At 40.9% G+C, this 135,660-nt stretch overlaps 3 protein-coding genes across 3 annotated transcripts in view; 2 read left to right on the top strand and 1 right to left on the bottom strand.

Moving 5' to 3' along the window:
• The first annotated feature begins 21,529 nt into the window (after nucleotides 1-21,529).
• Nucleotides 21,530-24,226, top strand: LOC111826404 (erythroid transcription factor-like). Its single transcript, XM_023755405.1, has 5 exons — nucleotides 21,530-21,629; nucleotides 21,919-22,290; nucleotides 22,390-22,499; nucleotides 23,001-23,150; nucleotides 23,608-24,226. The coding sequence occupies exons 1-5, from the start codon at nucleotides 21,530-21,532 to the stop codon at nucleotides 23,974-23,976; spliced, it is 1,101 nt and encodes a 366-aa protein (XP_023611173.1). The 3' UTR covers nucleotides 23,977-24,226.
• A 27,106-nt stretch (nucleotides 24,227-51,332) lies between these two features.
• MAOB (monoamine oxidase B) lies at nucleotides 51,333-111,726 on the top strand. The gene is made up of 15 exons (XM_006090567.3): nucleotides 51,333-51,425; nucleotides 75,543-75,637; nucleotides 76,780-76,917; nucleotides 93,100-93,204; nucleotides 93,916-94,007; nucleotides 99,516-99,657; nucleotides 99,827-99,976; nucleotides 100,935-101,094; nucleotides 101,874-101,970; nucleotides 103,247-103,300; nucleotides 104,509-104,566; nucleotides 105,352-105,449; nucleotides 108,645-108,756; nucleotides 109,315-109,377; nucleotides 110,877-111,726. Exons 1-15 carry the CDS (start codon nucleotides 51,380-51,382, stop codon nucleotides 111,027-111,029), a joined length of 1,563 nt encoding a protein of 520 aa, XP_006090629.1. The 5' UTR covers nucleotides 51,333-51,379; the 3' UTR covers nucleotides 111,030-111,726.
• A 15,631-nt stretch (nucleotides 111,727-127,357) lies between these two features.
• MAOA (monoamine oxidase A) overlaps nucleotides 127,358-135,660 on the bottom strand; it is a 56,849-nt gene continuing 48,546 nt past the window's right edge. Inside the window, 5 exon segments of the mRNA XM_006090566.3 lie at nucleotides 127,358-129,702; nucleotides 130,631-130,687; nucleotides 130,894-131,005; nucleotides 132,888-132,985; nucleotides 134,142-134,199. Coding sequence (XP_006090628.1) covers nucleotides 129,556-129,702; nucleotides 130,631-130,687; nucleotides 130,894-131,005; nucleotides 132,888-132,985; nucleotides 134,142-134,199 — 472 coding nt within the window. The 3' untranslated portion in view covers nucleotides 127,358-129,555.

The raw sequence follows: 135,660 nt of genomic DNA, 5'->3' as shown, positions 1-135,660 counted from the left end.
CAGAATGCCAAATGCTGGAGCTGTTGAGGTGGAAAAGTCATAGCCTTGCCTTATGATGTGCACAGGCTACAGAGGGCTAGAGATGCCTATAATTAAGTGTACTGATGACATATAGAGATACTCTACAAAGTAGATGATTTTATTGAGTTCATTGGAGTGACATCGGTTAATAACATTCTATAGGTTTCAGAGGTACAATTCTATAATACAGCATTCATATATTGTATTGTGTGTTCACCACCCCAAGTGTCCTTCCATCACCATTTCTTTTCCCTTCACCCTCTCCTAATCCCCCCACCTCCCCTTCCCTCTGGCAATCACCATACTGTTGTCTGTTTGTGAGGTGTTTTTTGTTTGCTTAATCCCTTCATCTTCTTCACCCAGCATCCTACCCCTCCTCTTTAACAGCTGCCAGTCTGTTCTCTGTATCTATGAGTCTGTTTCTATTATGTTGCAGCCATTGTGGAAAGCAGTATGGAGTTACCTCAAAATATTAAAGATGGAACTGCCTTATAACCCAGCAATCACACTTCTGGGAATATATCCAGTGAAACCTGAAACACTAATTTGAAAGAATATATAGAGCCCTGTGTTCATTGCAACGTTATTTACAATAGCCAAGATTTGGAAGTAGCTCAAGTGCCCATCAGTACGTTTGTGGATTTAAAAAAAGCTGTGGTACATTTACACAATGGAATACTACTCAGCCATGAAAAAGAAGGAAACCTTAGCTTTTGCAACAGCATGGATCGACCTGGAGAGTGTTATGCTAAATGAAATATGCCAGTCAAAGCAAGACAAATATCACATGATTTCACTTATATGTGGAATCTATTGAACAAAATAAAGCAGATGACCTGTGTGTTCATTTTAAAGTGGTTGTTATAAAAGTAAGGGGATATGACTTTCAGTAATAACATTAGCATTTGTACATCACTCACATAGATAGAATCTCATTTGGTTTTCAAATAGTCATATGAGATAAGTTAATTATTACAAAAATCTCACAGATAAGCTGGAGGTTGTCTTCTGACCTTATAAACTCTGTGTTGTTGTTTTTTATTTCTAAAGTTTGTGACCAGAAGGACAGGACCATAAAACCATTTTGTGTTGGTATATGTCAGTTCTCATTAGCAAACTACGATCCCAGAATGAACACAAAGCATGCAGGACCTTGACCCCATTGAACTTTAGATAATATGTTATTCTAATATACACTTCTGGAAAAAAGAAATAATTCTAAATTATGTATGAAAACAAAGCCACATTTATGAGTTTAAAGCCCTATCATATTTGGCTGTAATCTTTTGAATGACTCCAATGTCCTAATGTTATACATACATGTTAACTTGCATGTTTTATTTTAAAGTTGTTGAGAATTGGATATGGCTCCCTAGGAACAGCTTAATTTGTGAGGCCTGTCAAATCATCATTGTCATCATCATCATCATCATTAACTTGATTAACAGTGTGTAATGAAGCAGACTTGTGCTTAGCATTTTCTCTGCTTTATCTCATTTAATTTTCCCAACCAACTTTGAGGTTATTATCCCCAATTTTCAGATAGTATGAATTAGTGTTTATGGATTGTAATCACTCAGACTTTTTTTTTTGTTTTCCAGAGTTCTTCATTATCTTCAACATGATCACCAAAACTAATATTGCCATCATCATCACAAAGAATATATAAAGCATCTGTACATGCACATATGTTATAAAAATAAATTTTAAAGGAGTAAAGTACTTCCTTGTAATAGATGACATTCTAAACCCTGCTTATGGTTTTAAAAACTAAATTCTTAATGTATTTTCTTCAGTTTTGGTCTACACCAGCAGTGTGTTTTCTAACATTGCTAACATTCAATTATTTCCTCTTTTGCATTGGGATGATTTCCTCTTTCCCTTATTAGATTCCACAACTCCATTTGTGATTCATGACTTTTTAAGTACCTATTGTTGGAAGAAGCCATGAGAAATCATAGTACTAACAGAATCACTGGTCTGAAAAGAAACATGGAAGGCATGTCATCCAACTCTCATTTTATATATGTTTTTGATCCTGTGCCTTCTAATTTCTCAGCCAGTATTCACATCATTGACCAATGCTATGTTCTTGATTCTTTTTGTAAAAGTGTCACTTTTTGCAGAAGACATGATTCTTTATATAGGAACCCCTAAAAATTCCACCAAAAAACTATTAGAAATAATAAACAAATACAGTAAAGTTGCAGGATACAAAATCAATGTACAAAAATCCACTGCTTGCCTTTATGCTAACAATGAAATTTCAGAAAAAGAAATGAAAAAAAGGAAAATTCTATTTTATATTACCTATATCTGTGCTCCCTAATAGAAATTTAATGTAGGCCACATCATTTTAAATTTCTTAGTAGCCATGTTTAAAAAATAAAAATAAACGGTAAAATTAATTTTAGCAACACATCTTACTTAATCCAACATATCCCAAATATTATCATTTCAACATGAAATCAATATGAAATGTTATTCATGAGATATTTTACATGTTTGTCATGCCAAGTCTTTGAAATCTGGTGTTTAGTTTACATTCACAGTGCATATCAATTTGAACTGCATATTACTTCTGAGATTTCAGGGATGTATTGAAATCCCTGAGGGAAAAAAAGCAAATACTGTATGGTGGACAAATCTAAGAACAAGAGCAAAGATGATAAGCCTGCAAATTATGGATAAAACAGCTTATGACCTGGCAAAGCAATAGTTATTTGGACATTTCAGAGACTTTGTTACCAAAGTGGCTTTGCCCAACAGTACCCCAGAAGTCAGTGAATCCGAATTCACTCCTATCTTCACCATTAACTAGCTGGATGATCCAGAGCCAATCACTTATGCTTTCTATGTCTCAGTTTCTTGTACCATATTACAAAGGTCTCTTCCCATATCATGAATGTTCTTTCAACACACACACACACACACAAACACCTACCTGCTCTAACACTAACCTATTCTGAAAGTGAAGGAACTTTTTTTAAAGGGGTTAAGATTTGTTTACAAATATGTTTTTATTGATTTTTTTAGAGAGATAGGAAGGGAGAGGAATAGGGAGATAGAAACATCAATGATAATGGAGAAACATTGATTGCCTGCCTCCTACACACCCCACACTGACGATCAAGCCCAAAACCTGGGCAAGTGCCTTGACTGGGAATTGAACCATGACCTCCCGGTTCATAGGTCGATGCTCAACCACTGGGTCACACCAGCTGAGCTTTTTTTTTTTTTTAAATCTCTTTCTGTTGTGTTTTCACCGCTAAGAAATCTTATATTTTTACTTATTATTGATTTTCTGTTTTTCCTTTCCTTCTTTTTAAGAGTTGTGCATGGGTGATGTTTTACATAAATGATAAAAATGGGAGAAAACTCATAGAAATATTGCTTTGACTAATCTCAGAACATAGTAAATTGATGCTAGTGCACCATTCATTTTGAAAATTAAAAAAATAGAAATAGGGAATATTTCATTTTAAAAAGTGTTACATTTTTCCTTTTAATTATTTTTTCCTAGCTCACTGTTCCTCTCGTCTAACAAAGATGGCAAGCAGCAGATAAACGGGAAGAGATGGGGGTGGTGAGTCAGACATAGCTTAGCTTTTGTGCATTGAGGCCCTGGATATATGCCAGGAGCCATTTAGGGAAAAAGAGAGGCTTTTAGACAGAGTGCTCATTCATAATTAAGTTGCTTAGTTGCAGGGCCATCAAAGGAAAACTTCAAATACCCTGACAGCAAAGCCACCTGTGCCGAAAGCAGAAGCAGGATCATGCGGTGGAAACACAGGGCCGATGGCAGATACTCAGAAAGCACTGAGCAGAGAGAACACTTTGAAAGACAAAAGCCAAAGCCTGGGTTGTGTGTCTGAGGAACCTGGCAAGCATTTGTTGGGTCTCAGATTCAGAATCAATCACCGGGGCCTGTGCTGATGTACAAGAAACTTAAGTCGTTCTTTGTGTACTGTGTGGCCTCAAACAGGAGAGTAATTTTAAAGTACAGTGGGGCCTTGACTTACGAGTGTCCCGACTAACGAGTTTTTTGAGATACGAGCCGTCTCTCGGCCAATTTTTTGCTTTGAGTTGCGAGCTAAAATTCGGGTGACGAGCCAGCTTCAGATACCCCACCGCTAGTTGGCGCAGCGAACGTCACAGTGAACGCCACAACATCAGCCCAGCATTCAATTCATTGTAATGGTGAAAATTGATTTGACATACGAGTAATTTGAGTTACGAGCTCCATCACGGAATGAATTAAACTCGTAAGTCAAGGCCCCACTGTAATAAATCAATGACAACACTCATGGAATACTTACTGCATTGAGTATTGTGCTAGACACGATAGGTTTCCAATTTAATCTTCTCAACAACTTTGTTGTTAGCAGCATTTTGCAGACTGTTTCATTCTTGGCAAGCAAAATTTTTCACAATGTCAGTCCCCCCAAAGAATTATATCATCATAGCAAACAGCATTTTAAGCAACGTTCACACTGGCAAGCCATTTGGTGTGTAGCCTTTAGATGGTGCTAAAGTTCTACTCTAGCACATAGTCTGCAAGAACTCTTTATGCTCAGAATCAAGAAGGTGGAAGGACCTCAAGAAGCTAGCTATATTTCAAACCTCCTGTGCCAGACCTGGGAAAATACCCACAAATACTTTGGGGGGGATCTTGATAAAAATACATTTCTGGGGCTTTCATCACCACAGCAAGGTTTTAGCGATGCTAAATGTACCAGACTACTCTAGGCAGGTCTCATGAATCCATGCCATCAGTCAGTACTTTAAATGCAAACACACATATTCACGATTCAGATTCATCTTGTGTATTTGTGCATTGGTTAGGTCTTGTGGCGATTTTTTGTTCATAATGCTGCTAGATTTATTTTGTGTGACAGTTTTCTTCAAGAAAGCCTCATTCATTCACTTCAAAAAGAACTGCTAAAACCTAGATCATTCATTTTTTTTTCTCGCTCTGAAAAGAGGGGTGGATAAAAACACATTACACCATAGCAACTGTTCTACAGCAGACTTCTAGGTCTCATTTCTTCTCTTTTCCACACATTGTGAATTCCTGAGGCTCCATTTGTCTCCTATTCCTGCCAAAGAGGCAATGTTTTGCTATCCAGTTTTTCGTTGGCGTTGCAGCAGGCGAGAAGCTGTGTCACAGCGGCATAAAGAAGCGCTGGACATTGTTGAGATTTTCTGTGTAGGGAAGAGAACAATTTCTTGTCCATTAACACATGGGAGTTGACTAGGTTCCCAAAGTATGATGTCACACTTAGCATATATATGTGGTGTGTGTGTGTGTGTGTGTGTGTGTGTGTGTGTGTGTGTGTGTGAAGGGTGACAGTCAGAAGGGAGGTGAAGTTCCCATCCAGATCATCTGACGAGAAAATAGTTTCAGAGAGTCATGATACCATTTTTCTGATGTCTGAAATTCTATTATAGTGAAAAAAATCAATTTGCTCAGAAATATCATGTAAGGGGCAGAATTAGATCCAAGGGGATAGAAATATTTGTGAGCTACATTTCAACTCAATTTCAGCAAAAACTTTTTTTTAAGTTTTGAAAACACTTCTAACTTACAGAAGACTTGCAAGAAAAGTACAAAAAATGCACATAAGCTGAGTACCTATATATTCCTCAATTGTTAACACTTTGGCACATTTGCTTTATCTCGCTCATATATGTATTATATTTTCTGGAACCACCTAAGAGTAAATGGCATTATAATATTCTTATATTTCTAAAGATTTCATCATGCATTTCCTACGAATAAGGACATTTTCTTGCATAACTAGAGTAAAATTATACATTCTATACTCAAATTTCAGCAATTGTCCAAATTTTGTCCTTTATAACAATGTTTTTTCCTCTGATTCAGAATCCACTGGGATACATTACTGCTGATGTAAGTAAGTATGGACTTATTAAGATTTAAGATCTTCAGAAATGAAAGAGGTTGTATCAAATATCAAATTTCAAATATCAGCTTGGCATGTATATTATATACAGCTTACTAGCTCAGTTGTGGGGTGGAATAAAAGACCAATTTAAACAAATAACCTAGCCCTAGCCAGTTTTGCTCAGTGGCTAGTGTGTCGGCCTGTGGACTGAATGGTTCCAGGTTTGATTCCGGTCAAGGTTGAATGCCCAGGTTGTGGGCTCGATCTCCAGTAACAGGTGTGCAGGAGGCAGCCAATCAATGATTCTCATTATTTTTTTAAATTTTATTTTATTATTTAAAGTATTACAAATAGTAGTACTTTTTTTTCCTCATTGACTTCCTCCCGGCCTCCCCTACCCACCCCCCGCACATGCCCTCACCCCCCTAGTGTCTTGCGTCCATTGGTTATGGATTTGTGCCCGGGGGGGGGGGGCCTTGGCCTGCCCTGTGGGGATGAATGGACCTCCGCACCCCTGCAGCCCGGCCTTACCCGCCAGCTCATTGGGCGACAACCGCTGTCCGCGTCGATCCCACACAGCACAAAGTACTGCACTAAGTAGCAGGAAGCCCGGGAGTGGGAGTATCTGTGGGAGAGGCTTACGCCGCCACAACTGCGCTTGCCAGCCGTCAGCCAGGCATCTGGTGCCCATCTGTCAACTGAGTGGCACTCCTGCTGTGGGAGCGCACTGACCACCAGGGGGCAGCTTCTGAATTGAGTGTCTGCCCCCTGGTGGTCAGTGTGCATCATAGCTACAGCCCGGTTATCCGGTCGTCCAGTCATCTGGTCGTCCAGTCGTCCGGTCACTTAGGCTTTTATATATATAGATACTAGTATGCATAGCCCATGGACATAGACCATAGTGTGGTGAAGGCCTGGGAAGGGTGGAGGCAGGGTAGAGGGGGTAAATGGGAAAAAGGGGGGACATCTGTAATACTCTCAACAATAAAGATAATTTTTTTAAATAACCAACTTAATTGGTTATTTGATTAATGTGCACTTATTTTATAAACTTCATGAATCTAACTCTCCTAAATATTTAACACCAGTTCCATTTTTAATTGAATTACCTTAGCTATTTCAAACTACATTTACAAATGTATTTTATTTTCCCACATTTACAATGGCAGACTCACAAATCTAACATGAAAATTCTTCCTAAAATTTAATAGATCAAATTCTCTTCAGCATTTCAAAGATCTTAAAAAAAGAAAAGAAGCTTGCTTGGAGCAGTACTAGGCGAGACTCTATAGTCAAACAAAGCAGGTTTAGAATGGAATAGTTTGAATAATTTCAGCAGGCTCTGGGATATAGGGTGGTCCTTAGTTGTCTAGTATCCGACCCTGGAGTGATTTAAAGCAGAGGGATAGTGTCCTGGACTATAGGAGATTGGTTGGTTTACAGGAAGCTGCTTACTATTTCTGGGAATTAGCTAATCCTAGGAAGGGCAATCCCTCTCTAAGTCCTCAAAGCCCCAAGATGTTAAAATATCACAAAATGTGAAAGTAAAAAAGCATGATTAATACACCTTATTAGTCCCACCCAAGATTAAGCAGGCAAATGTTGAGAAGGACTTTTTTCCTGTGGTCAGCTTTTGTCTACCATGTCACCTATGATCTGGGACTTAACCAATCATACAAATTTCAAGTTCTAATAGTATAACATAATGTAATATTGCTGATCTGAAGTCGTTCATCTATTATATTAGCTGGGGCCCTTTTGGGGCCCTCTGATTATAATTCCCTTTTGCCTTAGCATTGGTGATGCCCTACATTAGAGTCTATTACATTGTATATAAATGGAATTTTTAACCTTATACTTTGGCTTCAATTGCATCCTTTGTCTTGATTCTCTTTCTATTTCTCATGTGCTTCATGAATTTATCTTCTGTTGTTTTATTCATTTATTTATACAATAAGTAGTTATTTAGGGCCCACTGTTATAAGTGCTGGGGACACACCAGAGAACAAAACAGACAAAAATTCCTGCCTTTGTGGGTCTTTCATTCTAAGAGGGAGACAGACAACAAATGAGACTCATAATAATAAGTTAATTGTACGATATGTCAGAAGGTGGTAAGTGCTATAGGAAAAATGTAGATGTAGGGCAGGGTAAGGGGGATTGAGAATGTTGGCGGGGGTGTGAGAGAGGTTTGAAATAGAGCAGACAGAGTAGGCCTCACAGAGAAGGGAGCATTTGAGCAAAGGCTTCCCATTTACTAAGGGAGTGACATGACTACATTTGGAGATCAAGGCTGTGGTTCCATTGGCTACACTTGTCATCCCCTAAGGATAAGGTGAAGGCATAAGAAGAAGAACGGTACAGAGAGCAGGGACATGTGACTTGCAGGTGAAGTCATGTGTTTAGATGTGGAAGGCAGAGCTAGGGAGGCCCGTTTGTGAGTTGCCCTGCACATTCTTCAAGGGGATGAGGTGCCAGGCCCTTAGAAGTGCTGTGCTGTGCTGGACAAGATGAAGGTCAGACACAGGTATAGCAGTCTTTGGCCCAGAAATAGTAGAGGAAACCATAAGAATAAAAAATAAAAGGGATCCGCATTTAAGGGACAGGTAGAAAAGGGGACTGATGGAGACATCTGAGCAGTTTCAGCCAGAGATGCTGAGGTCTGAGCCAAGGAAGCAGAGGTTGGAGAGGATTTAGGAGGCGGTGAACAGTGCATCACTTATCCAAGGATTGTGCGAAGATTGGGGAGTTTGCGGTATTATGAGCAGTTATTGGCAACCTTGGCCAGAAATGTTTCATCAAAGTGTAAAGGAAAGAAGCCAGACTGCCAAGGGAGGTGAACTGCAGTGACTGGAAGCTATAGGAATGGAGCCAGCAGGACAAGTCTATTGTGCTATTTGCAGATTTTTAGATGGGGGAGGAGAAATAGTAAAAAAAAAAAAATCTCTCCTCTGATCCTTCAGGGTCATTACCACAAGGAAGCAGGAAAGTGACAGGAGTTCTGTTCAGTGATATGTTTGCATCCTTTCATGATTACTTTTCAGTATTTAAATCTTGCCTCTGGCATCTTTAAAATGGATTTCCAAATTTTTATTGCTCGAATTCAGTTCTACCTTTCTCCTTTTAGCCATTCCTGTTAAGACCTATTTTGATGCGATGCAAGAAGTGCTTCATTCATAGTTGCTAGATTTGAAGATGGAGGAAGGAAACCAAGGAATGCAGTGGTCTCTAGAAGAAGTAAAGGCAAGTAAATACATTCTCCTTTAGCATCTCCACAAGAAATGTAGCCCTACCAACACTTGGATTTTAGCCCAGTGACTTCCATTTCAGACTTCAGACCTCCATAACTGTAAGATAATACATTTATTTTGTTTAAGCCACTAAGTTATTTTGATCATTTTTAAAGTAAATTGTTCTCAATAACTATAGGGATGTACAGCTACAGCTTTTACCTGGAAACATTTCTGAGAAAATATGAATTGTCATCTGTGACAATATGAATTTTCATTTTCCCATGGACAATTCATATCCACCCAGATAATCCAGAATGATCTCCTAATATTAATGTCAGCTGATGAGCAAACCTAATTCCATCTGTAACAATCAATTCCCCCTTACCATGTATCATAACATATTCACTGGTTCTAGAATTTAGAAAATGGACACCTTTGGAGGACCAATTTTCTTCCTATCACAGTAACTATATACTAGGTTCTAACAAAAGCACAAAACTTCCTAAATGTCAAAATATATCCTCCCCCAATTCAAAAGAGAGGAAATGAAACAGAAAATTGAAGGGGAAAATGAGGCTCAGAAATAAATAAGCTAATGACTAGTAGACCTAGGGCTCAAACTCCTGCTTGACTCCATATCCTTGTTCTCTTTGTGGCTTCACATGATAAAAAGTCCAAAGACTCATCTCTTGAGAAGTGGAGTTAGACAATCAGTCTGGTCCTTGTAAATAAAGTGTGTCTAAAGTTGGAGAAATATATGATTATGATCAGAATTGTTGTTCTTAAAGAATGCCAAAAACTAATTAAGGATGATAAAGGGGATCAAGAGGAGCCAAAGACATAAAATAATGACCTTCAAACATTTAATGGGATTTTCATGGGAATGAATTGGGTCATTTTTCTTTATTTTCTTAGAAGACAAAAACACAGAAGTAGATTTAAGTTAAAACTGCAAGATCTGTAGATCTTCATTAGAAAGATTTTTTCCCCTAAGGGGAGGGTGGGGGTGGACACTGGAAGAGGCTTCCAGCAGAAATGATAGGGACTATTCTGAGAAACCTTGAGAAACATGATAGTGATTTGAGAGAGGTTGAGGCAATTCCCCAGCATGGAAGTGAGGGCTTAGCAAGATGGATGATTTTCCGGGATCACTCTGTAATTCTAATAAGAGATGGCAAGATGCTGAGCACAAGTAGAGAGTGTCATGTGTCATGGTCCGAACTCAAATTGCTGTTGTTTCTGACAGTCACTGACAAGTTGGAAAACTCATCAGACCAAAGTGCAAAGGAAAGCTTCAGTGTCAAACATTTTGAAAGTTAATGCTGCTGGCTTTGAAGGGATAGGACAATATGGTGGAGAAATACCTGCATTGCTTTCATAGTCTTGGAGGAAGTAGCTGGAGTTGTCAGAGTATGTTTTAGGTTTTGATCCTGATTCTGCAATTTATTAGCTGAGTGGCCTTAGGCAATTTTCTAAATTTCTCTGAGCCTCAGTTTTCTGATATGTAAAATGAGCATAATAATACACATGCCAAAGGGTTTTTAGGAAGATGAAATGAGGAAATATAAGCCAAGTTCTTAAAGATGGGCCTACAACATAACAGACACTCAGTTAATGATATTTTTATTCCTTTAAGCAAACCATGAAACAGACTGCATTTGATTTGAGATGTTTTCATGCTGCTATTAACTGGTTTCACCTCTTTAGGATTTACCTTCCTAAGAATGTACCTTCTATGCCTACACTTTCTCTCCCGCCACCATGCCCACATCTGTACTTCAAATTTACATTTGAGTGGTCCTTCAACAGATGATGAGTGATAAGACATGCTCCTACTTTCAATGACAAGGGGAAGATAGAACAACATGGAACCACCCCTAGAGGTGTAACAGCCAGCACATCTTATGATGCCCTTAGGGTCATACTGTACTTGGCAAGATGGCAGGTAGTAAGGGTAATAAATCTGAGCTATAAGTTGGGCTTTCTGCTGGCCTGGCTACACTTTAATTGGGTGCTCCTGAGGACAGGTGTCTTCCTAGTTTTAACTTCAAAGAAGTGGGTTTATTGATGGAAGATATGCCATTGGTAGTGATCGGTGCTTCTGGACCAATTGGGTCCCTTTTTATTCTCAGGTTGCTGTACATGGTCACTTACCACATATAAGATGCATAGGATGGTGATTCTCCAGGGCCATCTGACCTCATCCTAGAAAAAAGCCATTCTAAAAGATTTTTTTGAATTCCAGCTCTGCCAGCAGAGGGAGCACCCAGGATTAATGCAGGAAGCCTCACTGCTATGATCTCTAGCTGTGTCTTGGCTCAAAGTCATTTCGATAAGTGAATTATGGTTGGCTGGGAGCAAAAGAATCACAAATGGATGCAAATTCTTCCCCTCCCTCCAAGAGGTGTAGTCTATTTCTGAACCTCTTGAATTTGTGTTGGCTCGGTGCTTTGCTTTGGCTATTGGGGAGTAAGTAAACTGGTTGCAACCGGAAGCTTGAAAAGTGCTTGTCCTTTCATCTGATACCATTCTAGGCCAGCTCGCCCACTGCCAGCAAGCATCTGATCCTAGACCAGGGGTTGGCAACTACAGTTTGCTGGACAGTTGCCTGTTTTTGTAAATAAAGTTTTATTGGAAAACAGCCATGCTCTTCATTTACTACTATCTATGGCTTCTTTAGTGCTATACTGGCCTGGTTGACTAGTTGTGACAAACACTGTATATCCCACAAAACTTAAAATATTTACTACTGGCCTTTTACAGAAAAAGTTTGCTGACCCTTGCCCTAGACACATGAGGAAGCCCAGCCAAACCATAAGGAAAAAACCTCCTTAGCCAGTCCCAGCCCATAGCGTCAATCCATATAATTATAAGCCAAACAAGGGTTATTTTAACAACTTAATCTTGAAGTAGTTTGTTATGTAGAAAAACTAACTTGTACAGTCACATAAAAGTTTCTTAGAGAAGTCTGAGAACTACATGTAGCTAAAAGAGCTTCAGAAGTCAGATGAAGGTCGCAAGATAGCCAGTACAGTATTTTTGCCTTTAGCCTTTGACAATATTTTGGAAGAGGAAATTGATTTACTTTTGTAATATCCCTGCACACACATATAAGCTAGAAACAGAGCAATTTGTCACAAGAGTTATACATACAGGTCCACACCTATCCATCTCTCAACATTTATCAACCCATTTCTATCGTATGCTGGTAGTGATTGTAAACAGATTAAATAACTGGATGGCATACTCATAATAGATAGCAGAAAATTTGCAAATAAAGACTCGGATATTAAAGTTTGACAAGACTTTTGTTAAAATCTGTGTTTTTCTTGATAACTATAAATATTGACATGCTGTCATTAAGTTGTCTCGCTCTCCCATCAGAATGCATGTAACCCAAAATTAAATAAAGGCTGTTTGGTGGCTTATTTTAGTCTGTCAAGAAAACATACTCTGTGGTAAGAAAAAGGAAGATTTTATTTTTAACTCCCAAAGAGCAGATGCATTATTTGTTTCAGCAATTAGAACTACTAGTATACTTCCCCTACCCCGTAATTCTAGGCCCCCAAACTCTGGAAAATAGAATGCCTTTTGAGACAAGATCACTTCATCATGTCTGTATGCAAACTGCCTATTCTTAATCATTCCCTGTGTCTGTTTTGTAAAAGCTCGTGTAAAAATATAGGGACCATATGTGCCTAGAAGCCCCAAAGTAAGTATTTGCTGTTAATTTATTAATTTGTTAAACCAACATTTGTCAGGACTTATATGAGAAAATAAAGAATTGTGATTATCTTACTTGTGTGAAGGAACTACAGCCAAAGTTACATAAAGCCATCCATCATTAAATCTAAGTTTAGTACACACAAATTCTTGACACTCAGAACTTGATTAAACTATATCTCCATTCTCTGATGAAAATTCCAAAAGTTAAAATTGCAAAGATGTCATACTATCACGTATTATGCCCCAGATTTCTATGGATACTTATTTCTGTGAAAGAGAGCAAACAATAAAGCAAGAAATAACTTTAATTGTATATCAACATCTTAAAAAAACAAAATATATCCTGATTTGATCGAGAGGCATAAATCTTCTCTTTGAGGTAAATAAGTGGGCAAGAAGCCAGTTAATTGGTGAAATGGAACCACCTAATAGTGGCCTGCTTTCACAGTGGACACAAATATTTGTAGGTTAAAACTATTTTTATGTACAAAGGTAGCACAGGCTTCGTTTTTCTAGATGTGACATGTCATTATGCATCAAAATATTTCAGTTAATATGATTTATTATGTGAAAGTATGGTGAGGATTTTTGGCAATATCATACTCATTGAATCATGACAGTCTTGTTCTTCCACTTGCAAAATTGGAATGAAATATACAAGTTGCTTTGTAAGTAAATGCAATGATTAAGAAGATAGGGGTGATAGGAAGGTTTAAAGGGAGAGAAATCCTTTAGGCTAGCATTGAAATCTCTGGGAACACTCAAGAAAAAGTTCACTCACAATGGTGATATTTTCCTCTATATTCTTTGTCTTTTTTTTTAAACCAACTCCATTCTCTATTCTTTTCAAGTTTTTTATGGTTTAATCCCTTTGTTGAGTCATCTTTCTTTCCATTTCTTTCCTTTCTCACATTCCTTTTCTTTTTTAAATATTTTTTTTATTGATTTCAGAGATGGAGGGAGAGGGAGAGAGAGAAACATCAATGATGAGAGAAAATCATTGATTGGCTGCCCCCTGCAGGCCCCACACTGGGGATTGAGACCGCAAGCCCAGCATGTGCTCTTGACCAGAATTGAACCTGGGACCCTTCAGTCCACAGACCAATGCTCTATCCATTCAGCCAAACTGACTAGGGCTCACATTCCTTTTCTAATAAAAAAAATTTCCCCATGAGAAGGGCCCAAGGGGCCAGAACCTGTTCTGGTCAACGAGAAGATTCAGTGCAAATATGGTTGTCCTTCTGTCTGTGTTGTCTGTGTCTTAACTCTTCTTATAAGGACATTAGTCATATCAAATTAGTGACCACATTTTAACTTATTTTTTAAAGACCCCATTTCCAAATAATGTTACATTCTGAGGCACTGCAGGTTAGGACTTTGACAAATGGATTTCGGGGGTACACAACTCAGCCCATAACATCATGCTGCTCTAAATTAGTGTCCCTCTGTAGAACACGGTGAAGAGAAGACTCTATGCAGATGGTATTTCTTCTTTAGCACCACCACCATTACCACTATCACCATCTTTCTTCTCCTCCTCTTCTTTCCCACCTCTTTGTCATGAAATATAGCAAGTGTCAGGGAAGGTTAGACTGGGAGCCATGAAGCCTGATCTGGCGTCTAGTCCTGCCTCTGACACGGTACTTGGGGACATTACTTCAGCTCATTGGGTCTTGGTTTCTCTATGAATTATTGGCAGGAAGGAAGATATTCAAGATTTTGTCTATGCCTGAATTTCACAATTCCATCATTATATATTTGACCTTACCCTTAGGCAAAGTAAGGAATATTGGAGATTATTCCAAGACAATTCCTGTTGCTCCCAAATCAATCTTTAGCTCACTTGTTACACTATTAATTTATGCTCTTAGAAATTCCTTCTTACTAAGTAAAATAAGCCAGACACAGAAAGACAAATTCTGTATGATCTCACTTATATATGGAATTTAAAATAGTCAAACATGTAGAAGCAGAGAATAGAATGGTAGATACCAGAGCTGGATGGAGAAAATGAGGTGGTGTTGGTCAAAGGGTATAGAATTTCAGTTGCACAAATTAAGTAAGTTCTGTAGATTTATTGTACAACATACAACCTATGATCAACAGTACTGAATTGTATACTTAAAATTTTGCTAAGAGGTTAGATTTTATGTTGTGCTTTTACTATAAAAGAAGAAAGGGAAAAAAGGGTGTAAGAGAAAACTTTCAGAGGTGATGGATAAATTTGTGACATTAATAATGATGATGATTTCACAGGTATGTACTTATTTCCAAGCACACAAAGTTGCATACATTGAATATCTACAGCTTATTATATGTTAATCATACTTCAGTAAAGTGATTTTTTAAAATGGTGCCTTCATTGGGTGAATACATTGACCCTCTAAATATCTTGTTAAAAATATTACTTTTAGGAGGAGCAATTATCTAATCTAATAAAAGAGAAACATGGTAATTAGCGTACAACTGCTACCCTTCCCATTGGCTAATCAGGGCGATATGCAAATTAACTGCCAGCCAAGTTGGCGGTTAACCGCCAACAAAGATGGCGGCTAATTTGCATATTGAAGGCAGGGTAGAACAGTAAGCCACCATCCAGGCCCCCCGTTTGCCATGGGGTCTGCCGGGGGCTGGGCCAAGGGCAAGCGGTGCAGCACCGGAGCCCTCCCCAGCCCACCGGAGACACAGGGCCCACCCCAGTGTGCGACCTGGGTCGGGTGGGGGCTGGGGCCAAGGCAAGCGGTGCTGATGGCTTCGCCCGCCTGCCAGAGACAAGACACAACAAGGGGCTGGCGGGGCTGGGGCTAAGGCAAGCGGTGCTGATCACCTCGCCGGAGCCCTGCCTGCCCACTGCAGACATGTCCCAATGCGATCCGGGGGGCAGGCAGGGGCTGGGGCAATGCAATCTGTGCAGATGCCTCGCCCGAACCCTCTCCTGCCCACCAGAAACACATCCCAATGCGATCTGGGGGCGGGCGGGGGCTGGGGCAAGGCAAGCGGTGCAGATTGCCTCGCCGGAGCCCTCACCCGCCCACCGGAGACACGGGGCCCACTCTGAGAGAGAGAGAGAGAGAGAGAGAGAGAGAAAGAGAGAGAGGCGGGTAGACATTGGACTGTCTGGGAGAATACCGGACATCCCTCCCTGATTAACCAGCACGAGGGGCTGGCACAACGTGGTCTGCCTTCAGGACGGTGGATGGTGGCCCAGTGGAGAGCGGTTTCTCCATGCATGGTGCCCAGGGATGGCTGTGAGCTGCTGCAACCCCGCCCCACGCTTCAGGGTAGGGGAGAAGGCTCGCAGCCACCAGCACCCTAGGCTGCACCTCCTGTGCCTCAGCCTGCCAGGTTGGCAGGGTCCAGAGCAGGTGAGCTGCTCCCTTCCCCCCGTGGTAGAACAGGGAGGAGAGCACTGGGTGCAGGGAGGGGACCTCAACTGGGATCCTCCTGGTGTGGGGAAGGGGCCCGGCCTGGGCCCAGTGGGGAGCTTAGGAAGTCTGGCTAAGCAGGCGCTGGTTCATACCAACTCTTACTCTGCCATCTTCCTCCAGCTCTTCAAGCTAGCCCCCCTGCCCCACCTGTCTGGGGCAACGGGCTCTGGGTGACCTCCCTGAGCTCAGACTGTGGACCCAGAGACCTCAAGGAAGAGTGCAGGGGCCGGTGCAGAAATACCAGGGCAGAGATGCTTCGGTGTCTCAGTGAAGTTTGCAACTGACCCATGGTGGAAGCCCCAAAGGGGAAAGGCCAGGAGGCATGAATTGCCAGCACTTTAGCCACTTGAAAACAGCTCCACTTGGAATGTGAGGCGTTTATATGTTCAGCTGAGAAGTGAGAGGGCTGAACTCCACCATCGCTGGGCTCCTGTCAGTCCGAGGCCCAAGCGTCCACCATGACAAGGGGAGAACAGAGCAAGGGGCCTGGAGGAAGGGAGGACAATTGAAGAAAACCATGTCTAGACTTTCCCCAGCCCTCTCCTTCTTTCTGCTGCCTACAAGAGCCCCAGGCCCGGCCACAGTTCGGTCTCCACCTTTTAGTCCCCTATTCTCCAACCACAGAGGAAAGAAATAAGGAAGGAGTCTGTGCTGCCTTCAGAAAGTATCTATATACCTGATTGGTCAGTTGCCTTCCACAGAGGGAGGCCAGACTGTGGCTTAGGCCCACTTCCCACAGAGACATCAGTAGGACATCCTGTGAGGGCTCCCAGACTGTTAGAGGGGGCAGGATGGGCTGAGGGATGCCCCCTGAGTGCACAAATTTTTGTGCACCAGGCCACTAGTCTATACTAATAAAATGGTAATATGCTAATTAGACCAGACGTCTTCCAGACATCTGCACAGTCCTGGGCACCTGCGGCTGGCCCGGGTGAAGTTGCTCACAGTCCTGGGTGAAGCTGCCCATGGTTCCGAGTATGCAGCCAGCCCAGGCCAAGCTGCCGGGGGTCCCAGAGCCGCCAGGGGTCCTGGTTGCCTGTGACCGGCCCAGGCTGAGCCGCCAGGGGTCATGGGTACTTTCAGCTGGCCAGAGGGAGGGAAGCCTGGGTCCTGGGTGCCTGTGGCCAGCCAGTGGGAGGAAAGCCAGGGTCCTGGGTGCGGGGGCTGAGGCAGAGGTGGTTAGGGGCAATCAGGCCAGCAGGGGAGCAGCTAGGTGTGATCAGAACAGCAGTCAGAGGGGTTAGGGCCGATCAGGCAGGCATGCAGAGTGGTTAGGGGTGATCAGGCAGGCAGGCAGGCAAGCAAGTGGTTAAGAGCCAGCGGTCCCAGATTGCAAGAGGGATGTCCGACTGCCAGCTTAGGGCCGATCCCTGCAGTCAGACATCCCCAGAGGGGTCCCGGATTGGAGAGGGTGCAGGCCAGGCTGAGGGACCCCCCATGCATGAATTTCATGCACTGAGTCTCTAGTGTAAATAGTAATGCACAACAATACATCTCTGGATTTGTTGGCTATTTTTGCAAAGAATGTAACTAATAGCATAATTTCAGTGTGTATTCCTTCTATTAGTCAACAAGCAGTTTCCATTTAGCCCTTATTCTACAATATATTACTACTAATCTTATATAATAAAAGCTTAATATGCTAAATATATAAGGAGGGCTCCAGGGCATGTCTGGCCCATCTTGCACGACGGGTCAGCCGTTCAACCAATCTTGAACTTACATGTAAAACCTTTCCTGAATCTGTGGGCGGCACTTGTCCTGACCCCCTGATTTAAGTCCAGACCTCATCCTATATAGGCACCTACAGCCTCACCTGACACAGGACCCCCTGCCCAGACACTGCACAGGGCTTGCTGATCTAACCCTGTGCTGGCTGAATGGCCCTGACCCTCTACAGGAAGCCTTGCCATCAGATCAACAGGTCAGCCATTCAACCAATCAAAGCATAATATGCTAATGATATGCTAAGGCTGCTCAACCTCTCACTATAATGTGCACTGACCACCAGGGGGCAGACAATTGGCCAGTTGACCAGTTGCTATGACGTGCTCCAACTGGTAGGTTAGCTTGCTGCTGCTGGGGTCCAGCCAATTGGGGCTGAACAAGATGGGCCAGACATGCCCTGGAGGCCTCCTGCAGTCCCTCCCCAGCTGGCCAACCTCCTGTGTCCCTTCCCGGCCCTTTTGTGCACTGGTGGGGTCCCTCGGCCTGGCCTGCGCCCTCTTGCAATGGGGACCCTGCAGGGGATGTCAGAGAGGCAGTTTTGGCCTGATCCCACAGGCCAGGCAGAGGGACCCCACTGGTGCACGAATCTGTGCACTGGGCCTGTAGTAATTGTAATAATAGCTATAATTTATTGAATAGGTACAAAGTGGGGTTTTTTGTATCTACTATTTCTAACACTTAGCAAAGACATAAAGTGGGTTTGTTATCTCCATTTTACAGGTAAAAATTCTGAAACTCAGAAAAGTTTCTTAGCTTTTCCAGATCTACACAACTAGTAAATTTAAATCCTGTTTTATTTTGCAGCACATCTTCCCTCTCTAATGCTGCATTATTTCGGAACTGATTTTGTCAAAGTTCTTACTCTCAGGGATCTTGCAGACTAGTAAATGAGCTACAAGAATAGAAATGAAGTAGGGTATCAGGAGCACTTCTGTAGATTACCCTCTACTGCCCAAACATTGGATGACTAATGGTGTTTTATCATCAGCTCCAGAAGATGATGAAAACATTGGGACTGTTAATAATAATAATAATTCTTAGACAAGTAAATTTGAAGATCTTTGTACTTTATCTGTAAGACTACACAGAAGTCACCAAGCATGAGATCTATTCTAAAATAGACCTTATAGCCTGGCATAGCTTACTGGTTGAGCATCAACCTACGAACCAGGCTGTAGGCTCAATCCCCCACGTGGGATGTGCAGGAGGCAGCCAATCCATGATTCTCTCTCATCATTGATATTTCTATCTCCCCCTCTCCCTTCCTCTCTGAAATCAATAAAAATATATTACATAACAAAAGAAATCTCCATCTGCAAGCTCTTTGGGAACCCTGATTGAGTTCAGGACCTTGCTTTCATTGTTGACAATGACCCCTGACGTCACTCTGCACAAATTACTGAATAAGTAAGAAGACGGCCAACCAAAGGAGGAAGCAACAAACACAAGAGCAGATATTGCCTACAAATTAATAGCAGGGCTCAGATTCAGGGGAGAGATAAATCATTGGATTATCTATTAGAGCCTTAAATACATGCACTCCTTCTCTTGCACGCTCTGGGACTGCCACACAGACTGAAATATAAGATAGTTGATCGTATATAGAACAGGTTTTCTGTAGAAACAGTTACTGTAAAGTTTAGTGGGCGTATCATGACTTGGGGAAACTCATACTAGATTTAAAAAGGAAAGGTCCATTGCTGTATTTGTTTCTATTGCTGTAAAGCAAATTACCATAAACTCAGTGGTTTAAAACAGAGACCATTGATTTGATCACATTGTTCTGTAGCTAAGATGCCCCAGGAATGGCTTAACTACATTCCCTGCTCCAAGGTCTCACAAGACTGAAATCAACATGTCAACTAGGGCTGTAGTCTCATCTGAGGATCTACTTCCCACTTCCAATGGCGGTTGATGCCATTCAGTTCTTTACAGCTGTTGGACTGGGGGCTTTGGTTTCTTGATTCTGTTGTCCAGGTGACACCCTCAATTGCTTACCACAGGGCCCCTTCTTAGGCCAGCTTAGTCTTCAAAGTCAGCATAGGAGAGAGTCTCTCAGCTACTGATTGAAGGAGACAAAGAAGATAGCAACTAAAGATGATGAGAATCTTGGATTGGATTCTGGAAAAGCAAAAGGCCAGTAGTGGGAGAACAAGTAAAATCTGAATAAAGTCAGAATTTTGGTTAATAGTATAGTACTGCCTGGCCGGCATGGCTCAGTAGTTGAGCATTGACATATGAACCAGGAGGTCATGGTTCAATTCCCAGTCAGGACATATGCCCGGGTTGTGGGCTCCATCCACAGTGTGGGGCATGCGGGAGGCAGCCGATCAATGATTCTCTCTCATCATTGATATTTCTATCTCTCCCTCTTCCTTTCTCTCTGAAATCAATAAAAATATATTTTAAAGAAAGAAATCCCCATCTTTAAACTCTTTGGGAACCCCGATTGAGTACAGGAGCCTTGCTTACATTGTTGATAATGACCCCGGACGTCACTCTGCACAACAATCCCTACCTCACGCCCCACCCCACAGAGTCCACAGGAACATGTGATCCAACTCTCAATGTGAACTTCAATCTTGAACTTACATGTAAAACCTTTCCTGAATCTGTGGGAGGCACCTGTCCTGACCCCCTGCTTTAAGTCCAGACCTCATCCTATACTGGCACCCACAGCCTCACCTAGCACAGGACCCCCCCGCCCAGACACTGTGCAGGGCTTGCTGACCTAACCCTGTGCTGGCTCCATGGCCCTGACCCTCTACAGGAAGCCTAGCCTATAGCAGTGCTGGAGCCTATAGCCGGATTCTGCAGAAACCTTTCCCTGACTTCCAACAGAAATCCATAACTTGACCCGTTTCGGGAATCTCTGACCTGATCTTTCATAGGAACCCCTAAACTTGCCCTCTGGAAACACCCTCCTGACCCTGTATAGGAAGCCCTGATGTGACTCTCTCTCTGACAGCCTTGGTCTGGAAGCCTTGCCCTCACCTTGTACAGGAGCCACTGTCCTGACTGTGGCTAGTGGCTACCACATGAAACAGCGTAGCACTATGGAGTCTACAGAATCCTGTAGCAGGCACTGCTATAGGCTTTTCAACCCTGTTCCCCTTTCTTCCTGACTCACTCACTTTCCCAGCCTCCCTTACAATGACAGGTGGACATGTGACAGTTCTGATCAATGGAGAGAGCAAAGTGACACACACAATTTCCAGGCCTGGCCCATAGGAACCTCTCATGGGTCCTTTAATGAGCCCTGGCTGGTGTTCTCAGTGGTTAGAGCATGGGCTTGTGCACTGAAGGGTCTCGGGTTTGATTCCCAGACAAGGGCATGCACCTGGGTTTAGGTTTGATCCCCAGCCCCAGTTGGAGCATATGCAGGCAGCTGCTGCACTGGCTTTTCTGGCAGGGTTCCATGTTACTGGGGTTGCCATGGAGACCCTTAGCTAGTGTAGAACCCAACAAAGAGGCCATCTTAGAAATGGCTGGAAGCCCTCACGAGGCTGTGTGGATCACGTTCCCTGTGTATGTGCAGACCTGGGAATATACATCCCCAGACTGCCTCATTGGGACTGAATATGGTAAGTAGGTGGGGGTGGCCCTAGTTGAGTGGCCCATGGGGCTCCACACAGTTATGCTCAAAGCCCATTGGGAAAAGGCTGCAGGTGACTGCAGCTGCCAGAGTGGCCAGTGGGGCTCAGACCCAGGAGTCACCCAATGGCCAGCAGCTGCTCTGGCAACCTATGGGAAGGTGGGAAGCTTGGCCACCATGTGGGGCTGTTGGGAATCACTGCACCCTGAAAGCAGGATGGCTTCAGACCTTCTGTTCCCTTCTTTCTTCCTTCTCATACCCATCCACACCCCAAACAGCCTTTCAGGTGAATTCATGCCTCTTCTGTCTGGAGGGGACCCTAAGAGGCTCACCATACACCAGCTGGGCCTATGGCAACACGGGGCTCTACCATCCCACAACTGTGAGCCCCCACTGGGACTACACCCCTCCCCAGGCCTCCGAAGATTCCTATGGGAGAGGCACCTTCCCAGAGAACTTCAGGACACAGCTGCTGAGTCCGGACCTGTTGGCACTGGGACCTGCAGTGCCTTCCTCCATCCCTGTCCCCAGCAGTGCCTACGGGCCCCCCGACTTTCCTAGAAGCTTCATTCCTCCAACCAGAAGCCCCCCCAGTCCAGCGGTCTATTCCTCCGCCAACCTTCCTGGAACCCTGCCCCTGTCCACCTGTGGTGAGGTTCCCCCAAAGGGACAGGGAGGTTGAGGAGGGGGATGGGGTCCAAGGCAAAGCTGGGCTGAGCCTGGTCCCTCTTGCCCCCTTTCCACCACAGCAGAGGCCAGGGAGTATAGGTACTGCAGAGCGAAAGCCACTCCACATTGCTGGCTGTGCAATGCTGATGGTCAGATGATGAATAGGCGGAACAAGTCCCAAAGGCGCCGGGTAAGACCCCAGGCCGGCCTCCCCTCACCCAGGTACTCTGTTCTCACTCTGCGCAGGGATCTCTGTCCTCACACTCTATGAGAACCCATATCCCCCCTCCCTGCCCCATCCATTCAGGGACCCAGCTCTGTGCAGGAGTGTCTACCCTCAGCCTACCCTCAGGCTGCAAGCAGGCACGCCGTCCACTCCCTGCACAGCAGTTTTCATCCTTGGCTACACACTGGGATCACCGTGGGGCCCTCCCTAGATGGGTTGATTTCCTTGGTCTGGGGCGCTGGCTGGGCATCAGGATTGTTTTCCACTCCCCAAGGGAGTCCAATGTCCGCCAATGCTGAGAACCACTGATGAAGTCCCCCACACCATTTGGAAAGCCCCGGGACAGGAGGCCATGTCCTCGCCCCTTAGAGAACCCTCAGTCTATGCCTTGTCCAGGAAGCCCTGCCTGCACCCTGACCCTCACCTCCTGGGTCCTCCACGTCCTCCCCCCCCCCAGGGCACTGACCCTCACATTCTTGCTGCCCCCAGAAGGTCAGCAAGCGGGCAGGTGCCCAGTGCTCCAACTGCCAGACAACCATCACGTCAGTGTGGCGGCTGAATGCCAATAGAGACCCCGTGTGCAATGCCTGCGGTATTTATTACAAGCGACACCAGGTGTGCCCTGCCTCGTGGAGACTCCCCCCTGCACCCCAATCCCACTAACCTGGCCTTCCTTCTCCTTTTCCTTTCCTGTATTCTTCCAAACTCCCTTCCTCTCTTCTCCCTGTTATTCTTCTCCCTCCTCCTTCCCCCTCACCCCTCTCTTCTCTGCACCTTCATCTCCGCCCTGCCTTTCTTTTCCCTCCTGCTCCCTTCTCTCTCCTCCATTTCTCATCTCCTTCCCCCTCCCCTCCAGCCATCAGCTAGTCCTATGGTTAGAGGCTCCCGCTGCTTAGGGCCTCACAAGCTCATGATTCCTTAGGGCATTATCTGTGCCACAGCTGGGGCCTGCTCCCCTAGTCCTTGACCCAGTTCCCTACTCTTAAGGAGTGGGGTGGAAAGGGTGTCCCTGGTGGAGACACAGAGGCAAAAGTCTGAGGTTGGTGAACACTCATGGCCTTTCTCTCATCAGGTGAACCGGCCACTGACCATGCGGAAGGATGGTATCCAGTCTAGAAAACCCAGGGCATCACAGAAAAAAAAGAAGCCAGTGTCGAGTCTGGCAGGCACAGGACCAGCTGATGCTCCGGCTGGTGGCTTCATGGTGGTGGCTGGGGGCAGCGATGGTGGGAATTGTGGGGAAGTGGCCTCAGGCTTGACACTGGGCCCACCTGGTACTGCCCATCTCTACCAAGGCCCTGGCCCCGAGGTGCTGTCAGGGCCTGTCAGCCACCTCATGCCTTTCCCCGGGACCCTGTTGGGTTCGCCCACAGGCTCCTTCCCCACAGGCCCCATGCCTCCCACCACCACCAGCACTGTGGAGGCGCCACTCAGCTCATGAGGACACAGAGCATGGCCTCAGAGCAGGGGTGGGGTCCCTCTCCGCGTAGAGCCAGAAGTTTCTACAACCCAACCCTCTGGGCCCCCCATACCCCTTGGTCTGGACCATCAACTATTCGTAAAATAAAGCACCCAAGTCCTGAAGTTGGAGGTGTGAGTCTGAGTGGGACTGAATAAAGAGCCGTGGTAGGTGGGGTGTGCAACGGTGCCTGTGGCTCTCTGGTGATGGCGTGAGGCTGTGTGAGACAGCACGTGGGACCCTTCATGATAGTGGGTTATGATGTGCAAGTATAAGAGTGTATTAGTATGTGAAACTGCGTGCGAGAGCAACCAGGGTGTATGATATGGCGTGTACATGCACACATCATGGGCAGAGACAGTGTGTGGTGGCTGACTGCTCTGTGAGGTGGTGACCATGGGGGTGAGGTTGTGAGAGACGGTGTGCATGACACCAGACAACTGTGAGAAACGGGGCACAAGTGACTGTATGAGAGGACGTGGGGGTATGTGTGTAATGGGGTGTGCTGAGGCAACATGTGAGGCTGTGCTCATGTGATTGTGCACCATGCAGGGTGGTTCTGAGACGGTGTGACAGCATGTGTACCCGGCACAGAATTTGCTCAATAAACATTTCTGGGATGCTCAACAAGGACTGTGTAGGACGGTATGTCGAGACCTAGCAGTGTGACCTGAAGTACTGCGTGTCAGGAGGTCTTTGTGGGTCTGGCAAGGGCAGCACTTGTGTGCAAGCATGTGTATGTGAGCGCATCGCATATCCTGTGCCCTGTCACAGTGCCTCTGGGTGGCTGACAGCGTGAGCAGCTCTGTACACTTGTTTGCGGAGGTATCAATATATATATATATATATATATATATAGGTGCAAGTTAGGGACCTACCTCCAAGGGACAGAAGACATGTTCAGGACAGGAATGGGAGGCAAGAGTGGGGCTGGAATGGCAGCCAGCAAGAAGGGCAGAAGGCCAGTCTGGGACCGTGGGGTTGTCCATGGGCCCTCCTGTCACTCATCTCTTATCTCTCTCAGCCCAGCTCGGCCTGCAGCCCTGTGGGAAATGGTAGAGAAGGAGGGGGAGATTAGGAGAACAGAATAACCTCTAGGGGGGACATTTAGTCCCCATAGGTGGTGAGCTCCCCACAGTGCCAACTCCCTCCCCAACACACCCACTCACCTGGGTGAACTGCTCCCCCTAAAGTGGAATCTGTTCTTCCATGGAACAAACCCTCACATCGCAGCATGCGCGGAGTCAGGTGACATCCTAACCCAGACAGCGGCTCTCCCATGGCCACACAGCTGGTGGCACAGGGCTGAGCCAGGCTCCGTGGCGTAGCCTCCACACTGCCCAGAGAATCCTAACCGCAACCAGCACCGTTTCCTGAGTGCTCAAGGTTGTGGTCAACAACAGCTGGAAGGCTCAGGTGCTTTCCTTCATGAACACCTGAAAAAATACTCTGGTCCGGCCGGTGTTGCTCAGTGGTTGAGCATCAACAGAACAGCATCCCTTCAGCTCGTCAGCACACTGGCCTACTGAAGAACCACAGTAGTCCCTGCTCATTACAGGGATTGTCCAGAGCTTCCCTGGCTGCTCCACAGAACCCCAGCCTCCTCATTCCCTGGGAGCCCCTGTCCTTGTCTTGAACAGAAACCTCTTTCAGAACCTGTGCTGGACAGGCCACTGGACCCGCCGTGTTCAGGATCCCCGGATCCCCTCTCCTATAAAAACGGCAGCCCTAGTCTGGTTCAGGAGCCTCTCTGATACAGGAGCTCTAAGGGAACCCTTTCTCTAATCAACAGGAAACCCATCCTGACCCTGAGCAGGATCACCGGTCCTCACCTTCTACAGGAGGCACCCTGTCCTGCCACCACAGCACAGGAACCTCTGCCTTCCCTGGGTGGCAGGACAGAGCCTGCCCCACCCACACCTTAGAGAAATGCCTGGCCTGACCCTCTTCATGGGACTCCATCTCGCTATAGGAATTTTGCCTTGACCTTGGACAGGACAGCTCTGTCCTCACCCTGCACTGCAGCTCTGCCATCCAGGTAGCATTTTAGAACCACTTCACTCACCTTAAAATCTAGTTCTGAAACCACCTACCTGACGCTGTCTGCATAAATACCCATCTGCAGCCCAGCCAGTATAGTTCAGTGGTTGAGCGTCAACCCATGACTAGGAGGTCATGGTTCAATTCCGGGTCAGAGCACATGCCTGGGCTGTGGGCTCGGTCCCCAGTGTGGGGTGTGCAAGAGGCTGCCGATCAATGATTCTCATCATTGGTGCTTCTATCTCTCTCTCCCTCTCTCTTCCTCTCTGAAATCAATAAAAATATATTATTTAAAAAAATAGACCTTATAAGAAATCTTAAATCCTATCTTAAAGATTGGCATGTTTTGGGGGTTAAAATTTTGGTGATTATAAAAATAATACATAAGGGTGGGCAAAAGTAGATTTACAATTGTTTGTATGAAAAATAATACAATAATTAGTAAATATTATAAGAATAAATTGTTTCGCATACTCACAAGTGTAAACCTACTTTTCCCCACCTGTTTATGTTCATTGTTGAAAATTTAGAAAATAAAGAGAAGTATGAGGAAGAAAATATAGTAATATTTATTCCTATTTCAAGTAATAATAATCAGTAACTGTATATGTTAATATCATCCTAATCATTAGTTCCATGAAATTTTAACATGGTTGAGTACTCACTATGTATTTGATTTTGTTTTTGTTTTTTAAACTTAATAACTATATTTTGTCTTTAAATTATTTGTGAACCTTATTAATGATATACACTAATTTATTATTTAGATATATCATCTTTTTAATCAAAATTAAACTGAATCCAATTTCTTATAATGTGAACCTTTTAATGTAGAAATGTTTGCATTTAGAATTATTATTGCTTAAGATAAGTCCCCAGAAGTGGAATTACAGTCAGAAGTGAGGAACACTTTTAAGACTGCTGATAAATATTGCCAAATTGCCTTCACAACAAGAATACTTATTTTGTTTCCCTCGCCTTGCCAATGTTGGGTTTCATCTTTTTTAAAAACTTCTTTAATAGAATAAATTGGTTAGAAACAAATTCTTATTGCTACTTTTAGTTTGGAGTTACCTGATTTGTACTATTTTTAGTAGTTAATAACAAGCTTAGTTAATAATTGAATTTAGAATTTTGACCAATAGCATATACTCCTAACATGGACTCATTTTTATTTTTTGGTCATACTCATTTTTGTGATAATTATACGTATTTTGTATGGGGAATACATAAATTAATTTTGTTCTAAGATAGCTAAGTAATTTTCCAGCCTATTTTACTGATTAATTTTTCTTTTTGGTCACTGATTTTTTTAACTTTATTTTTATTGTTGAAACTATTACATATATCCCCCCATTGACCCTCCTTTGACCACCTCCACCCAGCCCCCATTTTTATAATGTATATTAAAATGTTTATTTTGGGCTCTGCTTTCATTGAAAAATGGAATAACAAGGTCTGGAAACAAGTTTTTAGCATAAAAATATATAAAACAAAAATTTTCAAACATTGGCATTATACAGTGATCACTGAGAGAGGGTAAACAAATGAATTGAGCCTTATGACTGGGTCAGCTTGCTGCTCAAATAATTATAAAGTTAATGCAATCTCAATCATAATTTTTGTTTCAGGTAAAAATTCTAAAATTTACATAGAAATGCAAAGAACCTAGAATAGCCAAAATGATTTTTTAAATATAGAAGAAAGTTTTATTTCAAGACTTACTATATAGCTTATACAGTGTGATATTAAGATAAAGATAGATAAATAGATAAATAATAATACAATTCAGAAATAGACTCATACCTACACAATTAATTGATGTTCAATAAAAGCACAAAGTTTGTGATGGAGAAAATAAAGTATTTTTAATAAATTGTGGTTGAATAACGATATCTGTATGAAATAAAATGAATGACATCTTCTACCTCATACCATGCATAAAAATTAATTTGAGATGTTCATAGACTTAAACATAAAACTAAAGCTACACAGTTTCTAAAAGTAAACCTAAGAGCATATTTCACAGCCTTAGGTTAATCAAAGATCCTATATAATAAAAGAGAAACATGCAAATTAACCATCACTCCATCACTCTGCCACTCCGTTACACCCACCAGACAATCAGAGCAACTATGCAAATTAACTATGGCGGTTAATTTGCATATGCAGGCACAGAGTGAAGACTGAAGATGACCGAAGATGGCGGCGGTCACAGAGCTGGAGCGAGCAGGAGGCTTGGGTTGCTCCCAGCGACTGAGGAAGCCAAGCTTCCCACCGGCCTTGGACTCTGCTCAAGGAGTGGCTGGGGGCCTGGGTCGCCGGGGGAGAAGCCAAGCCTCGCTGCTGCGGCCGGACCAAAGGCCTGGGTCCCAGGTGCCAGAGGAAACTGGTGCCAGCAGTCAGGGGAAGGAAGGCCTATTGTGCGAATCTTCATGCAAAGGGCCACTAGTTTCTTAATAAGAACACAAAAAAATGTTAACTATAAAAGATAAAATTTATAAATAAAATTTAGACATTTAATTTATAAAATTAAAACTTCTGCTAATGCCGAAACCGGTTTGGCTCAGTGGATAGAGCATCGGCCTGCGGACTGAAAGGTCCCAGGTTCGATTCCGGTCAAGGGCATGTACCTGGGTTGCGGGCACATCCCCAGTGGGAGATGTGCAGGAGGCAGCTGATCGATGTTTCTCTCTCATCGATGTTTCTAACTCTCTATCTCTCTCCCTTCCTCTCTGTAAAAAAATCAATAAAATATATTTAAAAAAAAAAAAAACTTCTGCTAATGAAAAAGAACAATTAAATATGGAAGGATAGTCCTAACCGGCTTGGCTTAGTGGATAGAGCATCAGCCTGCGGATTCAAGGGTCCCAGGTTCGATTCTGGTCAAGGGCATGTTGTGGGCACATCCCCAGTAGGGAGTGTGCAGGAGGCAGCTGATCAATGTTTCTCTCTCATCGATGTTTCTAATTCTCTATCTCTCTCCCTTCCTGTCTGTAAAAAATCAATAAAATATATTTAAAAAAATATGGAAGGATACATACTAAGCAGTCAACATGCTGTGTCTGAACACACTAGTATGTGCATGTATGTGTGTGTAGTGTGTATGTGTGTGTGCATGTTGTAGGAGTATTGTGGTGAGAGTAGAATGAGAAGGTGGATTAAGAAGCCAAGCATATATGGAAAAGGGAACAAAAAGTTGGCATTATGAAAATATGCATAGTAAAACCATATGAATTCATATAAAATCTTAAAAAACATTTTAAAACAAATGTTATAAATAAAATTTATATTCATACTTAAAACACCTTTGGAATTTGAAGTTGACTCTTACAGATGTCTTTTGTTTTGAGAGACTTGAGCTAAATAAAGGAAGCATTGTTTTCTTCTAGGAAGGATTTCAGGATCATGTAGTTCATAACTTCTGATCTTACTGCCAAGAAAATATCAGAACCTTGATCTATGAAATTCATCCTTTGTTTTATGTCCACATACACACACACACCCTCCATGGCCATGTCTCAGGCATTGACATCTGGACAACTTAATTAAAAAAATGCTTGTTGTTGTTATGATCAGCATTAGATATTCTATGGTTGTTCCTGAGGTAACTGGAATTTAAATAACACCTGATTTTCTCAGGACAGTTGCATCAAGCCCTGTCATGCTATTTACTTAAAGAGATCCTAGATATGAAGCATCTTAGGCACCAATGTAATTCAGGATGACTTACAGGGCACTTGCTAAAGCAAAGGTGGTGTCTTGAATCAATGGACTAGCTCAGTAGCACAGGAAAAATATAGGAATATTTAAGTCTGCAGTACACAGAACAATATAGTAGCTGCTGCTCTTTATCCCTAAATATCAAGTGAACAAAGAAACAAACAAAACCAGAAGTCTTCTTTAGGGAAAGTGAGATTATCTGAGGGTGTTTAAATATATGGAAGAACTACTTGCCATTGTTTTTATGTGGAAATGAGAGGAGATTGTGGCCAAGAAAAATAAAGATATATTTCAGGCACTTTTTAAAAAAATCTAACAACCCTGGAAACCTGTTGCTATTTGAAACTAACATACATTATTTGAGTCTTAGCAATGAGTAGTTTTTGTTTGTTTTAATATTTTGAGAGAAAGAGGAAGGGAGAGGGAAAGAGAGAAACATTGATCTGAGAGGGAAACATCTACAGGCTGTCTCCTGCCTGCCCTCTACTAGGGATCAAGTCCAAAACCTGGGCATGTACCCTGACTAGGAATTGTACTGGCAACCTTTTGGTGCATGAGATGATGCTCAGCCAACTGAGCCACACCAACCAGGGAAGCAACTAGTAGTTTTATAGAAAGTTAACCTCAAGTTTACTTGTTTCTGTCTCTCTAATTCTGATCATACTGCAGTGGATAACTTGCCTTTGAATATAAATATGTGGGACTTTACAAATCAAAATATTAATTTCGTGAATTTATTTGTCTTTAAGATAAAAATTTCAATGTGTCAGGATTGTGTGCATTAGTGAACTTTGGAAATACGTACACTTGCTTCATTGTGGCACATTTAGGTTTATCTGTATGCCCACCAAGCGCACTTAGAAGCAGGAAGACGATGCATGCAAGTGACTCCAAAGAGTACTTTTCACCAAGAACGTACAGTTAAAAACTACATTTTGAGAGATTCAAACCCTCACTCAAAATACCTCCAACTTCTGGGCATTCTAGGTAACTCATATTTCTTTTGTTTGCAATTATGTTTTTTTGTTGTTTTTTCTAGACTGTCCTAAATTTCAGAAAATAAGTTTTAATTGGATAGATGAATTGGTATTTCAAACTCCCTCTTTCGAGTCAGCCAACAGTGTGACTGTGTCTGCTTTGTTTCAGATCCCTCTACTCTTTTCCTGGATGATGAAAATCCACAGTCTCTTGACATTATAGAGTCCCCCAAATCCCATTTGATTGCTGAAGTCAGCGTGATCAGTCTGAAATACAAATTCTTTTTACAGATCAAAATGATTCAGTGGCTTCCCTTGCTTTTCCAGATACATTTCAAATTTTCTATCCTTGATCTGCACAGCCCAACAAATTTATGCTCCTATCTGTCTCTCTACCTTACCCTTTACCACACCCTTCAGGTTCTCTTTTTTAGAGGGGTGGGAACATTGAGACATCCGAATGTTGTCCTGCATCTGTCCAGCTACTTACTAGACCTTTCTTACATTATACTGAGTATATAAAACACTCTTCATTTGTCTCTTAAACTCCTATTTCTTCAAAAGTGAATTTTTGTAATATCCTCCAGAAAACCTTCCCAGTTAGGACTTAATTTTCTGTCCTAAAGCTGCCCTAGTTAGGACTTAATTTTCAAGTAACAAATACCATTTAGAGCTAGGTTAAGGGAGTCCAAAAAAGGACTGGAGAAATAAGACCTAGAAAGCCATTAAAACCTCTGGCAGTCCAGGCATCTCCTCACTTCTCTTTGTGTATCTATCCTACTTCCTCTTTGCCAATTACTCTTTTCATATTTTTAGTCAATATGGAACATGAAATATAATCTCTAATTCTCAATTTCTCAGCTGTAAAATGGGGTGATGACAATAGTTAACTCGAAGCAATGCTGTAAACCCTAAAGGAAATGATGCTTGTAAAGGGCTTTGCTCATTCCTGGGGACTCAATAAATTTAGTTATATTATTAAGACAAATGGATCATTAGAACACTAAGGTTCTGGATACATTCTCATCAATTCCAAAGACATATAAGAATTCAGTACTGAATTAAGCAATCCACAAAAGTAAAATTAACAATGCATTTTACCAGTCTCTGGGAACAAAACATAAAATGAAATCATTCTATTTTGGAATTGGAATATCTCTATTTTCCAAAAGGGAAGCCAAGTGGGTTCTGGAAACTAGAGAAGAATGTGCTTGATGGAATTGCGCAGCAAAATTCTGAAACAGATGTCAGAGGGATGGTTTGGAACATGCACGGACATGGTGGACACTATGTTGGAATGAGTTCACCAACAAAAAAGTCCAATCTTGCTTACTTTGTTAATGGAGTTATGAAACTGGTAGATAAGGGATTTCAGAGGCCTAGTGAATCTTAAATTAAACAAGGTGTTTGACAAGGCTTCCCATTACATCTTTGTGGACAAAATTGTTGCATTAGTAGCTATGTGAACAGTTTTATCTAAAGGATGATGAATCAATGTCAACCAGGTGTGTCCAACAGTGACCTCAAGGACACTGTACTTAGGCTATCATTGCTCATTTAATCCCCACAACAACCCTTTAAAATAGGTAGCTTTACTCATTGTTCATAAGCTATAATGTTGCAGATCAAAATGAATACTAAAATCATTCTGTTCATAATCTAGCATAAATACCTTTTCTTCTGATACTTTTGTCTGAACCTTTCTCCCTTGCCTAAGAATGTCTGCCCTAACTATCCAAATCCTCCCAGTTCTTAAAAATTTCACTGAAAGTATCTCTCCTATGATGACTTGCTGACAAAAGCATTACTTCCATCCTTTTATAATTTAAATCTAAATCTATATTTAAATCTATCTTACAGGGTTGCTATGGGGATTAAATGAGCAAATTTAAATTTTTACAGTAAGAAATGGAAGCATACATCACAAGGGTAAGAAATTTGTACCAAGCTTTATAGCTAGTAAGTCAGAAAACCTTCCCCAGAGAAATCCAGCTCTATCAGACAACACTGAAACTCCATGTCCTCGTTGTTGAAATGGGGATAATAATGCTAACCGACAGGGTTGTTATGATGAGGTTGCACCAAGTATTGTGGAAGATGCTGGGGATATATTATAGAAGGGGGTGGGAATAGAGACATACTAGAAAAAGGAAGGGAGACATATAATTACAAGTAAACAAACAAGTATCAGTTGCAAATTGTATTAGTACAATGAAGCAAAAGTACAGGTGCTGTAAGAAAGAAAAGCAGGTGTAAAATCATTTAAATAATAAAAGTATGGGAACCATGCTTTGGTCAGCAAGTCATCATAGGAGAGATTTTAAACTAAACCATTAACAGGGAGGATTTGGATAATCAGAGAAGGGGCAAATGTTCTTAGGCAAGAGGGAAAGGATGAAACAAAGGTGTCAGAAGAGAAGATTCTTTCGCCAGATTATAAACAGAATGAGTTTAATATTTATTGCTCCCCAATATTACAGCTTATAAGTAGATAGATATTCATGCTTACCCTTTTAAAGTTAAAGTATAGGCACCATTTACCTTTAAAACTTGTTAAGTAAACTTACAAGGAAATGTCTCTAAGAAGAAAAGCTCGGGTTTTTATAGGGAAATTAGAGACTTTGTAGATTAAAAATAAGGACAATACACAATAAAGCGCTGAGAGAGAGATTAAGTAAAGTGGATATTGGAAATTCAATGAGAATTGGCCAAGAAGGAGCTTTAGATTTAAGTTCTTGACATTTAATATACCTTGCCCTCGGTAAGCTTTTTGGCTCACGTGGTGTGGTTTTGCAATCTTAGTAAAATACATCTAAGGCAGATCACAAGGATAGCAAAAAGAATGAGTTTAAGCCCAATCTTTGGCAAAGGAAGCCCTTTAAGGTGTTAGGGAACATGACGTATTAATGCCTAATGACAGAACAGAGATCTTGGGATCTCATTGAACTTATTATTGGCAGTAGTAAAACTATCTACTATTTGAAGTGAATGGTGTTATCATGAATCAGTAATTATAGCCATTTTATCCACCTGTTTTTTCCTTAATAGAAATGTAATTATAAACGTATAGGGATGTATGAAAATGTACAGATAGAAGTAGTTCTTCCTTTATTTTCAAAGTGGGAAGATCCATACTAAAATGCTATATCCATTCTATGAGCTCTAATGTAGAAAGGATCCAAAAACCCGGCAATAGTTCAGAGAAGAGTCACTTTGCCGAGGATAACAAAGCTCATAAAAAACTGTTTTCATTTTTGTCTGAGAATGAAGTGACCTAGGGGTTAACTGGAGAGTGCTTTAAAAATACAAAGCCCAGGTTGATGAGAGTGAGGCTTACTTTTCCTTTTCATTGAAAGAAGAAGCAAAGGGAAGAGCTTAACAGAATAAAGAACTTAGATAAGATGAAGGAAAGAAATATTTTTTAATAATAAAAATCTTCTAATAAACATTTGAATGGATTCCTCCATGATCTTAAAAAACTTTAATCAAACCCCATCCCTGCCCAGCTGGGGCTGGTGCTTTCCACTGCCTTGTGGAGAGTCTCTGCTTCTGCAGCCTAGTGGCCGCTCAGTGTTAGGTCGCCAGGGCTGGTTACGAATACGTGAGCTGGGAGCAACTGGCTGGCTTTGATAAGTACAAGGTCTTTTACTACCATTCTTACAGTGGTTGGCAAGATATCATTTCTACCTCACTCTCCATGTACCATGCCAGTGACATCTTAGCTGCTAGCGTGTGGAGCTGGCTTGTGGGAGTCAAGTCACCCTACAAATTTTGCCTACATAATTAACACATCCCCTGGTATGCCATAACAACCATGTAAGGGAGCGCGTTTTCCTGCTCTGTCTTGGGTATTGGTGATGTGACCTGTTCATGCAGGGGAAACTTGAACATTCTCAGGACAATGGAAACAAAGGAGAAAATGAACAAATGGGACTACATCAAAATAAAAAGCTTCTGCACAGCAAAAGAAACCATCAACAAAACAACAAGAGAGCCCACTGCATGGGTGAACATATTTGCCAATGATATATCTAATAAGGGGTTAATCTCCAAATTTATAGGGAACTCATACAACCTAACAAAAGGAAGATAAACAATCCAATTAAAAAATGGGCAAAGGACCTAAATAGACACTTCTCCAAAGTAGACATACAGATGGCCAAAACGCATATGAAAAAATGTTCAGAGTCACTAATCACCTGAGAGATACAAATCAAAACGACAATGAGGTACCACCTCACACCTGTCAGAATGACTATCATCAACAAATCAACAAGTGACAAGTGCTGGAGAGGATGTGGAGAAAAAGGGAACCCTCCTTCACTGCTGGTGGGAATGCAGACTGGTGCAGCCACTGTGGAAAACAGCATGGAGTTTCCTCAAAAAAATGGAAATGGAACTCCCCATTTGACCCAGTAATCCCACTTCTAGGAATATATCCCAAGAAATCAGAAACACCAATCAGAAAGGATATATGCACCCCTATGTTCATAGCAGCACAATTCACCCTAGCTAAGATTTAGAAACAGCCTAAGTGCCCATCAGCAGATGAGTGGATTAGAAAACTGTGGTACATCTACACAATGGAATACTATGCTGCTGTAAAAAAGAAGGAACTCTTACCATTTGCAACAGCATGGATGGATCTAGAGATCATTATGCTAAGTGAAATAAGTCAGTAGGAGAAAAATAAATATCACATGATATCACTCATATGTGGTATATAATGAACAACATAAACTGATGAACAAAAATAGATCCAGAGACATAGAAGCATCAAACAGACTGTCGAACCTCAGAGGGAAGGCAGGGGAGGGTGGGTGGGTGGGAAGAGATCAACCAATGAACTTACTTGCATATATGCATAACCCATGGACACAGACGCTACGGTGGTGAAGGCCTAGGGTGGGGGGTGGGGGTTGGTTAGGAAAGGTCAATGGGGGAAAAAGAGGACTTATGTAATATTTTCAACAATAAAGATTTGTTTAAAAGTGCTTTAATAAAAGCCTTCTGGCCCTAAGCAGTTTGGCTCACTGGATAGAGCGTCAGCCTGCAGACTGAAGGGTCCCAGGTTCGATTCCGGTCAAGGGCATGTACCTTGGTTGCGGGCACATCCTCAGTAGGGGGTGTGCAGGAGGCAGCTGATAGATGTTTCTCTCATCGATGTTTCTAACTCTCTATCCTTCTCTCCCTTCCTCTCTGTAAAAATATCAATAAAATATACTTAAAAAATAAATAAAAGTCTTCTGAAAACAATTACAAGTGCTCTGGTCTGGGGATCAGAAGACCTTTAACCTTAGTAACTAATAAGTTTCATGACCTTACTTAGCCTCTCTGAGTCCTAATTTCTTTATCTGTAAAAGGACAGCTATGGACTAATAAAAGACACTTGATTCCTAGCTAGATTCTCATCTTGCTGGAATGATTCCTATCACAAATCTAGGAAATGGGCTGTATTTCATTGCTAGGCTATTTAATGGCTGGCAATAATGCTCTTCCTCTTAAAGCACTAATTCCTTCACATCTCATCATTTTAGCAACACTCAGATAGAAAAATTTAAAATGTCCTTCTGTTTAACATTTTATGTCAAACACATATTTACACTCAAAGGTCAAACACATTTACATTATTTGAACTTTGATGTTTTGCAAGGAGTATTATATGATTTCTTGGATATCTTTACAACTGCCCTTTACATTCAGATAAGGTATGGGTTCAGCTATCAGAGTCTCTCATTTTTTTCTTTTATCACAGGACAAACAGAGTGAGTAATGGCAATCTTATCTTTAAAGCCTCTTTGGGCTGGTATGTTTGGGATGTTGGTCAACCAACATTCACTGAGGAATACAAAGCTGGGAATACAGAGTTCCATCAGGCCGTTAGACTAGTTTTCCTCTTGGAAATCTTAGATACTAATGGAGGACAACACCACCTCCAAAGATAATTTCACGAAAATGTGCTGTATGCTATGATAGTGGCACACAAGTGAGCCAGAAGTGCCCATAAGAATATATTCAGACCAACCCAGAGCTCCAGGGAAGGCTTCCTGGAGGACAGGACATTTGAAATGTGTCCCAAAGGATGAGCAAGGAAGCATTCCAGGTAGGGTGGCCAAATATAAGATAGGACAGACAGTTAATTTTGAATTTCACACAAGCAACACATTTTAATGTAATTTTTAGTATAAATATGTCCTAAATATTGTATGGGACACATTTACTATAAAAAAATTCATTGTTTATCTGAAATTCAAATTAAACTGGATGCCTTGTATAGGGAGCAGCTATAGGCTCAAGCCTCGGACTGACCTGTGGCAAAGCCACAGACAAGTCCCAGCTTGGAGGGCAGGTAGGATCACTGTGCCTGGCCCCAACTGTATTCTCTTGTCTGTCTTCTTTAATCCTTCACCACCCCTCCTCAGGTTCACCCCAGGCCATGCTGGACGTGGTTCACCCTGTATTTTTATTTGCTATATCTGGCAACCCTAAGCCCAGCCTCAGCGGCATCTCCTTTTCTATGTACCAACATGCTACATTACGCATCTCTCCCCAAGGCGAGTACTGCACAGCTTCGTTTTCTCCCTTCTGTAGCTTCTTCCAAGAATGGCCAGCCCTGACTAGTGTGCCCCACCTCCATTAAAGTTAATTACCCTTTACTTTGTGCCAACACCATCTCTTAACATTCATATCTCTAATAAAACTTATCACATTATATTGCTGTTATTTACTCGGTGTTTATTTTACTATTAGAACACAAGCATCTGGAGTACAATGTCTTACTCATCTTGATATGTTCAGAGGGCCTGGAAACAGATGAGACCTTTGTGAAAATTTGTTGCCTAAATGAATATATGGATTCAGATATGAATGAATGGTCCAGGTAGCACTGATTTTCACATTAATCAGAGGACAAATAGGAGCAACACTTGGAATAAGACCATCTATAACAATAAAAGTGTAATATGCAAATTGACCAAACAGCCAAACAGCAGAATGACCATCTGGATGACCACGCTATGACATGCACTGGCGCCAGGCCAGCCAAGGCGGTGTGATGCGATTGGTTGGGGGGGCCCGCCATCGCCCCATGATTGCCCCGCAGAGGGATGCCCAGGCCACTAGCCGGTGGGGTGATCAATCAAGGGGGAAGGGGGGGTGGTGGCGGATGTGGGCAGCGCCAGGCCAAGGTGGGTGTGTATGTGTGGGGGGGCCGGCTGCCGGTAGCCAGAGGAAGGAAGGCCTACCCTTGCATGAATTTCTTGCATTGGGCCTCTAGTTTACATATAAACACTTGGAGTGCGGGAAACGAGTTAAGTCGGCTCGCGTGAATTTCGCGTACTCCGCGGGAGCCGTCTTTAACTCGGTTCATATAGATTTGCGGTGGAGTGCGGGAAACGTGTAAACTCGGGCCGATTGTAACTGCGTATTACCAAATATTTGTTTGTAATCCACCCTTTTGGTGGATGGAACAAAACCAAAAGACAGAGCCATCTTATATTTTGGCGGGAAATTCACCCGCACTCCAAGTGTAAATATATATGTATAAGTATGTATGTGTATAGGGTGTCCCAAAAAATGTATACACACACTTTGAATAATTATAAAAATAGTGTTTATTAAAATACATTTCATTTTCAAAATTGAGCTATCAGCTGTTAAAGTATGTATACTTTTTTTGTAGTACACCCTGTATATTTCTATTTTCTTCTGCAAGTTGAGTGAATTAGACATTTATCATATAATGGATATTTTTCTCCCTTTTTACTTCTCAGGACCTAAAAATCCCTTCTTGTATTTGTGGAATATACCATTTTATTTACATAATGACATGGTGGGAGACAGGTGCTGGTAGCTGGGGCATGATCCGGTGACCTAAGCCCAGTCAATTAATATGGACTTTGAATTCAGAATGCATTCAGGGCTTTGAATTCAGAGTGAATAATCCGTTTAGGCTTTATGCTGGCAGTGCTAGTGGTGGCCAACAGTGCCCGGTGGTGGCACTCTGTCCAGGGATTGTCTTCATGAGTATGATAGTACTGAGTGCTGTTTGTCAAATATTCCCAGTTCTTTCTTTCTGCTGGTTACATGCTACAATTTCATTTCCTGGCTGTCTTGTGATTGAGTGGAGCTATATAACCCATTATGGTCAATGAACTGGCTGTAAGTGATGAATGTTACTTTAGGGCTGAGAATTTAATTTGTCTAGTGAGGTCTTTCAGAAATGTCTTTTCTGTCCAGCATGGCCACTGGCAAGGTTTGAGATGGTGGCTGCCTTATCAGGGGTCCTGAGTGACTTGTTGAGCAGAGGGCCTCTGTCAACCCAAGATGGACATGTGGATTGTACAAGAAATAAGCCTCTATCGATTTAAGCTGCTTAAACATAACTTAGTCAATCCTTGTAACTTTGGTTCCAGTGTATTTATTAGCCTACTTCTTTAGTCTTCCCACTGATTCTGTGGGCCAACCTATATCCTTTCAACAAGTTCTTTCTTTCTTAAAATATATGATTGATTTTAGTTGTTTACTACCAAGAATATTAAGTGACCCACTAGAGGTATACTGAAAACTGTGACAAAAGTTAATTATTGCAATGTTAAAGCTTCAATTTGTAAGAAAAGAATCATTTTGTCTTAATATCTGTTTCCAAATTATTATGGACAAGAAATACAATGTCCAGGAAGAAAGAGAATTGTTAAAAATCCAAACATTTTATGGCTTGGTAGTTATGCTACCTCTGGAATGTAGCTGCCATTTCTATCATTTAAAACCTAGTCTTCCAGGGTTGGTGTGAAGGTCGAATAAGAAATGTCATACACATGCCCAGCCAGTGTGGCTCAGTGGTTGAGCGTCAACCTATGAACCAGGAGGTCACAGTTCAGTTCCCCGTCAGGGCACATGCCCTGGTTGTGGGCTCGATCCCCAGTGTAGGGCGTGCAGTAGGCAGCCAATCAATAATTCTCTCTTATCATTGATGTTTCTATCTCTCTCCCTCTCTGAAATCAATAAGAATATCTACATTAATAAAAGAGAAACATGCAAATTGGTGTCACTCTGCTATGCCCACCAGCCAATCAGAGCAACTATGCAAATTAACCCAACAAAGATGGTGGTTAATTTGCATATGCAGGCATGGAGCGAAGACTGAAGGCTCCGGCCAAAGTGAAGACTGAAGACTGAAGACTGAAGAGACTTGGCTTCTCCGCTGCAGCCGGACCAAAGGCCTGGGTCCCGGGTGCCAGAGGAAAACCAGTGCCGGCAGCCAGGGGAAGGAAGGCCTATTGCAATGGGCTTCTAGTATTAAAAAAAAAGAAAATGTGAAAATGTCCTGTAACTTTATCAAGGCTGTACAAATGTGCCAGTTCATACCTGACCCAGGCTGGGACTGAGCCAGTTTAGGTCATGGAGAATTTAAGGATTCCTATTGCAGTAACACCCGAGACTGAATTATTAAGTAATCATGCAAAAAAGAGGTCACTGCAGCCACTGTATAAATGTTAGATCAGATTAGGGACCTTGGAAGGGAGAAACCCTAAAACATCAGCTATAATTTCAGCTGGACTTGGGTGCATGGTGTGTTAAAAGAACACCTGCCTGCCCATCCCAGCTATCACTCAGATGAAGCCAGAATCACTATAAGCTAATAGGAAGAAGATCACATCCAACTGAAGTTTCATCTGAAAGCTTGTGTTTTTATGATAAGGCAACTGCTTCTGGATTCTTCTATTTGACAAAAGCATTGTACCAGACATTTCAGGCATCTTGCCTCACAATCATCCTAGCAGATCTTTTGCCCCAGCTATTGAACTGGCAATCAGTTTTGCATAGGTCCTCATAGCTCCTCATCTCAACTGCATCTTTTACTTCTCACTTTATGCCCCAGAATTCCTCTGATACCACTGTATGGAGCACCTGCAGAAACCCTGTTAGCACTCATATATACATAAACTGAAAGTGTGGGAGACTTAGTCCATGGGCAACCCTTGATAAACAAGGGATGGAAGTCAGTAGATAAATACACCCCCCTTCTGTACCATTGGCAGACAATTGTGAACCAAATTCTATACAGCTCCCCAGAAGGTCCACCTGAATCCCAGGGGCCCATGTTGTGTCCCTGCTTCCTTATTTCCCTGTCACAGTCCATATCACCATTCTCTGGAAACACTTCTGTAGATAAACTAACTGCTTGAACACCCTTGTCCAAGACTCTGTTTTTCATGGCAACCCAAGCTAAGGAAAGCACCATATTTATGCAAAACTGAGACAAGGCATTGATTCTCTCCAGATTCATCTGTCTTAGTCTCTCCCTTCCTTGTTCCCAAAATTCCTCTCTAAAACTCCCATGTTCTACACTGGCTTTCCCTGTTTCTCTCTTTTTCTTTTTGTGTATCTTTCTCTTTCTCTTTCACGCACACTCACACATACACTACAGCTGCCTGTATTCTTTTATTAAAATCTGCTATTTTTGTCTCAAAAATGCAGAATACTAAGACTTGGTGATTTCACAGATTGATATCATTTCCTTAATAGTAATAGTTATAATAAATTGATTAACTAGTATACATATGTCAAATTTTAATTGTGCCAGGTAAAGATATTCTACAGATTATCCCACATTTGTCATCATCTTATAAAAGACAGGTCATGTTAATACCAAAAAAGCCAAAAGGATATAATCTCGGTCTAGGACCTAGACTCTAGGTGATGGTCCCTAAATTAGCATAATCTTAGCTTGCTGAATATTTCATTGCAGTGTTCTTTGTCTTTCCATTTTGAGAAAATTTGGTAATACTTGGTCAGCACAGGCATCACCTGTTCCCTCTAGGGTCCTAAGTGCACTCTGCTGTTCTTCTCTCACACTCTTTAGCCCTGGTGCCCCCCCCCGCCCCCGCCCACACTCCTTCGCAGCACTGTCACCCAGCTCTGTTCCCTTCACTATGTGCAAAAGAACCCGCATATGTCTCATTCAATTCTTTCTCCTAACTAGACGTAGCATTTCTGAAATTTCAAATCCAACAAAATAAGTGAAAAATAAAAAGAACAACAACAAAGCTATTTTGTGCTTAATTGTTTCGCGGTTGTTTTTTAAGATGAAAATTCAGGGAAATGATAGAAATATATGTATTGGCATCAGAAGACCAGAGGTGAAGACCAGACAGCCCTGACATTTATCAGTTGTGTGATGTTGGAAAAGCTCCCATCCCTGAGTCATAGTGTCCTTGCCTGCATGTGTGCATGTATGTGTGCGTGTGCGTGTGTGTGTGTGTGTGTGTGTGTGTGTGTGTGTTTATAGAGGAGATGACTTGGGGTTCAAGTCTTCTTGTAAATAGCCAAAGGGTGGGGTTGTGACCTCTGGAATTAGGACTCTGCCCCCCTTGCCTCTCTGACATTGATGGCTTTTGCCCAGGCTCAGTCATGGGGCCACTCTCCCTTATAAATTCTCACCAACTGTGTTGTTCTCAGAGTTGTTATTTGTCCTATAGTGATTGGGTATATATTTACATTATTTTAAAAGTATTCATAGCTTGGTGTTTCTTTTTTAAATTTTTTACATTTATCTTTATTGTTGAAAGTATTACAGATGCTCCCCTTTTTTTCCAATTGACCCCCTCACTCGCCCCTCCCAGGCCTTCATCACTCTATTGTCTGTGTAGATGGCCTATGCATATCTATATATATAAAAGCCTAAGCAACCTGCTAACTGGCCAGTAGCTATGATGCATACTGACCACCAGGGGGCAGATGCTCAACACAGGAGCTGCAGAGCTGTGGTCACCCAGAATCAGAGAGGAGGGAGCCCGATTCTGGATTGTGTCACCTGAGAACCACCCTCTTGCAATCCGGGACCCCTCAGGGGATGTCAGAGAGCCGATTTTGGCCCAATCCCTGCAGGCCAGGCTGAGGAATCCCACCTGCCATAGGGACCCCGGGCCTCTAGTATGAATATAAATTTCCTGGTTAATTCCTTACTGCCTCCAACTCCCATTCCCACTTTCCCTCTGAAATTCATCAGCCTGTTCCTTGCTGGCTTGGTGTTTCTGTGTTGGCTTTGTACACTCTTACTCTGTTTAGCCTGTTTTAAATTATTTTTCTATGAATTAGAACCCCATTTTCTTTCTTATTCTCTGACTCTAAGATTTATCTTTTTTAGAACTCTTCTGAGTATCTATTTTATATGACATTCTATTTTCAAAATTACCTTTATATGTTTTCATTCTTTTCCTTTTTACTTCCCATGCACTAACAAACTCTTGATTTCAGCTACTTACATTTTTTATCATTTTGTTTAATTTAATTTAATAGTTTAATATAATAAATATCCTTTCTAATTTTAAGACTTCTACTGTTACCTTTCCCTATTATTTCTAGCATTCATTGTAACCTACTGTTACAGTTTTTCAGGAAGAAACTGTTTTTCCCATCCACATGCTGATCCCAAGCTAAGATATATTCTTTTTCTTCTACCTTTCAGGCTGGTGGCTTTTGTCCAATGAGCCCTTTCATTGACTCATTCCTTTTAGTGTTTGGGCTTCATTCAGGGGTCTCACTTCCAACATCTCATGAAGCATGAGTCCAAAGCATTGCCTTCTGTCCTATGCTACACACAGCCTGGCCGGTATGGCTCAGTGGTTGTGTTGACCCATGGACCAGGAGGTCACTGGTTCGATTCCCAGTTAGGGCACATGCTTGGGTTTCAGGCTAGATCACCAGTAGGAGGTATGCAGGAGGCAGCCAATTGATGTTTCTCTCTCATTGATGTTTCTATCTCTCTATCCCTCTCCCTTCTTCTCTCTCTAAAAATCAATTTTTTAAAAAGCCAGTTCAAAGGAAAATTATCAAAGTCCCAAGGATAGCTGTAGCTGTAGTTTCAGATGATCACTTGTATTTCCAGCTGACTCTTAAGTTTTGGCTCCTTGTGGGTTTCTCTAACTTTCTTATTAACTTGGCTGCACTTTAAAAAGATGTTTGTTATCTCTTTTATTGAGTTCACATAAGATGAAAGTAACCATTTTGAAAGATACATTTCAATGACATTTAACACATTCACAATGTTGTGCAACCACCACTTTTATCAACTTCAAAAACATTTCATTACCCCAAAGGGAAACCCTGAACATGTTGAGCAGTTAATACACCATTTCTTTCTCCCCCCCAGCTCCTGGCAACCACTACTCACTTTCTGTCTTACTGTTCCAGATATTTCATGTAAATGATATCATATAATATGTGACCTTTTGGGTCTGGCTTCTTTTATTTAACATAATACGGTGCCTGTTATATGTTTATCTAGAGTTTTTAGCTATTTGTATTGGGAAAATTTTCAACATATATATAATGTTGCTGGAAATAGAAGTCCTGTATCTTATTATATAGGACTTAATGTTTTCACGAGTAGGAAATTAAGGGACTTTACTGAAAATTTCTTTTGACTGACATTTATCTGTTGGAGTCCTGAAACTTTCACTCAACGCTTTCCTTTTTTTAAAGCAAGGATAAGAGAGTTTCTTCTAATATTTGGTCAATAATTCCTTATAATGGTGAGCATTCAAAACATAAATTCATTTGATTCATATTTTGAATCCCAGACTAAATTTTACTTAATAAATTATCAGAAAAAGTATTTTTTCTAACTCCACCAATTTCTTAAAACAGGAAAAAGTACATTGTGAATATACTATCTCCTTACTTATCTCTCCCATAGGAATCAAACCTTAATGAGCTTTCAAACAGAAGCTGGAAGCAGCATTTGTTTCTCAAAGCGATGAAATAATGTCTCTAGAAAAGAATATCCAGAGGCAAATATGGGATCTACCTATTTTGGTAGAATGATTTTGAATGTGCAAATTTCCTGATGGTGTTTGGACAGGCAGAACAATATATTTACTAATTGAGGAGAAATGCTTCTCAAGAGGGACTCCAGATTTTCAAGGGTCTGTCTTCTTTTCTTTTACCATGTGACCAGTTCCTTCTGCTCCAATTGTAGGTGCAGAAGCATTTATTAAAAGTAATCATCCTTGTAATTCGCTAGTAAAGATTTGCCTTTGTCAGGTGCACTTATTTCAATGAGTGACCTAGCTGAGGTTGACCCAGGACCCTTGAAATCAGGAGCTTTGAAGTGGATATGTGTGATCTTAATGGATAAAATTCATCATCTGCCTTTTCATTATCCAGTATTCATGTCTGGTAGCACTTTTATTCAACTTAGACACAAGCTTCTCAAATGCATAGGCTTCATTTGCTCAAATTGTCCCTTATTTGTCTCAGTTGGGCAGGAAAAGAATTACATTAGAGACTTCTGAAACATCTAATTCAACTGGTACAGGATACTTTCATCTGGACCAATGGTTCTCAACAGAAGGTGATTTCCCCCCTAGAGAGCATTTGGCAATGTCTGGAGATATTTTTGTTTTGTTTGTCACAAAAAAATGGGGGCAGGCAGAGGTGGTATTACTGGTGGGGTAGAAGTCTGGTGTATTAGCTAGTGTTCTCCAGAGAAACAGTAGGCTGGATATATAGTCATTGGCTCACATGACTATGGAAACTGAGAGGTTCAATAACCTGCCATCTACAAGATGGAGACCCAGAAAAGCCAGGGGTATAATTCAGTCCAAGTCAGAAAACCCAAGAACCAGGGGAGCCAATGGCTTAAATTCGAGTCTGAGGGCTGGAGAAGATGAGATGTGCAAAGCCAAGCAAGCAGGCAAGAAGTAAAAGGGGCAAATTCCTCCTTCCTCCACCTTTTGCTCTATTAGGCCCTCAACAAGTTGGCTGATGCCCACCTACATTGGGGAGGGCAATCTGCTTTAGTAAGTGCACTAATTCAAATGCTAATCTCATAGACACATATATCCAGAAATGATGGGCAGTCATGTTCACACATAAAATTGACCATCACACCAGGAGTGCTGTTAAACATCCTTCAATGCATAGAGCAGCCCCCATAACAAAGACATTTGTTGTCCAAAATGTCAATTGTGCAGAAGTTGAGAAACCCTGGCCAACCTGAAGCAATTCTAAAATTCAATCTTATTCCTTCTTGGTGTCAGATGATTTTGACTTTTTAAAAAAACATTTAAGCCCTAGCTGGTTTGGCTCAGTGGATAGAGCATCAGCCTGTGGACTGAAGAGTCCTGGGTTCGATTCCTGTCAAAGGCATGTACCTTGGTTTCAGGGTCCTCCTCGGCCCAGGCCCTGGTCAGGGCTCATGCACTGATTGATGTATTCATGTCTTTGTTCATTTATTACACATGAGACTTTTCTGAACATCATTACCGCTATGCTAATAGCTGGGGACATAGGAGAAACCTGCAAAGGTAGAGTTCTTTGAATAGCTCATTGTTGGAGGAATTTTGACATATGTTAACACTTCCCTTTACCTGAGCCTCACAATTTAGTATTTGATCATACCCTGCTACTTATTACTCTCAAACTGACTTCTTTGTGTTGATTTCTCCACCTGAACCAGAACAAAATATCTTTGGACTAAGATTGCCAGATAAAGTATAGAACATTTGGTTAAATTTAAAATAAATAATGAATAGTTTTTAGCATGATTATATTGAAAATGTTGCATGAAACACATTGATATTACAAAATATCATTCATTGAAATTCAAATGTAACTGAGCATCCTGTATTTTTATTAGCTAAATCTTGAAATATTGTTTAGGGCAAGGATTCTCTAATATTTTCCCTACATCTCCAAGGACATATGAGAAAGGCCTGGCTGTGAAGTGAGCACTCAAGCACTCAAAAAAGCAGTTGTCTCATTCCTTTGAGGTTGACAGAAAGTTAAAATAGTCTTCCTCCAAAGTTAGGGAAAGTGAACTATTTATTCTAGTTCATAGTCACTTCCTTAGTTAAATCAGCTGTGATCTAAAGAAATGATGGAGCTTAAAATGTAACTTCTGAAATGTTAAAAAGGAAGAGGAGATCATTTAAGCCCTGGGAATTTTTTTCCAGGAGGATACAGTGGGCGAGAGTTTGTCTTTTAGTCCTGTACGATCCAAACCGGAGTGACACAGAGGGAATTTGTATATTGATAATGTAGGGAAACAACTGGTTTTAGTCTCAATTATTTGAATAATTAATCATGGAAATTTAACACCAAAAGTATTTTTTCCACCTAGCACTTTGCTATCAATGGACATAATGCCACTTCTCTAATGAGCATTGTAACTGAAAATACCCAAAGCTGCTCCTGAAATCTCAGCATTGATGAAATGACTTGACTTCAGTGCCAGAAAGGGTAAACAACTGTTGCCAAATAAACCCTTTCTCAGCCCAGCAGGGCAGAATATCCATTTACAACACCAACTACAAGTATCGCTTTTTGGAGGCTGAGCATACAAATAGGCACTATAATTACACAGAATGTCATGACAACCTCACAACACTTGAGCTTTATTATACTTGTATTTCATAGCTGGGAGTCCTGTGTTCTAATCTTGACTGATGAAATGGATGCTGTTGTTTTCAGCAGTTAGGGATATCAGAGATGAGATTACTCCCTGTTCCTATTTAAAAATGTCTGGCTGTTCCATGTCTCATGGTTAGGGCCTGCCTGATACTGAACTTGCTCCTTGTTCCCAAGGCTTTAGATGGATTGCTATAGGGAGGCGACAGCAGAGATATAGACCAAATAACTCCAAAGGTCTATTCCAGCTCTATGGTTCACATTATCAGTCCTCTTAAGGTTGTAAGGTATTAACTTTTCACCTGCCTTTAGGAAACAGAAAGGTGGCTTTTTGTTTGTTTGTTTTTGTTTTTGTGTGTGTTTTTTTCTAGGTAATTCCAGGTGGAGAACAAAGAAACTGAATGATTTACTAAAATAGGAAATAAGAAGGCTGGAAAAACTTTATTTTCTTTAGAATACGCAAATTCTTTATCATCCAATATAGTTGTATAATATTTTTCAAATTAAAACAAATTTATGAACCAATTATTAATTTTCAAACCATTTTAACATAAACTATGCTTAATAAAATGATAGGCAACAGATTTAAAAATCTGTAATTCTGGAAATTTTTTTATAAATGCACACAGGTGGTAAGCATAGCATAATATATTCCTCATGCACCTATTGCCCAGCTTCAACATCTATCTCTATTTTGCCAGTCTTGTTATGACTTGTGGAAATATTCTTAGTCTTGACATCAGTCATTGTAATAAAAATCACCTTGGACAGTGTGTTTAGCACTTTTGTTTCAGTTGCAGTTTACTTTTCTTCAGCATGCTCTATAACATGTCTAGGTATGACCTCTATCTTTCTGAGGCTTTATAGCTTAGTGTCTTTGCCTGACTCATATGTTGTGGGGCCCGCTCCTCTGTGCTGTACCCCTTTGTCCCTGTCCTGCTCATGCTATGGCAATAAGGTCATAGAAGAAAAAGCTATCCTCTGGTTCTTTGGCCAGGAAGTCATTTCACTTCCATCTCACCTTTGTGTTTATAAGTCAGCTCAGTGCATCCGCATAGCTGTCAACCTGTTAAGCTTGTTTCCTGTCAACTCAACTTTCATCCAGTTTCTGGCCCTGGGGCAGGTCTTTCCTTTGGCATCTTAAACCAGCTTAGACACTTTTGAGTTGGATATCCAGTCTCTGGCCCAATGTCCCATGACGGGCTTTAGCTCAGATTGAAGTTGGGTCCGCCCCACTCTTGGGTTATTTGAGGATGTGATTCCCCTCTAAGCAAGTCCTTGAGGCTAAAGCAAGTCCATGGCCGCTGAAAGTTCCCCAATTGTCTGCCTGGGGATTTGGACACGCTCATATTAGGATCCAAGCTGATGAGGGATACTTCACTGGGCAGAATCGAAAGCCCTACATTTTAAAATTTACAATTGTTAAATGGTTAAAATTCTGATCCAACATTGTTAAAGAGCTGTCCTGGCTGCTATGGCTGACCCTTTCATCATTTGATCCCCCAGTGTATGTTTAAAAAAGAAAAAAATTAGCAGAGAAGTTGGAAAAAAGAAACTGGTAAGCTCTAAAGAATGTATTATATTTTTTTTTCAAAATTCCATTCTCTGTCAAGTTTCCAGTACTAAAACCAAAAGAAAAAAGTAACATATACAACTTAGATAACATCAGGTGGACTCTGTTCTGCACAGCTTGCCTCTTTATTGAAACCTCCTGTGGCTTCACAAGAAACTCACTGAAATATCTGTTCATGAAAAGCTGGAGAGCAAGGAAGAAATATTAAGGAGATTTGTATCTCTTTGGCATTTAATAAAACAAAATGAAAGGACAGTGAGTTCATTTTAATTGATGAAAGAAGCATGGATTTCATCAAGTTGGAAAGACAAACACTGTTTGGGGCAAAGAGCATTCCTCTGTGCTCCTTGGTAAGAGTTGTTGAGCACTGCTCCATTGGAACATGAATTAGGTTTCTTGTAATTGTCTTTTCATATTTTGTTTTCCTAGGATTACCAAAATGTCTTATTAATAAGAGCTTATTTCGAATAACAACCACAGTGCTTGGCACAGTATTGGTGCTCAATAAAATGTTCTTGAGTGGATGAATAAGAGATAATACATGATCTCTTCCTGAAGGATTTCATTTATCTACTTGGGAAGAAAAGACACGCACAAAAAGAAATTATGTTTCTTATTATTGTGTGCATTGTTAAATTTTCACTATTATTATTCTTTTATCACTATTAGTTTTGTGGTATCTGTACCAAGTCCTAAAGGGGGGCAGCCTCCGTCTTGTTCACTTCTTCCACAGGGCCCAGCAGAGCAGGTGTTCCACCAATGCTTGCATAATGAGCATACACCTTGCCATTAGGAACATCTGGAGCTAGGTCAGAGGTTCTGGAGGATGGAGCCAGCTCCGGAACTGATGGGGAGCAGAGCACTGCAACAGAACAGAGTGTACTCAAGGTGTGTGGTCCACGGACCAGCAGCACTAGCTTGACCTGGGTCTTGTTAGAAATGCAGCTTCAGCCTGGCCAGCGTGGCTCAGTGGTTGAACTTCAACCTATGAAGCAGGAGGTCACAGTTCGATTCCAGGTCAAGGCACATGCCCGGGTTGTGGGCTCGATCCCTAGTAGGGGGCGTGCAGGAGGCAGCCGATCCATGATTCTCTCTCATCATTGCTGCTTCTCTCCTCTCTCTCCCTTTCTCTCTGAAATCAATAAAAAGAAAAAAGAAAAGAAATGCAGCTTCACAGACCCCCAGACCTGGGTGACGCACATTCAAGTTTGAGAAGCACTGCTTTAAAAATATATATATATTCCATTGATTTTTTACAGAGAGGAAGGGAGAGGGATAGAGAGTCAGAAACATCCATGAGAGAGAAACACCAATCAGCTGCCTCCTGCACACCCCCTACTGGGTATGTGCCTGCAACCAAGGTACATGCCCTTGACTGGAATCGAACCTGGGACCCTTGAGTCCACAGGCCGACGCTCTATCCACTGAGCCAAACCGGTTAGGGCAAGAAGCACTGCTTTTAGAGGCTTCATCTGACATGATGCCGAGGGAGAAGATGGATCTCGGGAGCTACTCCACGTAGGAAACGTAGAATCCTGAACAGGTCTGGACAACTGCCTGCATGTGGCTGTACCACCACTTCACTATCCACTCATCTATGGATGGGAGCTGGGGTTGTTCCCATAGCTTGGCTATTGTAAATAATGCTGCAGTGAACATAGGGGTGCACATATTCTTTCGAATTAGTAAACACCTGTAATCTTGTTGAATCACCCCTATGTTTGGCAATGCCAAGGTCCCCAGACCCATATTCCAGGGCCATAAATAGCTACCCTTGTTGCCTAAATTCCACCCTGCCCATCCAAGTCCTTGCCTCTGCCCCCACCAGTTTATCCGGGTTCCTGACACAACAGTTACCAGAACTGACCTATTGATTTGCTCAAGGAACAGTTTGCTGTCTGATCATTGCAAGAGTGAGGCCATTTAAGGTTGTCTTTAAGTTCTGCACTTGCAATACTACAGAGGAGGCTTCCTGAGTTATTTGTGGGCATAAGGGAGGGGGGGCTAGAGGGGGAGAAGAAGTCTATTTGGTAGGAAGATGGCAGGTCTGAGAATCCCACCAAGTACATGCCAAGATAACGACAATACTGTGTGGTGGGTCCAAGTGGGTTTCCTAATCTTGTTGGCTTTTTTTTTCTTTCTAGCTTTTTATCTGGCCTTCACCCCTCACTACTCTATTTCACTTGCCTCATCTGTCAAATGGGTTGTAAGGTTTACCTGGAATCACGCAATGGAAAGCGCTTAGTGCGGTGCCTGGCCCCTGGAAACAGCTGGGTTAGTATTTGCTCTGGTCTGTACTGCTCAGGGGTGCTGCAGGAAGACACCTCAATCTGCCACCCTCCTAACCCCCAGGCTCTATGGTGCACGAAGGGAGCTGACCGGCCAACACTGTGCAGAAGGCAAAGGGGGTGGGGGTGGGAGCTGCAGGGAAGGGCTTTTGGAGGCCCCAGGCAACCTCTTCGCCCAGGAGCCCACCCTCCCCCGGGTCTCAGCGGCAGGCAGAGCAGCGGGCGGCGTCAGTGGCAGCGGGCGGGGCTCCGCTCCGGGGTGTCCTGGGCAGGCGATATAAAGGCGGCAGAGGCCGGAGCGCGCGGGCAGCGGCAGCACGGCGGGCCTGGCGGGGACCGAGATCCCGGGAGCAGAGCAGCGGGCCAGCACCATGAGCAGCAAATGCGACGTGGTCGTGGTGGGGGGCGGCATCTCAGGTCAGTCGCGACCGAGCGCCTTGCCAATCCTGGCCCAGTGCGGGGGATGGGGGGGGGGCCGTGGGCGGGGGCTGTGCCCAGGAGCCCCCAGATGCCCTGAGCACTGGCGAGGATCTAGGGTGTCCAGAGCGCCGCGTAGAGCCCTCCCTCAGGCCTAAGGCTTGGTGCGCCCCTGGATAGCAGCCTGGGGCTGGAAGTCTGCTGAAGGTCTGGGCGAGGTTTTGAATTTCTCCCTGGGAAGGCTGCCAAGCCTCTGCATGCTGTCACTTTTGAAGCAAGGGGGCAGGGGGAGGGCAGGAGAGAGAGTCCCACTTCGGGGTAGCACAAAGGTCTGGCACTTGCCCCCAAGCAAAGATAAGTCATTTGCTCCAACCTGACCCGGACACTCCACACCCGCGTTGGGAGCAGGCCTGCACCACAATGTTTGTTCTCCTGACCCCTGCTCCCGTTCAGGAAAAGGGGTTGGGCTCTGGGGCAATCGATTGCCAAAGACCTTCCTGACCCTGATTCCCTGTGGCTCCATGATTGTCACCGGTCTACCACGGGCTGCAGGGCTTTCTTGGCAAGTGTCTCTTCTCCCCTCATCTTGTCCTTCACCCCCTCTTGCCCTGCCCCCCTCCCCCCGCAGCGCAGGCCGCTGGTGTGGGAAAACTTGGCTCTCTGGCCCAGCCCATATTTGGCAGGGATGGGGACAGAGACTACCTTCTTAGAGACAGGAGGGGGGGGCGCCTTCTCACAGGAGGGGCTCCAAAAGAGACAAGTCAGAAGGAGAGATGCAGTCAGTGGGGGAGGTCCCTCTGAGGAGGGTCAGTCGGATTCTATGGGGTGGGTCCGTGGGAATAAGCAATGCTTCCCCAACAGCCTGCTTAACAGAGCCTCCTGGTGCTTGAGCAATACTTGGGCCACCCAAGGATGTGTTGGTTAAGACTCTGAGCAGATCTCAGGAGCAGGGTTTCGCCTGCTCCCTGGGAGGCTGGCAGGGCGAAGGTGCTCTGACTCTGCTGTGCCTGGTGAGGAAACCAAGGCATTAGATGTTGGGTGCCTCTCCTGATACTGGGCAGTTTCCTCCATTTCAGCCTTCCTCACCTTTAAGTCAGATCTCAGGCCACCGCTGCTGTTTGCCGGGCCCTCCTGAGCTCACCCTGGCCAGACTCTGTGCCCAGTGCTGCAGGTACATAGAGGCATAAACACAACAGCACGCTGAGGTGGGCCAAGGCTATACAGATTTAGTTTTCTTTCAGCATTTTTGATATCTTCTCTCCTGGAAGAACTTGGACTTAAGAGTACATCTATCTAGGTGTTTTAGAAGTATTACTAAGTGCTTCTTGATGCTGCCTTGTAAAGCACCCCATCTTTTGGAAGCTGAAGGGGCTCTTTCCAGGCCCCCAAAGTCTTTTTCTTGCCCAAAGTATGTCTAAAGGGTTCAGATTCTTCTATCCCCTGATTTTCCCCTTTCTGATTTGTATTCCAAACCTTTAAGCTCACTGAAGTTATGTTAAACTCCTGTGGGAAGGATAGATAAGGGTTTAGCTATTTTTACAAGCAGTGGTGACTCTCTACACTCAACCCCCACACACAAATTCTCAAAACAAGGACCTTCTGAGCAGATCTCCCTTTTCCCAAGAACATTGCATGGAATCAGCATTGTTCCAAAAACCAAGAAAGCAGGGTTTCAAGGCTTTACTCAATTGTTCTATCTGCTGTATGAGGATTACACCAATTTGTCATGGCTAGATCAGTTTGTCATGGCTGAGGTCATTGTGAAGACCAAGTGAAGCAATGAGTGTGAAGATAACTTTGCAATTTTGACATATGACACAATGTACTACAAGGGTTTGGTCATTTATTTAAACAATAGGCATTAGGGTAGGCTGTGGTAAGGGATGCAAGTGAATCACATGATTATTGCCCTGGAGATTTGTCCATCCAGGAAGGGACTTGAGATACCCAAACAAGGCAATATAAAGTAGAAAGCGGTATGTACCACAAGAAGAGTCTGTTCATTGATTCATTCATTATTAATTCATTCAATGAACATTTACTTTCTGTCTCACATCGTATTCCCAAGAGAATGAAAGGTGAATTCTACAGGACGGTTGCTCCTGGGGTGCTCACAAGCTGATGTGGCAGGCAGAGTCATGAAAAATTAATACTAATGACCTATGATGAGAGATGCTTTAGTAACACATGAAAAAGTTCTAGAGAAGGTGATTAGAGAGAATGTCTAACTGAGAAAATCTGGGCAGACTTCACAGAGGAGGTGACAGTTGAAGTAGGTCTTAAAGAATGAATATGAATTTACCAGAGGACTAGATGAAAAAGCATTGTAAGCTAAAGAACAGCTTCAAGGGGGAGGGGGAGTGGAGAGATATGCAAAAAAGGTGAATGGACCATGGCTGATTAGAGCCTCGTCCTTATGATATGCCAAGGTTGCCGGTTTGATCCCCAGTCAGGGCACATACAAGAATCAACCAATGAATGCATAAATAAGTGAAACAACAAACCTCTCTCGCGCGCGCACTCTCTCTCTCTCCCTCTCTCTCTCTCTTTTATCAATAAATAAAATTTTTTTAAAGAATAATGGGATTAGGAGGGCACATTTCCAGTTATAAAATAAATAAGTCAAGGGGATGTAATGTATAGCATAAGGAATATAGTCAATAATGCCATAATAACTTTGTACAGTAGCAGATGGTTACTAGACTTATCATGATGATCACTTTGGAAGGTATATAAATGTCAATCCCTGTGTTATATACCTGAAACTAAGATAATATTGTATGTCAGTTATGACTTTTAAAAAATTAATTAATTTACAAAATCACAAATATGTGAAAGAACATGGTAGCATGCTTAGGGAACCTTGAGAACTTCAGTGTGGAGAGTTGGGGGGTCTGGTAGGGCCCCAAACTACAAAGGTCCGTTGGAATAAATTGTGGGGAGTCTTGTATGTCAGCCTCAAAAGGGTTAGTACTTTCTGTGGTCATTGAATGGACACTGAGGATTTTTCATTCACAAAGTGGCATCTGTCAATTGACAGTATTAGCAAAAAGAGGGGCATGCGGAAGAGGAGAGCAGGTGTTGGGGAAAGAGGAGCCATCTGGAGTCGGAGGTGCTGGAAGGACATGCAGGGAGAGATGTCTAGTGGGTAGAAATGCAGGGAAGACGTTGGGTTTGCAGAGAAGTTTTAGTTGAAGCCCTGGAGTAAATGAAATGATCCAAACCGAGAGTGTAGAGAAAGAGAGAAGGTCCAGGACAGACCTGAAAGAGTGTATGCTTATCTTCACCACGTGAAGGAAGATATGTCAGTCATTCTCCATAGTGTGATGAGAGAGAGGAGGAAACTGAGAAACTGGAAGACACTTTGTTAATCTCAGAGCTTAGCTGCGATGTCATTGCCCAGGGTGGCTTTCTTTTTTTTCTTTTTAAAAATATATTTCATTGATTTTTACAGAGAGGAAGGGAGAGGGATAGAGAGTCAGAAACATCGATGAGAGAGAAACATCAACCAGCCGCCTCCTGCATATCCCCCACTGGGGATGTGCCCGCAACCAAGGTACATGCCCTTGACCGGAATCGAACCTGGGACCTTTCAGTCCACAGGCTGGCGCTCTATCCACTGAGCCAAACCGGTCAGGGCCAGGGTGGCTTTCCTAAATCTCCCCCCAGATGGAATTAGATGCCTCTGTTTAACTCTCCTCTGCCACATTGTTCTTTTCCATGAGTTTTTAATCGTTCATGTATTAGTGTAATTACAGGCATACTTTGTTTTATTGCATTTGGCTTTATTGTGCTTTGCAGATAATGTGTTTTTTACAAATTGAAGGTTATAGCAATCCTATGTTAAGCAAGTCTATTGGTGCCATATTTTCAACAGGTTCAGATGATGGTTAGCATTTTTTTTAGCAATCAAGTATTTTTTAAGGTATGATTGTTTTTTAAATATATAAAGCTACTGCACACTTAATAGACTACTGTATAGTGCAAACAGAAATGTTATATGCACTGGGAAACCAAAAAAAATTCATTTGATTTGCATTCTTGCTATATTCACTTTATGGTGGTAGTCTGGAACTGAACCTACAATATAGCTGAGATATGCCTTTATATTCAATATCTTTATTTTCCACTAGACTGTAAGCCTCTGGATCCTGGAAAGGATCTTTTTTCCTTCCCAGAGAACCCCCAACGCTCAGGCCCAGAGCTCCGCCTGGCCCAGTTAGCACTCAATGAATATGTTGAATTAATGAACTTTACACCAACAAAGTGGCAATTGATTTGATCAGAAATTCACCTCCATTTACTACCAACCCTTTTGCATTTCCTGCCAACTCATGTTAAGAATAGGAAACATGGTAAAATCAGAATTTTAGAATTAGTTAAGTGGCTGACTCAATGATTTACATTTAAAAGTGCCTGAATTTGATTCTGATTTTTAAACGTCGTTAATTATTAAACTTGGTACATTCTGATAATTCTCTGGTAGTTTTTTAAGCTGTCAGCAAATTTTAGTCACTCCCATAGCTTTTTAGCAATCTATGTGGTATCTAGATACATGCCTACTGACATGTCTGTCACCTACGAAGCAAGTCATCTCTGGAATCTAGATACATGCCTACTGACATGTCTGTCACCTACGAAGCAAGTCATCTCTGGAGTCTTGGCAAAGTAGCAGCATTTTCCAGGAACTGACCATAGCAGATTGTTTCTGTCTCAAGGCTCCGTTTTAGTGTTTGGGCTGGTGAAACCATGGAAACTATCTTTGGCAATTGAAAGAAAGTATCGCCCAAGCTTGAGAGAGGAGATTCAGCCATCTGAGGGTGGCAGGCACTTGCCTAAGATCCTCAAAGAGTTGGAGCCAGCCTTCAACCTTGTAAGCAACACCTGGCAGGTGATCTGTGCACCCGGGAGAGCAAGCCTGCTGCAGGCTTCCAGGACTGGTCTGGGCAGGGAGTGTCAGAGATGGTCGACGAGGGATCATGAGCTGAGTGAGGGACATGATAGACAGATATGATGTGTGTGTTAATAGCAAAACCACCTTCTCATCTTGGATGAAGAAAGATGAAGAACATCCCTGGGCTTCTGTAACCTCTGGAAATGTTTTAAAAAACAATAATTGTGTAGAAGTGCTTGGTAATTTGGATGTCCCATTCAAGGAGAGGGTTGAGAGGGACCATATGGCAAAGTTAAAAGACCATATACTGGTACTTTGGTGTCGAACAGATGCGTTGTCAATTCCATTTCCTGTACTTACCTATTGTGTCACCTTGAAAGTTCCATAAGCTTCTTGTTCTTCAACTCCCTCTCCTTGAAGGTGAGATTTCGAATGCCTTTATGGCAGAGGATTAGAAAGGATGTACATGAAGTTCTGTCCACTGTGCTAGCATTAGATGAAATGTACATGAAGAATTTTTTTGGAGAGGTGGAAATATTGTTTTAATAACATGAATTACAGAAACAGTACTTACTTTAAAAATCTGTAAATGAAAGACAAGCGAAAAAAGAAAATGAAAATTAACTATAATTGATCTTACAAAAAACTACTATTACTATTGCCACTTATTTTCTTTTTGCAAACCATCTATCATATTTGCCGCATCATTGGTAGTCCTTTTAAAATAAGTAAAACATATTATGGATGTTTAGTTATATTTTAGATGCTTTTCTTTTTTATGATCTTGATAACTTTATCTTACTTCATATGATTATATTTAATTTATTTAACCAATCTCCTCTGGCTGAACATCTGTATTTTTAAATTTCTGCTATTTTAAAGCTATTAGGAATATCCTTATACCTAAACCAGTGTGCATAATTCTGATTATTTCTTTAGGAAATTCCTAGAAATAAATATTGGTAATTCTTTGAAGGCATTTAATAATTGTTGCAAAATTGTCGCCCAAGAAAGTTGTACTAATTTACTTGATGGTGGAATTTTAATAACGGGCTTCTTAATTACTTCCATAGGAAACTCACATTCCCCTTCCACAACAATACAGAGAAAACCATGGTTCTCCACCAGTTTGCAGTTGTAATATAACTAAGTTATAGGTCTAGAAATTATAAATACCTTTAGTTTTAGAAAATGTCACTGGTAACAAGTAAATTTTGCTTTCTCCAATATGTTGGCAAACTGATTTTTGCAAGTACTATTTTATCCCTACCATGACTTACTAGAAACATATTTTTTCATACTACTTTAAAAGTTTTTGGATGCCATTCATCCTGTGCTTCTAGAGGTGTGACATCACTAATTCGATAATTCTGTTGTCTTTCAGCATAGAAAAGAAAATAGCCCTGTAAAAAATAATGATCTATGATTAATTATTTTTACCCATTTGGGTAAGACAAATATAATCTTTGTTCAAAGTCTATTGTAACAGCTGATCAAACAGCTGTTTCCTGTTTAAATTTTAATTTCCTCTCTAGTTTGCATTCAAATCCTATGTTAGATTTTAATTTATTTAGGAGTCCTGTAAGATACAGTTGACTTTCAGAATAGCCCTTTTATGCTATGCCAGTGGGTCAAAATCAAACAGTCCTTGTTCAGCACTGATGATAAACACACACAAAGGCATATACTCAAATGAGTTATACTAGTTCATCAAATGTGTTTTCCTATCTTTTTTCTTCAGGGGAGAAAAAGAAATCATGTTTGCTCATTTGTTCATTGATTGATTGATTGCTTCATTCATTCATTATGCCCTTATCAAATGTCATATTTACAAAACATTGGGCTAGGTGTGGGGATATACAGATGGGAGGGGCACATCAAGCAGAGGGAGGCACATACAGCTACATACACGCAGATGCTGAGGGGTGGTGGGAATTAATGCCAACCAAGTTCATTTGGTTCAGATGACACAGAGAGGAGGATGGCAGCTTTATCAAAGGACCTGAAGGAAGATTTGATGATAGAAATCATTGGAAAGATAATCAGCCAATTTAAATATTCCTCCTTAAAATATAGCTTAAGTGGTTGAGATTCAAATATGTGCTCTAATATACACGGGGTGTTGAAATTTCAGTTTCACTCTTTTTAATGTTGGCCCTAAAATGGCAGTGTAGTGGGTGCCGTAGTGAGCTACCCAGCCCTCTTCCGGATAGTCAGTCCCCCACATCCGGAAAGTGTTGGACGATGCTGGTTCACAGGTGAGTCCCTCTCTGGAAATCGCCCTTCACTGAGAGGAGCTGACTCACTTAAGGGCATTCCTTTACCCTGGGGGTACTCTGCAACAGATATGTAGGTATAGCAGCTTGGCACTCTTGTCTAAAGCTGCTGGTAGGATTGACCGAAGCCTCCATTGTGACTGTACTCAGTTCAACTCCTCCCTCTGCACAATCCCATTTTCCTTACTGCTTTACTCGTGTTTATCCCTGACAGAACTTCAACATAGAAATTTCTCTCAGAAGCTTCTTACCAGGGACCCTAATATAGACAGACAATAATTGAACAGCATTGTTGTTATGCATGTCAAAAGGTGTTCTAACCCTGAAGCTTCAGTCAGTTGGAGGTGGAGGCCATTAAAACACTTGGGTGGTTTTGGGTTTTGTTTTGTTTTGTTTTTTAGAATACAAAAAAAGCCTGAAGGTCCTGGGAGTGTGCTGAGTCACAACATTTTGAATTGGCATGTGGAGAGATATGATCCTCTGTGTAATTCAACAAATGATTTAAGGGCCAGAAAATCTATTTTTTCTTTTTTGCCCCCAGTAATCTGCTATTGGTTTTACGGTTGCGCAGAGGAGACAATTGTCCATTTAATATAAGTTTAGGATGATTGAGAAAGGCAGGAATCCTGTGCCCTGGGTCCTGACGATTCTAAGCAGCCGTTTCTGTTCAAATTGTAAGACATCAGTGGGAGGGATAAGCAACCCCTCCACTTGTGTGATTGATGTGCATCAGAAGGGGAGGGTACTCAAAGCAAGGTGCTTAGGATCCAACTGTGGGAGACTTTCCCTACCGGCTCATTTTCTTTACAAAGCATAGAAAAAGACTATATATAATTCAGAATTATATAAAGTCCAGTGGTGACAACACTTTGTCTCATTCCAGAGAGAGAGAGAGAGAGAGAGAGAGAGAGAGAGAGAGAGGGGAACCCTGGCCTTCTCAGGCCTGTCAAACCAAACCTCGTAGAGCTAGAACTACAGCATTGTGATGACATTAACACTTGAGGATTCTGTTCTCTAACTGTACAAGACAAAGCAAAAATTATAGAAATGCTTGTGAAAGGAAATTGGGGGCTAGTTTTTAATCCTGTGATTCAGCCTCTTACATTTACTATCTACCCAAAATCTTTGCTGGAAGCATACCAATCTATCTGTTTGTCTCCTGCTAGTCTTCATTTAGAAAACATGATGTGAGTGCCTCCTATGTGCTAGGTGTTAGGAATAAGAAATCAGTTCCAGCTTAACACATGCACACACACACACACACACACACACAAATAATGATGTTAAACTGCATTGTCTGTGCCTATTAATTGTTGGCTCATTTATAAAAAAAATGTACTTTTTGAATGGAAGAAACTTTTGTGTTTCTTCACTTTTGGAGTAAGAATGGATGCTAAAATAATTTTGGTTTTGGTTTCCAACTATGTCCTCTGCTAGCTTTTTTAGTCTCACACATGAATGGTGTGATATTCGTGGCTTTCTGGGGGGTAAGTAGAATTTCATACCTGCATTTTCTGTTATCAAAAATCAGGCTGCACGCAGGAGTGGTCAGACTCTGAAAGGACATCACATGGTCCTAACTGATAAAGGCAGAACATCCCAAATGCACTGCCTGTGATCTTTCCTCCCTTTGTTCCTTTCCCTCTGACTTCAAGGAGAATGTGTCCACAGGGAGATTGGGTTTTCTGTCAATAAATCAGTCTGCCAGTCCACAATATTGAACTTCCAGTGGACAGGTCTGAGAAATGGGGAAAGTACAGAGGTTGAGATGACTGTAAGTTAAGGGAGGCAACAACATTTTGTGTGCAGGAGAAAAATGATTTGGGGTTTATGTTTGCTTTATTTCTGGGTTTTAGTTTGTGGACAGAAACCTATGAGAAGCTGATGAAAATGAGAAAACATTTTTCTCCTATTGTGTTCTTTTAAAGGTATATTTCAGTAAACCAATGTCTTTTAAATCTGGCTTTATTCCCTATAGATGAATTCCTTTGAAAGGAGTTTGTAGGTTTAAAGATTGAGAAGGTTGGGGGCTGATAAGAAGGCTGAAGAGATTAAGCAAAGAAAGACTCATGGACACAGACAACAGTATGGTGATTGCTGGAGGGAAGGGGCCTGGGGGCGGTAGTAGAGGGTAAAGGGGGGGATAAATGGTGATCAAGGAGACTTGACTTGGAGTGGTGAACAGACAATACAATATACAGATGATGTGTTGTAGCATTGTGTACCTGAAGCCTACATAATTTTATTAATTACTAGTCACCCCAATAAATTCAATAAAAATAAATTTTAGAAAGATTGCTTGAGAATAAGTTTTAAAACAATCTTTAAAATTAAAAGCATTAGTGAATTTTAAATTTCCAATGAATGTATATGTGTGTGTGTGTGTGTGTGTTAAGATGTTTTAATAACTTTTCTTAGAAAATAGGGATCAAAAAATAGTAGCACTTAGAATTTAAACCAGTCTTCAAATCATGAATTCTATGTATAAATTCCTGGCATTGTTTTTCAATATTTTCCAAATGCAGTGGATGAAGACTTCAATGACAATGAAAACTGATGTTTGTGAGTCATTTGTAAACTGAGTATTCAGTCTTGCTTCTAAAATAATTGTAGCTCTGTGTGAAGAACAAACAAAATTCGTATGCAAAATAGAGTAACAATAATATTGCCTCATATTTCTAAACGACCTTGGTTACATATAATTCTTGTACACATAAGAAAGGCAATATTAGGTGTTTGTTTCTCAACAAATACATCCTTTCTATAAGGTGGCATGTGCAGTGTCTTGATTTGTATAGTTTTACATTAAGTGAAAGGTCAGAAAAAGATTAAGTGGAAACATGGTTTGAGGGCTTATTTTACCCTCACACTATTATTTGTCTAGTTAAATATTGTTTCCTACATGTTTGGCCTTTGAGCCTTATGGTAGAGGAAGTTTGGACCCTATAAACAGTTATTTAACTACTATTATTTTCCAAAATAGTTTCCATGACCTAAGAAAAGATTTTCCAGCTTTTCATGCCATGTATTAACCAGGCATTTTAAAACATCCCAGGATCCCACAGTTTCCTGCTTCCCTTCTACATCTTTAGCTGCTCCTCCAGTCTTCTTTGCCTACTAGCTGTGCCTCCACTGTCCCCTTTTTTGGGAAATAAAACCGTCTTCAGACCAGTTTTCAAAATGAGACTCTTGACATTTGTAGTAGATACCGTAGGAGTCCTACCATCTGCCCTTGGCACTCATTCTCATACACAGGGACTTATGGCTTCTGATTTCTGCAAGTATTTGCCTGAGGGCCTTCTCTGGCCAATGGAGCCCTTCTTGCCTCCCATCCAGGACAAACAAGCAGTGTGGTATGGTTAATGCCAGGAATAGCCATTACTTAGGACTGACAGGATAAATAACCCAGCTTCCTCACCTCTTTGTTGGAATCATGGAGGCATGTTCCACACCCTTTCAGAGTCTACTTTTAAATATTAGATAGGAAATACTTTCCAATTTTTTGAGGAACCTCCATATTGTTTTCCAAGGTAGCTGCACTAATTTACAATCCCACCAGCAGTGTACAAGGGTCCTCTTTACTCCACATTCTCCCGGTTCAAAATGTAGTTCTGATCTGTCCACCTCACTGTCTCCTTGAGCTGGGGTTCCTCACGTGGTCCACTGTAGTTCTCAGAGCCTGCTCATTCCATCATTCAGTCCAGCCCTTCTCCAGTCCACTCTTTTCTTTTACTGAGATGAAATATATAATAAAAAATATACCATTGGAATCATTTAAAGTGCATAATTCAGCAGCATCAACTACATTCACATTGTTGTGCAACCACTGCCACCATCCATCTCCAGAATTTTGTCATCATCCTAAAGTAAAACTATGTGCCCATTAAACACTAACTCCTCAGTTTTTGCATTCCTCAGCCCCTGACAACACCCATTCTGTTTTCTGTCTCTATGAATTTGAGCACTTTCAGAACTCCATATAGGTGGAATCATACAGGATTTGTCCCTTTCTGTCTGGCTTATTTCACTTAGCATAATATCTTCAGGATTCATCCACCCAGTCTACTCTTACAGTGAAGGAAGAATAATTTGTTTTCAATGGGAAAAAATTCACCTTTGATATTTTTAAGCTACACGAAAGTATGTGTTGCTGACATGAAGCCAATGAAGTTGTTCAAAGATAAAGTTGATTATCCATGGGCCTCACCCCATCCTAACCCTCCTGGGATGGCCAGTGTTAACAGCCTGAGATGTATCATTCTAGACTTTTTTCCTGGTAGGGCAATCTTTCAAAAATATAAATCTCATGAGGTCACTCCTTTGCTTTAAACCCTTCAGTGGTCTTCCATAAAGCCCAGGATAAAGTCCGAAGTGATGTCCATGGCCCTGACACACTGGAGACCAAGCCCTGCCTACCTCAGCAGCTTCATCCCCCATCATTTTCTTCCACTCACACTGTAACTACAAGGGCCCATTTTAATGTTGTTGAATAATCTACCATGATCTCTGGCCTTTGCACTTGCCCTTCTCCATGTGGAATCTCTTCCTAGCTCTTTTTCCTCCCACTTATCACTTTGGTAACTCTTGATCATCCTCCAGAATTTCTTTTAAAACTCACTTTTTTTATATACTCTGGTTTCTCTTCAGATCGCATAAATCTTTCGCCTTTTAAAACTCACTTTTTTTGGGGGGGGGTCTCCTTCTCTGATAGCCTTCTGCAAACTCTACTTCACCTCCCAGTTACACCTTTCTGGCACCTGTTTTTATACCTTTTCTGCCTTCTCTACTCTAAGCTCCTGGGTGGGAGCGCTCTGTGTTCTTCACCTCCTGGTTCAGTGCCTGCAGTTAGTAGGTTCACAGTAAATATTGTTTGGCTCATTAAATCCTTCTTTGATAACTAAATTTACAACTTTAGGTTTAAATTGCATTTGGGCCCTTCTGTGTTTGCCCTGTTTTCTGGATGACTTTAATGTAGTTGTTATGATGCATTAATAATTATTACAGTACCTGGTTGGCTAGGAAAATTATATTTTTAATGAACAAGTGTCTTCATTTTCCCTGAGTTTTCTTATCCCATTTTTGACATCCAGATCCTCAGCAGTTACTTGACTGCAGCTATGGCTCTAATCTACCATAATACAGTATTTAAGTTTGTTTCTGAACTGATAGGTGACTAATATTAGAAACATTTTAGCCAAGATGTTTAAATGCTCTCTCTTGGAGAATGATTATGCACTTGCTGTGCATGTAGTTTTTTGTGAGCCTCTCAACCATTTTCAGTGTGCAGATTTCACACTCGGATGAATGGCCAATAGCCATAGGATGATTGTGATACTGCAATTAAAATAACCTAATCCAAACACGGATTTCCTGGAATGTGTTTTCCTTGTGGTATTATTCTATGTAAAATCTCCCCTAGCTGGTTTTGCTCAGTGGATAGACCGTAGGCCTGCAGACTGAAGAGTCCCAGGTTCAATTCCGGTCAAGGGCACATGCCCAGGTTGTGGGCTCGATCCCCGTAGGGGGTGTGCAGGAGGCAGCCAATCCATGATTCTCTCTCATCATTGATGTTTCTATCTCTCTCTCCCTCTCCCTTCCTCTCTGAAATCAATACAAATATATTTAAAAATTTGTATTGTGATTCTACTACTTTTGCAAACCACCAGGAGAACTCAGTGGCTTCAAAATTCACCTGCACTAAGATAACCGACAAATCTCTGTATATTTTCAACCAAGTTAACAAGTGGGAAAATAAATAAATGAATATGGGCTTTATATGTGGACCAGTTAAGAGATACCAACGGAATTAGGGGAATCTGGGATACAAATGGACATAGTAAGACACAGAGCTAAGAATGTACATGACACCCCATTCCCACAAAGACACCCAGAGTAAAGAAACCCCAGAAATAAAAACTCATGGAATCAAACAGAGACAAAGAGGCACATGAGAACATAACATCACAGCATAATTTTCCAGATTTAGAATTTGTTATTAAAGGTTTTTAAATGTATTTTTATAACAATGTGGGTAAGTGGTGACATTGACATTTTCAGTTTCATTTGTTCCTTCATCTAGGAAGTATTTGTGAAGGGTCACAGGATCCCCAGGTCTGGATTACACCTCCTTTCAACAACGTGGAATTGACCTCCGCCATTATAGGTGGCTTCATCTTTCAATTTGGAATTCTGATTGATTTTACAGTTTGGCGCTATGCCCAAAGCTTGGGAGTACAGAGAGCTTGTTTAAGGTACTTAAACATAAACAAACACACTCAGAGACATATTTCAGTTAGAGCATAATGTTAAAACACATTAAAAATACAAGAAATTTCTGTAAGTAACTAACACAACATAGACCAGGTATCTTTCTCTTCTGTAATCCAATGCTTCAAGCACAGAATTTAAATGCTCGATAGGAGTTAAAAATTAACTAAGCTCTTATAATATCTCTAAAATATCAGACGCTGAAATGACTTTCAGCAGAGGAAGCAGTTCCATTTTCTAACGAGTGCCCAGATGGTGCTATTAATTAAAGGGAAGTCTATAGATTTTAGATGTGAGGCAGAAAGGTTGTGGAGCTGACATTGTACTGTCAATATTTGGAGATATCTTTGAATCCTTGCTCAGGTGGGAGACTCCATTTGTATATTAAGACATTTTTCCCTTGCAAAATTTTTGTATTGGATTTATAAATGAGAAAATATTTGGAGTAGAAAATTTGTGGTTGAAAATTTAATAGGCATTTGTGATCAGATGGCCACATTGACATTAAAATGAGTTTTGAGATACATCAGATTTTGAGAACTGCATCCTGATAAACCCATCAGAGTAAGTTGTTTTGCAAACTGAACCCCTCTTCATCTTTCACAGCTGGATTAACTGACTTCTCTGCCTACCTTTAAGATGAGATTTCGAATGCCTTTATGGCAGAGGAAGGAATCAAACTTGGCAAAACTGTGGAAATCCATCTTTAATTATTCCTAAAAATATTTCTAAGAATGGGTACTAGTTAGTTTACTTACAATACCGAGTCGTTAAAATAATTGAGTCTCCTAAAAAGATAGCCACAAAATCTGCTTTTGCTTTCTATTTGGTATGAACTAATAAAGTATGTCACTTTGTGTAAATCATAGGAGATACAGGTTTAGGTGAGGGTATATAGGTGGATTTATTTTGGAAAGACAAATGAGTTCTTTCATTTCTCAAAAAAATGGAAGAGAGTCATCAGCTGAAGAAGGCTCGGGGGTTGCCATGTAGGACGTTTTAGAAGAAAAGGTATGAAATAGCCATTTGAACAGTGGGAAATTACACACTAAGGTTCCAAGGAGTTATTCATTTAATTGCATGAAGGTATCCGTCAAATACAATGGTCTTCATTGTAGAAAAGAGATGTTAAAGTATTCTTTCTGATGATGATTAATCAAAAGATACTGCTTTGAGTGCTCCAAGTTCATAAAAATTATCGACAGAGAAAACATTGCTTTACCCTTCTCTGATATGGTTGGTGGGCATTTGAGCAGTCCATGATACAGTTTATCCAATTATTTTGTTATAGGTTAAAAAGAAGGTAGTTTAAGACCCAGTCATTTTTCTGATGCATAGCTTGAAGAAATATTAAAGCCTAGGAAATTATGCCGCTAGATCTGTAGATAAATCACCTACGCTGAATCAAAGGATGATGAGAGATCCTGCAAAAATCCATATCTTGTTAATAAGTACTTGTAGGGAGATGGAAGTGACAGAGAAGCAAAGGCCTGATTAATTTCCAAGTCCAGCCTGCCTATCACCAGATAGCAACAGTGGGCCCAATATATGCAAATAATTTAGCGCACATAATCTTTGCACCAACTCTGCCTGCAAGGTATCATCCTGTTTTACAAACTGAAATCAGAAGGAGTTCAGAAGTTACTTGCCCAGGATCCCAAAGTGCCTAAGAGACAAAATGGGCTTGGCACCTAATTCTTCCCATTTCAAAGCCAAACACTCCGTAAGGTATTGGACTCATTCATGGAACAGATATTTGGGGGGGTATTTACCTTATAATGGGCAATATGCCCAGTAGCTTATATTTTGCCTCAGTTCTTTCACAGCTGTTTGATAACATAGGCAGTAAATATTTTCACTCTTTTACAGGTCAGGAAATTGAGGATGAATGAAAGAGAGAAATTTGACTGCCTAACCAATGGCAGACTCGGAATATGAGGGAGACTAATTTTTGAAAAGATGAAATTTCCTTCTTGAAGTAATAGACAGTCCGTTTAACATAAGGAATTAAGATGGTTGTATTGGTTGTATTGGCAAGGGTGGGGACCTACCATTCAGCATGAAATCTAGATATTCTGGCTAAAAGTGACTGAGTTTGTTTTAAATGAATGGGAAAACTACATCCCAGCTGCAGACAGCAGTAGATATTTTATATATTTTATTTTTCTGGAAGTCTTTGCACTAGTGTTCATTTTTGTGTGGCAGGTCTTCTAACACTGACAACTGAATCCAGAGCCTCTCAGTGAGATTTAAAATGATCCTTTTTAGAAAGTCTAATTTTCCCTTAAAAGAATTGAACCTAATAAATATATAAGTAATTTCATCTGAATTCCATTTGAGACCTTGTCTTCACAAACATTGTCAGCTTGTTTTGGCTTTCTGTTAAATCTTTTATCAAACTACATGCAGGATTTGGGCCAGACATGGAGAATTTCCAACCTGTCTCCAATTTGTTGGTATGAAATATCAGAAAAAACTTCTTTCCAAAAATAATGTTAGCTGAAAGCTTAAAATTACAGAGCTCCCAAAGGATTCTTGTGGATTTAAATACAAAGTCTACCTTGGTAAAGTCCACATTTTATCTCCTCTTTCTTGAAGCTCTAATTTATCATTTCATTTTTGGTAAAAGAAGATGTTGAAACAGAGAAGTATTGAAAGTATTCTCCAGCCAGCCTCTGACCCTCTTCAGGCCATTTGTAACATCTGGCTCTTTTAGGGACTAGGATCTAAGAATTGGGTGAGCCAAAGGGAGTGTGGTATCTCTCTGATTTTATATTCTACCTTAAAGGTGTTTGTGAGTCTGAAAAATCATGTTGATAATCCATAGGAGGGCTACAATCATGACAATGAGATATTTCATCCTCAGATCATAGTCAAGGAAATGACCATGGCATCATATGGTTATCTTCTATGCTTAAACAACAGTATTTTTAAAAGAGTATGTTTTTATTTATTTACATATAGTCCACCAAATTCCCCAAAGAATTTGGACCAGGTGAATTAAAAGTTTAGTTTTCTGTAACAGTTTTTTTAAATGAAGAATATAACACACAAACATGAAAAAGTCAAACTGTAATTGCTGGGTTTGCATCCTGTTTTTATGGGAGACCATATCGAGGTAAAGCAAAATAAATGTTGTCTACCACAATTGCAATACACAGAAAATACCCCACTCTTTTCAAACAACAAAGGGTAAAGATAAAAAGCTTGGAAATGGAACAAGACTCATTATGATTACTGGCATTTTTGGAAAATGCAATGATTTGCATATAAAGCATGATGAAGAAACATTTTTTTTGGCTTTAGATATATTCTGAAAGGCGTTGGGAGGCAATCTCCTCATATCTCAAAGCAGCAGCATCGGGAGAAAGGTTTCTATGGTAACTCACGAAAGCTTGATGTCTATCACTTTTTAAGAACATATATCACCCCATGGCCTGAGGCTTTGTTCAGCAAAAGTCTTTATTTGAGAAGTTATTGCCATTTATTTTCGTGTTACATATTTTGACCATCTTAGGGAAAAAGAGAGCAAAGGGCTTCCAAGAAGATGCGGCATCTTTTTCATATTTGGGGGCAAGATACGAATAACATAATTCTTGACTTTGCTTCTCAAGAATAACCATGATGGTACACATTGGTATGTGTGATTTATGCTATGTGTTGTTTTAATTTTCCAAAAAGTTATGATTGGTATGTCCTCAGGAAAGAGGAGTCAGTCTGTACTTAAGGAGGAAGAAACTGTTCAGCCAAAGCACCTCATGATGAGTAGTTCCAAATGATTGGAACTGACAGGCTCCAGGCAGTTTTTACAGATATATTTTGTCAAGAATGTTAATAAAGAAACATTCTAATTTTAAAACTTGACATGCTTTGAGACTTTTTTTTAACAACGTACATCTTTGTGTGTTATAGAAAATAATGTGAGTCATGAAAAACACATAGGACACAGAAACAGAACTGGGTTTTAGCACTAGCGGTGCCATTGCTAGCTGTATAATGCTCAGCAAGCCCTTGAATCTCTCTGAGCTCCCATTTCCTAATATGAAAAATAGGAGTAACAATGCCAGCCACACAGAATTTGTGTTAAGGACTGAATGCGTGTAGGAATATTGGAAACCGCTGTGTTGTACATGTGTAAGGTGGTTATTATTGGTTGGCTGTCTTTCATCCCATCTCTTTCCCCTAGAAAAAGTCAGGAGTATCCTTTATCATTTCTGATGTGATTGGAGAAAATCAGTTTCAATGTGTATAAATATTTTCGTTTCTTACACTATAGTAGAGGCTTGGTGCACAGATTTATGCATTGGTGGGGTCCCTAGGCCTGGCCTGCAGGGATCGGCCTGAAACCGGCTCTCCAACATCCTCTGAAGGGTCCTGGATTGCGAGAGGGCACAGGCCAGGCCAAGGGACCCCACCTGTGTATGATCGGGCCAGGGAGGAATAGTGGGAGGGCTCCAGGGTGTGTCTGGCCTGTCTTCCCCAGTCCCCATCGGCAGGACCCCAGCAACAAGCTAACCTACCAGTCAGAGCATCTGCCCCCTGGTGGTCAGTGCACATTATAGTGACTGGTTGAACAGTCGAATGGTGGGACACTTAGCATATTAGACTTACATACATATATAGATTAAATATACTATGTTTATATAGACACCATTGCAGCCATTTATTTATTGATTGATTAAGTAATTAAATGTCATCTTTGTTGTTAAATGAATCCATTTAATAAAACTGTAAGTAGCATTGAGGAGACACATAAATAGATGATTAAACTCTCATAATCTATATATATAAAAGGCTAATATGTAAAGTGTCTCCTCAGGAGTTTGACTAGGCGACAGGGAGTTCGATCACTCGCTATGATGTGCACTGACCACCAGGGGGGCGGCACAAAACGAAGGGAGGCCCCGGCCAGCAACCGGAAGGCCCTGATCGGTCCTGATCGCTGGCCAGGCCTAGGGACCCTACCCGTGCCTGACTTTCGTGCACTAGGCCTCTAGTTCAGAAAATAAATTTCTGAGTTTCAAGGCTACAACATAAGCTGTTTAGGCAGTATCCTGCACAAGGGTGCCCGGCTGATGCAGTGAAAGAGGGCATGCAACCCAGCCCACATTTTGCCAACTAAGCCATTTGAACCAAGGTGAGTCGTATTTGACTGAAAGAAGGAGGTCTTTTTGAAATTTACCTGCCAGGAGCATGCACCTTCTTATAATTTACACACAGGTATGGAATGTTCTAGCTATGGTCCTGTGGCTTGTATGGTCTGTGGTGTTCTATGGAAGGCATTCAGTGTTCCACTGTGTTTAGCATGAGCAAGGCTGCTGGGCATGCTTGTTATCTGGAGTCAGGCTGCCTGGATTCGAATGCTGGCTCTGCCGCCTGTTCGCTATGTGACCTTGGGCACATGAGTTGCCTCTCTGTGCCTCACATTCTAAATCTGACACTTCCTAGAGCTGTTGGGAGAATAAATAAATTTTTACATGAAAAACACTTAGAGTAGAAGCTGGCACACAGTCAGTGCTCAAAAGGTTAGCTGTTTTTAGTGACATCTTCACCTGCCTCTCTATTCTGTGTTGAAAGTTCAACAATTACTATCTGAATTCCACCTACAAATACCACTTTCCTTTAATGAATTACACTTAATTTGAAAATAGTTTTCTTTTCACCCCAGGCTTCTTTTGCATGTATTTGTGTTAAATAACTAAAAAGCATTTTCTTTAGAGACATCAAGAATCCCAGTTCTTCTATCAGAAGGTCATTTGGTTGTTTTTACTTCATAAAACCATTGCTTTATCAGAAATGACCAGAAGGTGATGAGGGCTGTTTATATATTTTGGCTTTTTTCTTTCTTGGAGGAATGCCTATATTATTTACCAATATTATAAGTTAGAGATGCTTTGAGGTACAGTGAATTTCATTGTCAATTTTAGTTAACATGAATTTTTTTTATAATTGGGACGGAATCATTTATATAGCAGCAAAATACAGATGTTTCATAATGTTTTCAAGACAATTAAATTTCCATTTTAAAACATTTTGTTAAATATCAGATTTTGATATGAAGGACATTCGACAGATTAACAAAGCAAAGGATGAGGCAGATGGTAATTTTGATTTTTTTTCACTTCCCTCTAAATCCTAACTTGTCCACTGCTCTAAAGACACCTTGAAGAGGCACCTCTGTTACCTGCACTGTGTACTTTTCAGTCTCTTATGGCATCTAACGCTTGGGCTGTTTTCCATGGCACAAAACTGGAAGCATAGAAGGCTAAGAATGCTGCACACCACTCCACTGATTTCCAATCTTTAAAATAATTTGCGTGTCTAACCCAAATTTAGGTCTCCAAATAATTGAGATAGTTATCACTTTGATAAATTTTTTCCAAGTAAACTACTCAGGAAGAAGTAGGCATTAGTCTACCATTATTCCTGGGTGCCATGCTATGATTATTCACCTGAAGGAGACTCCTTGAGGTGAAATCCTATGGACCCTGCACCATTAGGATGCAATAAATGAGATAGATAATCTTATCAGAAGCCTGTCATGGGCACATAGGGGCTGCTTCTGAAAGTGGCAAATGATCATTTGTTTGTGAAATACTAATTGATCCTGCCTGTTAAACTGAAGTTTAACTAGCTTTTTAAAAGTACAAAGTCATTATAAGCTTGCTTAAAGTATTACAAAGGGTATTACATAAGTGTCCTTTTTTTTCCCCCCCGCCCTTGTCACACCCCTACCCTCCCTTACCCCCCAGTGTCTTATGTCCATTAGTTATGCTTATATGCATGCATACAAGTCCTTCGGTTGATCTCTTACTCCCCTCCCTCCTGCCCCCCAACTCTCTCTGGCCTTCCCACTGCAGTTTGGCAATCAGTTTGAGGCAGCTCTGCCTCTGTATCTATTATTGTTCAAAAGTTTGTAATGGTCTTTATTATCCATGAATGAGTGAGATCATGTGGTATTTTTCCTTCATTGACTGGCTTGTTTCACTTAGCATAATGCTCTCCAGTTCCATCCATGATGTTGCAAATGGTAGGAGTTCCTTCTTTTTAACAGCAGCATAGTATTCCATCGTGTAGATGTACCACAGTTTTCTAATCCATTCATCTACTGATGGGCACTTAGGCTGATTCCAGATCTTAGCTATGGTGAATTGTGCTGCTACGAACATCTGGTTACATATATCCTTTCTGATAGGAAGTGGCAAATGATCATTTGTTTGTGAAATACTAATTGATCCTGCCTGTTAAACTGAAGTTTAACTAGCTTTTTAAAAGTACAAAGTCATTATAAGCTTAATCCTACATTGGTTGCAAAAGTTAAATATCCATTTAAGAGAAAAACAGTATTTTAAAATTCTTATACTTAGTTGGAGAGCAGAATGTTTTAAGGCACTTGACATCCATCAGTGTATTGAGTTACTGTATTTTTTTAATTTGGCTCTTTCCATTCAAGACCATTTTGTGCTTCTCCCTTATTATTATGACCTATCACAGAAACGGCCACATAGATAGATGCTTGTCTGAGACTGTCCTGTCCCTGATGCTGCCTCTCTCAATACTGGCTGCCTCTCCATTGTATTTTTTTTCTTTTTGGTACCAGGTGGTGGCTAAGAGATCAGTTTTGGGGCTGAGCTCCGACCTTGCCATTTACTAATGGTATACTCTATGTCAGATCAATGAATGTCTCCAACCCTCCATTTTTCTTTTGAAAACAAGGCTAATGATACCTCTCAGCATTGTGCTGAAGACAGAAGCACTTTGTGTGTAAACCACATCACACAGAGTAAAGCCAGTACTCAATGCTTTCTGACAATGGCTGTTACTAATGTAGATATTTTCTTTAAAAAACTGTTATTGCATTGAATCAGGAAATGATTGCTTAAGTGTTTAAACAGTGCCAATTACATTGTTTCATGTTTTAGGGTAAATAAACTTCTGCTACTTTCTGATTTTTTTCCACAATAATATTGCATTTCACAATTCCCGGACTTTGCAGAGAATGCACCATCTCTCATAGTTTTGTTCTATGGCACAATGTGTTAAAAGTTCCAAGCAACCGAAATAGAAATGAACTCGGAAACAACCTTGTTGGAAATCAGTGCGGCTTTGTATAGTTTATGTTTGCTTATTCTTGCGTCAGTCAAACCAGTAGCCCTTCCAGCAGTCATTACCAAGGAATCCCTTGAAAGCTACTTCTTCATGTTAATCATCTCCTGAGCAGACTAACCCTCAGGTTCTCAGGTGTTCTAAAATCCCCTCCTCCTAAACTGCAGTGACTAAGCCACTGATACTTGGGCAATTGTTTTTTTCAATCAGCTTTTGTCTCTTGATATCGAACAAGAATTCTGAATAGCCCCCTATGAACATTAGTGTGACAAAGTGTGAGATATTTACAACGTATTCTCAAATTGCTGTATTTAAAGATATTTTTGGCATTTTCTATTTATGACTTTTTAAGGCACATGAGCATCTAGAACTCTATTCAACTCTTTGATAAGACCCCAGCCTGTTCTAATAACTGTTTATGTTTACTATCAGATACTACTGGGTAACTGCACCTTTTGTGGACTGTGAAATGGTTGTGTATATGAGCGCTGTTGTATTTCGTTCTGAACCCTTTTGTTTAAGCTGCAGCATGCGCAGCAGATCCCCCTGAATGTCCTGATAACAGCTGTTACCATGGTTGCATCTGATTTCATATTTTATTTGTTGAACTGATGCTTGATAAGAGAAATGGCACTGAATTATCTGCAATGTTGAATCTAAATAGAAATGTTTTCTCCCCCCCCCCCCCCTTATAGAGGTGAAATTAGGAAACTGGAGTTAGAAATCCAAACCCTGTATTCCTAAATAAGGGTTGTGCAATACTCGTGCACACTGCATGGAGGCCTGTGGACTTTGTAACCCTAACCCCACCACCAACTGAAAAGCTCTGGGCCTGCCCCTAAGGAGGGAGGGAGGGTGGGAGGGGGAGAGAGAGAGAGAGAGAGAGAGAGAGAGAGAGAGAGAGAGAGAGAGAGAAGATGGATTAACTCAAATAATGAAGTGTCAAATCTGCCTCTTTAAAAAATAGGTTTCTTTTTTTAGGTTAACCAATAGGCGATGAATGAAACCTTGGTTTTTCATTATGGCTTTTACGGTGGGCTCATATCTTACATTTCACAGATTTTTATCAAACAAAATACAAGTTTTTTTAAAAAACACATTGATCCAAATAAAGTGAAAAATATCTTTGAAATGTAATTTCTCCCTGAAGCAAAAATAGAGAAATGTGATCTACAAAGAAGATGGCCTGACTTTGCCTGCTGGCTCCTGATGTGACCTTGGACACCTCTTTGTCCTTCAATTTCTTCAGCAATAGGATGCGAATATAAATAGTACCTTTAATTATTGGGTTTCTGTGAGAATTCATTGAATTAATATAAAAACTCTAGACCAGCTTTTCACATGTGATGAGCACTACATGGCTATTTCAATAGGAACCTTTCTTTCCCTTAGCATTAGTGGGGTATAAAAGTTCCAGAACTATGATTTTTTAAAGAAACGATTGAAACTATTTCATTTATTGGTAAGGCACAGTGTTTTAGTCTTTCCTTGGTTTTATTTGGTCTCATAAAAGCAAATGAGTAAGGTAATTGGAACTGAGCAAATTCAGTTCATTATTCTGAGCATCACAGTGCTATTGTCTGAGATAAAAAAAAATACTACATCCTGGATGGACTTGTACATTGTCAAAACATATTTGGTATATATGTACCATATCTTCTTTTTTTAAAAATATATTTTATTGATTTTTTACAGAGAGGAAGGGAGAGGGATAGAGAGTTAGAAACATCAATGAGAGAAACATGGATAAGCTGCCTCCTGCCCACCTCCTACTGGGGATGTGCCCGCAACCAAGGTACATGACCTTGACCGGAATCGAACCTGGGACCTTTCAGTCCGCAGGCCGACGCTCTATCCACTGAGCCAAACCAGTTATGGCAATGTACTATATCTTCTTAATCCACTTGTCTATTGATGGGCACTTAGGTTGCTTCCATATTTGGTCCTGAGTCTGCTAGGGTGTATATATTTCTCTTAAGTGAGGTGTTGTGTTTTTGTTGTTTTGTTTTTTAATCCTCACCTGAGGATATGTTTTTCACTGATTTGAGAGAAAAATGAAGTGAGAGGAAGAAAGAGAAAAACATTGATGTGAGAGAGAAACATTGATTGGAGGCCTTCCCATACATGCCTCGACCTGTGATCAAACCTGCAATCTGGGTATGTGCCCTGACTAGGAATCGAACCCGAGACCCTTCAGTGCACGAGACAAAGCTCTAAACATTGAGCCACACCAGCAGAGCCAGGGGCCTTGTGTTTTTATCCGTGTTGTCTGATGTAAAATCACTCAATTTATCCCTCAAACATGGACATTTTGATATAGTGACCAAAAGCTGTTTTTAAGATTTGAGGCATTTACCAAAAATAAAATCCCTTTTGTTTTTTCTACAAATAGCAATTGGTTTTCTGACTTGGAATTTGGGTCTCTGTTGAGAAACCTTAGCACCTGTAAGTTAAATATAACATTAGGCTGTGTGTGAGCCACATGGACTTTTCTTGTTGGCTGCTAGCGTGAAGAGCTTATCTGGAATCCTTATAAGGTGTTTGATTCTGATTTCTTATTTTATTTTCTCCCAGGTATGGCAGCAGCCAAACTTCTGCATGATTCTGGCCTGAATGTAGTTGTTCTGGAAGCCCGGGACCGTGTGGGAGGCAGGACGTACACCATTCGGGTAAGACATTAAGGATGGAATGGAAAAACACGGTATCAAAACTGATTTTTTTTTTCATTTTACTCTCTCTAAGGGAGTGAAAATTACTCTAAACATTTCTCACAGCCTCACTCCCATTTTTTTTTCTTTTTCAACTCTTCCATACCTTTTCTCTTCTTACCTCATGACACTTGGCACTAGCCCAGTAAAGTATTGCCCCAATAAATAGGTGTGTGGAATAATACATCAATGATTAAAACAAAGAATCCTGCCCTTAAGAAATATACTAGAGGCCCCGTGCACGGATTTGTGCAGTGGTAGGGTCCCTCGGCCTGGCCTATGGGGATTGGGCCAAAACCAGATCTCTGACATCCCCCAAGGGGTCCTGGATTGCGAGAGGGTGAAGGCCAGGCTGAGGGACCCACTGGAGCACGATTCCATGCACCAGGCCTCTAGTATGCATATAAGATCTTTGGTTAATCTCTTCCCACCCTCCCCTCTCCCCCTTACCTCTGAGATTCATCAGTCTGTTCCATGTTTCCACGCATGTGGTTTCCACTCCTGCATTGAGTGTCTGCTCCCTGGTGGTCAGTGCACGTCACAGCTACCTGTCAGCTGGTCAGCTGATCAGCTGGTCGGCTGGTCGGCTGGTTGCTTAGTCATATATATGTATATATATTCTTTTGGGGGGGGGGAGCCAAATAATAGAAAACAAACAAAAACAGAAAAAAGGGCCTTCTCTGGTGTCGCTGACCAGGAGGTACCCAGTTATGATTTGACACGTTCAAACACAGGGAACTTTTCTATTCACTTCTTGTTCAGAGTTTGATCCTTAGTCATTGGATGTGAAGCTAATTCAAAACATAAGAAGTGATTATTTTCTTTCTTGTTTGTCCTCTAGCATTAGCTGCCTCAAAATTAGCCTCAAGTACTAAGTATTGAGAACTCGCCAACAATTCAGAGATTATAAACTCAAGGCACTGAAAACCAAACCATGTTAAGGTTCAGAAATTCGTTGCCTATACAAAGTTCAATTAATTTTGCTTAAATTAAAAATGATTTAATAACTTAAATTACATGAATGGAGTTGAGAATAGAACCCAATTTTTCATCTTAGTAATAACATTTTCACAACTATTTTTATATTTTTCTTGGGAAAACAGAACCAAATGGTTAAATATGTGGACCTTGGAGGATCCTATGTTGGGCCAACCCAGAATCGTATCTTAAGATTAGCCAAGGAGCTAGGAATAGAGACCTACAAAGTGAATGAAGTGGAGTGTCTGATCCACCACACAAAGGTAAGCCTGGGCCAGCCTTTGAAGGATTTGAAAGCTACTCTGTGGTTATTTCTTGATGCAAATTGAAGATCATTCTTTCAGAGAGACTTTTGCAATCCGGAATGTTTGCAAAGGTATGTAGTTTATGAGTGTATTTCAACCACTCTGAGAATTTTTCAGTGTTATCAAAGTGGGAGTAAGTGAGAATTCTCTGCCTATTCAGGAAGGTAATTGACCAAGTAGTAGTGCCCATTTGGTAAAAAGTTTAACGAAACTAATAGAGAAAAAGCATTTGTGGCTAATCTATCAAATACCTTGGGCTCTTTCATGTGATACAAAAGCTTGTGTGCAGTTTTACAAATGCTGCCCTAGACTTCACATTATAAAAAGTATTGGCAATATGTCTAAGGTACTATTTTGAAATTTTATCAGTGTCTAATTTAACAGCTAAAGTTATTCTTCTTTTAAGATTTATATAAAAGTGATTGAAGTCCCTAATTCCATTTCTTTGTGGGGAAGCTCCATTGATCCCCTTGAGATTTCTGTGAGTTTACTGAGTCTTACATTCTCATGATCATTGTGGTTTACGGTTCCGGCCTCCATGACACCTATATCCATATCACATGGCCTGTGACTCTTTTCTTCCTTTTGCTCTATGCCAACCTGGTTTGAAATTCACCTCTTCATTGTGATTCCCCTCAGACTACCCCGAGCATTTGTGTACGTCAGACTTGACTGAAATTTTGAGCAAATGCAGGGCTAGGGGCAGGGGCAGGAGCGTTAAATTACAGAAACACCAATAGCTTAGAATTGAATATTAGACACTCTAACTCTAATAAGTTCTTAGACTTATGCCCACATTTCTCTGTAGATGCCAGTATCCCACCACGTTTCTCGTCTTTAGACTCTTCTCACATCTCCCTGATCCTTGTTTTCTAGCATCATTGCTTTGCTCCAAAAAGTCACTGATGTTCTCTGACAAGCCGAGATTCACTTACTCTGGCACCGTCCTCTGGTCTCCCACAGAAGAACTGGCAGAGGTTTTGAATTTCAGTCTTTCCTCTCTTCCTCACTTGCCTCCACAGATGGAAGTAAACAGTATAGGCATATTCCTCATGGTAGAAGTCATCCCCTTCGGAGACAGAAGAAACTAGCAAGTCAGTTTGATTCATATAACAATGTTGCTACATTGACACACTTCTATTATTTGTGAGTGCTAATATCAAGAAGGACAGATAACAGACTGTACACTATGAATCATTTAATAAAACTAGAAAGAAAAATCTATCTAATTTGGCATAATGTGGGTAAAAGATTTCCTTAATTCATAAATGTTTTGGTGGAACTCAGATTTTGTTTTATAAGCCTTTTCACTTTGTTCCTACATGTGTCTAGTAGAAAAAGAGACACATCGTTTAAAAATGAAAATGTAGCATGGTGAAGGTGCAATGTGTTGAACATCAATTAGCAGCACTTAGTAAACATCCTTCCCTGGCTTCCTTGCTTTTAAATACAGATCACATTGACTGATTTCTTCTGTCTTCCTTGTCCTAACACAGTGGTTCTCAACCTTCTGGCCCTTTAAATACAGTTCCTCATGTTGTGACCCAACCATAAAATTATTTTCGTTGCTACTTCATCACTGTCATGTTGCTACTGTTATGAATCGTCATGTAAATATCTGATATGCAGGATGGTCTTAGGAGACCCCTGTGAAAGGGTCGTTCGACCGCCAAAGGGGTTGCGACCCACAGGTTGAGAACCGCTGTCCTAACATGTAAGACTTACAGAGACTTATCTCTCAGAACACTGGGATCCCTTTTCGTTTTCTCCAAACAACGTAGATGACGAGAGAGTATATTCACTCTTGTGCAGGGTTTCCTGGCAATCAGGAGCTATGCTCAGGATGTTTTTGTTTGTTTGTTTTTGGTAATCTTATGGCTGATATTACGTTCCTTGTTTGAAAGAGATCGCTTACAGTCGTTAATTGTGGAAATGATCTTACACAATACTTTGACAGAGTGATGGCTAAATGGGCTGCTTTCTTAGACTATATCAAATAATGTGGGTGCAGCTATGAAAACACAAGCAAGTAAGCAGTATCTCTGAATGGAAGCAGGGTAAATATATATGCTAATAGTGCTCTTTATAAATTTTAAAATAAATGTTATTTCTTTTTAATTATTACAAAAGTAAAGCATATTTATTGTAAAATGTAATTAGAAAATGTGGGTAAAGAAAAACTAAAATAAAACCCTCTATAATCCTATTTAGGGAAAATCACTCTAAAATATTCTCATGGTTCAGAGATGTTTCATATTCCTGTATTGCTATTTTCTGACCTCTGCTGGAGGAAAGGAGGAATATCAATGCACTTTAAAAATGTCCATAACCTATAGACACAGACAATAATGAGCTGATGACCAGAGGGAAGGAGGGACAGGAGGTTGGTGGTGGTGGACAAAGTGGGAGAATGGGAACATATGCAATAGTATTAACAGTAAAAATAAAGTTAAAAATATTGTATACAGCCCTAGCTGGTTTGGCTCAGTGGATAAGAGTGTGGGCCTGTGGACTGAAGGGTCCTGGGTTAGATTCCAGTCAAGGGCACATGCCCGGGTTGTGGGCTCCATCCCCAGTGGGGGGTGTGCAGGAGGCAAATGATCAATGATTCTCTCTCATCATTGATGTTTCTATCTCTCTTTTCTTCAATAAAATATTAAAAATATTGTATATATGTACATGCATATGTGTACATGTTTGATATAGTAACTTATTGTAATGAATTCTTACTAATGAGATCATTAAAACATTAATGAGGATATGAAACAAAGATTTTTTAAAAATCTTGATAGAGGTGCTAATTAGATTTCCTTATGGTCATATCCAGTGAAGAGTTACATGATAATAAGTATTGATAAAGTCCCTATAGCTAAGAAGTCCTCCCCAAAATAATTACTTGCTCTCCACTATCACCACCTCCATGTCTTTCTTTGCTCACTTATCATTGTTCTCTTTTTCAAAAAATATATTTTTAATAATTTCAGAGAGGAAGGGAGAGGGAGATAGAAACATCAATGATGAGAGAATCATGGATTGGCTGCCTCCTGCACATCCCCACACTGAGGTTGGAGCCCACAACCTGGGTATGTGCCCTGACCTAGGATCAAATCATGACCTCCTGGTTCATAGGTTGATGCTCAACCACTGAGCCACACCAGCTGGGCTCATTGTTCTCATTTTTAGCCTGTAAAAAGCATCTCAGATGGTCACATCCATTTATGGAATTATTGACCAGAGCTATGACATTCTATCTCCTACTACCTGGCAAAGAATGTAGCTCAGAAATTTGTCTCCTCTGTCATGTAGGCAATACTTTTGACATTTTGACCTTACTATAAAAAGTTTTAATAACTACTATGGTATATGCAAATATGTATTCTATTTGCGTCTTATTTTTTCAACAGATCTGCATGTATTTCTTAACCCAGAGCCTGAGAATATTTTAGATTTTTAAATGGAAGGCAGAGTTTTATGTGCAGCCTTAATAAAATTAGGATAAGGAACTTGGATATGCTGGTCAGAATTGAAAGTAATGAAATGAAGCTACCCATAAAATGGAGAGAGTACAGCAAGCAGCTCACAGTACAGCTACACAAAGGAAGGGTGTCTATCTCAAGAAATGATGACTCTGGTATCTCTGGTTCCCTGGTACAGTGGGACCTTGACTCACGAGTGTCCCGACTAACGAGTTTTTTGAGATACCAGCTGTCTCTCGGCCGATTTTTTGCATTGAGTTGACAGAGTAATTTGAGTTAACGAGCTCCTTAACGAGCTCGGTCTCAGAACGAATTAAACTCGTAAGTCAAGGCCCCACTGTATTTGTGTTCATGCCAGCGCCATAATAGGAACCTCCTGGTGTGCTGTTATGTGCTTTCTTAACAAATAAGTCTGCCTCTTATTTGTTAAAAATGTTTCTATCGACTGAGTGGCATTCATTTTTAGTGCTACTGTAGCTCTATCTTATGTTCCTAAAATGTGGTTTTCCAAAGCCTTGTTGGTGAATAAAAGATGTGGTACCAAGCTATATTGGAATTTAATTATCAGTGGGAAAAATTATCACTTCCACTCAAATCTGTGTAATTTAGGTGTTTTTTTTCACTTCTAAAATAGTGATGCAGCCATTTGTGCTTAATAGTTATTGTTAAGCATCTACTGAAGCTTTAAATCCGTTTGACAAATAGTCATGATAATTTCTGCTAGTATAGCTTAGAAGGCAGCTGTTTAAATGCCTTGGAAGTGACTTGTAAAAAACTGTTCCTGTTTAGACACTATATCATAATTAAAAGAAAAAGACAAAAACTAAAAAATTCTTAAGAAACATTGTTATATGTGGACCTACACTTCTTCCTCTTTCATCTACTGTGTGCGTGTTTGTGTATGTGCATATATGTGGTTGTTTTGTTGTTTGTTTTTTGCACTTTGGGGTTTTTACTTTAAGAAGTTGGAGAAAATTCTAAAGTTTAGTGCAGTTTGAACTATCGGCAAATAAAGTTTCTGTGTCTCAGAAGCTTTTATCAGTCTGAAATTTGGAACTAAAGTCTAATCAAAGTACGCATGAAACTGCTTTAGGCATGAAGGCTAAACTGTTAAGACTTTGGTAATGTAAAGATGTATCATGACTTAATATTAAGAGTTCAACTTCATACTGATAATCATTTCGAAACTTCTGCTATCTGGAGAAACTGAGAAGAAGATGCTCAGTAGACAGAAGCCAAGCTTATTGTCAAAGACCCTTCTGTGTTGTACGCAGTCAGTCTCAACAGTCAGTCTCAACGAGTGAAGCGGCATCTGAACCTCAAATATACTGCCCACTTGTTGCTGCTATGACTGCTATTGCTCAAACAATCTGAGGGAAGAGGCAGCATTTGACACATCCCCTCAGTTGTTTGAGAACTCTGCAAACCCTTTGAAAATGCAAGTACACAAAAAGCACATCAATTCAGAGAATGATGGAACTAGCTCTCTGTTGACAGGACTAGTTCAGTGAATTTCCTGAAAGAGATCACAAGTGATAGACTGTCTCTTGGTGCTGGGGAACAGCAACACAGTTGGAGCCAAATATTGAGAAATAAAATATTCATTGGGCAAATGAATAATGTCTTGTCATGCACGACCTTAATATGTCTCAGAAATCAGGAGATCAGAACGTCCAGTATCCTTCAGGCTCTTAATATCTCCTTCTCCAATCCCATTAATCCAGCAAAGCCTGGATCCAAAAGTACAGGGTGCACTTGCTTCTCTCATGATGACAGAGTCTCCAGGAGCAGGTTAGATAAACGCTTGTATTTCACCAGGAACAGCTGCCCATTGTACATGAACTTCCCACATGCCACACAGAGCTCACTGGCTCCAAGAGTCTGCCCTAGCTGAGATGAGCTTCACGAACCTTCTTTGTACTCCCACCCATTCCATTTCTTATTTGTTGGAAACAAATATGTCTTATTGCCATGGGGGATTTTCTCCCCAAAAATGTGGAGAACAATAATTTCCTCTTTAGCAAGTGAAATCCACTTGTCTAGTGAATATTCTGAAGCTTAGGTCAAGTTATTCCGGAAACCGAAGTGCTCATTGTATTCTTTAGAAAATACAGGCAGAGTTTTGGCATTTAATAAGTTGCTGAAAATTATGCCTTTAATGGCTGGATTGGGAGAAATACTTTGGGATATAAGATGAATTTATTCTAGGTCTCCAGAGTTTCCATTTGGAACTTAAACTATGATAAAATCAGTAAACATAGTCTCTACACACACGCGCACGCACACACACACACACACACACACACATCTGGATAAACCTAAAAGTGAATAAATTGGGTAACAGAAATAATTTTAAATTATGCTGGAGGTGGAAGGTAAAGAATGTATAGAATTCAGTTACAAGAGTGAAATTCAGTAAAGGAACAGGCCTGTAGCTTAAATCTTGTGCAACTATTACAGTGTCTACACTATGTTACCATGGGGGATGGCCAAGAAGTCCAAAGGAGATACAATGACAGGGACCCAGGTCACCAAATGAGAGTGACTAATAAGGGAAAGAGCTTCAGCAGCTTGCAGTAGCAAGGGATTGGCAGGAAGTACAAACTGGCCTAAAATGTATCAGCCTATCTTGCCACTCCCTCCCTAAGCAGCAGGAGCCTGTGGAAAGGCTTAGACATGATTCTGCGTCTGTGGATCACAGAGCCACAGGTCTTTCTCTTGACTTCTGCTGCAAACAGAAAATAGTAACGATGGTTACAATATTTTGGTATAGACATCTAGAACCTTCCAAGTGCTTTCACTGTCCCTGGATGGGAGGCTTTCTGTGATTTCCTTCTGAGCACCAGCCTTCCTTCCTCTGTGCCAAACGTACACTCTTACATCTTGGAAAAGCCCAGTTCAAGATGCTCCTCTCCTTAAAATGTTCTGCAATTGACTAGTTATACCACTGGCCCCTGTATCCACATCACTTTCCTGATTGCATTTTGTAAAAACCTGTCTAGAAGTAGGATGAATAATCTTCTGTTATTTGTACTTCAAGATTATACACATACAAACACACATACATATATAGCTTATTTTCTTTATATTTAACATTCTTGGATTCCTATTTTTATACTTTTGCATAAAGAAAGTTATTATGTCTGCTTTTTACGTATGCAAAATATTTTCTAGTGTCATTAAAATTCTTTATTGATACCATTTTTAAATAGATATATAACATTATATTATAAGAAAACTGTAATATAGTGGATATTTTGCCAATCAGTTACTATTAGTTAAACACCTACACCCTATTTAAATCATCCAACATTTATTGAGCGTTTAATATAAGTTACTACTATGCAAAGCACTGGGCTAGATCATTGAATTTGAGACAATTTGGGGTACATTTGGTGTTGGACTGTGGGATCAAAGATTCTCTTCTCAATATAAAAGAAAATGAACAAAAATAGGGAAAATTATTGAATAAAATTAAATTAAAAAAGTAAAGATTCCCATGCCACAGTTAAACCAGAAAAACACAGCAGCCTAGATAATAAAATTTTTAAATTGATGGCAAAGTAAACTTAAGGTTTCTAACCCTGGCTGCTCAATCCCAGAGCTATACCATTGCTGAAAGCAAACATAGTACAAGTAAAAGCCAACAGTCACCAATATTCCAACAATTTCTCTTAGAGCTTCAAGGTTGGTAAGTACTTGGTCTTCCAAGCAACAGTTTTGCCAGTACTTTACCAATTTCTCTACCTTTCAATCATGTGACATCTCTTTTCTGGCCACCTGCATACTGTTCACTAAGCCAATGGCACACCGTTTAAAATTTTGTCATAGCAGCACTCCACATTAAGGCATTATCGAATGATGAGTCAAAATAACTGAAAAAATAGATAAGCTTTGGTGAAATTGATGTTAAACATTAAATGCATTTAAATAAAGATTTAACCATAAAGAACTCAAAGAATTATGATTATAATACCTAATGTACTGCAGAATGTATTTTTAAAAAACTTTACATGTTGTGAAATTATATAATCTATAAAATCAGAATGCATAGAAGGTGAGGAGGGAAGAAGTATAGGAAAGGTAAGTGCTACTGAAATATTCTTTTATGGCATGGAATCAGTCTATACCAAAGTCAAACTTGTAGCTAATTAAAAAACAAAGACTCAAATATATTAGTGACTTTTATGATCTTTTGACTTTATGCTACAGGGCTCTTACAAGAACAAATATTTCTCTTTTTTATTTTAAGTTTAGCACTTCTTCACTTCAGCGTGTCTCTTCCATTAAATTAAGACATTCATGGGTCATTGAAAAGAGCAAATATAATATGATTTGATTCTCAGATATTTGTTTTTCTCCTTCCTTCCTTCCTTCCTTCCTTCCTCCCTCCTTCCCTCCCTCCCTCCCTCCTTCCTTCCTTCCTTCCTTCCTTCCTTCCTTCCTTCCTTCCTTCCTCCCTCCCTTCCTCCCTCCTTCCCTCCCTCCCTCCTTCCTTCCTTCCTTCCTTCCTTCCTTCCTTCCTTCCTTCCTTCCTTCCATCTTCCCTCCCTCCCTCCCTCTCTCCCTTCCTTCCTTCCTTCCTTCCTTCCTTCCTTCCTTCCTTCCTTCCTTCCTTCCTTCCTTCCTTCCTGTTTTCTTTCTCTCTCTTTTAATCATCCATTTGTTCAGTTGTCCATCCACATCATCCATCCATCCATCCATCCATCCATCCATCCATCCATCTTTCTATCTCCTAGATGCTTATAAAGAGGTTTGGAATGCCTGGCCGGTGTGGCTCAGGAGGTTCGATTCCCAGTCAGGGCACATGGCTGGGTTGCAGGCTCAATCCCCAGTAGGGGGCGTGCAGGAGGCAGCTGATCCATGATTCTCTCTTATCATTGATGTTTCTATCTCCCTCTCTCTTCCTCTCTAAAATCAATAAAAATCTATTTTTTTAAAAAAAGAGGTCTGGAATGTCATGCACTGAATGTTATAGCTTTTTTTAAAAACTTGGTTGGTGAAATAGAAGGCAATTTGTTGCCTTCTTTGTAGTTTTTAGTACTGCTCCACTTTTTTAATAGAAAGCTTCTCTCATTTTTAGATTAAAAAATATAATTAGATACAGACTTTACTTTTGAGAATTTATGACCTGTGAGAGGAAATTAGGCCCAGTGTTTCCAGCAGATCTGTGTGATTCTCACCTGTCTGAGCAGCAGACTCCTGATTACAGATCTATTAGCAATAACCAAACTGCTTCCAGCGGGGCTTAGTGACTGAGCTTCGACCCTTTGAGTTTAGACAGCCTGGATCCCGACGCAGCTGTTCAAACGCAGAACCTCAAAGGCTCTTATCCTGGTATTACTGAGCTGCAAAATTTTTCCCGTCTGGCGCGCGCCCTCGCTTCATCCTTGATTTTTTTGTACGACCTTGGCCATGTCATTTATGCTTTTGTGCCCTGATTTCTTTCCTTGCAAAAGAAGGATATTTGTACCTTTCCTGCTTAGTGCTTTGAATTTTTAAAGAGAAAAATGATCATGGAAGACATTGATTAACATTATTCTTACCAAGGCTGCTATGATACACTGAAGATACTAAGAATTTTTTTATAGGAAGGCTAGTCTGTTTTCTTTAGAAAAAAAACTATTTTAACAGGCTCTGAGGACTCTTACTACCAAGTAAGAATTTAAATTGCAGGACAGCAGATAAGATAAAGCTTTACAAATTCTTATCAAGGAGAACCAGGTCAATAAACTCACCCTAAAAATATTTTTATAGGTTTCTTCTACACTAAACTGTAACTCCTCCTGGTTCACATGTGGATGCTCAACCCATCAAGTCTTTTCCTTGATTTTTTTCTTATATTATTTGTAGGCTAAGACATCAGATTTTGGCTACAGCTAAACTCACATGCTCAGGCAAACAGGGTAAACAGATAATAGAAAAGAGAAAAGAAAATATCCTTTCTGGTTGTGTTACCTTCTCTTCAGCTCTACTCTGATGTCTTTAGCTCCTGCATACGGGACAGTGGTTATTATTTAGCTTCACTGAGACCATTTCTTCCCAGTTACCAAGTGGCAGTGCTGGCTCTCTCATAGAGTTGTCAGGAGATAGTGGGGGTGTCAGAGTTTACTAGTCTCAAAATGACCTAAGTTCAGGGTATCAAAATGCATTCATTTCCCCCCTTTGACATATACATGAAATCTGGGAATACCCATTAAAATGTAAAACAGCACTGTTCAACAGAAATATAACATGTGCCACATTTGTAATTTAATTTTTCTAGTAACCATATGGAAAAATAAAAAAGAAACAGGTGATTAATTTTAATAATAGATTTTATTTAATCCAGAATATCTAAAATGTTATCATCTGAACATGTGATCAATATAAAACATTATATTAATAAGATATTTATATACCTAAGATAGAATTGGAATTGACTGTGTTTGATTTTATATTGCTTTCCACTTGTAGTAACAGACACAATCAAGAAATATGATAAATGCAAAATTAAAAATGGTATAAAATATGGATTTTCTTAAAATGAAGTTAATTCAGATGTAGCAAGCATTCATATATTACTTTGCCTGAAATTTTAAAATGTTAATTTTTAATTTATACTCTCAATCTAATGGATATATGAGTTGATTTTCAAATATATTTTGGAATTATTATTCCACTAACTACCATGTTACTGAATTATGCAAAAAGCTTTGGCTTTCAAAATCTGTTACAGTTCCCATGTCTACAAAGGGTTTGAACCAGATCTATTTAATCTCCCATATACATGAAAGCAATGTGTAACAAAACATCTTTTCAGCCATATTTGAAAAAAATAAACAATTACCAGAAGGTCCTAACTGCTATAGAAAATTGGGGGAGGGGGGTGGAGGTATGAGAGAGTGGGATCCAAATTCAAATAAAGTAGTCAGGTAGGACCTCACTACAGAGGTGTCATTTCACCAAAAAACGAACTCTCATCTGCAGGATTTGCAGGGTATAAATACTTCACCATGGCTCATGTCAACCAACCAACTTATTATTACTGAACACAGAGTTAAGAAGAGATGAGCACAATCAATTGGTCTTGTGAGCCAATATGCGCAAGTCCCAACACAACACCGGAAGGTCAGAGAGGGAACATCCAGTACTAGATGGCAGGGGCCTATAGGCTTTTGCTCTGGGTGTTATGGGAACCCACTGGAAGGTTTTAATAGAGAAGTAACATGATCTGGCTTTTGTTTTAAAAGTAATATTCTACAGAAGTTTGCTCGTGAGTACATAAATACTTGTGTACATGTGCACACTTGAATACATGAGTATGTGTATATTTCTTCTTTTTCATAGATGTCAATTCACCCCAGACATCACTCTGCTCTTTCTTTTGGGCAGATACAGAAGAAGAACACACATCTTTTTGTATTAAGGACCAATCATCTTTCTTCATTCCTGCATTTAATCAAAAACCTACTGAAATAAAAAATGCCATATGTTATTATTATTTTAAGAATATATAGTTCATTGAATCCTAGAGCTTCTCATAAAAGTGAAATGTAGCACATGTTGTGAAGCCTTAAGTTGTCATTTTATTAATTGTTGATAACAGTATCCTTGGGATCCTGCTCTGTTCTCCAGCTCTGAAGCTCATAGCATTCTATGTACACTGATATATGTACATTTGGGAATTTAAAGCAATCATATGAAATAATATCCTTGAAGAGAATTTTAAAATTGAAGCTATGCATAAGAATGGTGTTGGAGGTATCTTAGGAACCTTCTAAGTTAATAGATTAATTTTGAATGAGTCTAAATGAAACAGATCAAAGAAAAAGAAAATACTTGTATAGTGACTGGCTTCCTGGACATAAAATATAGACTCGAAGATGGCAAAGGTGAGACAGTTGAATATGATGTCAAGAAGGAAAAAGAGGTAAATGCTTATAAATTGAAGAGAAGCCATGAATTATTATACAATACATTTTAAAGACTGTCTCCCCTCACTATGAAAGAAATAGCCTTTGTCCCAATGGTATTTTGGTAATATCTTCCAGCAGCTGGAAAACTTGTTGCCATTATCATATTAAAGCTCCTCATACTCTTGAAAAATATATTATCAACTGTATGTACAGGGGAAAGTCAAAAGATAAAACAACTAGTCCATTTTTAATAATATAGAGATTGGGATCATAGAGTGAGAACCCAGAGGGCCTAGATTTGAATTTCCAACAACTTACAAATTACTAGCTGTGTGATTCAAAGCGCAATTCTTAACCAAGGAGTGCCTTATTTCTTAATATTAAAAATGAACATAATAGTAAATCTTTCTCATATGGTTGTCGAGGAGGATGAATGAATTAAATTTTTTAAATCTTTGAAAAAGTCCCTGGTACAGAGCAAATGTTCAGAAAGTGTTAGCTATGATGAAGATGATGACATTGATGGTGATGGGGGAGGTGGTAGTGGTAATGTTGATGATGGTTAAATATGATGCTTGCCTATTACAATCTTTATTTCTCCTTTGAAATGGTGTCCTTAAAAAATTTAAGCATATGGGTGTCAATCCAAAGTACCCCTTAAGTGAATTTTTTTGAAAACTCTTCCTTTCTAAAAATAATTGTTTCAAGTAAGCAGATGCCTCTGGGGTATCCATTTCATCTTAGTTCAGTTGGTAAAATTTGAATTCTCTTAACGTGCTTCAAGGATATCTTACATGTAAAATTCACAAGTTGCCTTTTTTTTGCCAGATTTGCCTTTTCCTTTATCTGGATCTCAATGCAGATTTATCCTGCTATGTCATTTATCTACTAGACCACAAAATGTTCTTCTAAATGGGATCTGCCCAGCACCTTTCTCACCGCCTCAACAAGTGACTCTTCTTTAAATAAACACAATTTTACCACAAGGGATCAATGTTCATAGTAGCGAAGCTCCCTTTGGGGCCAAGAAAACCTTTCTATTTATGCATAAAGTCTTCTTTGATTTCTTTCAAAGTGGAGTTCTTATTTCAAAGCATTGAATTTCTTTGGGAGGAATTATCCAGCTCGTCTAAGTGAATCATCATTTTTGTACCATTAGAGAAAGTAAACATTTTCTCCAAACAATATATGCAGTGAAAAGTTAGTATTACTGGTAATCAGAGGCCAACTATGGAACTGGTTATTTCATGAAGAGTAGAATACTAACTAGTACATGATGTGTTGGATAAATTCAAGGATATAAATTGCCATTTGGTGAGAATCTCTCTGTAGAGAATGGCAGACTAATTCTGGAGTCACAGGCCTCTGTTAACGCTTTGGGCATTCAGTAAATTCACTATGGATCCTTGGCGTGTAGTTTGCTACTTTGTAGAAGCCTATGAACCCAGAGAGGCTATAGTTGGGCTGGAAAAATGGTGCAGTTGTTTGGTATTAGCTGAGTGGCTCTCTGAGGCTGGAGTTTAGGGTGCAGGTCTGCAGGCTCAGAGAGGACTTGATAGAGAAGGTGACTGGATGAGCACCTTCCCTGACAAGGAGATGCTGGGGTGAACAGTTGGAGCATACTTTTCCTGTTGGTAAATCCCAGCATGCTGAGTGATGTTGTCAGGGCAGATAGCTTTGCACCTTCTGCCTCCTTTAAAGGGTCTAGAGAGCCTCTTTTCATGGGAGGCTCAAGATGTGTTTGTAAAGGGGCATTGTGGTATGTATTAAAATAATAATAACATTCTTATAAGCATTCTCTCTATATATTATCTCATTTAATCCTCATCTCAGCCCTGTTCCTTTCCCCACATTTAACATGATGAAAGTGTCAGGGATGTAAAGTAATTTACCTAAGATCAAACATCAGTCTGTGTCTTGAGCCAACACTCTAAATTATGGTTGGCAATACCTTTTGTGAAAAGAACAGTATATGGACAGTAATGATGATATTAGAGAGTATTTATATATTTACTGTGTACACCACACTTCAGGCATATTGGTTCTTGTTCACCAACCTGGAAGCTCTCTGAACTCCATTGTTTAGGGGTTTTTATGAAGGTTTCATTATGTAGGCATAATTGGTGAAAATCATTCTCCATTTGGTGATTAAATGAATCTCCAGCCCTCTCATCATTCCCTGTAGCTCCAGGGATGGTTTAGAAGTGCCAAGCTTCTAATCACATAATTGGTTCCTCTGGCAATCCTGAGGCTATTTGGGGGTCCACAAAAAGTCACCTCATTAGCATAAACTCAGGAAGGGTTGAAAGAGGTTTGTTCTAAAAAATAAAAGACACTCCTCTCACCCTTATCACTCAGGAATTCCAAACATTTTGAAACTCTTGTGCCAGGAACTGGGACAAAGACCAATTATATATTATCATAATATCGTGCTTCTGTAGTAAAATTTTTAAAACCATAACATATCTATACAAGCATGCATTTTTGCATCTCTTTAATGATGGACATTTTAATAAGCATTTCATACTTGTGTCTATTTAAAACCACATTAGATATATTAATTAAACTGAACATTAGAGCTGGGAAAACTGCCTTTTGTGCAAATTATTTATAGAGGATTTTAATCTCTTTTAGTGAGATTAAAGTGCTCTTTTCTCTAAGATTATATGTAAGCTAATTCAGCTGGCAAAGCATGTTAAAATGCATGGAAGGGAAGATTTCAATATTTAGACATTTAAAATTCATTGGAATTTGGAGATCATGTGTATTCTAACTCCAATATTCTTTCCTAAATAACTCAAAAATATATAATAAGAGATGTTTTGTTGTTGCTTTTAAGGTCCTTGGAGACATTTCTAAGATGGCAAATTCAGTCTTGCTCCTGGCACAAACTTTCATATGAACATTAACGGGATTTTAAAATTAACATCTATAATGTAAAAATGAGATTTGCCTTGTATGCTTTGCATTTGATTACAATTTTTCTCCTCTTAATTTTCTCTTTTCAGTCTGAGTATGTTTGCAACAATACAGCTATTGCTGTATTTTTCATTTTCACGAATCATTGGTGAGGATCATGGAGAAAAAGAAGATTGGGAATTCCTCACTAATCCTCCCAAGAGAAAACATTCCTACTCTCATATGAGGTCCCACCCCCATCTTCCCCATTTCTCCCTACATGGATTTTCAGGCCTTTCATGTACTTCAGTGCTGCTTGCAGGTTCCAAAAACATTGCCATGTTGTCTGCTCCTCCCTCTAGCTTCACCCATGTGATGGTACAATCAGAAGACAGTGTCGGTGCCAGTTCCAGGTGCTTAGAAATGTGAACACATGAACAGAAGAAAGCTACTTGCCTAAGTAGAGTTTTCAGCACTCCCCATCCACCTCCTTCATGGGGAAGATTACATTTCTTTTCTTCTAAACTAGAAATATAGATAAAAAGTAAAGCTTCATGGCCCAAATGTAGTCTTTTCCAATAGTTGTAAAAATCATTGAGTTCTGGAGGGCTTCACAGCCTACCCCAGCTTCCCACAGTGAGAAAGGCAAGATTCCCAGGAACAGCAGAGGAAAAACTCCTTGGTAGGGAAAGGTTACTTACTACTAAGGAGCCAGAGCTAAGAAGGACCAGGCCATCTGTTTCTACTGGCAGAGAGATAGGGTCAGCATCAGGATAAGATGGCAAAGGGGCTAATCATAAGGGACAGAAATCAGGTGTAAGTTCTTTGCCTCCAGAGGACAAGGGTCAAGAGACAAGCAGGGCATCTGGAGCACTGACGTTGATATTAGTGATGAGCATGACACCAAGCCAGGTTGTTTCTGAGAGCTGCTCCCCCACTTGTCAGGTAGGGAATGCAGAAGGCAGATTTCAGATGTTTTTACTGGGCCCACCGAAGCTCACAGGCTACAAAATAAGACCATGTGATGATCAAGTTGGTTGCTGTTTTCAGCAAGTCTGCTTTAAAAAGTCAAACATAATCTTCATGGTAGGAATTCTGATTCTAGGAATGTATCCAAATGAAATTAATAAAAAATGTGGACATGGATTTATGGGTAAGTCGTAGCTCCATAAATGACAGAACATTCATCACGATCACAGAACCGTCAGCAACATCCACTTAGTTAGTGAATCCTGTTTGCCCTGTATAATCTCAGTTAATTTCTACAATATCCCTGTGAGATGGGTATCATTATTCAAAATCTAAAGATAAGCGACCAACAGATGTTGAGCAACTCGCCTATAGTCACACAACTATCAAGTTTCTGAGCCCATTTGAATCAGTTCTGTTGGCCTCTTGAAAGTCATCCTGCCCTTCCTCTGCAGTTCTATTCCAGCACTTCTCAAACTTTTACATCCTTGGAAATTATTGAAAACCTCAAGTAGCTTTTCTTCATGGGACTCTATTTCCATTTCCCACATTAGGAATTGAAACAGAATTTTTAGCAATATCATTAATTCTACTAAAAGAATAATAACTCTATTACACATTTAAATATTTTTATAAAAAAGTTTCTAAAACAAAAAATCAGGTGAGTGGTATTGATTTGCATTTTTATGTATCTCTTTCACATCTGGCTCAAATTTATTTAGTTAACAGAATTTTGTTTGAAATCTCTTTGATAAAATGTTAAGTAGAGTTCTAAGGCCATAAGGAGTGTGTATCACATATTGATAACATGATTTTGCTTGCAGACATTTTACTTGGCAGATTTAACTACTTTTACATTGTAGTCAATGTTTCCTTTAAAAATATTTTATATCTCACAGGGCAAATCATACAAATTCAGGGGCCCATTACCACCCATGTGGAATCCAATTACCTACCTAGACCATAACAACCTTTGGCGGACAATTGATGACATGGGACAAGAGGTAAAGCTTTTCAGAGCTTCTGTGATTACATTTGTATTTTTCATAAGTTTAATCCTTAAAAGAAAGGAGATGCAACATATCATCAATGCCTAGCACATTGTGTAGCACATAGTAACTCTCAGTAAAGATTTGTGAAATGAATAACATGAACTTGTTTCTAACCTCTTAAAGAATGAGATACCCAACAGATTGCTATTTGTATATTACTTGTGAAAGGGGAGAAGATCATATATTACTCTCCCTTCCTGGGATAATGTTTCTAATCTAGAAAATCCTCAGAACATAACAAAACAAGACTTCCAGGTATTTGAGTCACCACCCTGTTCAAACCAGTAACCCACAAGAAAATACACACAGAGCTTGACCTGAAACTCGGGTTTAGATGTGATTTGGTATGGCTGTCTAATCCTTAATGAGGAGATGAACTTATAAATGTTCTCCCTAAATAAGTAACTTCCTAATTGCTATTTGGAAACAAACCAATTACAATATAGCCTTCATTTACTGTGCAGAAAGTATTATCATAAATTAAATATGGATCATGTGGTATAGAAAAGCTACACAGACAGCATTGGATTTGTAGCAAAAGTCACGATTGGGGGATTTGAAAAACTTACATTTTCCTTCTTTAAGTTAGAGTTTTTAATACTATTGAAATAGTTATTTAAAGTATAAAATTAAATCCCCCCCCAAATCCTCATCTGAATGTAGATTCCCAATGATGCTCCATGGAAGGCACCCCTTGCAGAAGAGTGGGACCACATGACAATGAAGGAGCTGCTAGACAAGATCTGCTGGACTGAGTAAGACTTTCCATTAGACACAGGAATTTATTGTGACTGTCATTCAGGTTAATTTAGAATCCTATTGAACACGAATGCGACAAGTACCTACTTTGTGTCTAAAACCATGCCATTTGGCCAGGTGGAATGCTGAAAAATATTGAAAATGGGTTCTGCCCTAAAGTTGTCAGAGTTTTGCACCACCAATCTGGTATTATCCCATAAAATGCCCAGAACAGACCAGAATGTGCCACCTCCTTTACTTAGAACAGCTTAAAGACCATTAGCTTAAAGATTTATCAAGTTGATGCAGGAATACTTTTGTGTTTCTCACTTGTGGTCAAGTGTAGAGATGGTGCATTAACATATGTGTTTAAAACACCTTATGGGTGCAATTCTTCAAGAATTTGAAAAGAACTTCTAGAGAATGTCTGTATAGTTTACAACTGTAGAGGAAACATGTATTACTGGATTGACTGTTTTTATTAAATGAAAAGTATGTAGTGTTGAAAGCAACTATTCATGATCTAAGCTTTAAATTCTGGTTGGCAGTGCTGGGGACTATATATGAACTATGAAGTCTATCTATATAGACACCTGAAGACACTCACTGCTCTTGAACAGCAAGGAAAATGGAAAGGGTTATAAGTTCATAGGCCTGGTGAATTTGTGGTAAATGAAGAAAGAAAAATGGAAGCTAAGTTCAAGGAGACTGTCCTTCCATGCTTCTTGGAATTTAGCTTCAAGAAAGAGAGAGAAAAGAAGACAGAGAGAAAGGCATACAGGGAGGGAAGAAGGGAGAGAAAGGGGGATTCAAATCATTATTTTTAAAAGATAAAATGTAAATGTCTAATAATAGAAGATTGCTTTAATTATGGACATCTAAAAATATAATACTCTACAGTCTTTATGTTGTAAAATAATATTTAATGGCTTGAAAAATATCATAATATTAAACATAGAAAATCACAGTGTCATTGAGTATATACAATAAATATACTAGAGGCCTGGTGCATGAAATTCATGCACTGGGAGAGGGGGTCCCTTAGACTGGCCTGTGCCCTCTCGCAGTCCAGGAGCCCTCGGGCCTAAGCCAGCAGTCGGACATCCTTAGTGCTGCTACGGAGGCGGGAGAGGCTCCCGCCACCGCCACTGCACTCGCCAGGCATGAGCCCAGCTTCTGGCACTGGCCACCAGGGGGCAGCTCCTGCATTGAGCATCTGCCCCCTGATGGTCAGTGCACATCATAGTGACTGGTCATTCTGCTGTTTGGTCAATTTGCATATTAGTCTTTTATTATATAAGATGTTCTTGTTTCTAAAAAAGAAATTGTATGTGAACTGAAAAGCAATAGGCATCCATCAAAATGTTTTAACACAATATTACAATATAAACTTTTATCCACATATTTAAAAATGCTTCATCAAACATCATATTTCATGGTTGTATAATATTCCATGGAAAGGGAATACCATAATGTAATGTATTTCTCTATTATCACCCTGTTGGGCATTTTGGTTACTTCTAGTTTTTAGTTACTATTATTAACATATAATTACCTGTGAAAACAATCTCTGTGCTTCTCCTGTCTTTAACCTTTGAAAGCAACCAATTCTGGAATAGTAAGAACCTTTTATTGTCATGAAGTCAATGTCTATTATTAATTATAATCTTTTAAACACTTATCTAATGCTATTTACCACTTTTTTGAGATTTTAATTTGTAATATAATTTATTTTGATTGTAATGAAATTGCAGAATTTATTTTAAATTATATACACTAGATTTTCAAAATATTAATATTAAACATATAAAATCGGGTATTTAATTACCTGCACTCATTTTATAACTGGTTGGCAGTGCTGGGGACTATATATGTTATGAAAAGCTTTCAATAAATTCATTTAAGTCTTTTCTCCCCAGAGAGCTTCAAAACTCTTTGAAGATCAGTTTAATTGTGTACCTTTGGGATCATAGAGATCTGACTTTTTCTATCATAGTCCTTGGCCTAGTCCTTCCTTTAGTGAAATTCTAGGTTGTGGTTGGCTGACAAAATAAAGCATGCCTAGATATTAGGAATATATGAAAACAAGGTAATTTTCTAACTTTTCCTAATCAAAATATAAAAGATAAATATTTTCTGGTTTTAAAAGCACAATCATATATTCAAAGACCAATGTTGTTCATTCTTAGAGTTATTATTTGTAAAATGCTTTTTGGAAGCACATATTAAATTTGCAATGTGGTCAGCTATGTAAATAACCTTTTTAAAACCTATAACTAGAAAAAAATGCATCAGACCGAGACTAGTGATTGTTTTTATGGAAGCAGAAACGTGGGAGATACTCATTCTCTTATTTTTTATTCTGTGAATTTTCCAAATTTTATATGTGCATACATTTTTCATGCAGAAAATATAATAACATTTATCTTTTAAAAAGTCAACAGGACAAAGAATCAAAAATTATTGCACCAGCTTTCTTGACCTTCTATTCCTCAAATATTGTTCTTCTCATTTCTTTTCTCACTAAAACTTCCAGAGTAAATCAAATAAAGGATTAGAAATAGCCTGGCCCTCCAGAAAGAATTACTTTTAGATCTCTCTCCATTTCAAACCAGGATTACTTTTTCTTACCAAATTGTCAGCAATAACAACTGCAATCATAGCAATGTTTTTATGTTTAATATTGGCTGTCTAGCTAGCCCAATATTGTTTTAGTTATTTATTATTCCCTTTATGGTATGCCACCTCAATTCACCTATAAAACAAGGAATACAAGAAACAGGACATCAGGAAACAGCAAAGGATGTTTTCACTTTGAAAGTTTTAAACCAATATTTGGATATTTGCTTTAGATAGATGCCACAAATTGCCTCTGCAAAGAAACCACAAGTCAGCAATTTCCATCCCTCCAGTTATCATGAGTATTTTACAAAACTAATTCTAAGTTACTTCAACATATGTATTATACTATTTGCTGACTAAATGATGGGGAACTTCACAAAAATTCTGTCAGAATTTTATGGCTGCAAACATTGTCAGTAACTAGTATATGTGTCATGTGCGATTCTACAAATCTCCAAAGTAAAGGTACACTAGAATAGAGAGATGCCTCTTGGTGAGTCAACTTGACAGTTGACTAATTATAAAGCATTCTGAGGTATTAAAATAATGAGGTTTGAATCAGGCATGATGTGGTTTGAAGTTGTACCGTTTTGTGAGTTGTGTACTACATATTACTAACCTCTCTGAGACTGTTTTGAACTTATGAACTGGGGGAAAATAGTAAAAAAATATTAAAATATAACTATTTTATAATATGACAATTCAATAAGACAATGGGTTTAAAAATCATGGAGTGTGAAAGAGTTCAATAAATAGAACACAGTATTATTTATTCCACCCATAGTCAACAGCACAACCAGGTGGCAAATTCTGAGTCAGACATAACCAGATTAGCAATACACAAAGCTTATGTAAAAGTCAAAAGGAGGATTGGTCCTTATTTAAAGATCTCAAAGTACATATTACTGGTGAATTTTCAGGTGTGTTAGATATAACTGAGTCATTAGAATCATATGAAACCATTCACTTTCTGGTATGCCTTCAGATAGGATATAACCTCTTGACATTTACCTGTTAATTCCAAGCAAAAGTTCACCTATCTACATGCTATTAATTGATTTTTTCCCCTCATCCATTCTTTGAGCTTGTCTTCCATTAGGCAGTATAATGAATGAATAGATAACTATGACTAATTCTGTATTTGGTACAGAACCTAGTATATTCTTTGTGCATTATAGATAATTTAAAAATAAAGTTTACTTGATATTTCTCATCAACCATTCATTCAGCCATTCAACAAGTAATTATTGAGAAGTTACTATGTTCCAGGTACTTTTATTAAAGGGGAATACTATTGTGAGCAAGAAAGTTAAGATCTATATTATCATTGGTGATATTCTAGAGGGGAAGACAGCAATAAAAATAATAAAATAACAATTAAGATAATTTAAGACAATGAAAAGAGTTCTAAAGATAACTACACTATAGTAAAATGATAGAGGATGCCAGGGTGCTGGGAATATGGAAGTTAATGCTCATTTTCAGAGACACATAAGAGTTCTTCTTTCTGAGGAGACATTAGAATAAGTAGAGAGGGCACAGGAAAAAAAATAGAGAAGGTAGGCATGGGCTACATCACTTAGGATTTTGGAGGCCACAGTAAAAGATCTGCATCTTATTCTGATTATGATCAGATGCCACTGGAGGGTTATAAGCAAGGGAATGTCATGACTTGACTTACACTTTTGAAAGAGCACTGTGGATGGGAGGGAGGCATAAAGCGTCTGGCTTCAAGTGTAATGAGTAGATTGGGTGTAGATAATTTCAATGCTCCTGGCAAGAAAATATGCTAAATTGATTGTGAGGAAGGTGGAGTAATGTGGTGAAAGACAATAAGAATTTCAGATGGATTAGATGAGGGGCGAGTGATGGAAAGAGAGAAATTAAGGTTGATTTCTAGAGTGTTGGCCTTAGCAATTGGGTGAAAGGTGATGCCTTCTACTGAGATGGGGATCACTGGAAGCATAGCAACTGTGTGGGGAGAAATCATGACAGCACAGAATATGGAATACAAGCTGATTCTGTGTAAGGTATTTTGGTTAAGGGGAAAGTAAATCTCATATTCCCCAAATGTCTGATGTCATCTATCTATCTATCTATCTATCTATCTATCTATCTATCTATCTAAAAGCATAATATGCAAATCGACCGGATGGTGGAACACCCGGTCATTATAACGTGTACTGACCACCAGGGGGCAGACGCTCAACACAAGAGCTGCCCCCAGCCCGCAGGCTCCGATCACCCAATCGGGGCCTGCTGGCCAACCTCTTGGTCCCTCCCCACCACTGGCAGGCTCCAATTGTCTGATGGGGAATGGAGAACTGGGGGTGGGTGGCAGTAGATTTGGGCAGTGCCAGGCCAAGGTGGGTGTGAGCAAGCAGGGCCCTGATAGCCCTACTGGTCTCCTCACACACATAGAGCGACTGGCAGTGGGGGGTGGGGCCGGCGAGCAGGCAGGAACAGCCAACCTCTCCATCCCTCCCCCTTGCTGGCAGGCTCTAATCACCCAATGGGGAATGGGGAACCAGGGGTGGGTGGTGGTGGGCACGGGTGGCACCAGACCAAGGTGGGTGCGAACAAGCAGGGCCCTGATCACCCCGCTGGTCGCCCCACACACAGAGTGCAACCAGTGGCATCGGCAGCAGGGGGCGGGGCCGGCTGCTGGCAACCAGGGAAAATCGGACCTGATTGCAGGCTAAGCCTAGGGACTCTACCCATGTAAAAATTTCGTGCACCAGGCCTCTAGTATTTAATAATACAGGATTCTAGTGACAATTTTCTGTGACTTGCTAAATTGTGCCAAACTTAGCCAAATAAATATATTGCTTGAATAATTTCCAGAGAATTAAGTTGATGCTCCTTTGCATTTGCTAATTTTTCTCTTGTTTCTTCCTGAGTAGATCTGCAAAGAAGCTCGCTACTCTCTTTGTGAACCTGTGTGTCACTGCAGAGACCCATGAGGTCTCTGCTCTGTGGTTCCTATGGTATGTGAAGCAGTGTGGAGGCACGGTCAGGATCATCTCAACAACCAATGGAGGGCAGGTACCTATCCATACCTCCACCATTTCAACAGAAAATCACCACTGCCTAAAATGAAAGACTGACATATATATTCTCACAATAAGATATGTGTGAAAAAACTACCAATTTAATAATTTATACCCATTACTATATTTCCTACCTATCTTTTTAATCCTTGTTTTCTTTGCAGGAGAGGAAATTTGTGGGTGGATCTGGTCAAGTGTGTGAGCGGATAATGGACCTCCTTGGGGATCAAGTGAAGCTGGAGAGGCCTGTGACTCATATTGACCAGACAGGAGAAAATGTCCTTGTGGAGACCCTAAATCATGAGGTGTATGAGGTAACCAAGAGCCTTAAACTAAGGGAAAGAGGCCAGAGTCCCATAGATAACCAAAGCTTAAATAAAATCAAGAATGTTCCAGACTTTATAGATCATCCCTTTGCCAAAAGTGGAAAAGCTAACTCTATTTGAAAGAAAGGAAAAGAGAACCAGAATATTTTTGGGGGAGGGGGGTTATAAAAACATTTATTATCAACCCTCTGTATTGGGCTCCTACATAATTAGAAAAACAAATAAAATATTTATTTGATCAATACCAAGTGCCTTCTATGTGCCTGGCAGTATTCTAGGAGTTGGGAGCAGAACATTGAAGAGAACAGATAAAATTATTTGCCTTCAGGTGGCTTACATTCTCATGAAGGAGAAAGTCCATAATCAAATATATAGTTAAAATATCCAAGCGCTGTGGAAAAATCAAGCAGGGAAGGGGGAGAGAGTCTGCCCTGAGGTGGGGGTGGGACAACTAGTCATGTAATTTTAAATAAGTCATCAAGGAAGGACTCATTCAGAGGTGATGTTTGAGCAGTGAACCAAAAGAGATGAGGCATTAAGTCATATAACTTTCTGAGGGAAGAGAATTCCGGGTAGACAGTACAGTCAGAGCCAACGTCCTGAGGTAGAAACAAGCCTGGCATGATGAAGGAACTGCAAGTTGGTCAAAATGGCAGAATTGAGAATTGAGGGGAAGAATAAGAGGAGGTGAGATCAGAGATGACTTGTATGGTCTTGGAAGTCTTGGAAGTGACTGGGAGGAACTTGGTTTTGACTCTAAGTGTGATGGGAAGTCATTGGAGGTTTTGAACTAGGAAACAATAAAGGCTCATTTTGGTTTTAACAAGATCCTTTTAGTTCTTCTCTTAAGAAGAGAATGAAGTGGAGAGAAGAGTTAATGGAGGGAGAAACATTAGGGAAAAAGCACAACCCACCAACAATGTTTAACCACTCCCCCCCTTTCCAGGCTAAGTATGTGATTAGTGCTATTCCTCCTACTCTGGGCATGAAGATTCATTTCAACCCTCCTCTGCCAATGATGAGAAACCAGCTGATCACTCGTGTGCCTTTGGGTTCAGTCATCAAGTGCATCGTTTATTATAAAGAGCCCTTTTGGAGGAAAAAGAGTGAGTACTTTCCTTAAATAAAGACCTTGGGGAGAAGGTCAAAGAAACTTGTGCAAACATGATTCAGGTCACCTATCTTCCCCTAAGAGCTCATTTCTGTTTGTTTGATTGTAGTTTGTTACTGCTTTTGTCATTGTTACTCTCGGTAAAGAACGTCACTGAGCTTTGCAGTTTTTCTCAGTGTTTTTCCTGCCTCGGCACACCTGAGTGGAATACAAACACCCCTCATCCCAGTGGCTGACTAGGACGTTGATTCTCAGGAATGCACAGTGGGAAGGGATGTGGGAGGACAGAGAGAGAAAGAGAAGTAAGTGCAGGTCAAAAGGCCTTACGGGTGTGTCTGCTCATATGCAGGTCAAGGCGGTGCACACCCTCCAAGTTCTTTCTCTGTTCTTTCTTTCTCATTTTGAAACCCCCTTATTGGATTTTCTGTACATTTGTTTTAGAGTTTTTTACTATAATTTTGTTCAAAGAAACTCAATTTGCAAGTAAATGGTGGGCCAAGAGGTAGGGTGCACTGTAGTAGGATATTGTTATAACGTTTTAGATTCTGCTTTGATAGTCTCACCATGTCACAGTCTTTTGTTGAAATCACATATATCTTGTTCAGGAGGGGAGTGAGGCAAGCCCTTTGTGCAGAATGAGCTGAAATTGTTGCTCGGGTTGTTCTGGAGATCATGTTGGAAATGACGGTTTCGAGCTCTGTGCGCTCATTGTAACTGCGATGGGGATCTTGATAGAGTGATGAGTGTCTTCTTCCATTTTGCTGTCCTTCCAAGATTATTGCGGAACCATGATTATTGAAGGAGAGGAAGCTCCAGTTGCCTACACGTTGGATGATACCAAACCTGATGGCAACTATGCTGCCATAATGGGGTAAGGCACAGTTATGGTGGTATGAATGCTATTGGATGTTGACAATGTATTCCCATACTATTGATAATGTCCCAAACTTTTAAAAATAAATTTTTACCCAATAGCACTATTCTCCCAATCCAGCAGCAGAAAAATTCTTTTATAAATACTGTCTTCCAATGAATAAATATTTAGAAAGAAATTATAACACCAGCAACATTTTAAAATTTGCTATATTAATTTTCTGCTTCTTATGTGAAGCTGTGACTTGATATATTTCCATAAGCTATCTTTTGTGAAAGCATGATATGAAGACCTGATTTAGGGTTTTTATTAAGAGGGCTTCTTATGGAGACTTTACCATTATGTGAACATCAATGGTATTTATGTGGAATGATGAGGTTTTTCCAAGTCCCACTAGAGAGGAGCCAAGACCAGCCCAGTCCCCATCTTGGCAGGGAAGACCAGCACAGATGGGGGCATATCTTGAGGGACAGAACCTGTTCCAGAGAGGTGTCACTTAGAACAGTCAAAATTAATATGAGCCCTAGAATATGTATGAGTTTATTTCAGAGAGAGTCTAGGGCAGTGATGGCGAACCTTTTGAGCTCAGCGTGTCAGCATTTTGAAAAACCCTAACTTAACTCTGGTGCCGTGTCACATATAGAAGTTTTTTGATATTTGCAATCATAGTAAAACAAAGACTTATATTTTTGATATTTATTTTATATATTTAAATGCCATTTAACAAAGAAAAATCAACCAAAAAAATGAGTTCACGTGTCACCTCTGACACGTGTGTCATAGGTTCGCCATCACTGGTCTAGGGTCAGAGGAGGGAGATCAAAGATAGTTGCGAGGTGGAAAGCGATCATACAGCTACAAATGGAGGCAGATTCTACTAGTAGAAGGGTGGCCACTAGGGAGATACCATTGGGTAGATAGAACCAAAGGACAATGGGGTGGATGAAATTGGAAAGGCTTAGACATGACTTCGTTGGACATTCCTGTTAGCCACCAGCTATGTAGAGAGAAGTGGGTCAGTCATAGTATTACCATAGGCAGAAATTATAGCTAGTCATCTATCTTTAGCCTCTCGAATCCCTAAAATGGAAGGTGCATTTCAGTGTCTGGAATATAACATGTAAATAGCAAAACATTAAATAACTACTGTATAATTTGTTTCTTTGGCTTTACTTTTAACTTGTGTACTAGGCACATGTGTAGCTATAGAAATGAGGCCAAGATGAAAGCAGCAATTAATTTCCTCCTTTTTTTGCTTGTTTGTATGTTTTAGATTTATCCTTGCCCACAAAACCGTAAAACTGGCACGTCTTACCAAAGAAGAAAGGTAAGAAAAATCGTGCTTCTCTTTTTCCCTCTTTTCCTTCCTTCCTCCCTCCCTTCCTTCCTTCCTTCCTTCCTTCCTTCCTTCCTTCCTTCCTTCCTTCCTTCCTTCCTTTCTCTGCTTCTCTCTTCCTTCCTCTCCCTTCCCTCCCTTTCACCTCCCTCTCTTTTCTGTCTACTTGACTGCCTTTCAATTTTACTTAACTTTTTAACTTAAATACTGCCTAAAAATACGTGTTTCCAATGTTACATGTCTGTTGTGTTAATTATAAGGATCTTGTACAAGGGCACAGTGCTTATAACTTAAGAGTCAAGTATTCAAATAAATATTTATTGAGTTTATTGTACATAAGATACCATGAAAGAAGTTAGGGAGAATACATAATACCCATATCACCTGAGAATACAAAAATGAATATAGCTCAGGAGCTAAAAATTTACTTGGGGAGAATGCATTTCTAACAAGTTCCTGGGATCACATTGTTTTACATCATTAATGAAAAGATCATGTGAGTTTGTTGATAAAACTTAAATTCTGAGACCTTAAGTAACCTGCTCAAGACCTTACAGTTCATAAGAGATAGAAGCAGAATTTAAAGCTTTTCTTGCTCCCTTCTCTTTCTGCTTTGCCTATTGCTTTGCAGTGGAGTGGGAAAGGGATGAGTAAGGATCACGTCTGCATCCTCCCAGAATCTCCAGTGCTTAGCAGATTGATGACACTTAAGACTGCAGCGGTTCTCAACCTGTGGGTCGCGACCCCTTTGGCGGTCGAACGACCCTTTCACAGGGGTTGCCTAAGACCATCCTGCATATCAGATATTTACATGACGATTCATCACAGTAGCAACATGACAGTTATGAAGTAGCAACGAAAATAATTTTATGGTTGGGTCACAATATGAGGAACTGTATTTAAAGGGCCAGAAGGTTGAGAACCACTGCTTAAGAGGAACACAACATTTTTTAAATTAATGAACAAATTACTGTGTGCCCCCCAGTGATTCAGGCAATGCCTCACTTTATTTTCTATTTGTGACCTCATTGATTTAAGACATTTGAAATAGAACCAAGTGCCTTGTTTTGAAAAATTAAAATGAAATGTCACGTGGAAGCAATGGCTCACAGTCTTTTTGAATGAGGGGATAGGTGCCTCTTTCATATGTTGTTTCACTTCCTTCATTTTCACTTTTGCCCCCACTCCTCCTCTCATAGGTTGAATAAGCTTTGTGAGCTCTATGCAAAAGTTCTGGGATCCCAAGAAGCTTTGCAGGTAAGGCTGCTTCTCAACCCTTTCCCTAAGAGAGAGGGATGTCTTGCTTTGTCCTCAAGGGACTAGCAGGGATAGGCTCATCAGTAGGGCCCTAGAACTCATGGTTTCCCTGCTTTATGCTTGCTTTGTTGTCTATTGTGTAGAAAGAAGCAAGTCCTGGGAGCAAGGAAAGGTGGAAGATGAAGTCCACCCTTCCTTCTGATTGGCAGGAAACAGTCAGAGGAGGGTGCCTATGTGGTGCTTGTCACCCTCAGATGCAGAGAGGGCAGAGGGCTGGCCATCAGACATTTTTCAGACCAATAGTTGTTAATGAGTATCATCAACAGAATTGCCTATACCCCATGAAAACATTAATTTGTCTGTCTAGCTTCCTTCAACAAAGCTCAAAACATGAATCCAATCATCTTTCTTCCTTGACAGACATGTTTTTCTGCTTTTTCTACTCCAGCCACTCCAGAAGCAAAAATCTTTTTTAAAACTTGTCTTGAAACCACTAGGCACCAAAACTTATTAATAGTTAAGACCAATTTTAAAATGGAAAGAAACAGTTGCAGCTTATGAGCAGTACCTGAGATATGAATGAACCAACTGAGAAAACTTTCTGAAGTCAAAATTTCTTACTTTATTACCAAGGATATTTACCTGCCCAAAGACATATCTCTAAAAAACATCAGGATAATAAGGCTCTACTTCAGACTTATGATGGTTCTTTAATATGAAGCTTATTAGAATGTGTGTGGTTTACTCTGGAGTTTTCTTTGAGCTTTTGTCACTCTGCCATGCAGCCGGTGCACTATGAAGAGAAGAACTGGTGTGAGGATCAGTACTCAGGAGGCTGCTACACGACCTACTTCCCCCCTGGGATCATGACTCAATATGGAAGGTAGAGTAAAAGTGTGCTCATTTTAATCCAAATTCTAAACAGGTTCATGTAGCTCTTCTGTTTCTGTGAATGTTAGAAATCCATAATCTTGTTCGTAAATTGTAAATCTCATGAAAGAAGTCATAATTCTGCATCATGGGGTTGCATTTCACTTTAAGTCCTTTGAAGAAACAACCCCAATCAATATAACCAAAGAAGTTTGCAGCATCATAATAGGAACTTAGAGTGTTCACTTATATTGTAAGAAGAAGTACCTTTATACTGAGTTTACAGTTCAGAAAAATTTCCTCAAATGGAACTGTATAAGTGCCAACATGAGTACATTATAAAAGCAAAATGAGTTCAAGACTGAAGGTGAAGGGACTTGGGCTCCACTCCTGATTCTACCAATAACCAACTTTGTCATCCTGGAAGGTCACTTCACCTCTTTGAACCTCACTTTTCTTATTGGGTGTATGAGAAAATACAAATAGCATATAATAGACAATAATCAGTATACTGATAATCAGTTTTATTTTTTAGCATCTTTATTGCGATATAATTCATATACCACACAATTTACCCAAACAAACAAAATGCATAATTCAATGATTATTAGCATTCACAGTGCTTCGTATCCAAATATGATTCATTGGTGTTTAGTTAATTGTATTTGATAACAAGGTGTGAATTAATGATATAGCAGTAATTATTATGAATATGAGAGTAATATTTAACCAAGCAGTAATTTAATGCCAAGCTCAATCTAAACAAAATAGGAAATGTAGAGTAGTGAGTAAAAGGCTGTTGAAAGCGTATAATTAAAAGAGAGTGTGAATAAATGTAAATGACTAATTGATCTGTTCATGAAAACCAGTCAAAGAAATATTAAAATCTATACCTGTGAGAAGGTATGTAATGATTTTGGTTAGCCCTTTCATCATCTTTCTGAAGATAACAAATATCATCTATGAGAACACCTGATTAGTTACTGGGTCAACAAGTTAATTTTTTGATATGGTGAGTGTAAAATATGTCAATAGCAATAGGTTCATTCAGCATTTAGTGGCTAAGTGCCAATCATTTTCCAAGCCTTGTGCTAAAAACTTTGATTCCAAGAAAAGCCCTCTCTGCTGTGAAGGAGCTGATGGTGTTGGGGGCTAGGGTGGGAATGGGGATCAAAGAGAACATCAAACATTGCTCTAATGCTATGGTAATGGCACTAATTACTATGGTAAGTACTCTAGTAGAGGGGTATACAAATACCATGGGTACCTAGGGAGTGATACTCTAGCCTTACCTAGAGAAATAAAAATGGCTTCATAATACCCATCTTACTTGAGGATTGTAGAAGGCAGAGAAAGGCTATTGGGAAATGCACTCTAGGCAGAAGGAACTGTGTGAGCAAATGCTTGAAATCCTACAAGTTCATGGAATGTTGGGGGGGAGGGTTTTGCATGGCTAGGCTCTGGGTGATACCTCATTCCTGAATGTATTATATGAAGCCAGCCTGTTTAGTTTTCTGATAAAAGGCCTGGTAGTATACAGTGTGTTATAATGTGCACAATATATGACTGTATGTGTGTTAGCTCTGGACATACTAAGCAAAACATAGGGGATAAAAACAGAGACCTTGCCCAGTCGGATGGCTTAGTGGTTGAGCATCGACCTATGAACCAAGAGGTCACAGTTCAATTCCCGGTCAAGGCACATGCCTGTGTTGCAGGCTCGATCCCCAGTAGGGGGCATGCAAGAGGCAGCCAATCAATGATTCTCTCTCATCATTGATGCTTCTATCTCTCTCTCCCTCTCCCTTCCTCTCTGAAACCAATAAAAATATATTTTAAAAAACAACAACAATAGTGACTTGTTAACTAAACCTGCCAGATAGCAAGGTCTTTGTTGTTTGTTAGTCTGCTATTTGCTAACAGTGTGGCTCTTGACAAGTCACTACACATTTCTCCAATATTCAGTTTATTCATGTGTAAAATGGGATAATGATAATAGTCACTATGTCATAGAGTTGATTGAAATGATTAAAGAAATAATTCAGTAAGGAAGGGAATATAAACAAGTGGTTAAGATTGTGTGCTCTAGGGTCAGTCAGATACCACCTCTCCCACGTACTAGTTGTGACCTAGAAAAAATTACTTTGTCTTTGGTGCTGGTTAGGAAGCAGACTAACCAACAGTTAGGAAGCAGGCTCTGAAACAAAGAGCACACAGGATATGTGCTAGGGACAGCATTTGGTATCAACACCTGTGAGAGAGGAAGGAAACAGGAGTGGGCAGAGGGAGAAGTTGGGCCTGTGTTACAGTTCCAATGAAGGCCTCAGCTGTCCCCACAGGGAGCTCTGGAGCTAGGGATGGCCCTTAAGAGTTGTTCCAAGAGTCTTCATACCCCATGATAATCAGTCATTGGATGTAACTGCTGCTGGAAGGAGGCATGACCTTGAGCAAGACAATTTTCTTCATCTGAGGCAATCTCCAAAGAGGACTGCTATCAGAAGGTCATCTTCTGGCAATACTTCCAGCAGCTAAAAATAAGCCCTTCATTCTTGATAGGGGGTCTGGGCAGTGCATCACAATGTCCACTACAGTCTCTGTACCTCTATATTCTCATCTGCAAAATGGGGATAAAAATAGGACCAACCTCATAGGGTTGTGAAAAGAGCTAATGCACTTAGAAGAGTGCTGGGCATCCAAATTTGTTAACCTTTGTAATGTAAAGCAATAAAACTCAATGCTGGCAGAGGTGAGTGCTCATGAATGGTAGTTTCGGACTCACAGATACTGTTACATGTTACTGATGGGAAAGGTCTTAGAAATCCTCGTAGGGTGTCCTTGAAGAGATGGGGAAGCCAGAGTGGTGATTTCCCAAGTTCATTGGTGAAATAGCCAGGTAAGGAACTGGGGCACGTGTCAGCTTATAACTCTTTATAAAGGAGCAACACATGACTTCTTGTAGGTGAAGGAAATACATGCTCCATTGATGTTAGTCCCTTTACTTGTAAGCTCTTGGTACAGGAGTGGACTTTGTCTGTGACAAGAATCATGCAAGAAGAGCTGGAGGAACCTGTGAGCATTTTGCCAAAATTTACAATGTACTACTTACTGATGTATAGAATCTGAGGATACCAACCAGCCTTGGTCATTGTGGGAAGGTTCTTTGGTTCTCTGATACTGACCACTTTTACCTCTTTGCTTTTGTTTCAAGGGTACTCCGCCAGCCGGTGGGCAGGATTTATTTTGCAGGCACAGAGACTGCTACACACTGGAGTGGTTACATGGAGGGGGCTGTGGAGGCTGGCGAGAGAGCAGCCCGAGAGGTAGGGCCTGGGGTCATGGGTTGTGGGGAAGGAGGCAACTCATGGGCCTGTTAAGTAGGTTAAAGATGTCTGAGATCTTGGAGGCCAACTTTCCAGTAGACACACGAAACACAATTTGAACAATAGTCTCAGTTGAAGTGAACACTTTAACCCAAAAGTAACAATGAAAATATCTATCATGTCAGCCAAGATAAGAGAGTCCACTGGACAAAAGATCACTATGACTCTCATTGAGAAATAACCTAGGACTAATATTATAGCACCAAACATGTTTCTATTAGGACTCGGAATTCATTTTTATATTTCCTGACAATTCCTGTGATCTCATGCCTATTAAGTCATGTTCACAAATACAATTTATGGTGAACCTAATGATTGGAGCCTCTTATGCCATCAATGAAAGACTTTTTGGGACCTTTTAAAGGTTCAGTGGACTATGTTAGCTGTTACTCTGGTATTTTTTATAGATATCTCGAGACTTAGTCCTTTATTTAAAGAGCAGATTTGGAGAAAGATGGTGTTACTTTTCTTATTCACCAGGATATTCGTTCTTTTCAGATCCTGCATGCCATGAGGAAGATTCCAGAGGATGAAATCTGGCAGTCTGAACCAGAGTTTGTGGTAGGTTATATTTTATTTCATGAATTCAAATCTCTGTTCTTTAAAACAATTATTCTCGCCCTAGCCTGTTTGGCTCAGTGGATAGAGCGCCGGCCTATGGACTGAAGAGTCCCAGGTTTGATTCCAGTCAAGGGCACATGCCAGGGTGGTGGACTCAGTCCCCAGTAGGGGGCATGCAAGAGGCAGCCTATCAATGATTCTCTCTCATCATTGATGTTACTATCTCTCTCTCCTTCTCCCTTCCTCTCTGAAATCAATAAAAATAAATATTAAAAAATAATAAAAAATAAAAACAATTATTTTCAAAAAGAATACATTTGTATATATTCACATACCTTTCCCTAAGTGTTTCAACCCATGAATGTTTAATGGCATAGGCTAGGTCAAAGGTGACAGATTTAGAACTTTATAAATTTGTAGCTGCCACATTCATTACATATTATTAGGAAAAATATTTTTTTTTTTTGGTCTGAGAGCTCTAGACATTAAGAACTGAACATATGCCTGTTGAATAAATCTCTAATCTGGTGATTCTCAACAGGAGGTAGAAAATGAAAGAAAGATATAGCAGTATCCCCCGTCCATGGGGCAAAGGGATGAATGAAATGGAGCAGATTTAGATTTAAAAAGTTATTTTTTCATATACACATTATTATTTTCATAATAAAACCCCAGGAAGTCTTCCTGATTGGAAGGACACATACAAGATAGAATGAAATGCATTGTAGAGGACAAAGGTCAAAAAGGTCAAAGTTATTCCTCTATTAAGTATGAAGTCAAAAAGAATAGCCCTACCAGTCCAAGTTATTCTCTTAGTGCTGGGCACATATGGGATTGAGGGCTGAGTGGACCATAGATTTATTCAATTCAACAAGTATTTATGGTGCACCAACTCTGCACCAGCTGTTGTGAAAAGGCTACAGCAGTGTTTTCATGGAGCTCAACATGTGGTTGAGAGAACAGATGATAACCAGAAAGCACAACTGTGATGAAGATGACATGCTGAGAATGTTAACAGAGGGACCATCTTAGCCTGGGGGCACAGGAAGGGCTCCTTGAGGAAGTGAGGTATAAACTGAGACTTGAAGGATGAGTCAGAATTAGTTAAGGAAAGGGCCAAATGGGGGATGGAGATGAATGTTATGACCAGAGGGAATGTTATGTTTAACAGTCTAGAGCAGCGGTTCTCAACCTGTGGGTCGCGACCCCTTTGGGGGTCGAATGACCCTTTCACAGGGGTCGCCTAAGACCATCCTGCATACCAGATATTTCCATGATGATTCATAACAGTAGCCACATGACAGTTAGGAAGTATCAATGAAAATAATTTTATGGTTGGGTCACAACATAAGGAACTGTATTTAAAGGGCCAGAAGGTTGAGAACCGCTGGGCTAGAGGTTGGTAAGAGTGAGTCATGTTCAGAGAACTGGAGGAAATGCAGACTTTCTGGAGTGAAGTGCACAAGCCCTGTACTGACACCAATGTTCTCTGCACCCAGGATGTTCCTGTGCAGCCCATTCACACGACCTTCTTGGAGAGACATTTGCCCTCCGTGCCAGGCCTGCTGAGGCTGATTGGATTGACTACCATCTTGTCAGCAACTGCTCTTGGCTTCCTGGCCCATAAAAGGGGGCTACTTGTGCGGCTCTAAAGAGGAGGCATCTGTAACCATACCTTCTTCTTACTTTACTTGGTGTGTGGGTTTGGGGATGGGGTTGAAATAAAGTTTCATGAAGATATACAGACTCTCGTGTGAGATGAGGAGCAACACAAGTCAGACTACTGACCATAGGAAACAGTATCTTTTTCTCTATTTGGTCCCTGCTTATTGTCTCCTGCTAGGCTTAGCTCTCTGTCTTGCCCTTTTACAAATTTATTGCCCCAGAAACGTCACAGTAGTTAACCAGTCTTGTTTAAGGCCCTTGCTGCCCCACAACACACATTGCCCATGCACAAAAAAAAAAAAGCTTTTCCCTACCTCTTAACTGTACCATTCCCATCTCTCAAGTTCTCTGCATTTGTCCTTAGAATCCTGTATTGTTATAGGTGATAGACCTAGGAGACCATCTAGTCCTCACTTTCTATTTTAGACTTGAGCCAACTAAAGCTGAGGGAGGTAGAATATAATTATCCAAGGTCTGAAATAAGACCCTGATGTTTTGGAGACTAGAACGCAGGTCCATTGCTTTCCCCACCTCCTTGTCTGTATGCCCCCAATAACCCTCCCCTCTCCCTGCCATGGTTGCTGATGACACCTTCTTGAGTGGGTTTACTTTGTACTAAGTTGTTATGTACCACTACTCTATACTACCCCTACTATTGTTATCCAATAAAATTGATTCACCAGATGTCTATTGTTTTTTTTCTTTTTGAGTAATGACTTTTTTGAGGTTTTGACAGATTAAATCATAATACAATATTCAACATATAATTGTGGCTTTAACATATTTAGCCAAAAATTTCTTGAAGCTCAAATGATGGATGCATTTTGATTGTGTGATCCATCATGGATGGTATGTGTGTGAGCACTTGGTAAATGATTTATAATGATATGACACGGATGCTAAAAAGCACAGTTCCTTGCTTTCATCCCCCCAAAAAAGAACTGTCAAAATAAATGACATATTAATAAGCAAGATGCTTTAACTATTAAGATAATTAGAATATTTCATTTGACCTTTCATATTACTTACCAGTGCAAAGCTTTTTACCAGGTACACTCATTAATTTAAAACTATAGTTTCACAGTCCATTAGATTCTATTTGAACTACTCTTCAAATTATATTATTTCAAAGGACTCATATCTCTTGACTCCCAAAGTCAGCTTTTATCAGGATATATTTTAAATCCATAAGTGACCATTCTTTCACTCTCCCTTAGAAAATGAAGCTTAGTAATCTTAGCCTAAATGGAATTTTAAGAAATGTCCTAGAATTAATCAATCATAGTATTAAGTTTCTGATTTTACAGTGACACTTACATTCATGAATTTATAGGAACTTTAGAGACAAAAATAAGGAAATTAAATAACCCACTACGACTTTCTTTGTAAATTTTGTGTTTTGAATCTGTCTAAAAATACAATTAACTTGCCCTGACTCAGTGGTTGAGTGTCACCCTATGAATTAGGAGGCCATGGTTCCATTCCCCATCAGAGCACATGCCCAGGGTGTGGGCTCAATCCCCAATAAGGGGCATTCAGGAGGCAGTCAATCAATGATTCTCTCTCATCACTGATGTTTCTCTCTCTCTCTTTCTCTCTCTCTCTCTCTCTCTCTCTCTCTCTCTCTCTCTCTTTCTCTCTCTCTTCCTCTCTTCATTCCTCTCTGAAATCAATAAAAATATATTTTTAAATGTAATGAACTTGACATAAGGATGTCTTCTTGAGCATGCTACCCTCCAAAATAATTTTCTAAAGTAGTCACATTACTAACTCTAACACATTAATTAAACCAAAACCACAATGAGGTATCAAACTTGATAGGATGGGTAGTATCCAAAAGATGGGAGAAAACAAGTGCTGAAAAGGATATGGGGAAAAGGGAACCTTTGTGCACTGTTGGGGAGGATGTATTTGGTGCAACCACTATGAAAAATGGTATGGAAGTTCCTCAAAAAATTAAAAATAGAACAACCATATGATTAAGCAATTCTACTCCTGAAAATATATCCAAAAGAAACAAAAGCACCATGTTGAAGAGATATCTGCACCCTCATGTTCAAGGCAGCATCCTATGTAATAAAGAGGAAATATGCAAATTGACTGTCACTCTGCCACAAATAAGGAGGCGCCCACAGTGGAGGTGGGGGTTTCAATAACACAAGATGGCTGCGCCCACAGCGGAGGCTGAATTCCTGAAACAAGCCTTAACAAGCAATCAGCAGGGACCTGAGACTGCGCCCCAACCCCCCCACCCCCATGGGGCTTGACAGGGCACCTCAGGAAGCACCCCCCACCCTGGCGCCAGGCCGGGGGACCTCAGGCCATGCCCACAACCTGGCAGGGCTTGACGGGGGACCTCAGGCCATGCCCCCCACCCAACAGGGCTTGATGGGGGACCTCAGGCTGCGCCCCTTGCCCGGCACTGGGCCAGGGGACCTGAGGCTGAGACCTTGCCTGGTGGAGCTTGACAAGGGTGGGGCCAGCCAGCTCTGGATCTAGCCCAATGGGGGTGGGGCTGGCTGGGTCTGGGTCTCTCGCGATTTTGAGGCACATGTAGGTGGGCGGGGACTTGACTCTGGGTCCTGTGGCGTACCCCAGACTCTGACAGGAGGAAGATTTTCATATACATTTTACTAATTTTCTTCCATCTCTGACACTTCTATTATAGAGAAAGGGCAAATAGCAATATTAAAATATTTCCTCTAATTAATCCCCTTTTAATGTGCAAAAATTTCATGCACAAGGCCACTAGTCTATATATATAGAAGGCTAATATGCAAAGTGTCCCCTCAGGAGTTTGACCAGGAGACTGGGAGTTCAATCGCTCACTATGACGTGCGCCAACCACCAGGGGCCAGCGTGGAATGAAAGAAGGCCCAGTGGGCAGCCGGCAGCCAGGGAAGGGAGGCCCCAGCCACCAGTTGGAAGGCCCCGATTGACCCTGATCACTGGCCAGGCCTAGGTACACTACCCCTGCACGAATTTCGTGCACCAGGCCTCTAGTTATTGATAATAGCTAAGACCTGGGAACAATGTAAGCTTTCATCAAGGGATCAATGGATAAAAGTTGTGGTACACACACACACACACACACACACACACACACTCTAGAATATTCTAGAATGCTCTGGAGTCTAGGGGTCTGTGTAGACAAGTTGGTGTAATGTGGTCATGGATTTGTTGTGGTGGTTTATTTCCTGTAAGTTTTATTTTTAGGTACGGAAGAAGACTCATCTGAGTTGAAAATTCTCCTGGAGAGTGATCTTACTGACATTTTAGTCTGTGGACACTAGAAGCCAAGCTCCTGTATTAGAAATAATTGATCTAATTAGACCCTGAACTTACCCTTGGCTTCTACTTTCTGATGTAATTTTTCTTGTCATTTCTGCTGAGACTACACAATGAGCCACTGACAAATCATATACCATGACATTTCAGACACTGGCCTCTACCTATGATCTCTTTGACTTCTTTCAGCTTTCTTTATATCTCAACCATGAATCATTTCTTCCATAAGCATTCTGATTCAGTTTATTCTCCTTGAAAATCCATTTCCCTAGAAGGCAAAATGCTGAGTGGTACTGAACTTTTGCTCTTTAGTTTGACATATCTGTCTTACCTCTAGGCCATTTTATTGTATTATATTTTCTTTTTCCTAACCTGCTGTCAAAAGCTTTTCAATACAAGAATCTTACCTAGGTTACAGAAAACCGAGGAGAAAATTCCGCAGTTTTGTGGGAGCAGTGGGAAGAAGACCACCAGCTGTTTCAGGAGAGTTAGTACTGGTATGAGCCATAAACCCCACATCCCCACAACCCATACCTCTTCTCTGGTCCTATGTTGTTCTCTACCTGCTCTTCTCTTCTCCTGCTCTACCTCCATTGTTACCAAACGCTCAGGCCCCCAGTCCACAGGTCAAGGACAGATATTGGCTGAATATAACTCATTTTTAAGCCCAAGGTGGACCGTGGCCTGCTAACCTTCCTTTGGGATTTGTACCTGCAGGCAGTACTATTTCCTTGGCTTTGGGCATACTCTCCTGTTGTCAGCCTGGAGACTTTGTACGTTTTGTCATTAGCCACTCAGCCACAGAATTTCCTTCTTTAGGAAGCCAAGGAATGGAGAGTCAGCTGGGTCCAGCAAGGCTGTTCCCCCAACACAATCCATCTAGGCCAGTGATGGCGAACCTTTTGAGCTCGGCGTGTCAGCATTTTGAAAAACCCTAACTTAACTCTGGTGCCATATAGAAATTTTTTGATCTAAATTTTTTGCAACCATAGTAAAACAAAGACTTATATTTTTGATATTTATTTTATATATTTAAGTGCCATTTAACAAAGAAAAAGCAACCAAAAAAATGAGTTCGTGTGTCACCTCTGACACGCATGTCATAGGTTCGCCATCACTGATCTAGGCTCACAGTGCCAATCATACAATATACATGCCTTGGTAGGGTAACCCAGATAGGTGAATGAACCAAACCAGCAGGATCCCAGGTTAAGTTGGCAGGTGATTCAGTCAAGGTTCTCTGGAGACTAGTCCAGTGGATTCAGGGGCCTAGGCCTTGGCAGGTGTATGAAAAGTCATATTTAGTTGCTGTGGGGGCAAAGGGTAAGAGATTGACAGCACCTGGGTTCCAACTATATCCCTACCACATAGGGAGAAGTAGTGAGAAGAGCTTAGTTAAGGGGCCCTAATAGCCATGCAGACTAATAGCCACGGACTGCATCTCAGCCCTCAACCTCTCACAAAGATGGGTCTGCCTGAGGGGGATAGGATAAGGCTCAGGGCCCCGTAGCCGTCAGCATTCTCCTGGGAATTCCAGAAGAGGCCCAGTCTCTGCTCCTTGGGTGGGGGGGCCTTCTTGCCTAAGCTTGAAAGTGTCCTGGATCCAGATGACCTGCTGTCACCCTTTGCCATACTCTGAAACACCCTGAAAACCCACACTGAGGGTGGCTGGACTCGCATGGCTAACCCAACTTTCCCCCTGAACATTCTCTGACCACCTAGGCTATAGTTACCCTTTGCTCACCCTGCCTACCCCACTACATTGCATTGCCTATGCCCTAGGACAGTGGTCGGCAAACTGTGGCTCGCGAGCCACATGCGGCTCTTTGGCCCCTTGAGTGTGGCTCTTCCACAAAATACCACCTGGGGGCGCGCACGTACAGTGCGATTGAAACTTCGTGGCCCATGCACAGAAGTCGGTTTTCGGCCTGGGCGAATCTATTTTGAAGAAGTACTGTTGATATTTGGCTCTGTTGACTAATGAGTTTGCCGACCACTGGCCTAGGAGACAGAATTGGGACAAACATAGGCTCCTTTCTGTCTCAGAGGGACTGACCACACAGATCCAGTTTTCCTGGACATTGATTCATGAAGGATGATATCTGCCAAGTGCTTGAAATCACCCATCTAATGCTAAACAACCTTCATCTTTTCCCAATACTGTCTTCTCTTTACCTAACCTGGAATTTCTACTGTGGACGGATTTATATGGGTGGCTTAGTGGGAGGGGTGCAGGGGATGGAGGAGAAAGTTGGCCCAACTTTGAGAAGCCAGGGGTGTCCTTCCTGGGTGTGCCCAGCGTCAGTCCCAGCCCTTTAAGTGAGCCAGAGTGAGACTGGATTTCTCTCTTTCTGTGCTTGTTAATATTGATTTGTTAACTTTGTATTTCGTCCTGATCTCCTGCTTCCCCTGGAGACTGGGCATGTCATAAAGGATCGAGTGAAATAAATAATGAATAAATGCTTCTCTCTTGGATTCCAATTTAAATCCAAGGAGCCCTGGTGAGCTCTGAGGACTGGTCCTGTCAATTACTTCTTCCAGACTGACCTCTGCTCACTAATTGGCTCATTTACATCCCTTCTTTAGAGGACATGTTACAATGGGAGTAAAATAAAGAGTAGCGACCCTGAATTTGTGGTCGGATACCTTTGAAGCTTTGTCATTACCATTATGATACCGGGCACTGTATGAAATTGTTGTCCAGGGAAACGACAGTGGACTTTAATTTTTCTCCTACAAGTGATGTTTTATAGTAAGATCGGAATATTAATAATGACCCTTGATGCTTGATTGCTAATATTTCCATGTGCACTAAAAATACTGGCTTAAGGCAGTGATTCCCCAGAAACAAACATGATTTCATTTGTATGGCATAAAGGGTAAATGGATAAGGTTACTCCATGCCTGGAAGTGAGCAGCTTGGGGGATCCAGCTACCAAAGACCCTGTACCTTTATCCAGAGAGCTGATGGCCTCCAAATCTCCACACACATATAACCTCTTTGCGGTGGGGCCTATCATTTGGGGAGACATGAAATATCATTTAAACAAATATACACGGTATTAGTAGAGGAGAGAAGTAATTTAAGGTGTATTTTAGAAGTAGGAGTCATAGTAGACCATAAACTGATCTTGAATCTTTTTTAAGACCAACATTTATTGTTACTGACAGCTTTGCCTGCATTATCCTACTGAATTCTGAGAACAACCGCAGAGCTCCACTTAACAGTTGAGAAATCATATGTTTAATACCAAGATTCAAACCCAGGTCTAACTGACTTCAGAAACCTGAGCTCTTAACATGTATGCTCTTTTAGAAAGGAGTATGACAACAAAGAATCATCTGTTTCTAAAGAAAATTCTTAGGACTGACTAATGTAAATGTGGATGCAGCAATAATAAGTATTTTTAGTTCTGTGCTGAACCTAAGAACTGAAACCATCATACTTTCCTATCCCTGAGCTAAACAATATGGGAGCCAGTCAAAATAACTTGGCTACATGTACCAGGAAATACTTGCTCCTGGAATATAAAACTTTGAACTGACAAAACTTCCTTATTTATCAAGACTAACTGCTTGCTCAAGATTCACTTCAACACCCCGAGCTATTTATTTTGGCATAGATTTTGCCAATCTCAACCAGTTTTCTGCCTTGCAAAACTGACCTTAAAAACCACCCAGCCCAAGTTGAAACCTCATAAACCTATAAACCCTGTGCTAATTTCTCCTAATGTTTGAGCCACTATTAAGACTTGGTTAATGTGATGTTCCCTTTATTGCAGTCGCTTTCCTGGATCATGTTTTCCGTTAGTCTTTTGGGAGGTCAATGATAGGATACTTTACTTAACCAGTGTCTGATAGGACACTTTACTTTGAGGCTCCGACTCCTAAAGGGGGAGCCTGAGAAGGTTCATATAAGAGCACAACATTGCCCTAACTGGTTTGGCTCAGTGGATAGAGCATCAGCTTGCGGACTGAAGGGTCCCAGGTTCGATTCTGGTCAAGGGCATGTACCTTGGTTGCGGGCACGTCCCCAGTAGGGAGTGTGTAGGAGGCAGCTGATCGATGTTTCTAACTCTCTAGCCCTCTCCCTTCCTCTTTGTAAAAAAACCAATAAAATATATATATATATATATATATATATAATATATATTTAATATATATATATATATATATTTAATATATATATTATATATATATATATATATATATATATATAAAAGAGCACAACATTCATGTACAGAGTGCCAAGGAATTTGGATTAGAGAACAGAAATTTCTTATTTATCAAGACTAACTGCTTGCTCAAGATTCACTTCAACACCCCGAGCTATTTATTTTGGCATAGATTCATATGAATCTATGAAATTTCTGTTCTCTAGATGCAAATTTAGAGTTTCCTGTTTTGCTTATGCAAGACAAATACATTTGCTTCTGGGGATCAGATTTCAATCTTTTTGTATCTAGCAGACAGAACTTAAAAAGGCTCTATTAAGGTGTGTGGTGGTAGAGGAGATGGGATTTATTGGTGGGAGCAGGGGAGAGTGTATATGGTTTTAAATAATTAAACATTATACTTATTGCTCCAAATTGAGGTGCCTGTGATCACAGGGATTTGAGGACAGGCCGATATTGGCATCTAACTCTTGGTTTTCAAGAACATCAAGGCCTGAGTGATACGCTGAGTAATGGTCCTGGCACAGGTGTTCATGCCCTAACCCTGGAACCTATGAACGTATTACTTGACATGACAAACAGGACTCTTCAGGATGATTAAGGAATATAAAATAGGCAGATGATCCTGGATTATCCAAATGGTCCAACATAATCACAAGTGTCATCATAAGAGGGAGGCAGAAGGGTCAAAGTGCGGAACAGGTGAGGCATCCATGGTAGCAAAAGATTGGAGTGATGTAGCCACAAGCCAACGAATGCCAGAACTTCTAGTTGGAAGAGGCAAGAAATGGATTCTCCTCTGGGGCCTCCAGAAGGAACTGGCTTTGTTGCCACCTTGATTTTTAGTGCTGCAAGACTCATTTCAGACCTCCAGAATAAAATATCAAAGTTTGTGTTGTTTTAAGCCACTATGTTTGTGATCATTTGTTACAAGGAGCCATAGGAAACTAACACAGCCCATCCATTAAAATGGCTCACACAGCAGAAGTGGTTGGGCTGCTTGTGGAAGAAGCTGATCTGCCCTCACTCCCTTTGGCCTGTCTGAATTGTTTCCACCTGCCAGTAAGGACTGCAGCTCTGTCCACTCTAAATACAAGGCCCATCTAACACTGGCAGCCTCACTGGGCCCATCTAAGGGCCCCACATCTGCATCTCCCATGTCCACTGGTTGATGCTGATAAAATGCTAGCTGGCTGAAGACACATACTGGACAACCAGACCCCCTTTGCTCATTTTCTGAAAATAAATCAAATTCGCTACCAGACCTATTTCGTGTCTATCCAGTTTGGGGCGCCTGGTTTACCAGATTAGATGCGGGTCTTTTCAGGGCAGAGTTGCAGAGGTCTTTTCTGCTTCGTTCCACTGAGATCCCTCAACTAATCTTAGAGGACTCTTAGGAAGCATGGAAGATGCCAGGAACTATTAGCTATATGTTTTCAGAATTTGTCTAGCCCAGGATAACAGGCCGCTTGCAGAACACCTAGGATGGTCCCAGTACAATATAGCATCTAAAAGAAATACAATTTTGATGCCCAAAGTTTAAAGAGCAGTGTAGACCTTTATTGCACCACATGCCTCCTAGCCAAACTTGCCTAAAATCCTCCTAACTTTCTGTCTCCATAGGCCAGTGGTGGGCCAACTGCGGCCCCTTGAGTGTGGCTCTTCCACAAAACACCACGTGCAGGTGCGCACATACAGTGCGATTGAAACTTTGTGGCCACACTCAAGGGGCCAAAGAGCCGCATGTGGCTCACGAGCCGCAGATTGCTGACCACTGGCCTAGGCTGTCAAGGCAGCTTTTGAAAAAAAAACCCTTCTTCCCTCCAGCTGCACTCCATAACTCCAAGTTGGTTTTCTGAAAAATTCTCCTCTTCTCCAACCCCTTTTTTCTGCTTTTCCCAGATTAGTTCCCTGCCCTAAAAAGCAATTCCTCCTCTCTCAGTTCCCACAAATTTCCCCCCTCACCTATCAGCCAGCTGGATGCAACAGAAGCTGATGAACCAAGCAGTTCTAACAACAACAAAAATCTTCCTGGGAGATTAGGGCAGAGGAAAAGCTGTGGATATTAGATATTAAGGTTTTTATTTATGTTGCAACTGGAAAGTAAGAAGGACAGGCAAATGTGTTTGGAGGAAATTCTGGGTGGAGGTGATACCTCTTCGTTTCCTTCCCGCAAGGATGAAAGGGACTTGAATACTTTTCAGGATTTCCGTCATAAGGAAACAACAGTGTTTGGCCAGAAGATGGCGCTCTTTTAAAACAAATTGAGGCGGCTCCTTGGCACAAGAGGCTGGGAGATAGTCTCAGTTGATAAATCTCAGATGGCAGAGAAGGGCTAAGCAGACAGGAACAATAGGAGACTAAAGGGGTGAACAAAGGTCAATGGAGCAAATGGCATTTAACATTCAGAACTGATGATGCTTGTGATTTTCTTTAACATTTAGCCATGCCATCTGATATGATCTGAATGTTTGTGTCCCTCGCCACAAATTTGTATGTTGAAATTCTAACCCCAAAGTTGATGGTATTAAGACAGTGGTTCTCAACCTTCTGGCCCTTTAAATACAGTTCCTCATGCTGTGACCCAACCATAAAATTATTTTCGTTGCTACTTCCTAACTGTCATGTTGCTACTGTGATGAATCGTCATGTAAATATCTGTTAGGAAGGATGGTCTTAGGCGACCCCTGGGAAAGGGTTCTTCGACCGCCAAAGGGGTCGTGACCCACAGGTTGAGAACCGCTGTATTAAGAGGTGGGGCCTTTGGGGGGTGATTAGGGGATGAGGGTGGAGCCTTCATGAATGGGATCAGTGCCCTTATAACAGAGACCCCACAGAGATCCCCTGCCCCTTCCATCGTGTGATGGAAGCTAGAAGTCCATGAACCAGAAAGTGGGCCCTTACCAGACACCAGATCTGCTGGAGTTTATGGCATTTTGTTAGTAGCAGCCCAAATGGATCAAGACACCTTCTCACTTTTTATTTCCTTCCTCTGCCCTATGCAGTGTCCTTACCAACTTGCTACACAGTGACTTACAGAGGTCTGAGGACAGATCCTAGAAACCGCCTCTTAAATCTCATGTCCTTCTAGAAACTTCCCCTGCATTCATAGTATTTTACATTTGTGATAGCACTGGCCAGAGCCTAAACAAATTTGTTGCTTGGTATCTACAGTAGATTATGTGCTCCATGAGGTAAATTCTGTCTTTTCACTGCTGAATCTCAGTGGTTCCTGCCAGTACATAGTAGGTGCTCAGTATTTGTTGAATGATTGTAAAAATACAGGGCAATCACTGCTCACAAAAATGTAAAAGTACCTTCTTCCTGCTTCTGTTCTAAAAGGTCAATGAATAAGAGCGAATGCTTGTTTGCTACAACCCAAATTACTTCATTTTCCCATCAACTATATAAGGGCAAGTTCAGGTGACCTATTTATTTTGGTGATAGCAACCCATCAAACGTCTCATGTTGCTCTGTGGACATTTAAGCAACCCCCTCCCCAGCCATTTCCCTTCTCTTTTTCTTGCTCCCACCCCACCACCCAAGCATACGCCCACACCACCACACTGTGCCACAGTCTCACCTATGGATCTTGGTGGTTCTTAGAAAACATCTGCGGCCCATTAAATAGGCAAAGATGGTTCCCACTGAGGTGTGGCTATAAAGGAGTATAAATAACTGTCTTGTATGAGTCATGCATGCACAGAGTGGAGTCTGGCTTGAGTGGCCTGCTCTACACCTTGAAGGAATTCCAAGTTCCCTCAAGCCAATTTGTTCACATGAGGCCTTAAACTGCCTTTCCAAACCCGGATCCAGGCAAAGACAACTAGTTCACACGAGCTGTTACTCTGAGACCTGCACTGTAATTCTGAAGAGAATGGCCTTGGTCAAGGGGGGAAGCCAAGCCCTGGGCTCTGATAGAGGAAAGGGGGATTGTTCCTGTTACCCAATACCTTTGTTTCCTGCCAGTTCTTCCAATGACTCTATGCCAGTGATGGCGGACCTTTTGAGCTCAGCGTGTCAGCATTCTGAAAAACCCTAACTTAACTCTGGTGCCGTGTCACATATAGAAATATTTTGATATTTGCAACCATAGTAAAACAAAGACTTATATTTTTGATATTTATTTTATATATTTAAATGCCATTTAACAAAGAAAAATCAACCCAAAAAATGAGTTTGCATGTCACCTCTGACACGCGTGTCATAGGTTCGCCATCACTTAGCATAGAGTTTATGCTAAGGCACATGCTTTGCATTTTATCACCATCTCGGAGTAGTGATCAGTGTAGTTTTAAAAAATTAATTCATTCCATGTTGATGTCCTGCTTATTGGAATTATGTCATAGTCAACAGAGATTAAACACTGACCAGAGAGTTGTGATTTCTACCTCACAGGGAGAACGCAGTTTTTCCAATAAACTCCGGCACTGCTCATCCATTCTGACATTGACATAGTAGGAGATAAGCATTGCCTTGGGAAGCACTGGGCGACAGGTTATTTCTTGTGGGAGATTTCGGATCTGAGAGGGCTTTTTTCCTGTCTCTCCCCCACTTCTTTTTGTCCTTTACCAGGAAGTTTTACAAAATGCTTGCTGGTCTTGGTGCTGGTTTCTCAGGAAATCGAAGACATCCGAAAAGACTTTATCATTCACGTGATGTAAAAACAAGCCTTACATTTATTTGTGAGACGAGAACAATTTGGTCACGTGAGCAAAATCTTCAAATGTGTCTTGATTGGTTAGCAATCTTTTAAAGGAATTTGAATATAAATGATTTTCTGAGGGACAGATACTCTCCAGGTCAACCACAGTCCCCACTACTTCTTGATGTATCATGCCTGCTGCTCATTTTTGGCTGCCTAACTCTTGAAGACGTTAGATGTTGGACTTCTGCTTATAAATGCATATTCTCCTCCCTCACCCACTTTAATATTTCTACTAATACTTGTAGCCCTGCGCACAATTTCGTGCGCCAGTAGCTCGCTGCTGCCCTCCTGTAGCTCCCCCAGCCCCCGCCCACCCCTCCTGTAGCTCCCCCAGCCCCCGCCCACCCCATAGCTTGCTGCCCTGCCCCCTCCTGTAGCTCTCTGCCCCCCTCTTGTAGCTTGCTGCCCCAGCCTCCTGCTGATCCATGATCTGGTCCTTACACGGTCAATCCTTATGTAATGACCATTTGCATATTACATGTTTATTATATAGGATATTGTAGAGGAGGGCTCCTTTATTGAGACAGAGTTTGAAACATTTTCAGAGTTCCTTCCAATTCTGATTTTCTGTCACAGAAAGAATAGTGCAGAAATACAACCTTTTATTTTTATTTTTTGGCACCCATTTGTTTATTTATATATTTGTCCACACTCATTGAAGCCTCACACTGGCAAGAATCTTTTTTCACAGCCGTGACAAACTGAGGCAGAGGCCATGTTTGCACATAGTACATGCTAAGTAAATATCGGTGGCATGACCAGCTGAAGCTACTGATTTCTCCATGGAGCAAATTGCATGTTCCCCTTCTAGTCCCCCGTCTCTCCAAACCTTTATCATCACTGGTTTAAGGGCCAGAGAAGAGGTGCAGGTTGGGGTGAGGCCCACCTCTTCCTTGATGGGAGAAATCTCGGTCTTTGGTGTGATAAGGAATGCTAGTTATACACCAATTGAAGCAATCTAGTGTTTTGACCCCCAGATGCCCTCGAAATGGGTCAGTGAGCAAGGGAGCCCGAGGAAGGAGCATCTGCCGCCCCTCCTTGCCCAGAAGAGAATGTGAACTTGCTTCTGAGCAGGGCTGGAAGCTGCCGGTCCTTGCCATCAGCAGCTTGAAGGCTTGGGGGGCAATGGGGAAGGATTAGGAGCACGGCAACATTTCATTTCCTGTTCACCCCACCCCCAAGTGAGGGAGAAACCACAACAGCAAACTGAACAAAGAGGCTCCAGGAGGCAGCTGCAGCTGTGGGCTCTGCTGGCATTCCAGGGCCTGAGAAGTGAACTGGGTTCCTCTTCCCAGCCAGGCCAGGGAGGGGCAAGGGAGCAGCTCTGGGCAGCCTTCAGCATCTGCTGCACCAAGGCCTGCAGGGAGCCTCTTCCCTTACTTGCTGAGCAGACGTGGATGGTGCGGCTGGTCAGGGCTGTTCCTGGCATCACGGACTTGACCTCCCTGCACTAAGGTGAGTTCCTGACCCTCACTCACCCTGTGAGAGCAATGGCCTTGGGGCAACAGCAACTCCATCCCCATGGGCTGGGGCAGGCCTGGAGGTGAGGAAAGATTTGCTGCTGGACCGGCTCCTCTTGATTCTTATCCACTCAAAAGTTTGTCGTCTCGCCCTGGTTTGGCTCAGTGGACAGAGCGTCGGCCTGCGGACTGAAGGGTTCCGGGTTCGATTCCGGTCAAGGACATGTACCTTGGTTGCGGGCACATCCTCAGTGGGAGGTGTGCAGGAGGCAGCTGATCGATGTTTCTCTCTCATCGATGTTTCTAACTCTCTATCCCTCTCCCTTCCTCTCTGTAAAAAATCAATAAAATATATTTTTTTAAAAAGTTTGTCGTCTCCAAAGGTCCCAGGAGGGGCACAAACTCTGCCATAGAGCTGAGGAGGGCGCCCCAGGGAAGTAGGAGTGAGCCTTCCCCAAAGTGGAGGCTGAAGCAGCCATCCGGAGAGGGAACATGCAAGCGTCCAGGGCAGCAGTTCTCAACCTGTGGGTCGCGACCCCTTTGGGGGTCGAACGACCCTTTCACAGGGGTCGTCGAAGACCATCGGAAAACACATATGTAATTACATGTTGCTTTTGTGATGAATCAGTATGCTTTAATTCTGTTCCATTTGTAACAATGAAATTGGGGGTCACCACAACATGAGGAACTGTATTCAAGGGTCGCAGCATTAGGAAGGTTGAGAACCACTGGTCCAGGGCAAGCGGTCAGGCTATAAGCCCTGGGACTGCGGGGTCTGAGTGGGCGCTAAGGAGGGAGTGTCCAGTGGGACCGGCCCTGCTGGGGAACTGGAAGCAAAGGCCCTGGGTCCTTGGTGACATTTCTCGCTTCCTCCAGTTTGTATCCTCCGTCCGGGGTGTGTCCCAGCCCAGAACATTCCCTCCCCCTTCTGGTGTGCACTCAGGGCTGGGACAAGGCGGGGGGGGGGGGGATGTCTGGCAAAGAGACCCTCGTAGCCCCGCGCCACCACTCCCTCCCTTCTCTACCCAGAGCCCCAGAAAGACAACCTTTTAAAAGCAATTACCTTACTGTAAAAAAGAAAAAGCTCTCATGGATGGACCTGCAGAGCATTATGCTGAGCGAAATAAGCCAGTCAGAGAAAGATAAATACCACATGATCTCACTCATTTGTGGAATATAATGAACAACATAAACTGATGAACAAAAACAGACCCAGAGACAGAGAAGCATCGATCAAACCGTCAAACCTCAGAGGGAAGGCAGGGGAGGGTTGGAGTAAGGGGAAAAGATCAACCAAAGGACCTGTATGCATGCATATAGGCCTAACCAATGGACACAGACACCACGGGGGTGAGGGCATGAGTTGGGGGGATGGGAACGGCAGGGGAGAAGTCGGGGGGGGGGGGAGAGACATATGTAATACTTTCAACAATACAGAATTTAAGTTAAAAAAAATAAAAGCAATTACCTTACCTAACAGGGACAGTTTCAGGGCGATAGCTCCATTCTATGTATAAAACCCAAAGCTCAAGTCCACAACATCCTTTACATGAGAAAGGGCAACATACGTTTTCACAGCAAGTAAAGTGGATGCTGCGGGTGCCGCTCCCTGGGTCCCCCAGCTGCTGGGCATACAAACTGATCTCAGTTCACAGCTGCCGTTCCTCATCCAAAGTAGCACTCCCCCCCCCCACCCTCAGAGGATGGCTAAGGAAGGGGTGTGGAGGCCAGACCCCCTTGCCTCAGTGGGGGATCATTCTGAAGGGCCTTCCCAGCTCCTCCTTAGGATCTGCTGAGGCCTCAGTTGCAACTGTTTTGAAGGTCAACTCCTGTCCAATTCTGCCTTCCTCGTCCCTGTACTTGGGAGTTGTCCTCAATAAACTTTCTGCCCTGACTCTGTATCTCAGAGTCTATTTCCAGGAAACCTAACCTAAGACAAAGGAGTGAACCAAGATACAGAAAGGCAGAGTGACTTGCATAGTCGACTATAGATACTGGTAAGCAACAAATACATAAATCACATGATGCTGTCATTAAAAGAATCATTAGAAGTCAAGTACAACTCACCCTTTTCCAGATGGGGAAATTTAGACAGAGAACTATATTGTTATGAGTTAATTAGGTGAGAAAGCTTCTATCAGACTCTACACCAGTGGTTCTCAACCTTCCTAATGCCGCGACCCTTTAATATAATTCCTCATGTGGTGGTGACCCCCAACCATAAAATTATTTTCGTTGCTACTTCATAACTGTAATTTTGCTACTGTTACGAATCATAATGTAAATATCTGATAGGCAGGATGTATTTTCATTGTTACAAATTGAACATAATTAAAGCATAGTGATTCATCACAAAAACAATATGTAATTATATATGTGTTTTCCGATGGTCTTAGGCGACCCCTGTGAAAGGGTCTTTCGACCCCCAAAGGGGTCGCGACCCACAGGTTGAGAACCGCTGCTCTACACTGACTGATTATAGCCCAGGCAGACAATATTCTAAAATTTAATCAGCCCCCAGGAAACCTAGATAAAACATGAGAGAAAACCAAACTATGAGAAGTTGTAATCAATACAGAGTGGCGTTTTTAAACCCATTATCCACGGACAATGCCTCATTGTAACCTCCTGCCATAAGAAGCCATTTAATCTTGGGACTATCCACTAAATAGAGAAGCCAGGTCTGAGTCAGGGTGGTAGTGCACTTTATTAAGAAATGAAACAGTACCATACAGGCAAAAGCATATTTCAATTGCAAAAAAAAAAAAACCCAACACACACATATGCATAGCCCCACAGGTAGCAATGGGGCAAATTTCAGACAGAACATTAGACATCAAGTTCACAATCAAACAAAATGTAGTTCATGATCTTGCAATCGTTTTCTTCAGTGTAGTATAAATACTTATTTAACGGTTATGACAAAAAGGATAACTTTTAAAATCTAATTATTGATCTTACAATGGAGTAAGGCCAACTCAAGTCTTCAGAACTGTGAAACAGACACCTTAACAGGGCAACCCACTATCAGCTGCCTGAACTGACTAGTTTCTCTAGTCTCCTAAATTAGCTAAAACACTTTCAAATGAAAGGCAAAGAGCAGCATAAACACCCTGCTCTTTGCCCGTAGGATAGGCAAAACAAATACCTTAAGTCCTCACACCGGGGCCATTACTTAATTTTGGACTTACGATAAGGTTAATTATGTAATAAACTTGGGTTGGTTTCCTTTGGCAGTCTTTAATTCCCATTTAATAAAAAATAGATTAGGTTAAGGAGTGTTAGGAGATAATGAGAATATAGAATAAAATGCTGAATATGGGAGAAGAAACAGTCGACTCAACAGCTATAAAACAAACGTGATACTTTGTGGAGGGGCAAACACAATGGTATCACACTATAATAAAAGCATAAGATAACTGAGGCATATAACTGACCTGATAAAAAATATCTTGAATCTAACTTGTTTAATGTGTGGAAGTATGTTCTTCAATATTTTTATTTAAGATTTTTGGCACATAAAAGAGTAAGTGTCAGCTATCATTCACTGATGATGCAGGATGGGGTGTTACTGTATATCCATCGCTTGCGTACCTGAGTTCACTGAATCTTCTCAACTGCTTTATTTGATCACATGTGTGCTGATATTTTCCCCAGATGTTTATTCTAAGAAAAGAGGTGTCTTGTGGCTGAAACCTTTGGAAGAAGCTTTACAGCTCTGATAGGTTTTAAATGGGAAAGACAAGAGGTAGGCACTAGTCTGGGCCCACACTACTCCTTAGAGAACTTAGTCTTCATATGTGAAATCACTCCATTTCATGCCTTTTATAAAATGTAATACCTAAGGCAAGTGAATTTATAATAGAGCCCTGATTTCCTTTCTGTATCTTATAGTCTAACAAATAACAACAACAAAAATTTTAATGTCTATTTCAGTTATTTGAGAGAAATTATCATGCTAACATTTACTCTAAGCTAACTATGTTAAAGAGATATTTAAGTTAACAGATCTATAATTCTATTATGGTCATAGGAAAAAAGAAAAAAAAATATGCCACTACGGGCCAGGGTCTACCTGAAAGAAAAAAAAAGAAAAAGAAAAATACTGCTTTCTTGAAATTGGTAGAGAATGTTATCATCAAGGATGAGTGAAGTGATGTCTAGCCATCTTGCAGGAAGAAAAGATGCTTCATGCAGAGCTAGTCAGGGAGGCCTCAAGGGGACAACCCTGTCACTAGTTCGCTCTGCTCACCTGGAGAGCTGCACAAAAGTCACAGAAAGTCAATTTAATCATTATGCCTTGGTAAACACTCTCCTCTTTAAGAAGAAAAATGGGAAAATATACAGGCAAGCTAAGACTGAGGCTAGATGTCTAGAAACTCTGCAGGAATTAGAAGTGGTCAGAAGATTCCTGAGGCAACAACCCACAAAATGTATCCCCGCAACCACTGGTCTCCCTCCACTGCGTTCATGTCCTATTCCTTCACACTAAGCGGGAGCTGCTCACCCCAGGAGACTGGACCTATGCCTCCCATGTCCTGAGGACTGAAATGTTTCCTTTCTGCAATTACCAGGCATTTTATGTTAAAGGGGAGAAAAACAGGTCATAGCAGTTGTTTCTGATGAGCACTTTAACTTGAAACTAAGAAACTGATCACAAGAGTTAATACACCAATCAACATGAATTAATCTACACAAATAAGATGGAGCATGCTCTCCACCGGTTATTAGGTGGGATTCTGTAAGCTGTTTTTACTTTAACACAGACTAAACTAAGGTGTTCCATCCAGTGCACTTAACAATAGTCTAATGAGACACAGCCATTAATTTGTCAACATTTCCCTTCTGACGGTACTGGAAAAGGGTAAGCAGAGAGTGTACTTCAGGATCGCTCTAGCAGCCTGCACCTGTACACCACAAAACACAGGGCCGATACTGATGTGGAAAATCCAATGAGCTTGAGCAGGCCTGGCACAGAGGGGAGGTTTCTTTCCCAGAAGGTGTGTGTGATTTCAATAGCTGGGACATCCTAGATGAAAGAACACAGATCATTAGCAGAAGACTTCTGCACTAACAAAGAGGGGCAAAACATATCTGTAAAATTAGTGCACGGATATGCTTTGGAGAGTGGCACCTACAATTACACCAGAGGCTAGAAGATGAAAGATATGCGTTTTTCATGTAGTCACTAGTCCAGGGATGGGCAACCCCTGGCACGCGTGCCAAACATGGCACGCCAGTAACTTTTGCTGGCACGCGAAACCCTCTCTTATAATCTTCCATTTACAATTTTTTCCTTAATATCAACTTTTTTATTTTTCAGATAAATTCAGTGTAGGTGCATCTTAGATAAATAATTTTACATAACAAGTTATCTTAAAGACCATAGACATGGATTGACGAGAGAGGGGAAGAGCAATTTCTATGCCTCTGCCTTAACTCTCCCTGCCTTCCTAGATCCGACCAGTGTTTTGGTTTCATCCACATACACTTGTGAATCTTTGTTCTCAGTGATGAATTTTGTTAAATCTCGTAATAGGAGTAGCCTGACGGGTGAAAGTAGTAGCTGGTGCATATCTCTGAAGGTCACGAAATATAAACCTGATGTAAAATCTCTGTCATCAGTGATGCAGCAGCAAAAGTCCCACTGATAATATCAAACGGAGTCATAAAGCTTTCTGTCAGACTATCAGTGTACATGTATACATTAAAAAATAAATGTATTTTTCATCATCATATACTGTGTTTTTGTCGCTCGAATGAATTTTATTATTTCTTCAAGGTTCTTCACATACGTACACCTTAAGAGATATCAAGTAGGCGTAACATGTTCTCAAAAAATTAGGGTTGGCACGCAGAAGAATTTTGAGTCAGAGATTTTGCTGGTTTTGGCACGCACTCACAAAAAGGTTGCCCACCCCTGCACTAGTCTATGGTGATGAAGCTGACAAACTTACCTCTGACTCAGGCTCTTCGATGTCTTGATTTGTCTCTTTTCCCAGAGCATTCAAGATCTGAAAGAAAGTGGCAATGGTATTGTGAAATGAGGTTTTGTAGTGTTGACAGATTCAAGGCCCTCCTGGCCACCGATGAGCCCCCTGAGTGGAGTAAGGGGCAGAGAAGTAGACATACAGATTTATCAGTGTCAAGATCCAGAAAGGCCAGATACCAAACACACTGCTGGACTCAGGAGGGAGGCTGACTTGGCTTCCTCCCTTACCGATCTAGCTGCTCGCTCTCCAGCTTCAACAGCTCCTTCCATGTACCCGCTCCAATGTGTGGCTGTCTCCGTTCCAGCAAAATGAATTCTGTCTACTGGTTCTCGAATTATCCTTCAAGAGAACAGAGAGGTCACACAGTTACCTGAGAAGGCACTGAGGATGAATGAGTCAATTGCTGCCCTCATTTATCCCAGAGAAGACAGGGTAACTCAAATTGTTTCAAAAAGTCCCATGTGACTCAGCCAAAGGTGAAAGGCTCTTCCTTATTTCCTGGGCCTGCACCCAAGGGTCTAAACTTTCAAGCCAGAGAGAATCAGGCTGTCAGATCATCAATCACTAGAGGTGATGTTGACCTTTTCCTAGCCATTCAGAATTGGAATCTAAGAACATGCATTAAATCCAGTCAGATTTATTTGCTGTATGTTTTATGTCTGTAGCCATTCTGCTAAAGATGTTTCCAAAGGGGTGGATTCTGCATGGGATCACACCTGATGGCACACCCCAACCATGCAGGCACTGCCAGGTTGTCAGGAATAACTATAGTGGCGAGTAGGAAGACAGGAAGGTTAAATGATTTCTGGCAAAGAAAAGACCTGAGGGGAGCCCGGCCGGTGTGGCTAAGTGGTTGAGCATCGACCTATGAACCAGGAGGTCATGGTTCTATTCCCAGTCAGGGCACATGCCTAGGTTGCAGGCTCCATCCCCAGTGTGGGGCATGCAGGAGGCAGCTGATCACTGATTCTCTCTCTCTCCCTCTCCCTTCCTCTCTGAAATCAATAAAAACACTTAAAAAAAAAAGACCTGAAGGATTATATGTATGTCTCCTTAAAAAAAAGACACTCATAGACACGCTGTACAGTTAGTGTCTATGAATTTATCTGTAGACTGGCTGAGGGCAGGGTAGTGGGCCTTCTCTTACAGAGGTCTTGCCAAAGAGAACCACGGAAGGGCAGGGTTGAATGGACAACTGTCCTCTCTGACCTTGTTGGCTTTGACTCCTACCATGTCTGCAGCCACTTTCATAAAATCTCCCAAGCTGCCCATTTCTATCCCAAAGGCCTTCACCTCAACCTACTGCCATACCTTTTTCCAGCTTAGGAATCTTTTGCTTCATCTATTGCTGATCCTAGTCCCATCTTATAGACTTCAGAACCACTCCAGTTACTCAATCCTGCTATCACTACCAACGAGTATTTAATTCAATTAATAATAAAAAAACACAAATAATAATCTCATGTAAGGAAAGGGTTAATAAATTCTTCTTCCTCGTGACAAATGTGACCTTCAGTTAACTTTCTAGCTCTGTTCCTTTAAAAACCTGATGAAGGTATAATGCCATCTATGTTATCAGGCAACACTGCCCTACAATGATAAATTGCACCTGGGCTGGGAAGACTGGCATGGATTGTAAATACCTCGCAGGAGGCTATCATTTTGAGCTTCATTGAGTGTGGTGCCCCTTGCAGGGACCCTGAATACCATGTCTATGAGGTTGAGACAATGGCTCCTATGGGGCTTCTAAGCCAAGATGGACTCCTCCACCTTGGGTGGCTATCACCTCTTCACACCTTAGCTGTATACAATGGGGATGCCTCCCCCTGAAGAGGAATATGTCTGTGGCAAGACATGTTTAGCCCACGTCCTTCTATGTAGACTGGTGCCCAGGAACCTGGAGGGGTCGTGTGTGACTAAATGTCTAATTGAGCTCAAGAAGGCCTCTTGGAAGACACTGCAACTTGCAGAATTCTCGCATGTACTGCTGCCATGTGAAATCCTCACCAGTATTCTGCTATTGTTCTATGTGCTGACAGCTATTGTTCTATTGTACCAACATACTTGTTTTTCTATGGACATCTAGAAATATACAAACTGACTACTTAAGACATTAGAAATAGGAATGCTGACTACTATTTCTAAAATTCCTGTTGAACTTTGCTTATATTGTAAGTTTAGTGTATGTCTTGTATTAGTCGATATAGTGTCTGGGTAGTACCTTCCATATCGAGTCATAATGCCAGGAGGAAAGTAGGCGGTGTAGCAGCCTCCAGAGTATTGTTCTTCGCACCAATTCTTTTCTTCATAATGCACTGGCTGAAGTTCAATGGGAAGAAAATTCCAAAGGAAAGAGAAAGCTGAAATTCTATCAGTCAACAATGAAGGCTCTTGTGTATTTTTAACAAAAAGTTTACATTTTTTAAAAAGGTGGACCTGTTTTTCTAGCACATTAAGGGAAACATGACAGAACCAAGTAATGATCTTTTGTGAGGTACCATGTATACTTCTGACTTTCTCAACCGCTTGACTAGGGGAGACATGAAGCATTCCAATATCTGGGCACAGGACATCTCCAGGCAGATTCTGAAGTCTAGACCTAAGTCTACAGGAAATCCCATCAATAATCAGGCCCTGGAAAAGTCTGCTCAAATCTCTAGATTCTCTAAATAAAATAGATGGATGCTTCCCCATCCACCAGCGCATTACCGCTGGGGGGAAAAAAGGTGATGGAGGAGGTAGAAGATAAACAGTGTCTCAGAAATACTTTTTCAGAACTACTTCTCTAAGCTAGAAAAGTGAATGATAGGAATTCTGATAAAAAGGGGAGAATTAAAGATGAAGATGTTTCTCAAGGGACATAAGAGAACCTCCTATGATTTTCCTAACACCTTCTGCAAATTTATTATTTGAACAGTTCAGAGATAATCTCCGAAAAGAGCCCTAAGCTATCTGCTAGGATCTTCAGAAAGAATTTCATGCTCATACTTGCTTTCAGTGGTGGATTGAAAGCACTGAAATTCCTAAATGAACTGTGAATTGAGTCTATAAATGGGAAAACAAATTAGCATGACTTTGACCTGGGCAGAGTCTACATTCAGTTACACTGTCAAGTATATACTGCAGTATATAATAATATACAGGCCCTCAGTACTGGGAACTGATCTTATCTACCCTGGAGATAATACCTGCAGCTCCAGGCTCTGACTACAACTGGTTGCCAATTATTCAGTGAACATTTAAATACTCCAAGGCAGTTTGCTGACCACTGCTCCAAGGCATGACTACATCAGAAACTGCTTGCACCTGACAGCAGCTTTTAATGACCTTCTGTAATTGCTGAAGTTACTCCTCCAGTAAGCATATCCCTTTATACTCTCTTCATAAGACTGTCAGAAAACATGAATCTGCTTTGCTTATTCATTTGGAGCAAATTGAGAACAACCTGCTAGGTATTAAAGCTGGGTGTTCTTACGTGTAAAGCTTCCTCACTTCCCAGCACTTTGGAGTACAACTCACAGATTATTTTCTTTCTGTAAAAAAGAACCAAAATGTTAAGCAAGTAATAGCTTATGGGTATAAACACTGTTAGTTCCAGTGCTCTTGCCAGCATTTTACCATGGAAGGTTTTAAGGGAGAGACGAATGCTAGTCCTGAGGTGATGTTATACAACATTAGGTGGCTATTTAAGTTCCAGTACAGGCAGGAAAAGTTTGTTTTCCCTTTAAGGAGCTGTTTGTGCTAATCACAAAGGAAAGGCAGAACTGGAAGTACTCTCAAAACTACTATCCTCTTGCCTGGTATGGTTCAGTGGTTGAGCTTCCACCCATGAATCAAGAGATCACAGTCAGGGCATATGCCTGAGTTGTGGGCTTGAACCCCAGTAGGAGGCGTGCAGGAGGCAGCTGATCAGTGATTCTCTCTCATTGATGTTTCTATCTCTCTCTCTCCTTCTCCTGTCCTCTCTGAAATCAGTAAAAATATTTTTTAAAAAACCTACTATGCTCTGTCTCTCTGTCTAATCCAGCAGTTCTCAACCTGTGGGTCGTGACCCCTTTGGTCCTGCTAGACCCCTTTCACAGGGGTCGCCTAAAACCATCCTGCATATCAGATATTTACATTACGATTCATAACAGTAGCCACATTACAGTTATGAAGTAGCAACGAAAATAATTTTATGGTTGGGTCACAACATGAGGAACTGTATTTAAAGGGCCAGAAGGTTGAGAACCACTGGTCTAATCCAAGCCCCTCATTTTAGAGATGAGAAGGTTGGGGCTCAGTGCACTGAAGAGAGTTGTTCCACATCACTCAGCTAATTAATGACAGGGCTGAGGTTCAACTCTCCTGAGTATCCCACCTGTAGTAAGTGCTCAATAAAAATGTATTAAAACAAAATCCATCCTCAGCCTAGAATGGTACCCTCTATGATGTAGATATAGACGACTGATACTTACGTACTTCATATGAGGTTACAAGGAATAATGCCAACATTCTGAGTCGATTAGAAAGCAAAAGTATTGATCATCATTCTGAAAAACTTAATGAGGTTTAACTTATTTTGGGGACATATAATAAAATCTTTATTAAAACAGCCCTAGCTGGTTTGGCTCAGTGGATAGAGCATCAGCCTGCAGACAGAAGGGTCTTGGGTTTGATTCTGGTCAAGGGAAACATGCTCGGATTGGGGGCTCGATCCTCAGTGGGGAGGTGTGCAGGAGGCAGCTGATCAATGATTCCCTCTCATCATTGATGTTTCTATCTCTCTCTCCCTCTTCCTTCCTCTCTGAAATCAATAAAAAATATTAAAAAATATTAAAACAGAGTGAAACCTAAAATCTAATCAACCTACATTGCCGCTAATTTTTCATTCTTGAGTGATAAATCAGTTATAATAGAAATGTGAGTCATTATTTACTATATTTCATATTATTAGAGTCAAGAATGAATTCAGACAAATATATCAGGAAATTATCTTCCCTATTCCTTGCTCC

The sequence above is a fragment of the Myotis lucifugus genome, unplaced genomic scaffold, assembly GCF_000147115.1.
Source record: "Myotis lucifugus unplaced genomic scaffold, Myoluc2.0 scaffold_76, whole genome shotgun sequence".
Classification (NCBI taxonomy): domain Eukaryota; kingdom Metazoa; phylum Chordata; class Mammalia; order Chiroptera; family Vespertilionidae; genus Myotis; species Myotis lucifugus.
This window is presented reverse-complemented; position numbering and strand designations above follow the sequence as displayed.

Excerpts from the sequence above, each read along its gene's own strand:
- LOC111826404 (XM_023755405.1), top strand. The coding sequence starts at position 21,530 with ATGGCTGGAAGCCCTCACGAGGCTGTGTGGATCACGTTCCCTGTGTAT. Across the intron at positions 21,630-21,918 it reads CCTCATTGGGACTGAATATG|CCTTTCAGGTGAATTCATGC; the intron begins GTAAGTAGGTGG and ends CACCCCAAACAG. Across the intron at positions 23,151-23,607 it reads TTTATTACAAGCGACACCAG|GTGAACCGGCCACTGACCAT; the intron begins GTGTGCCCTGCC and ends TTCTCTCATCAG.
- MAOB (XM_006090567.3), top strand. The coding sequence starts at position 51,380 with ATGAGCAGCAAATGCGACGTGGTCGTGGTGGGGGGCGGCATCTCAG. Across the intron at positions 51,426-75,542 it reads GGTGGGGGGCGGCATCTCAG|GTATGGCAGCAGCCAAACTT; the intron begins GTCAGTCGCGAC and ends ATTTTCTCCCAG. Across the intron at positions 99,658-99,826 it reads CAACAACCAATGGAGGGCAG|GAGAGGAAATTTGTGGGTGG; the intron begins GTACCTATCCAT and ends TTTTCTTTGCAG.